Source organism: Scyliorhinus canicula, chromosome 13, assembly GCF_902713615.1.
Source record: "Scyliorhinus canicula chromosome 13, sScyCan1.1, whole genome shotgun sequence".
Taxonomy (NCBI): Eukaryota; Metazoa; Chordata; class Chondrichthyes; order Carcharhiniformes; family Scyliorhinidae; genus Scyliorhinus; species Scyliorhinus canicula.
Window position 1 is genome coordinate 152,055,694 of NC_052158.1, and position 144,179 is coordinate 152,199,872.

The window sequence follows — 144,179 nt, forward strand, 5'->3', positions numbered from 1 at the left end:
ATTGACTAGCTATCGTATCTCTTACCTGCCTCTCCTGATACACGAGTAAACTTTACCCACACAAGTAAATTCTTTAAAGACATCTGGCACCTTCTTATCAATCACCTCTTGATCAGGCTGTACAATCTTTTGCACCTCCTTCGCTTCACTTGGGCTTTCCTTTACCACATTAACAAACCCTACTGTCTTATCCTGTTTACCACATCAGCCTTCCCAGTGCTTTTCTTCAACCACCAACTTTACAGGGAATAGTTATTACAGTGAAAACATTGAAATTTTCATTTCTTTTCCACCCTCTGGGACTTCTTTTTTAATCTGCGTTACACTCTCCTTATTATCTCCCATCAGATCACCTTTACATTTATCACTTGAGTATTACTCATGTCCCCAGTTTCTATCCCTCATAGGCTGAAACTGATGTCGGAAACCAACCTTTGATTTATGAATTAATTCATAATCATCTGCCATTTCTGCTGCTAATCTTGCAGTTTTAACCATCTGCTCTTCCACATGAGTTCTCAGTGCATCAGGAATTGAATTTTGAAACTCCTCCAAAAGCATAATTTCACTGAGAGTGTCGTACTTTTGGTCTATTTTCAAAGCCCTTATCCACCTATCAAAATGACTGTTTTAGCCTTCCATGTCTGTTTGACCAAATTCTTTCCTTAAATCTCTAAACCTTCATCTGTAGGCTTCACATGCACGCAAGTTGGATTTTTTGCACCTCCTCATACGTCCCAGATACCTCCTCTGGTAGTGATGCAAACACTTCACTGGCCCTACCTAGCAGCTTTGTTTGAATCAGTAATACCCACATGTTCTGTGTCCATTTCATTTGTTTAGCCACCTTCTCAAATGAAATGAAAAAGGCTTCCACCTCCTTCTCGTCAAACCTTGGCAATGCTTGGACATATTTGAATAGATTCCCACCAAGCCTTCGACTTTGACGCTCTTTCTCACTATCCTCATCACTATCAACCAACTGTACGTTTCGCTTTACGTCTGCCAATTTTAACTGACTGTCATGTTTCATGGCCACTTTCTGAAGTTCAAACTCTCTCTCTTTATCTTTTTCCCTGATCTGTATCTCCATTTCTCTTTCTTTTTGTTCTGCAAGGGCTATTCTTTCTGTTTTCCTTTGTTCTCTCTCTATTTCCTCTCTCTCTCTCTCTTTCTTTTTCCTCTCTCACTCTTTCATATTCAAGCTGCTTTAATTCTTTCTCATGTTCCATTTGTGAATGAATTTTTGCCATTTCCAATGAGTCAAACAGTATCTCAGGCAACTTTAAATGCTTAGCCACCACCATAATTACCTCATCTTTTCGCATTTTTTCAGGTAATGTTAACTGCAATGTTTTTGCCAAATCTAACAGTCTGCTTTTAGTCTCTGTCCATAAGGTACTGCGTGTGACCGTCTCCACCCCTAAAAACTTCAGAGCCTCTGAAAGAGCCATTGTCCACAGCACACTCCCTACTTAAACTCTAATACCACACCTGGAAAGCAACCACAATATGCTCACACCTCACCATCTTTAAGTTCACAAAGCCAATCCAAAAGATAGACTTTTATCCGGGATGACCCCCAATGCTGGATGAGCCCACAATTTGTTGTGGGTCAGGGTTAGAGAACCCCAAAGTGTATCCTGGAGTTCACCTGACCCACAACTTTTACTCGATTTGGTATGGAGAGCACACGGCCCACTCTACAGGTGTGGTGGTGCAGAAATGGAAAAGTATTTTTGAAGCAAAAACAATGTTCATTCTATGAACTCAAGTTAACCTTTTAAAACATACAGTGAACATCTTAGCAACCATTAATTCAAATACAACCCCCAAAGAATACAACACTAAGTAATCCTTTAAGCTTTCCCTTTTAACATCCATAAGACTTAAAACACCTTTTACCAGAAGCACTCAGGTTAAGTCACTACTGTTATAGTTTTTAAATCACCAGGATCGATTTACAGTCTTTAGATTACAGGGAGAGATTCATACACCTTCTGGCTTAGACTGCAGCTATCCAGCCCTGAAAACGAAACTAACACACACCCTGCAGCAAACATCCTAAAACAAAGTAATAAGCTGACAGACAGCCCAGCCCTCCCCCCCCCCCCACCCCGCCCCCCCCCCCCCCCCGATGTCCCTGCAGTAATAAACACCCCATTTCTTAAGGTACTTTCACTACAGATATTTATATACACACCCATTTATAAACACCCATTTCTTAAAGGTACTCTCACATGACACAAGACTGAAGAAGATCCTAGAAGGAGGAGTCCAAATTTAATAGCAATAATAGCGATGGAAGGGCAGCACGGTGGCCTAGTGGTTAGCACAACCGCCTCACGGCGCTGAGGTCCCAGGTTCGATCCCGGCTCTGGGTCACTGTCCCGTGTGGAGTTTGCACATTCTCCCCGTGTCTGCGTGGGTTTCGCCCCCACAACCCAAAAACGTGCAAGCTAGGTGGATTGGCCACGCTAAATTGCCCCTTAATTGGAAAAATGATTGGGTACACTAAATTTATAAAAAAAAATTTAAAAATAAAAAAATAATAATAATAATAATAGCGATGAAGATTCAGACACGGGTTCTGAATGAGATTTGGGTTCTGATTATGAAGAAATGTAAAACAACCACTACCGAATAGATCTGTCATTAACTGATCTTAAACTGATGGCAAGTAATTCTTCTAAGCTGAGGAAGAAGACTGTGAAATCAGAAGAAGAAAGTGAATTAGACTGTTTTAAAAATAACTTCTTACAGTCTCTTGCAGTAAACCTATTGCCAGGTGCAAATATTTTCCTAAGCATGTCTGTTTTGAAGGAGAATATACATAATAGCATGGCATCAACTATTCAGGGTGAGGACATCAATGACTGTGAAATGACACCAAGCAAATGACTGATTAACCCACATCCTTTTAAAGGCCCACAGTGCCTTATATAGAAAAGTTTAAAACCTGGAACACATAATTATTTTGTTGGAGTTTATTATTACAACAGTTCAATGTTAGAACTGTACACATTGCCAGAAAGGATAATGTGATTGTGGGTGCTTTGTTATGGGTTTAAGGACTGACTAGTGACCAGTGTAGAGATTGAAAAGGGAACTTATATCATGGGGATGGATGTATATTTGTTTGTGATTTATGTCTTGCATCCTCGTCATGAAACATACATGCCCTGACATTTCATTCATTTAGGGAGGGAGGTACATAATCCTGTTGATTACCTTACTCCCCCTTTCTTTATTTGTGCTGTTATCATTTTGATCCATGGATGCTTCACAGACTTTCATCTTTAGGTCAAGCAGCAGATGGATTGAGGAATTCAAAAAATTGACACATTGTATATGGTGATGCTAGCTTGGCAATAATCTACCTTTTGATTCCACCTATCAAAATGCATGACCTCACACTTCCCCACATTAAACTCCATTTGCCAAGTTTTCGCCCGTCACCAAATTATCTATATCCCATTGCAGAATCACAAAATCCTCATCACAGTATGCCCTTCCACCTATTTTCATATGATCAGCAAATTTGGAAAACTTACATTCTGTTCCTTCCTCCAGGTCATTAATGTAAATAGTGACCAATTGCGGGCCAAGAACTGATCCCTGCAGTACTCCACTAGTTATATCTTTCCATTCTGTAAAGGACCCATTTATTCCAACTCTGTTTTCTACGTGACAGCCAGCTTTCAATCCATGCTAACACTTCCTCCAATTCATGGGCTGTTTACTTTATGCACAAGACTCTTATGTGGCATCTTGTCAAATGCCTTTTGGAAATCTAAATACACTACATCCACAGGTTCCCCGCTATCTATTCTCCCTGTTACACCCTCAAAGAAGTCAAGCAAATTTGGCAAACACAATTTACCTTTCATAAAATCATGCTGACTAGGTTTGGTTATATTCAGCTTTCCTAAATGATTAGCTATTTCCTCTTTGATTATTGATTACAGCACCTTGCTAATAATACATGTTAAACTAACTGGCCTATAGTTCCCTACTTCTCCCCTTCTCCCTTTTTGAACAAGTGAGCACATTGGCTGTTTTCCAATCTTCTAGTACCCTCTCGGAATTTAGCAAAATTTCAACCACCATCTCTGCAGCCACTTCTATTAAAACCCTAGTATGCAGTTCATTGGGTACTGGCGACTTGTCTGCCTTTAGACCTTTGAGTTTCTCTATAACTCTATCCCTTGTGATTAGGAGTTTTGTAAGACCCACCATGTTATTTGAAATCAGTCCATCTGATATCTTAGGGATATTTGCAATGTCTTCCACGGTGAAGACTGATGCAAAAAATGTATTTAGCATATCCACCATTTCTTTGCTTGCTGTTATTAATTAACCAGCCTCATTGAGCAGAGGTCCCACATTTAACTAAGGCTGCCCGCTTCCATTTATATATCCCTAGAACTCTAACTATTTGTTTTTACTCTGTATAAAAGTTCTCAAAATTCATTTTCTCCCTTATGAGCCTTTTAGTGACTTGCCGCTTGTTCCTTAAAATGTCCCAGTTCTCTGGTCTACTATTGTCCATTCCCCTTTGTCTCGCCTGCTTTTCAATTAATATTATCCTTGACTTCCTTTGTTAACCATGAATTAGCCTCTTTCTCATTGATCCCTCTTTTGATTAGGATAAACTGCTGCTTGAGCATTATGGACCAGCTGTTTGATTATTTGTCAATTGCTCATCTACTGAGCTGCAGCTTAGCTTGCTACCTAATTCCACTCAGGCAACTCCTCCCTCATGCCATTATAATTGCCCTTGTTGGGACGGCACGGTGGTGCAGTGGTTAGCAATGCTGCCTCACGGCGCAGAGATCACAGGTTCAATCCCGGCTCTGGGTCATTGTCCGGGTGGAGTTTGCACATTATCCCAATGTCTGCGTGGGTTTCGCCCCCACAATGCCAAGATTGCAGGGTAGATGGATTGGTCGTACTAAATTGCCAGTTAATTGGAAAAAAATAATTGGGTCCTCTAAATTGAAAAAAAAAAATAATTGGCCCTTGTTTTAGTTGAAGACACTGGTTATGGACCTATGGTTCAAACTGTATCTGGAATTCTATGATATTGTGGTCACTACCCTGAGGTGATCCTTAACCACAAGATTCCTGATTAATCTTCCTTTGTTACACAAAACCAAATCTAAACTAGCTGGGTAAGTGCCACAATCTACTGCTCTAAAAAGCATGCCACAAATTCTTTTATGCTACCATTACCGATTCAGTTTGTCCAATCAGTATGCAGGTTCAAATCTCCCAACATAATTGCAGTTCCCTTCAAACATGCCTTTGATATTTCCCCATTTGTGCTCTGACCTCTTGAGAGGTCACATTTTGGGGGTCTATAGATTATACCCACCATGTCTTCCTTCCCCTTCTATTCATGATTTCAATGCAAACCGATTCTACATTACTATCCACCGTCTTTATATCACAGCGCTGCTCTGAAACTTTTCTTGATTAACAACACCATCCCACCTCCTTTCCCCTTTGGCCCATTCTGTTGGAGCATTATACCTGGAATATTGAACACTCAGTCCTGGTCACCCTGCAACCACATTTCTGTAATAGCTAATACATCATACTCATATGTTGCAATCTGTGCTATCTTGTTTCAAATGTTGCATGCATTCCGATAAACAACATTCAGCTTTGATCTTTTACCTGTCACAATTTGACAGTCAAGCTCCCCTCACTTTCCTGTGCTTTCTTTCTCATATACCCCTTTTTTAAATCTTCCATTCTTGGAACCCTCCCCCCTCTTACTTAGGGCTATTGTATGAGTTCTTGGTGCAATATAATGTCCATATGATCTGTCCCTACCTGTTATTTTCTGTTCACTCTGAGACTGAACACTAACCTGAACTCCTACCGTTAACTTTGACAACTAATTTTCCAAGCAACTGAACCCTCACCCCCACAATTCAGTTTAAAGCCCTCTTTACTTCCCTAGATATACAGTCCACAAGAACACTGGTCTCAGCAAGGTTCAGATGTCGGTCGCTCCAACAGTATAGCCCCTACTTTCCTCAGTACTGATGCCAATGTCCACACCAACCAATACCCAATTCTCCCACACCAACCTATTAACCGCCTATTTCATCTCTCTAATTTTACTTATCCTTTTCTAATATGCACATGGCTCAGGTATAATCCAGAGATTATATCCTTGGAGGCTCTGTTCTTTAATTTAGTGCCTGACTCCTTAAACTGCCTAAACAGAACCCTCTCCACTTATGTCGCTGGTACCTTGACGGACCATAACAACTGATCTTCCCCCTCCCACTGCAGTTCCTCTCCAGCCCAGAATAGATGTCCCGAACCCTAGCACCGGGCAGGCAACACAACCTTGGAGACTCTCGACGCTAACTATACTATCCCCGACTATGACTACATTTGTCTTTTCTCTCCCTCACTTGAATGGCTCCCTGGACCACGGTGCTATGGTCAGTTTGCTCATCCTCCCCACAGTCCCCTGTCTTGACCAACACATGGAGCAAGAATCTCGTAACTCTTGGACAGGGACAAGGGCAGAGGCTCCTGCAATGCTCTCCACCTGCCTCACTTGCAGTCACACCACCTGTTCTTTAAGGTAGTTAATCTAAAGGGAGGGGTGTGACTGCCTCCTGAAACACTGTATCCAGGTAATTCTATCCACCCCCCCCCCCCCCCCCCCCCCCCCCCCCCCCCCCCCCCCCCCCCCCCCCCCCCGGATGTGTCGCAATGCTGAAGCTTAAGTCTCCAGCTCACTAACACTGAGCCGAAGTTCCTCGAGCAACCACATTTACTACAGACGTGGTCGCTATGAACCACAATGAGTTCCACCAGCTCCCACATATTGCAGCTGTAACACATCACCTGGCCCTGCATCCTTATTTTATTTAAGTCGAATTTATTTAATTTAGAATTTCAATTTTTGCTCATACTAATTCTGCAATTTCTATTTTCCTACCCAGTCTTTAATTTCAAAGTCAGAAATGTAGAAGAGAAAAAGACTCACCTCCCAGTCACTTGGCTGTGATATCACACAGACGTGCTCACTCCATATTGTAGTGCTACTGCAACTTATGCCCCAGCTCCCCTACCCTGTTGCTGCACCTGCCCTTCATCGACCCAATCAGCTGCTTCCTCTTGCCCCATGCCACTTTCTGAATCCTGATGTCGCCTCAGAGGTTCTGTCTCTAGATTCAGTGAAGGTTGGCTGTGCTGCTCTTTTTAAGTTTTCCTGCCGCTCCGATCCAGCTGCTCCCCACCAGATTCGCTCTCTCTCCGGCCTCCAGTGCTCTTACTCCTTTTTAAAATGCATTTTATTACAAAATGTATCAAAACAGGTTACAACAAACAAACAACCCAGGAAACATACTTCCCAGCAATCAACTATACAGTCTGTACAAATTCTTTTCTCTTTTTCACCCTCCCCCTCATCGACAAACAGCTCCTCAAACATGGTTACAAACATCCCCCACCTTTCCTCAAACCCCTCTGCAGGGCCCCTTAACTCATACTTTATCTTCTCCAACCGCAAAAGTCGTACAGGTCACCCAACCAATCCGCTACCCCCGGTGGCGATGCCGACCGCCACTCCAGCAAAATTTGTCGCCGTGCAATCGAAGAGGCGAAGGCACAACATCAGCCTTCCTCCTCTGCATGAGCTCCGGCTTCTCTGAATATCACCACTAAAGGGTCCACCTCCTCCTCCGCTATCCTGGCTAAGACCGTGAACACTCCTGTCCAGAATCTTCCCAATTATTTGCAGCCCCAAAACATGTGCGTGTGATGCACTGGCTCCCGCCCACACCTCTCACATTCATCTGCTATCCCCTGGAAGAACCCACTCATTCTCACCTGACTCATATACACCCTGTGCACCACCTTAAACTGTATTAGGCTCATCCTTGCACAAGAGGAGGCCCTGTTTACCCTTCGCAGTTCCTCACTCCATAATCCCCAATTGATCTCCCCTCCCAACTCCCCTTCCTATTGCTCCTTGATCTTCACCACCCGCTCGCCTCCCTGCTCCCCCAGCCACTTGTAAAATCCCCAATTCTTCCTCCCCTTCCACATCCGGAAGCAGCAGTCACTCAGCAGGGTGTATCCTGGCAACCTTGGGAACCCGCTCCAGACCTTTCGGGCAAAGTCCCAAACCTGCAGATACCTGAACTCACTACCCCTTGGCAGCTCTACCCTCTCCCTCAGCTCCTCCAGACTGGCGAGCCCTTCCTTCAAATACAGATCTCTTACCTTGACAAGCTCCACTTTCCTCCACCTCCTGTATACACTATCCATCTCCCCACTAGGTTCAAATCCACGATTCTTGCTTAGCGGCATCCCTTCCACCATAAAATGCCTCCTCAACTGATTCCATATCTTCATTGTGGACTGCACTACCAGGCTCCCTGAACACCTACTCGGAGCCATTGGCAACGCTGCCGTCACCATAGCCCTCAAACTGGACCCCTTACAAGTTCGGTGTTCTTACCCTTAAGAAATAATAGACATGTGCAGAAGTACAGATGTTGTAAACGTCAGCTAAAACACACTTATGGCAGACCAGACCAAGAGGTGCATTATGCGGATAGACATTCCAGTTTGAAAACGCAGAATAATCATAGACAAATGACAGGATGAAAATACTGCGGAGCTCATCACACCAAGGAAACAAGGATTATCCAGTTTGGGGAAAATTTAACTCTAAGAAACTGAATAATTTCACACATACGTTCATGGCTACAAAGAAGCAAAGGAGATGGCCACTCTAGTGATGTCAGCTGAAGACTTTGACCAATCACGAGACACCATACGCTTCCATCAAGACTACAAAATAAAGTAAAGTGACCATAGTCCCACATGACCATATGCTGCTCTCCCCTTTGAGGGGGAGGGCGGCACAGTGCTTAGCACTGCTGCCTCACAGCTCCAGGGGCCCGGGCTCAATTCCAGCCTCGGGTGACTGCCTGTGTGGAGTTTGCACTTTCTCCCCGTGTCTGCGTGGGTTTCCTCCGGGTGCTCCGGTTTCCTCTCACTTTCCAAAGATGTGCAGGTTAGGTGGATTGGTCATGCTGAATTGCCCCTTAATGTCCAAAAGGTTAGGTGGTGTTACGGGAATGGGATGGATGTGTGGGATTAAGTAGGATGCTCTTTCCAAGGGCTGGAGCAGAATCAGTGGGCCAAATGGCCGCTGTCTGCACTGCAAATACTATGATTCCATGAGTGGTGGTGATTTAACCTGAGAGTCACCACACCTCAGGCAAGGGGCAAGTTTGAGAAGGCGGGGTGTCCATGCATAACCTCAGCTGGTACGTGAATTGAACCCATGCTGTTGGCCTCGGTCTGCGTCAGGAACCAGCTGTCCAGCCAACAGAGTTGATCCGGGCCCCATGGAACTGTATAAGACACTGGTGAGACCACAATTGGAGTATTGTGTGCAGTTCTGGGTAATTGGTCTGTAGAGATGCGGAGAAGATTTACTAGAATATACTAGGATTGTAGCTATGAGGAGAGATTGGAGATTGTTTTCCTTGGAACAGAGAAGGCTGAGGGTGACATGATTGAAGTGTACAACACTGTGAGCGGTCGAGTTGAATAGCAGAGGAACCGGTTTCTCTTGGTGGAGAGTTCAAAAACCAGGGGCCGTAGATTCAAGCTAAGTGGCAGAAGGATTAAAGGGCACATAAGAAGAAACGTTTTGCGTCGAGGGTGGTGGGTGTCTGGAATTCGCTGCCAGATTTGGTGATGGAAGCAGAGGCCTAAACTCTTTTATAAAGTACCTGGATCTGCACCTAAGTGCTGTAAGCTGCAATAGGCCGCATGCAGGAAGATGCGATTAGAAAGGGTACCTGGGTGCCTTTAGGTCGACATGGACAAGTTGGGTCGAATGACTCCCTTCTGTGCGGTATCATTTCTATGGTTCTGTGATTCTATGTGAAGGATGGTTAGGCAAATGAAGCTGGATGAAAGCAGCAACTTTTTTTTTATTTTAATTTTTGTTTTCCAAGCAGAGGACAATTTAGCATAGCCAATCCCCCTACCCTGCAATCTTTCGGTTGTGGGGGTGGGACCCACGTAGACACGGAGAGAATGTGCAAACTCCAAACGGACAGTGACCCGGGTCCGGGATTGAACCCGGGCTCTCGGCGCCGTGAGGCAGCAGTACTAACCACTGCGCCACCATGCCACCCCTCAGCAGCAAGATTTTAATTACATTTGTCGAGTGAGTGCCCCTTTAAGAAAGGTTTGGTCTTACCACATGACTTGTAGCATGGCTTCAGTGATGTCATTTGTGGGTGGAGCTGGGCTGTGGCTGTCAGGTGAGAGGGAGTTTAGTGTTGGGGTTTCAGTTTCGGTTTGTTGCTCCGGACTGCACAAGAGAAGCAGTGTTTCCATGGTTTCATTTTAATAGCTGTTCCAGGGAACTGAAAGCACATTGGGTTGTGGCAAAGTGCCTGGGTAACTTTAAAAATAGAGTTTCTTTCCGGAAGAAGTTTTGAATCTGCTGTTTGGAAGTGGATCAGAATCTCAGGGAAAGGACCAGTCCCATTCAACTGAGATTACAATGTGCTGGGTCACGCCCTTGAAAGGGGTTTTGGTTTATTGGATTTTGTGTTGAATTGGAACAGCTACAAAGGGGGATTCATTGAGTTATATACATAGATTACTGTAGCGGTTATGTTTTCTTTATGTTTATAATTGATAACAAATTATTGCTGTATTTTATATGCGTTAACAACATTCTTATAGTAAACTTGTTTAGATAATCTGATGAATCACACCTGAAGTGACGGCTCTTCTACTCATCCTAGCCAAATTCAACAGAAAAGTTATAGGTCAGGTGAACTTCACAATACACTTTGGAGTTTCTAAGTCCTGGCCCATATAAATTGGGGGCTCATCGGATAAAAGTCTATATTTCCTCATTGGGTTGGCTTAGGTGAACTCATAGACAGTGAGGAGTGAGCATATTTGTGTTTGCTTTTCAGGTGTGTATTCAAGTTTAAATAGGGAATGTATTGTGGACATGACTCTTGCAGAGGCTCAGAGGTTTTTGGGGATGTAGACAGTCAGGCGCAGTACCTTACAAACAGTGACTAAAACAAGGCTTGTAGAATTGGCAAAAATATTACAGTTAACATTCCGTGTCAGTGCACGGAAAGGAGAAGTAATTATGGAGGTAGCTGAGCATTTAAAATTGCCTGAGACAGAGTCAGAATAATAGGAAATGGCAAGAATTCAATTACCGATGAAATAGCTTGAACAGGAAAAAGGATTAAAGCAGCTTCAAAATGAAAAAGAATTAAAGCAGCTTGAATTTGAAATGAGGGAAAAAGAATGAATAATCCTAGCAGAACAAAAATGAGGGAAAGAGTGATACAGATCAGGAAAACGAAGAAGAGAGAGACTTAGAACTTCAGGAACTGGTCAGGAAAAGTAAACGTCAGTTAAAATTGGCAGAGGTAATACCTGGGGGCGCAGGTTGCTCAGGATTGGGGGGGGGGGGGCTCCAAGAGGTACAATGACTGAGATTCTCTGAGCCTCCATGTCGATATCGCGCTCGGTGTGGAGGTGGAGAATGGGGTGCAGGACTCACAATCAGGTTGCCCCGCCTCCCACGAATCCTGTGGACCGGAGAATCGCCACCAGCACGGTGCGCACAGTCAATGCAGTGCCTGTCTCGGGGGGCCATTGAAAGAGGCCGCCAGTGTGAATTCTCCGCCAGCAGGTGGCCTAGTTCTTGCCTGGCGTGGTTCTAACATGGTTCCACCCAGCGGCACTCAGAGTGCCGGCTGCCGTGGCCAACCTGGTGGGGGCAGGGGGATCTGTCACCGCGGGGGTCCTCAAGGATGGCCACTGGTGAGCGAGTGCATGCGATCTGGGGGGTGCCTGTTTTGTGTGAGCCGGCTTGCGGAGTGGGGTCCGGCCATGATGCGCAGTATCGTTGAATGCCGAGCCGTGGCCACATGCAGGCAGACCCACGGCCAAACATGCCGTGGAGCACTTCGCGGAACCCCTGCTGGCCCCCCTTAAAGTGTAAGTGAAATCGCTGGGCCTAGGGGTCCGTTGACGGGCAGCGTGAAACACTCAGTGTGTGTACGCCAACGTCACCACTTAGCCATCAATCCGGAGAATGCTGGTCAACATTTCTAATTTGGTGGGGAGGATGAAAGCTGACACCAGCAAGGTGGATTGTCCCCTCTCAGTGGCGTGCAGGGACTGGGGGGGGGGGGGGGGGGGGGGGGGGGGGGGGTCGGGGGGGGGGGGGGGCGACGGTGCGAGTGGCCCCACGGGCATCCATTGGAGGGGGCATCCACATCATAGAGTGAAATAAATTTTTTGTTTTTTAAATTTAGATTACGCAATTGATTTTTTTCAATTAAGGGGCAATTTTAGCGTGTCCAATCCACCTACTCTGCACATTTTTTGGGTTGTGGGGGCGAAACCAACGCAGACACGGGGAGAATGTGCAAACTCCACACGGACATTGACCCAGAGCCGGGATCGAACCTGGGACCTCAGTTCCGTGAGGCGGTTGTGCTAACCACTAGGCCACCGTGCTGCCCCAGAGAAGGAAATAAGATAGTAATTTTAAAATTTCAGCGGTGATAAATCAATTTTTGGAGGCTCACCACACTGCAGAGGCAGTTGTTAGCCCTTTATTCCTTTAACATGGTGTACCCTTTCTGTCTAGAGAAAATGGTCCTTCTCCCCATCCCCCCACACGCATGCGGATGATGTACGTGGTGCAACCATCAAAAGCAACAAGCAGACATGGCTGTTCGTTCCTGCGTTTCCTCGAGTCATAACTCGTCTTTTCTTCAGCTTTTTGTGCATCTAGATTAGTTCTTTTACCTACTCATGTCAGTGAATAGCTCTAGAACAAGTGTAACTACGGTTTTTATAGGTTTTTTGGCGATATTTAATGAAATATTTACGTGGGATGTAGTAAGAGTGAAGCCTGGATGATCAGAGGACTGCTATGGCATTTAATCTCGGAATAGGAGACATTTATTCCTTAACATGCTAATATTCGAATACAGATACCACTAATTTGCAAGTCTATGATATAAATTGCACAAAATTATCAGTGGAGAATCAGTGTGAAATAATTTGATACGAAGGAACAAAGAAATGAAATATGGTTTATCCGTCTGCAACTGACCGATTGTTTACCATTTTCTTCCCATTTTCTCATGCGTCTTACGGTTTTTGAGATAGAAAATGAAATGTTACGAGTATTTTGTGTACAACCGAGTGGAGCACAGAACAGGAAAAAAAAAGAGGGCCAGAGTCGAAGAAGAGTCCCATCAAAGAGGGGCATTAGATGCATGGATAAAAAGAAGTAAAGAAGAAGTAGGAGAACCTGGAGAAGTAAAAGATGATGTGGGTGCAGAGAAGGATTTTTCTGATACGGATTCAGCTCGGTCAGAACATAATACTCTCTCTCTTCAGTCTCGTTGTCAGGATTATGATCCATGTGAAGAAAATAAAGAAGATTTTAACATATTTTTGCAAAGAAGCGATTTTGGCTGTTTGAAGAAACCGTAGTTCGACTCCATCATTCAACTACGATAGATGCTGAACTTCAACAGAAAATGTCTGCTGAAAAGAAAAGATGGAAAGCTATAACTGAACGGATTGTCGAGGTTATATCCTTTCTGGCAAAACAGAATCTGGCCTATCGTGGACATCGAGGAGGAGGAATATCTGGGTTATCAGAGCCAGGGGAGGCAGTCAGTGAAAACACAGGAAACGTTCTCGCAACAATCAGACTTTTGGCCAAATATGATGACATCTTAGCAAAACACTTGTAGAGAGGGAAAGAGAAACCAAAAAGTGTCACCTACTTATCCAACAGAATTCAAAACGAAATAATCAATCTTCTTGGTGAAACTGTCAAGAAAAATATAATTTCCGAAATTAAGGACGCAAAATATTTTAGCATAATGCTGGATTCAACTCCAGATATTGCCCATGAAGATCAGGTTTCTGAAATTCTGCGTTACGTTCATATTGATGAAAACAGAAAAGTAGAAATAAAGGAGACATTTCTGGGATTTTTTCAAGTCAACAAGAAAGATGCAGTCAGCCTGGTAAATAAAATTCAGGAAAAATTGGAAGACGACAAAATTTCCATGAATGACTGTCGTGGTCAAACATATGATAACGCAGCAGTTATGGCTGGAGTGAGAGGAGGTGTTCAACAAAAAATTCTTGAAGTTAACCCAAAAGCTGTTTGTGAACTGCGAGAACCACAGCCTCAATTTGGCCTGTGTCCATGCAAGTGAGGTGCAACCTGTTGTTGTTACATTTTTTGGCATTCTAGAAAAACTCTTTACTTTGTTTTCTTCATCTACTTCTCGTTGGGAAGTGTTAAAATCATTTGTTACTCGGACTGTGAAAAGACAGTGTGACACAAGATGGAGTTCCAGCCATGATGCTGTGCAAGTAATCCACAAAGAGTGTGACAACGTTATTGGAAGCCTTCAACACCTGCTGGAAGGAGAATTTTCAAGGGAAACTAAATCTGATGCAGGATTGCTACTGAACTCTATTCAACAGTTCCCGTTTATAGCTTTATTAAATTTTTGGTACTCAGTTTTATCATCAGTGGAGAAAGTCTCAAAACGTTTGCAGGATCCGAAAATGGGGTTCCATGAAGTTTCTTGTGATCTGAGAGGACTTATTCATATCTTGAATTTGAAGAATGATGAAATTATCCACAATGCAATAGATTTAGCCAATGAATATTGTGAAAATTGGGGAATACCAATTGCACGAACAAGGAGAAGAAGAATAATGCCTGGAGAGTCAGCAAAATATAGTGGACTGACGGCACAAGAAGAAATGAATAGAGTAATGGTAGAGATTGTGAACAGATTAAAAACTGAAATTGAAGACCGCAGTGTCCGTCTTCAAAGACTCAGTGACCGATTTTCTTTTCTTCTGAACTTGAATTCAATAGTGATTGAAGATGAACAAGAAAGAGAGAAATTAAAAAAGGAATGTTCAGACTTTGCAAATTATTATGACAATTATGTGGTTGCAATTCAGTTATATGACAAAATTATTGATTTTGTGATGCTCCTTCGAGCTGGAGGGAATAGAGTTCCCCCTGATCCTAAAGATGCTCTGGAATCTTTACTGCAGTATGGGAGGGATGTCTTTCCGACGCTGTGTGTTTCATACAGATTACTGCTTACAATCGCATTTTCAGTCGCAAGCTGTGAAAGGTAATTTTCAAAACTGAAATTAATAAAAACATATCTGAGGTCTTCTATGTCACAGGAGCGACTGACCAACCTGGCTTTAATAAGCATTGAAAAAGAATTTCTCACAGCTGATGTAAAAAGTGAAGTAGTTCAGGTGTTTTGTGACAGGAGGTATCATTTGGGGAAAAGAACTTAATAACTTTGATTGATTTATATTAAAATCGAATAAAGCGTTTATTTCATGTTTATATATTCACAATGTTTTCCTTTCTCATAATATTTCTCAGTATATTAGGCCTTATACTTGAGTCTTTGGGGCATGCAATCAAGATTTGCCCCGGGCATCACCAGACCTCTGCACGCCACTGGTCCCCTCTGTCTCTGGTGGGTCAGGTACAGGCCGTTAAAATGAACATGTTGCCGCGATTTCTGTTTATTTTGAAATGCCTGCCGATTTTCCTGCCAAAGGCATTTTTTAGAGAGATTGAAGGGATGATTACCTCATTCAGATGGGGAGGGAAGGTGGCCAGAATTAGAAAGGTGCTACTGCAGAGAGGAAGGCAGGCAGGGGGTTTGGGTCTTCCGAACCTGATGTATTATTACTGAGCAACAAATGTGGAGAAGGTACGAAGCTGGGTCAGAGGGGTTGACTCCACGTGTCAGAATGGAGGAGAGCTTGTGTAGGGAGTCAGGATTGAAGTCACGAGCATTAGCACTGCTCCCAACGGCTCGGGGGAAATACTCAGGAAGTCTGGTATTAATAGCTTCGTTGAAAATTTGGAGGCAGTTGCGCCAGCACTTTGGATTGGAGGCAGGGTCAAGGGAAATGCTGATTCAGGGGAACCACAGATTTGAGCCAGGGCAGTGGGATGGAAATTTTCGGAGATGGGAGGAGAAAGGAATTAGGACACTAAAAGATTTGTTTCTTGGGGGCCGGTTTGCAGGATTGAAGGAACAGTATTGGGGGCCCCGCAAACCACGTTCATATGTTTTGGTCCTGTCCAACGCTGGAGGATTACTGGAAAGAGGTTTTTAGGATAATCTCTAAAATGGTGCACGTGAAACTGGACCTGGGCCCTCGGGAGGCCATATTCGGGGTGTCGGACCAGCCGGGGTTGGAAACGGGCATGGAGGCAGATATTGTAGCCTTCGCCTCGTTGAACGCCCGAAGGCGGATCCTGTTGGGATGGAGATCAACCTCTCCACCCTGTGCCCTGGCACGGCGGGGGGACCTACTGGAATTGTTGACTCTTGAGAAGGTTAAGTTTGAACTGAGGGGAAAGATGGAGGGGCTCTACAATTAATCAGCGTTATTAATTATGCACTTTCGAGAATTAGATTACATCGAACATTGGGGAGGGGGTTACGGGGAAGGCGACCGACTATGTGTTAATGGTGGCTATGGGTGATTCCTGACACCTTTTCGTTATTGGTTTATGTTAACATGCAAGATGCTGTTTGGGGGTTTGGTGGGAGGATGGGATTGTTGTTATTGATATGGGGATTGAAATTACATTTGTTACTGATTATTGTTTATTGTTGATGGGTGTAAATTTGGGAGAAAATGTGAAAAAGGAGGAGAATAAAAATATATATTTTTTTAATTGGCAGAGGTAAAGAGAAGAGTACAGTCTGAGGATAGTGAGAAAGAGCAAGAGCTTCACAGTCGAAGACTTGGTGGTGATCTATTTAAATATGTCAAAGCACTGACCAGGTTTGATGAAGAAGCCTTTTTCATTTCATTTGAGAAGGTGGCTAAACAAATGAAATGGCCACAGGACATGTGGGTACTACCAATTCAAACAAAGTTGGTAGTTAGAGCTAGTGAAGTGTTTGCATCACTATCACAGGAGATATCTGGGACGTACGAGGAGGTGAAAAATTCCATCTTAGAGGCATATGAACTAGTGCCTAAAGCCTACAGACAAAGGTTTAGAAATGTAATGAAAGAACTTGGTCAAACATACATAGAGTTTGAAAGGATCAATCAGAGTAATTTTGAGAGGTGGATAAGGGCTTTGAAAATAGACCAAACATACGAAGCTCTTGGAGAAATGATAATTTTGGAGGAGTTTTAAAATTTTAATTCCTGATGCAGTGAGAACTCATCTGGAAAAGCAAATGGTTAAAACTGCAAGATTAGCAGCAGAAATGGCAGATGATTATGAATCAGTTCGTAAATCAAAGTTTGGTTTTCAACATCAGTTTCAGCCTGTGAGGGATTGAAACTGGGGAAAAGAGAAATACTCAAGTGGTAAAAGTAAAGGGGATCTGATGGGAGATAATAAGGAGAATGTACCTCAGATTAAAAAAGAAATCCAGGATGGTGGAAGAGAAATTAAAAGTTTCAGATGCTTTTACTGTAATAAATTAGGTCATGTAAAGTCACAGTGTTGGGGGTTGAAGAAAAGCACTGGGAAGGTTGATATGGTAAAACAGGATAAGCTAGTGGAGTTTGTTAAAGTGCTAAAGGAAAGCTCAATTGAACCGACGGAGGTGCAAAAGATTGTACAGCCTGATCAAGAAATGATTGATAAAAAGATTCCAGATCTCTTTAAAGAATTTACTTGTGTGGGTAAAGTTTACTCATGTGTACTGGGAGAAGTAGGTAAAGAACTCAGAATTTTAAGAGATACAGTCAATCTTTAATGATAAGAGATGAGGAGTTATGTAGTTTGAGAGGAACATTGCCAGGAAAGGTGGTAATATGTGGAATTCAGGGCGGGAAGAATAGTGTTCAATTTTCAGGGAAGGTTGGAAAGTCCAGTGAAGAGTGGTGAAGTGGTAGTAGGAGTAACAGAGGAACTATCTTGTCCAGAAATAGAGTGTATTTTGGGTAATGATATAGCTGGATCACAGGTGGGAGTGATGCCTACCGTGGTTGATAAGCCAATGGAAAATCAAACAATTGAATTGTTCAAGGACAAATATCCTGGTATTTCCAGACTGTGTGGTAACAAGATTGCAAAGTCACAGGTTAAAACGAGAGGAGAAATCAAAGAGTGAAGATAAAGTTGAAGTTCTATTATCAGAAATGATTTTTGATCAGATGGTTGGAAAAGAACAAGAACAGATGGAGGATGAGGCAGATATTTTTAGTTTAGGAAAGTTGGCAGAGTTACAACAGAAAGATATAGAAATAAAACAGATGTATCAGAAAGCATACACGGAAGGGGAATCTAAGTGTATACCAGAATGTTATTACTTTAAAAATGATGTCTTAATGAGAAAATGGAGACTTTACATATGCTGGCAGAGGAAAAGTGGGCAGAAGTTCATCAAGCGGTATTGCCGGTAGGGTATAGAAAGGAGGAGGTGTGAATAGCATGAGGTACCAGTAGGAGGTCATTTGGGAGTAAGGAAAACTCGAGCTAAAATTCAAAAACATTTTTATTGGCCTGGACTACATATAGATGTAGTTAAATTTTGTTGATCATGTCACACATGTCATGTGATAGGGAAACCTCAAGCGGTGATAAAACCAACACCCTTAATACCTATTCCTGCATTTCAGGAGCTTTTTCCAAGGGTCTTAATTGATTGCGAAGGACCGCTTCCGAAAAGGAAAAGTGGGACCCAATATCTTTTGAATATTGTCATGGTAGTGTCCCTTTAAGAAATGTTTTGTCTCATCAAATCGCTTCAGTGATGTCATTGTGTGGGTGGAGCTGGGCTGTGGCTCTGAGTTTTACTTCCATTTTTGAGCTGAGAGCTGTTGTGTGGCTCTGAGTTTTTCTGCTTTCGTTTTCACATTTGGATGCTAGATTCAGACAGGGAAGTCTTGTCTAGTTTCTCCCTCGCTCTGCATGTTTAAAGGTGTTTTCAGATCACTTGATAACTTGAAAAGAAATAACTACTTTCTGGAAGGAATTCAAACCTGCTGTTTTGAAAAGAAAACAAGAGCATCTATACAAGGTTTGGAGTGCTGTGTGGCTGGGCCACACCTTTGAACGGGAGTACTGGTCTCTGGGATGTTGTTATTAATTTGAAACAGCCAAGGGGAATTTATTAAGGATTATATATCGAGGACTGTAGCTGTGTGGGGTACTTATGTTTGTGGTTGATAAAAATGCTTACTCTGTGTGTTTATAAAACTGTTAACTGAATTTGTAGAATAAACTTTGTTTTTGATTATAAGTGCTTAAGGCCTCTTATTGAATAACAGCTGAAAGGTAGGTCCTTGTGCTCCCCGTAACCAAAATCTATAAACAGTTGCAGGTCAGATGAACTCCATGATATACTTTGGAGTTTTCTAAACCCTGGCACATAACGATATAATGGATGTGTCTACTAGGTTTCCAGAGGCCACCTAGTAGTATGCAATATTACAGCTAAAAAGATTGTGGAGGGGTTACTTAAATTTGTTACCAGATATTGTCTACCCACAGAAATACAATCAGATACAGGATCAAATTTTACCTCAAAAGTTATTCAAGGTGGTTTTGGATAGCTTAGGAGTAAAACAATTTAAATCAACTGTGTACCATCCAGAATCGCAGGGAGCATTGGAAGGTGGCATCAAACGTTAAAGACAATGTTGAGGGCCTATTGTCAGGGTTACGCAGAATATTGGGATAAAGGAATTCCAATCATACTGTTTGCAATTAGGGATGCACCTAATGAGTCAACCAGATTCAGTCCCTTTGAACTGATTTTTGCTCATGAGGTAAGAGGACCATTTCAATTGATTAAGGAGAAATTGGTGAGTGAGCATTCTGAAACTACATTATTGGGTTAAGTGTCAAATTTTAGGGAACGGCTAAATAGAGCAGGTGAATTGCCTAGGCATTTAGAAGTTGCACAGCATGTGACGAAACAAGAAGCGGACAAGAAAGCAAAATTTTGTAGTTTTGGCAATGGAGATAAAGTTTTAGTATTGTTACCAGTGGTAGGTGAACCTTTAAAGGCAAGGCTTTGTGGACCTTATCAGATTGAAAGGAAATTGAGCGAGGTGAATTATTTGGTAAGAAAGCCAGGTAAAAGGAAAACTCACCGATGAGTCATGTGAATATGCTTAAAAGGTATTTTGAAAGGGAAAAACAAAAGGAGGAGGTTTTAGTGATGACTCAAAGCGAAGAACCGAATCCAGATGACTCTGAATTTGACATTCCTGAAGTTATATTGGATAATGAGGATTTTCTTTAAAATTGGGATAAATTATTGAGTTACCTGCCAGAGGGAAAAGAAACTGACCTGAAAGAGCTATTAATATCACATGGGCAAGTTCGTGGAAATAAGTTGGGAAGTACTAAAATGGTTTTACATGATGTAAATGTGGGAAATGCTGTTCCAATTAAACAGCTTAAACCCTAATGAAGGAAATGCTTGCCTTGGAGGGAGTACAACAAAAGATTTACTAGATTAATTGTGATGGGAAGGTTTTCTGAGAGGGTTGTCTTCCAAGGAGGGATTGAGTAAAATGAGCTCAGTCATATAGAAGAATGAGAGGGGATCCCATGGAAACTCTTAAAGGGCTTGAAAGGGTAGATGCTGATAAGCTGCTTCCCTTAGCTGGAGAGATTAGAAACCAACATTTCATGGGCCTTTAGGCGCAGGCCTCGAGCCATGGGCCTCAATGGCAAGTTGGGAAGCCCATCACAACACATTCACACCTTCATGGAGGCAATACTGTGTTTGGGGGGTAAATTATGGCAGGTTCATAGACCATTCATGGCAGGTCACCAAGGATCCTCTCCTGATGCTGACTGGATTTTCTGGCCAACATATGAAAAACACGTCAACTCAGGAGGCCATCCATCAAATAGCAGTATCCCAGAAGCAGGTCAGGGGATAGCAATGCCTCGTAATTTTTACCCCACCCTCAATTTCCAGGGTGCCATAGCTGCAGCCAAAAAACATCCTATAATGGTCAGACATCACTGGCCAACTTTAGTTTCAGATATTCAAGTCTTCAGTGGGCACCGCCATCTTGAGGGTCCAGCATTTTTTCCAGTTTTGACATTCCAGACTCTGAAGTCGACTCACTGTCTGTAATTGGACAGGGCTCCCAGAGAAGGCTACTTAATGTCTCCATATCACCCTCTGGAACCCACCACAGGCATTTGGGGTTCCTCGTGCACATTTGATCCTCATGGCAAGATTAGGCTCCAGGAACAAATATTCAGTCCTTCGGGTGTAGACTGGGGAGAGTCATAACTCACGATAAGGGATGGATATTTATGACTGAGATGAGCAAACATTCTTCCCTCAGTGGATTAAGAATCTTTGAAATTCTCTATGCAAGACAGCTGTGAATGATCAGTCAATGTTCAAAATTGAGATGAATAGGTGCACACCAAGGCAATCAAGGAATAATGGAGATAAAATGGCAAGTGAAGTTTGAGGTATAAGTTCAGCAATGATCTCATTGAATTGCGCATTAGACTAAAGGGCCTACTCTGACCTACTCTGATGTTCTGCTCGCTCTTGCTCGACGACCCTCCAAGATCTCCACTCTGCTTCAATTCCAGCGTCTTGCACATCCCCAATTTTCACCACTCGACCATTAGTAGCCACGCAATCAGCTGCCCATGACCTAAAGTCTGAATTCCATCCCCAAATCTCTGTGCTTCTCTATCCACCTTTAAGAAATTCCTTTAAACATATCTCTTTGACAAAGCTTTTGGCTTCCTGCCCCAGTATCTACATACATAGCTTGGTATAAAACATTAACTACCAGCTCTCCTGTGATGCCCCTTGGGACACATAAAAGTGCCATATAAGTATAAATTTTGTCAAAGTTAGTACAAGCATCAAAAGGTTGGGTAGGGATATTGGGTTATGGGTGGTGTAGGCTTAAGTAGGGTGTTCTTTCCAAGGGCCGGTGCAGACCCGATGGGCCGAATAGCCTCCTTCTGCACTGTAAATTCTATGAAACCAATCATAGAACTTGGTCATCAGATGTAAACTGCAGCAAGATTTAAACTAATCGTGGTTCAAAAGCTGCACATTCCTACCTACTAGAAAAAGATAAAGGCTCAAATGACAAATGTTCTCCCAACATCAATGAGCTCAAGCATGCCGTATACACATCAAAAATAATGTCATCATTGACTAGAGTGTCAGACAACACACATCCACATTTAAATATATTTGATCATGGACAATAAAAGATAACACCTAATCATTATCTGTGATTGTTGACTATATTGATTTAGTGTGAAGTAACAGTTAATTACTTTTGCCAAGAAATGTACAATACCAACTTGAAGCTATAGTTTGAGGTTTTTTCATATTTAGTAGAACTATATATAGTTGATATAGAAAACAAACCATGCAGAACCATGACAACGGATCTGCTGAAAAATACGTGGGGTTACAATCCCGTTATTCCATGTTGATTTCATCTCAAAATAATGGTATGAAGTCTTCCGTAATTCCTCTGCCTTCTTCCTGGATTTCCACAGGAAATAGGAGCACCTCATTCAGCTCCCCATGCTTTCTCTGCCACTCAACTAGATCATGTTGATCTTCTACCTCAATGCCATTTTCCTGCAGTGTCCCCATATCCCTTGACGCCTTTATCTAGAAATATATTGATTTTGTTCTTGGGCATACTCAATGACTGAGCTGGGGTAGAATTCCAAGATTTCCACCACCCTCTGAATGAAATAATTTCTCCTCATCTGTCCTAAATGTTCTACCCCTTATTCTGAGACTCTCTCCCCCACGGTTCAAGAATAACCCCTCCCCCCACCCCCTTCCAGGCCAGGGGACATATCCGTCCTGCATCTGTCAAGTATATCCTTCCTTAAGACAACCAAAACTGTGCACAACCCCAGATGCAGACTCACCAATGCTCGATACAACTGCCTTTCTAATTGCTCGCTGCAACTGAACTTTAGTTTTCAACGACGAATGTTCTTTAGTATTTAGCATTTTAGTACAAAACACAGAAATTTACTACTATAGTTATTCAGCAACTTTTAATCATTGTGCTTCAGACGGACTGTTCATGCAGTTTTGTCTGAAATTGTTTTGGTTTCAGATGATTTTTTTTTATCATGGTTTAAATATGGAATCTTACAAAGGTGAACAACGTACAAAAAATGTAAACTATCGGTTACATGCTCAGCTTCAATCATCACCATTTTGGTTCAGTATGCTGCTTATACAAGATTCTGGAAAATAAATACAACAGACATTTTACATTACAATAACCAGGTACTGTACATCTGTAAATATTTTATGTTTACCACTTTGCAATTATGTTGACAAGACAATAGAAAATCTGCATTGTTTTCATGAGGTAAATACTGGAAAAATGTCCATGTAATAATGCATTGCAGGCAATCACAAGATTACTTCTTCAACAGAAAGCCTCTTTGGGTTAAGGTGTTGGTAACACACACCTTCCATTACTACTTGACAATAGCAAAGAGTGGTCAACATGAATCAACAAAGTTTGTTTTCTCGCAACCCTTTTGAGTACCAAATACTTTTTTCAGCTTCCCAGGTACGATAGTCAAAAACCTAGTTCTGTACAATCTGATAAGGAAGTACCTGATAAAAGCAAAGATTTACCCAGTTCCAAATCTGTTCCTGACTTTGCCTGCATTGATATAACGATTTCCATTATATACAAGTTTAGATATAAGCAACATAGACATATTGCATATAACAATTTTCTGTACACATCATCTGTTATAGTATCTGTAGAAATTGTGTAAATTTCAAAAGTGAATTATAAAATACAATCACTGGAATCTAAACATGGAATTGCTCTTTATTTCACAGTACTGTATTTTCTAAACTGTCGATAACCTTTTTCGCAGCAGGAACATCACTGCAGATTTCAACGGTTTAACCTTTCTCAGCTAAGAAGTGCATAAATGGAAGCATTACTTCATTGTGTCAACACGGTATCATGTTTGGATTCATCTTTGTTCATAATGTGTGCGCCGACTTCCTAGCTGTGTGGTTCAAATCCAGTGGGCCTTGCTTAACATATACAATGGCTGGGATGTCACTGGCCTAACACTGCAGATGCATTATCTGACCCACCAGGCTGCAGAGCTGACACAAACAGCACCCTCCCCCAGAATTTAAATGCTTCAAATCTATTTCAGATCATTGTGTTACTAAAGTTTGATATCAAAAATTCTCAAAGAAAGCATATTCATTCTTACTTTCTCTTCGAGCTCTGTAACTTGCACTTCAAAGTGGAGCTATGACAGAACAGTTAATGGGATTGGACCATCACCAGTCAGGGTTCTGATAAATCCAGGCACTCTGAATTTACTGTAACCATTTAAAAGCAAATTTTAAAATGATTTAAAATTTCACTCAAAGCACGTCAGTGTAGTTTACAAAATATAGAACATTACAGCACAACACAGGCCCTTTGGCCCTCGATGTTGCGCCGACCTGTGAAACCACTCTAAAGCCCATCTACACTATTCCCTTATCATCCATATGTTTATCCAATGACCATTTAAATGCCCTAAGTGGAGCATAAGTGCATTAAAATTCTTACCTCAACTTCTACGTGCAAGGAAAGATTCATGAGATTATCTGGGTGATGTTGCATTGCATAAAAAGCGGCAATTTAATTTATATTCTATAACGTGTCTTTTTTTCTGCTGTTAAATTCACAACTTCTGTAACATTGAAAGCTTTCCATTGTCACTTCCTATTAATGTCCATTTTGCTGCATATTTTGCTGAGCTGTGGCAAGTTGAGGTGGTTTCCTTGGATATTTACTGAGCACATGTATATTCAAATGGCGACGTCCCTTCAAGGCCGAGGGGAAATATCTCCTCGTATACCATAGGTCTGGCTACCTATTTATGTCATAGTATTTTTATTACTTAGCGACATTCAGATTCTGACTAAATCTAAATGTGCAGTGAATGCTTGGCTTTCCAAGTAGATAACGTTGAGAAATCAAAGGAGAGCTAAATAGGATATAAAATAATGGTACACTGATAGTTACCACTAAATGTCAAAAACTATCCACAAATACATGTTTCTAACTACTGCAATAACCAATGAGATTCCTCCAACGTTACAGTCCTGAAAATGAGTGCAGAAGTGACCTCCTAGTTTTAACATCCTATATCTAACTTTATGCCTGGGACTGAGTATATATTGCATCTTTTTGGAGAATTATGTCTGGAATTATAGTGCATTCAGTGTGAATTTAAACTCCTGCCTCCTGTAGGAAGTCTCACACCTCACTTTGCTCCTTCTGATAGTCTCCAAAATTTTTCTGTTTCCTCCCCACAAATGTTTGCCCAAAAACAATCAATGCAAAAAAAGGTTACAGAACTGCTTCTTTATCCAGCTGTTGACAGTTACATTGACAATAGCCACTGCTGGGAACAGATGTGCAGGTTTCAGTCTTGCTTTATAACTGCATATTTGGATCACTGCACCAAGCTTTACCCACCTCACCACATGCAACCCAGACTATCACAGGAGTGCCGGCAATACTTACTGCCTAATAAAGAAATGACAGGTAAACCACGATGGCTAAGAAATTTGTCCCAATTGTACTTAAATAGAAAAACAAAAGTAAGTGCAATGAAACAAAAAGAAAGATGCAGAAGTAAGAACTACGTGGCTGGCTAAACACCTCGGATGTGTTTGTGGGCTGTGACATTTTACCATCTGCAGTTAAAATTTTAAAAGGATTTGTACCAGCGAAGTGTTCCATTAAATTTGAATAAACTATGTATTGTTCTTTCATAGCCCTCCCAAATTATAAGGCAAGTGCATGGTGACTGGGAACAAAAAATACAATCTGATCATGGATTTGAGTTGCTCCAGTCGGAATGTCACGTTCCAGGAGCTCTTGTTTCTGAATCGAACACTAAACACAGAACAATTCAAGGGATGGTGCTGAAGAATTGGAGATCACTTTCCCTTTCCGAATAGACTGAATCATCAGTTTGCCAACAATATCAATTCTCATTTAGATAGAATCGTTCACAGGAACACAAGTATTCACAGTAGTGTAGCATGACAAAGCTAGATCATGGTAGGTTCTCACGCTTAGCTCTATTATAAATGAAATGTCCAGAACAAGACTTAAAGTGAAACAAGTTGAAGTATACTTATATAATTAAAGGGCAAGATATCATCCATTTTCTCGATTAGCTATATTTCAAAAATTAAGGTATTTCCAAAAACATATTTACAGCTGAATACCACTTGACAGAAATGCCCTTTTCCTGCTCAAATTTGGTTGCAAAACAAAAATGAAAAAGTATAATCACACATGAAATAAATTATTTTAACACAAATAATGGAAAAAAGAACAAAAGAATCAATAGGTTTAACTGGATTATCGGGACCTCGTGAGGGAGAAAAAGCATGAGGGAGGTTCAGAATGAAGTTAAATGTTTAATGAAAATGAAATGAAATGAAAATCGCTTATTGTCACGAGTAGGCTTCAATGAAATTACTGTGAAAAGCCCCTAGTCGCCACATTCCGGCGCCTGTCAGTGGAGGCTGGTACGGGAATTGAACCGTGCTGCTGGCCTGCTTGGTCTGTTTTAAAAGCCAGCGATTTAGCCCAGTGAGCTAAACCATCCCCTCGTGGGGCATTAGGTCACTAGAGCAGTGAGTTTTCTTTATTCTCAACTTCTCACATCAGAAAATAGATTTCCGCACATGGGATGACAGCCCTAAATCAAAAATATTCTTTCGGTTAGCTATTTATCCATGTATCAACAGTGTAAGATGTAAGCACCATGTGCAACTGCAGGATTACTGAATTCTGATCAGGTACAGCAAAAATACTATTACAGTGCACTGACTCTCTTCAGTGCTCTCACCTCTCTGAATAGGCTATACTCTAATTATTTTAACTTGACATTAACGACTGATGCTCAAAGCCAAACAAGCTGCCTCGACTGTATTTAGACACTGGCAAACATGAAGAATATGTCCATCAATCCAACAGAAACAATTCACTTTGCGTTAAGCCAGCAGCAGCAACCTTTATATTTGAAGATTTATTTAATTGAAGGACGTACAGCAGTACCTCTTCCCTGCTTCAATCAAGTTGTTTGATCTGATCAGTTGCAAATTTGAGTAAAAGCTATTGCACATTTCTGCTCCAAAAAGTGCAAATATAGAAAATATAATGCCTACTGAAGCAAATTAGCTCAGCACTTGACCCATTCAGGAAAATTATCTTTTTAAACAAATGAGAATTTTGAATGTTACAAAAATACCATTATATTTTCATTAAATTGCTGAAGTAGCAAGTCAACTTAACTGGCATTTTATATATAGAGGCACACAATCTTCAGCACAACTCATTTTCTACAGAGCCACATTTTCCGTATACGTTGGGTGCAGCCAAATGTTGAATTTTCTTATAAATGTGTTTGTGATTTTGTTACATCAAGCAAACAGCCGTCTCCCACCTGCCCACAACTGATAAAACAAGTCACTGAGCAGCCAATTAGTGTTCAATTACTGCATACATTCAAATCGTCAGGAATACCAAATTATTCCAGCATGGCTATTTTAAAACTGAATATCTGTTGACACAAAACCTTCAGTGTTTACAGAGGGCATGTAAATTGCTTAGGAGATTTCCTACTTTTTAAAAGAAAACTGCTCTTGACTAATCCGAAGACACAGGAGATTCCATAAATGGGTCCAGCTCTTTTGGATTTTGTAGTGGGGCGAATTAATGACGACAAAACACAAGTGGCTAAAACAAACTTATGCTGCTTATGCATCAAAACACTATAATGGTAGGAAATTGGGGCAGCACAGTGGCGCAATGGGTTAGCCCTGCAGCCTCACGGCGCCGAGGTCCCAGGTTCGATCCCGGCTCTGGGTCACTGTCCGTGTGGAGTTTGCACATTCTCCCCGTTTGCGCGTGGGTTTCACCCCCACAACCCAAAGATGTGCAGGTTAGGTGGATCGGCCACGCTAAATTGCCCCTTAATTGGAAAAAAATAATTGGGTACTCTAAATTTATATATATTTTTAAAAATAATAATAATGGTAGGAAATCATACTGTTAGGAGCTCCAATTCTCTCAGATCTCCTGCCATTGACTGTTAAATAGATGTTACTGGCATCGCTCAATGCACCACTTAACGTCTGACACTCGAGTGTCAGTAAGTTATTCAATCATTAAGGTGTCACAGTGAAGTTTGATTTGTCCTCTTTTACCCACCATCGCTTATTTCTCAAGAAGAGAGAATTCACAGTAATCAGGAGTCAGAACCATGACCGTTCTAATCTGACCCTAATTGAAAAAGACTAATGTCAATTGTAGCGCCTCGAAGTTGTCCTAGGGAGCCAGTTTAGCTCACTTGGCTAGACACTTGGCTCGTGATTCAGAACAAGGCCAGCAGTGAAGGCTCAATTCCCATAGCAGCTGAAGTTATCCATGAAGGATCCGCCTTCTCAAAAGGGCCCTTCCCCTGAGGTGTGATGATCCTCAGGTTAAATCACCAGCAGTCGGCTCAGCTTTCCTCCTCAAAGGGGAAAGCAGCCTATGGTCATCTGGGACTCTGGTGACTTTACCTTTATGTTGTCGCAGCAACAGTAGCTCACTTAGTAGAGCCCAAGAATCCAACACCAGATACCTGGTCCACAATTACTCCCTTATTTTAATTCAATGTAGACTTCCGCTGTAAACAACAGTTAAGTATTTGTTTTATGCAGGGAAAAAGTAGATAAAATAAACCAAACTTCACATATAGTGAATCATATAATAGCTATGATTTGTTAACACTGTTTTCCCGACATAATTTAATAGAAATCATGGAAAATGGAAATCTTTGGCAACGAATGAGTACAATTATAGGCCCATGCTACTTTTTCCTACTAAAGTCACTGCAAAAGCAAAGAATCCAGAATTTCAAGACTAATCTTCAAGACCACTAGCTAATTGTGATGTGGAGATGCCAGCGTTGGACTGGGGTGGGCACAGTAAGAAGTCTTATAACACCAGGTTAAAGTCCAACAGGTTGTTTGGAATCACTAGTTTTTGGAGCGCACATGATGAAGGAGCTGCGCTCGAAAGCTAGTCATTCCAAACAAACCTCTTGTACTTTAACCTGGTGTTGGAAGACTTCTTACCAGCTAATTGAGTTGATTTATGAAGTATGAACAAAGTTAGTTCATGTCTAATTCATGTTTATTGTACTATTTTATTAATCTAATCTTCCTTGCCTGTTTTTAAAGTCCACATCACTTTCTAGATTTGACTAAGCCCTCACCCACAAGTAAGTTACAAAAAGAATTATAATCGCACATGGAATAGCTACTAGCATGTTGACTAATAGCGTTAACTTTAAATGCTGACGTTGGGATCTCAATGTACAAAAGACCAAGTTCATAATGGTGAAGAAACTGTGAAGTACAGTTATATAAACATCTGCCAGAAAATATTAATTTTCAGTTTCCCATCATGCACTTCTATACAAACAAAAATATGTAGAGAAACTGGGATCAAACAAAATATAAAATACAAACAAGATATCAGGTCAACTAGTTGAAATGGGCCGAATGGCCTCCTTCTGCACTGTAAATTCTATGAAAAAATACCAGCCCTATGGTAGCACCAATGTTAAGGTTACTTTCGTCAGACTTATAGATATTGTCTATGGTGTGCAAGTGCAGATATGCACTGTTGAGTAAATGGCTAACAAAATTTTAATAAAGCTACAAATTCTGAACAGAAATTGAAACAATAATTACTCATCTTGCCAACAGGATTGTTCTGTATGATGCAGTTCAAATGCACCCATAGTAATTTCACACAAATACTGGGTCTGATGGTGGCACTATTGAATTTATGTAACTATAGCAGCTGAAAGGTCAGTAAAAGAGGTAGATGTTTAACCTCACAAATGGAAATCAAAAGGTCTCCTTATACAAGTTCATAATAATATGGCCTCTTTTTCTGTACCTGTGTGCTATATACGAGCACGCAAGTTGCATCTGCAGTGCAAAGCCAGTGCACCAATGGCTCCTACATCCATGTTGCAATACAGTTGAGTATTTTAGTCCCCGTTAGTATATTTAGTTCCCATCAGTACTTTTATATCATGTGTTTCTTTCAAAACCATCTCATATTTTAGGAAACTGATCAATCTTTTATTAACAGAACCATATAAAATCTATTAAAATGGGTTGTTACAGGTGTCACATTTTCATTTGCTGTACAGACCAGGAAGGTCTCAGGCTCAATGCCTGATTGATTCTGCATTGGCCGATCTGAACCCCCCCACCCCCCCCCCCCCTGATTTGGAGGGAAACTAGCTGAAAGATAAGGGTTCACTCCCAATTTCTGTCCAATGGCTCCAACTGGAAGAGCGTGTGTGTGTGGACATTGATTGAGGACACGATCAGGCTCAAAAATGAATGCTTGAAAAGCCTGCGGGCACTCATTAGGAATGATGTGGAGATAACGGCGTTGGACTGGGGTGAGCACAGCAAGAAGTCTTACAACACCAGGTTAAAGTCAAACATGTTTGTTTCAAACACTGGCTTTCGGAGTGCTCCGAAAGCCAGTGTTTGAAACAAACCTGTTGGACTTTACCCTGGTGTTGTAAGACTTCTTACTGTACTCATTAGGAAAACAGTGACCGTGGGAATGCATCTCAGCAAGGAGTCAGTGCCAAACAAAAATAGGAGAATTTATTAAATATTCTTATATAATATTAATCAACATTTGGAGGAAACTACAAGGAGCTGTGAGCATGCCTGTTGTATACTTTACGTTTATCGAACGTATCTAGTTGGAAGAGGCAATTTAGGCATCACATATCTGCCTTTTGATAAAAGTGAGATCTACCTGACTCGGGGCTTTTCAGCTGTTACATTAACAAATTACATCCTTCTGGTCTTTTCAAAATCTAAAGCCCTGGCCGGCCCTGTATATGAGAACTAGGAGCACAGAGGAGATATGGGGTAGGAGCACCGATAAGAACACATGCAAATCCAGAAAACAGATTTGAGGTTTTTTTTTGAATTATCAAATGGTAACAAATAACAAAACAAGCTTCCTGCATATCTATGCAATTTATAAAGTAAATAAGATTCTGCAATAAACAAAAGGTCTGGGACTTTAACAAAAGCCATTTACAAAGGCATTAAGAGGACAGAAAGCAGGTTATGAAGTTTGGCTGGCTGTGCATGCATATAAATTTTTCAAATATCTGAAATAACATTTTCCCCATGCTGTGCCATTTTGCTTTGTATCCCATGTGTGCATTATATACACAAAACTCAAATGAGTTTAAACCAGGCTTTCAACATTTCGCTCTAAACTGGATTAGTTAACATTTTAACTCCAGTATCTCCAACTCAGCTGTTATTCAGTTGCACAGATTTCTTGCAGCTGTAGGTTCAAATACCAATCTCATCAGTTTTCCTTTTTAAAGCAATTCTAAAAAATTACTTCACTTCAAATTGCTGGTGCCTCAGAAGAGGGCATGCTGTTATCAGTCCGCTACGAGGTTCACCTCGATACCAGCTTTATTCCCAGAGGTTTCTAAGATCTGAAGTTTCAGTTCTTTAACCATGGCTTCCAGTTTTTCTCGAGCTTCACGTTCACACCTCAGTTCCTCTTGAAGTTCTCTGCGATCTGCTTCTGCCCGGTCCAGTCTCTGTCTCAACTCTGATAACTGTAAACAGCGTAATGGAAGAAGGGGGATAAAAGTAAACTGAAGTTAAAGCCAGAGAGATCTATTTCAGAAGCCAGTTTATTTGACAATTGTCTGAAGAATATTCCAGGAATGCTTTACAAAAATAAAAAAAACTACATTTAAAAATGATGCATGGACATCAAGTTGTGGAATGATGCACAGCTTTTTGCAGCTCAGCAACCAGCCAGCAACTCTCTCCACAAAATGTGACCTTTCACCATGGTTTATGATCTCATTGGTGACCACTACCTTTTAAGATGTAATTTTTTTTCTTTTTATAAATTTAGAGTACCCAATTCTTTTTTCCAACTAACGGGCAATTTTAACCACCTACCCTGTGACATCTTTGGGTTGTGGGGGTGAGACCCAATCAGACGCAGGGAGAATAATAAATTTTACAGTGCAGGAGGCCATTCGGCCCATCAAGTCTGCACCAGCTCTTTGAAAGAGCACCCTACCCAAGCCCACACCTCCACCCTATCCCCATAACCCAGTAACCCCACCCAACACTAAGGGCAATTTTGGACACTAAGGGCAATTTAGCATGGCCAATCCACCTAACCTGCAAATCTTTGGACTGTGGGAGGAAACCGGAGCACCCGGAGGAAACCCACGCACACACGGGGAGAATGTGCAAACTACACATGGACAGGGACCAGGTGCCGGGAACGAACTAGGGTCCTTGCTGCTGTGAGGGAACAGTGTGCCACCGTGCTGCCCCTTTCTAAAAAAAAAATAAATAAATAATTTAGATCACCCAATTCATTTTTTCCAATTAAGGGGCAATTTAGTGTGGCCAATTCACCTGCCTTGCACATCTTTGGATTGTGGGGGTGAAACCCATGCAAACACGGGGAGAATGTGCAAACTCCACACGGACAGTGACCCAGAGCCGGGATCGAACCAGGGACCTCGGCGCATGAGGTAGCAGTGCTAACCACTGTGCCACCATGCTGCCTGCCGTGCTGCTCCTTTTAAAGAAAGATGTGGAGATGCTGGCATGGACTGGGGTGAGCACAGTAAGAAGTCCTACAACACCAGGTTAAAAGTCCAACAGGTTTGTTTCAAATCAGTAGCTTTCGGAGCACCGTACCTTCTTCAGGTAAAAAGGAGTAATTAACTGATAAAAATAAATCAAACAAGTTCACGTTTTAAAGAAAGTACTGCTGACACTATATTTCATAAACAATCCTCGTTGGAAGCCTGAAAATCTCACAGGACACTTCCCTTTCTATTTTTATTTCCACCCAGTAATTCCCCGACACTTCACAGGATCCCGAGGGGTCCTTCATTTCTCCTGGGATCAAACCAAGGTCTTCCCCAGCTCTCAGGAATTAACTTTAATCCTCCACAGGGTTCCCTCTATTCTCCACTGTATGAGATTCCTTAGGACCTATCCACTAGCATCCAACTAGGCGATCCTCCAACACTTCGTAAGCGCCTCTTGATTGTGGACATCCCAGCTCAAGCATTGGCCTCACTGCATTTTTGTTTAGTGACTCCAAATCAGAAAATACTTTTGGTTTCTTATAACCTTCTGCTACCGGTCAGTAACTTCTTTACAGCTCCTGGTCCAGTCTTCAGCTGCCTATCTTAAGCCTGCACCCATGCTGACTACCTGTCACTGTGAGAAATCACATACAAATTCAAAACAGGCAAAACCTGCATGAAAACTACCCCACAGCAATGTGGCATAACTGGGATGCTCTAGATAGAAACCTAAACTAAGTCACTTTACCTTCAAAGTATCCCTTTGTCTCTGGGATCCACATGAATAATTTATATCTCTCATGGAGACAACTGTAATCGCACCAGGCTCGCTGGCTGCCTTGTGAAGCTAAGACAGGGACATCTGCTGTTAAATCTTTTAATGGCTCAGACTGTAATCCCTCTAGGTAAATATCTAAAGGACAGTTAGTTAAGAAGCATTGAGTAATTGAGTAATGAAGAGGAATTTCCAGAAAGCCTAACGTTAAAGGAATAGTGGAATCAGAAACTAGAACAGGATATTGTTCCGTGACAGACAGCTATTTTAAAATTCATTTACATAGCTGGTTAGGCCAGCAGTTATTGCCTGTCTCTAGCTGCCTTCAGAAGGTGGTGGTGAGTTGCAAGATATAGGTACACCAACTGTGCTGTTCCAGGATCCTGCCCCAATGACAGTGAAGGAATGGAGATATATTTCCAAGTCAGGGTGGTGAGTGACTTGGAGGGGAACCTCCAGGTGGTGGGCTTCACAGGTATCTGCTGCTCTTGTCCTTCTAGATAGTAGTGGTCGTGGGTTTGGAAGGTGCTGTCTAAGGATCCTTGGTAAGTTACTGCAATGCATCTTTTAGATGATACACACACTGCCATTGTTAGTCAGTGGTGAAGGATTTGAAAGGAGGTTTTTCAAATTTGAAGTTTGTGGAAGGAGGAGCAATCAAGTGGGCTGCCTTGTCCTGATGGTGTCGAGCTTCTTGAGTGTTGTTGGAGCTGCACACATCCAGGCAAGTAGAGTATATTCGATTATAACAATAATAATCTTTATTGTCACAAGTAGGCTTATATTATCACTGCAATGAAGTTACTGTGAAAAGCCCCTAGTCGCCACATTCCGGCACCTGTTTGGGTACACAGAGGGAATTACACTTCTGACTTGTGCCTTGTATGTGGTGGACAGGCTTTGAGTGGTCAGGATGTGACTTACTTGCCATAGGATTCCGAGCCTTTGACCTGTCATGGTAGCCACAGCATTAATATGGCTAGTCCAGTTCAATTTCTGATCAATGGTAACCCCCAGGATGTTGATTGTGGGAGATTCAGTGAGGGCAATGCTATTAAATGTCAAGGGGCGATGGCTAGATCCTCTCTTGCAGTAGATGGTCATTGCCTGGCACTTGTGTGGCGCTAATGTAACTTGCCACTTGTCAGCCCAAGCCTGGATATTGTCCAGGTCTTGCTGCATTTGGACATGGGCTGCTTCATTATCTGAGGAGTCGCGAATGGTGCCGAACATTGTGCAGTCATCCGCAAACATCCCCAATTCTGACCTGAAAGGAAGTTGGCTAGTCAGAAGCCAGAAAGATATCTGAAATGGTTCTAAGATTTGTGACATCTTACTACAGTTTGTGAGACAGTAACTGAAATAATTGTGGAGCAATCAGAGACTGGATCCCGGAGTTTGTGCAAAAGCATTCAAGATAAAGGAATCCTGAAAGAAAAACCTGGAAACTAATGCTTAACAAAAAAGTGGAGAGGAAGCTTTGTTTAGAAGATTAGTTGGAAAATCTGGAGGTGGGTTCTTGATGAAAATAGCTGATGGATAGTATTGTTTGAAAGAAGAATTTAAATTGGGTTTTTTTCATGTGGAGTTTGGAAACGCTCATGTGACAATCATCCGGAGAGAATTTGAGGGAAAATCCGCAGAAGGTTGATTGAGGGCATCGACCATTTGGTTTCAAAGCGAGGGTATTATCTTTAAAATCTATTTATATTTGTGAAGCTAAAGGGGGAGTGAAGAAGTATTTTGTTAAACATACAAAAGTTTAATAATATGTTCTTTTTCTTGTTGTTAATATCTAACTGGCAGTCCTGTGACTGTTCCTCCAAAGGTTTCTTTAAAAAAGTAAAACGGTACGACCTTTTGAGCAAGGATTCCACCCTGGGATCTACCCACCCAGTAGTAACACCAACTGGAATCATAACAGATGGACAATCTGAATCCTTTAAACCCCCAAAATTATCATGATGCACCTGAACTACTGGCTTCTTCCATTTGGTGCAATAACTACTTCTTAATCTATAGACATGTCTTACCATTCTTCACTGTTCTCCCTTCATAATTACAACTTGTCCAAAACTTTGCCATTAGGGTTGTGTCTTGCACAAGCCTCTATCATCGTTATTACCACTATCATTGCTGACCTTTGCCTGCATCTTTATCCCAAAATGCATTCATTTCAAAATCTTTCTCCATAAGTCACTCTGGGAAATCGAAAGGGCAGTAACATAGGCTGCACACAAGTCATTCAGTAGCTGACCCTGCCCCTTCAAATGATGGCACCTTGACATTTCACTAGAGGTTTAGTATATTGAGAGCAATAACTGATTCCCATATCCACATGCTGACGTCACTGATTGGTTGACCAGTAATATATTCAGAAATATATTTTTTTGAATTCTAAACACAATGTGGCCGCTCAGCCTGAACAGTTGTGCAAGTGCTTGCCCTCCATGTGAGCAAACGGTTCACACGCTATTTATCCACCCTGTTCTGATATCCCATTATTCTCTTTCCTTCTTGCACTCCTCAGGACAGACACATTTGTTCAAATTCAGAAAAGGGCAAGTCGACACTGCAAGCAGAAAGATCATTTCCAGGCATTGCACCTTCTTTAACTCAACAAAAGCATGGGGCAACTGATCCTTGGTGCATTTCCCTCTGTAATGTCTCAACCAGAGTCAACTAGCCTTTTTTGACATTAAATAAAAGCTTGCGGGGACAACAGTTCCCTGGTGCATTCTCCCCCGGCAAAGTAATGACCAGAGTCCACTTGCTAATCATTAGTATCCTTTCTCATGCAGTACACGTCATTGTGTCATGGGAGTGTCCCTTTAAGAAAGGTTTTCGTCTTATCACATGGCTTCAGTGATGTCATTGTGTGGGTGGCGCTGGGCTGTGCCTCTGGGTTTTACTTTCGTTTTGAGTTTTGGACAGGTTTGAACTGCACAGGTTGAAAGAAGTATTTCTCGATCTTCACTTTAAAAACTGGTTCCAGGCTACTTGGTAACTTAAAATAGATCATTGCTTTCTGGAAGGAATTCAAACCTGATGTTTGAAAAGGGAAACAGAGTATCAGTAACAAGTCTTATACCAGTAAGAATGAAGTGTGCTGGGCCACACCTTTGAAAAGGGATTTCTGGTTTTACTTGGAGTGTGTTATTGAATTGGAACAGTTAAGGGGGAATTCATTAAGGATTATACATAGATTACTGTAGCTGTGTGGGGTCTTTACTTTTGCAGTTGATAAAATTCTTACTGTGTGTGTTTATACAAATGTTAACTAAATTTGCAGAATAAAGCTTGTTTTTTGATTAAAAGTGCCTGACTCTGTTGAATAAAACCAGAAAGGTAGGCTCTTGTGCTCATCTCGTCGTAACCAAAATCAATAAACAGTTATAGGTCAGGTGAACTCCAGAATATACTTTGGTATTTTCAAAACTCTGGCCCATAACAGTTGGTCCCTTTGAAATTTGGTATTCTGGCATCTGTCCTGATAAGTGCAAGACGAAAAGCTTCGACAATACTTAAGTTCAACAATACTCAAGTTCTGTACTACCAAGCAACTACTCTCTTTTCCTTCATCAACCTATCCACTTGAATATTGGCATCGTTTTGCCTCAATCAGAAATTTAGATACACACTGCTGATAGTTTTCAACTATTAGAATAAGTGGTTCCCATCTTCCCCATATGCCTCTTTATATTGGAATGAGAAATTTTATTTTAAGTTGCACTGTTTTGCAAGATCCAGAATGTATCTCAATTTGTGATTTCGCAGACAGCTTCTGGGTATAGTTGGATCTGCATTATAGTCCATACAAGTTTATAAACACCCCCTATAAAATGTTAAATGCAATATCTTCAGTTGCAAATAATTCTATATTCCTTTCACCTTAACTGTGAATTTATACGATTTGTTGTTGTTTTATTCCTAATGTAGGCGACACTTGCAATAACTATGTACCTGTGCCGTGTACTCAGCCTCTTGGCTCCTTTCTGTTGTGTGGTCGCAAAAACAACCCTGCTTCAGCTGTTCCAGTCGCCACTCTATCTCTGCCTGTTCATCGCAGACTGCATTCATTCGATGAGCATGCTCAGACTGCAGCGAATTCAGCTCTTGCTGCAACCCAAGCTTCTCTTCAGTCAGTTCTTTGAGTTTCATCCGCTTTGTGACTTGTAATAACTCCACTTCCTGAACAGAAAAGAAGTGAAGACTTAAAATGCGGTGCTGGTAAATTTAGTCACTTAGTCCAGGTATTCTACATCTGTGCTTCAAATTTCCAGCCTTTAAAAAGTGAATGTTTGAAAATTGTGGGCTTGTGTAAAAATGAATGGAAAATCCTGACCATAAATTTAGACCAGTAAATCACAAAATAGGATTTTGCACGTGGTTGAAGGTATAATTTTAGCAAGTAGGGAAAAAGTGGTCACTGCTAAAAACTCAGGGGACAATGAGTATTTGTAGTCTGCTTTAGAAAATCAGCTTCTTTGGATTTTTATGAGACCTTCACACGTGCATGGCAGTAATAATAATAGTCTTTATTAGTGTCACAAGTAGGTTTACATTAACACTGCAATGAAGTTACTGTAAAAATCCCCAAGTTGCCACACTCCGGCGCCTGTTCAGGCATGCTGAGGGAGAATTCAGAATGTCCAATTCACGTAACAGCACGTCTTTCAGGACTTGTAGGAGGAAACCGGAACACCCGGAAGAAACCCACGCAGACACGGGTAGAACATGCAGGCTCTGCACCGATAGTGACCCAAGCAGGGAATCGAACCTGGGGCCCTGGCGCTGTGAAGAAATGGTGATAAACACTATGCTACCGTGCCACTCCGTCACCACAAATGGCAAATTATTGATATTCAAATGCAGGGCAGCACGGTGGTGCAGTGATTAGCACTCCTGCCTTACAGTGACGAAGACCCGGGTTCGATCCCGGCCCCAGGTCACTGTTCCATGTGGCGTTTGCACATTCTCTCCGTGTCTGCGTGGCTCTCACCCCCACAAACCAAAAGATGTGCAGGGTAGGTGGATTGGCCACTCTAAATTTCCTCTTAATTGGAGAAAAGAATTGGGTACTCTAATTTTGCTTTTAAATTGATATTTAAATGCACGTTAAAAGGCGTGAAATCTCAAAATCAACCCAAAGAAGTTAGTTTTAATATTCTAGAAATTAGGGAAAATTTGCTCTCCTGCCTATTATTATAGATCTTTTTAAACATTTGTTAGGGCACCAGCCCAGATCCCAATATTTGTTAGTATACTGGAGAAGAACACAAATCAATATTTTTTTATTTGTAAAAATGTGAGGACAGGATACTTCACCCCAGGTGTGACCAATCGGTATCTTTTATATTAAAGCAAACTTTAATTTAAACACGAAATTAACCATATTAATATCAAATAAAATAGCTTTACAATTATCAGTTAAACAGTTCTTAAACACTAGGAATAACCTAAACTTACCATCTATACCTGCTACTAACTCCAATTAAGCAACCCAGTACAGTTCAAATGCCACTAGTGGGTGGGTGCCTGGAACGCACTGCCAGAGGATGTGGTGGAATCAAGCTCATTAGCAACATTTAAGAGGCATCTGGATGGGTACATGAATAGGGAGGAAAGAGGGATATGGACCGAGTAAGGGCAGAAGGTTATTTGTAATCTTAGGACATCATGATCGGCACAGGCTGGGAGGCCGAATGGTCTGCTCCTGTGCTGTACTTTAATTTGTTTTCCGTTCTTATTACTTGCTTAGTTGTGCAGAGATTTGGGGACAGACCCCCTTCTGGGAGAAAAACTAGTACACTTCTGCTCAAACATTTGGCAAAACTGCTGTTCAACTTAAAAGCCCTCTACCTCATCAGACTGAAATCCTATGGCAAACTGCAGAACTACATACAGACCTGGCTCCTTCCATTCATTACATCATATGTATCCCACAAAGATTTTTTTTTTTTAAATTTAGATTACCCAATTATTTTTTCCAATTAAGGGGCAATTTAGTGTGGCCAATCCACCTACTCTGCACATTTTTTGGGTTGTGGGGGCGAAACCCATGCAGACACGGGGAGAATGTGCAAACTCCACACGGACAGTGACCCAGAGCCGGGATCGAACCTGGGACCTCGGCGCCGTGAGGCAGCAGGGCTAACCCACTGCGCCACCGTGCTGCCCTATCTCCAGCAATCATAACAATGTTTTAAAATTCATAGCACAGATGTAAACAAATAAATAGTTAGAATCAATCATGACCTCACCTTTTGAGGCTTCTTAATTACAGCTTTAGCAGACACAATCTAGATAACTTAACCAGAGTTATTTAATAATATTACTGTAACAGATATATATCTTAACCCATGCTTTTAATAACAGTACTGCTACAAATATGAAATATAACTACAGGTGTATTTCTACATTATTAAAAATTATTAGTCATCATGTTAAAACTTTATGCTGCCATTGATCATCTTCTGTTCTAACATTAGTTGCAATACAAAATAAGAAAGAGCTCTGGAAATGAAAAGGACCATCTATTTTGGGGTTTTCAACAAAGATGGATATATCCAACATAACAGTTTCTCTGTGCCCATTTGCAATCAGGGGTTATTGACTATCCAAGCATAAAGCTAAAGCTTATTTAGTATAATTCTCAATTTATCATTCTTAGGTTAACCATGAAAGAGTTTTTGTTTAAATTGAGGAATTTGACATTATGCAGGTATAAAATTAGCTGTGTAAATAAAATAGTGAAAAGCATTTAACTTGACGGTTAAACATCAAGGCAAGCTGCCTAGCTAAATTACAAACTAATTATTTAAAATTGTTGTTGGCATTTCATTTGTTGCTGCTTTGTTCAATAGGGTAATGCAAAGGGTTGCAAGACAATGATTGAACCCATCTCCAGGTGCATGTTAAGGCACCCCCAATTAATGGGAAATAAATTAACTAGAAACTTGCACTCTTATGCTGTTGGTTTCACTGTAAAAACACTTGAATAAAGTTGTCGCTTGTTGAATGAGGTGGCGCTATGTACTTAATAAATGTACCAACTTGATAATTAATGCTGTACATCCTATTGGCCAGAGAAACTAATTTTATACCTGCGGAATATCAAACTTCTCAACAACAAAAAAAACACTTTTAAAAAGTTTGCTTATATTTATATTTGCTGCTGTCGTAATCCAATCATAATCCCTTATTCATAATCAGATAGTAAATGCTTTTAACTTCCTGGCTCACTGTGAGGGAATAGATCATAGAATTTACATGCAGAAGGCGGTCATTCGGCCCATCGAGTCTGCACCGGCCCTGGGAAAGAGCACCCTACTTAAGCTCACACTTCCACCTTATCCCCGCAACCCACCTAAATATTTGGATACGAAGGGCAATTTAGCATGGCCAATCCACCTAACTTGCACATCTTTGGACTGTGGGAGGAAACCAGAGCGCCTGGAGGAAAGCCACCCAAACACACGGAGAAAGGGCAAACTCCACACAGTCACCCGAAGCCGGAATTGAACCTGGGACCCTGGAGCTGCGAGACAGCAGTGCTAACCACTGTGCCGCCATATACTTCAATGTGATTGGCTACTTGGTGATATCACTGCTGCCGCATGCTAAGCGATCACCTTGGCTTGGCACCAGATTTAAACTGCCATGAAAAAGGGAAAACCATAGCACGGTGGCGCAGTGAGTTAGCCCTGCTGCCTCACGGCGCCGAGGTCCCAGGTTCGGTCCCGGCTCTGGGTCACTGTCCGTGCGGAGTTTTCACACTCTCCCCGTGTTTGCATGGGTTTCGCCCCCACAACCCAAAAAGATGTGATGGCTAGGTGGATTGACCACGCTAAATTGCCCCTTAATTGGAAAAATGAATTGGGTACTCTTAAATTTATTTATTTCTTTTTTTTTTAAAAAGGGAGAACTATGCCACAGGGATCGTTCAAATCTTTGTGGACAGCTTTCTTCGCGATCGGCAGCACTTGCACATGCTTTGCCACCGACCCCAAAATCTAGTCAATAAAAGTCAATGTGCAAGTAGTTACATTTTGCAAAATAATTAAACCCGTGATATAGGAATGATCAATGTTTCCCATTAATTTTTCAGTGTTGCAGTATCTGATCACTCAGTAACTACTATATTGAATCCCAGAGGCCAATTGGATCAATTCAATTAGATAGATACATGAAACTGTCATCACTGCGAAGTCACAAATGCTCCTTCAAATAGATTTTAAATATTACTTCTAATTCCGAGGAGGAATAACTGAACCACCAAAAAATCTATCTCACAGAAGTTTTTGCGAGTTGCTTATACAGATTAGTATCGGCGGTTTAGTGCTACAATTTTTTTACTGCTGTTATTTGGTATATGGGGCAACCACCATATTCAGTTGAGCAACACCCTCACCTCGGAGTCAGGAGGTTGGAAGTTTAAGTCCCACTCCAAAGACTGGAGCACAATAATCCAGGCTGGCACGCCAGTTCGGCACTAAGGGAGTGCAATACTGTCAGATGAGATGTTAAACGAAGGCCCCTGCTGCCCTCTCAGCAGGTCAAGTGATGAAATGGTAGGATTTCAAAGAATAGCAAAGGCATACTCTCTCCCTGGTGCCCTATCCAATATGCACCCTCCAATCAAAATAATTTTTCTAAAGATTATCTGGTCCTCAGCACATTGCTGGTTTTGGGAGGTCGCTGTGTGCAAATTGACTGCAGCGTTCGCTACAACAGTGACTACACCACAGCCTACAAAGGGCCTTTGAAAAGTACTTTGGGGTGTCCCAAGGTATTGAACGGCGCTATTCAATTTCTTTCTACTGTAAACTAGAAAATACCCAACCCTGTGGCAGCAGAAGTTCATAGCTTAGATTCATCAGCAACCCTCACATTTTATACAGTCACACTCATAAGCGAATGCATCAATCCATAAGTGTAAACATTTTGTTTGTTAAATAGCCAGTATCGCTTCTTTACCATTTGTAGATGTTTCTTCTGCTGAATTGTAGAATTTAGCTTCTCTTGCTGTTTGCAGTACGTTTTCATGATTTGTTCCACTATTTTTTCATTCTCCTCTTCTGTACTCATCCCAATGCGCAGGGGTGAATTCCCAATTTCTCTGTCAGTGCTTGTTGTATTGTTGTTCATTTCCATGGCAATCCCCTGCTTATTTTTGTCGCTGGCATGTTCCGATTTTATGTATTCTTCTATATGTTCAGCAGAAGCCTCTGAGGTTCGATAACCTATGACAGTGATAAAGAAACAAAAAAATGTAATTCTTTGCCTAGCTGGTCCGAAGCACATACTTAGCAAGGAACTATATATAAAGGGCAATTTAGGAGGACCACAGGATTCATTACTTACAGCAACACATTAAAATATAATTAAAGTTGCACATCCAAGATCTCGAGCAAGCGGTTTCCAAGGACAGTGATCATCAATTAAGTCACCATTGAAATAGGGTACAGATTTCACATTCTAATAGCAATTTATGCCTGATAGTAGAAAGAAGTAGACAATTCAGCCTGTTTTACCATTCAGCCTGTTTTGTCATTCAATTAGGTCATGTCTAATCCCTATCCCAATCCAAATTTGGGTGCGAGTTTCAGAATGTCCCCTTCCCTTTTGCGAAAAAAGGGCTTCCTGATTTCACTCCAAAATGGCTCTGTTCAAATTTTAAGATTATGCCTCCTTGCCTTATACCTTGCCCCTGCTATCTCATTATCTCTCCTATTGAATCCCCTAACAATTTTAAATAGATCATTCTCAACCTTCTAAACTCAAGGGAATACAAAGCAAAATAATGCAACCCGTACTCAATTTAATCCTTTGAGCCCTGCTATCATTCTAGTCAGCTGCATTTTCAGGACCAATATTACCCAAGGATTTTGCTACAGAAGTTCCTTGAGTAGTGTCCAAACACAACCATCTTCAATCACTTTTAATGACCCTTCATCTATCACAAGATCGACATTGGAGATGTTTGCTGATATTCGCATTGTGCAGTGCCATTCACAACTTCTGAGATAATGAAACAATTCATGGCAGCATGCAGAAAGGCCTGGGCATCATTCAAGCTGATGTTTTGGCTGAATGTTGCTTGCGACTTAAGCACCTGACAATGACCATCTCCAATAGAAGTAAACGTTTAACGGTATTACAATCAGTGAAGTCTGACAGTCAATATCCTGGGGTATTATTGATCAATACCTTTACATGATCAGCCTCCTATATACTATGGCTACAAGAGCAATTTATATGCAGGCAATTCTGCGGCAAGCAATTCTCCATCGACTCATCTCCAAGGCACAAATTAAGAATATGATGATGTACTCTACACTTGCCTGAATGAATGCAGTTCCAACAACACTCAAGAAGTTCGACACCATCCGGTACAAAGCAGCCCACTTGACCAGCACTCCATACAACACGTTAAGCATTCACTCCCTCCACCACTGACACATAGCAGCAACAATGTGCAACATCCACAAGATGCACTGCAGCAATGTTGACAAGGCTCTTCCAACAGCATCTTCCAAAGCTTTGCCATGTCGAAGAACAAGAGTGGCAAACAAAAAAAAACCACCTCTACCTGCAATTTCCACTTCAAGGCAATAGGCAATAAATGCTGGCCTAGCCACCGATGATCACAGCCCATGAACAAATAAAAGAAAATATTTCCCAGTAATCCAGTTGCCCTCTGACCAACGTTCGGCACAGATGAAGATTCACTTCTTCGCTTTCAAATTCCAACCACCTTGAGCTAAGGCCACCATTCCATTAGCCTTTTTTGCTTACTTTTCACACCTCTGCACCAAATTCTAGCGACTTAGCCATTGGGACACCTAAATCTCTTTTGCCTCCCCTCCCCTCCCCCACCCCCGAGCCTAGTATCTCACAATCTTTTAATATTTTTTTAATGAGTTGTCTTTTGAAGTTCCAACTAGATGATTTCACATTTCTCTGCATTAAACTTCACCTTCCACAGTGTCTACAAAACTTCTGTGCCAACTGGTGTCACCTGCAAACCTGCATGTCCAGCACTTCATTTGGTCATTCAAGTTAAAAGCTTACGGGTCCAGTATAAATCGCTGGGGAACACCTTTTGTCACATCCTGCGAACCAGAGATTAAAACCTTTATTCCTAATCTCCTGCCAGCCAAATGAATATCAATAGGTTATCCCTAATTCCATGCTTTCATAGGAACATGGGAATTAGGAATCAGGAGCAGAAGTAGGCGATTCAGCCCTTTGAGCCCTTCTGCCATTCAATCGGATCATGGCTGATCTCGTCCTGGTCTAAAAACCACATCTCACCAGTTCCCCATAACCCTTTAACCTGATTTTATCAGAAAGCTAGCTTTTGCGAATAATGCTGTATGTAGAACGGCCTATGTATTGGTCTATGATCAAATTGTGGAACACTAAGAAGTCTTACAACATCAAGTTAAAATCCAACGGGTTCATTTTGAATCACTAGCTTTCGGAGTGCAGCTTTTCCTCAGGTGAATTCATCCGAGGAAGGAGCTGCACTCCGAAAGCTCATGATTCAAACAAACCTGGTGGACTTTAACCTGGTGTTGTAAGACTTCTTACTGTGCCGAATCCAGTCCAACGCCGGCATCTCCACATCAAATGGAGAAAGCATTTTGATGCCAAAACTCATTTGAAACACATTTTTATGTTTTAAAAACATCGTCAAAGAAGCAAAGCACAAGTTCACGTCCATACGTTTCTTCTTTATTCTTTCAAGGGATGTGGGCAGGGCAATTTAAACGGCCAATCTACCTGCCCTGCACATCCGTGTGTTGTGGGGGTGAGACACACGCAGACACGGGGAGAATGTGCAGGCTCCACAAGGACAGTGACCCGGGGCCAGGAGCAATTAGGTAGCAGTGCTAACCACTGTGCCACCATGCCGCCCCATTTCAGAGGGCAGTTAAGAGTCAACCACATTGTTGTGGATTTGCAGTCACATGGAGGTCCGCTGGGCAACGATGGTAGCTGTCATGGTCACCATTACCGAGACTGTTTTTTAAAATATTGAATTTAAATTTCACCAGCTGCCAACGTGGGATTTGAACTCTTGTTCGCAGAACATTAGCTTTAGCCTTTGCATCACTAGTCCAATGATATTACCACCACACCGCCGTCACACATACATTATCAAAGATCCTGTAAATTATAACATCCAAAGGACACTCCAGAAGTTAAAATAGTCCTCTCTGCAAATCATAAAGGAACATCTAATCACCAAGCTGAACTCACAGAGATTGTAGGAATCTGTACTCGGAATGTTATTCCCTTCCTCTTCTGGAGACAACGCAAAACAGGGCATTAACTTCTTATTCACATTATCCCTCTTATGTTTCACCTCCTCTTCCAAGGCTGTTGACGTGCTCATCACAGACTCCTTATTCACCGGTTTAGTGGCATCTCTACATCGTTGTAAAGGTGGAGCCAATGAGACATTTGGAGCTATCACCTTATCGTACATGTACAGAAGACAGCTGCGGAATTTCAAACACAGTTTTTTAGTAAAAAAAGAATCACAAGAATACTTGCATCACATTGTGAAATTTATGTATCTGTCCGAATAATCCTTTATATGGCTTGCTGTGTATGATACGATAGCCATTACAGGAATATGGGTGCAAGCTGATGAAGTGGCTACAGAGATAGTGGATGACAAATAATGGTACTCCGTTTAAGATGAAAATGAGGAATTTCTTCTCCCAAAGGATTGTTGGTGTTTGGAATTATTTTCCACAGGAGCAGGGCAGGTTGGGCATTGGATATATTCAAGGCTGAGTTAGATAAATATTGGATTGAAAAGGGAGTCATGGATTAGGGGAGCTCAGGCAAGAAAATGGAGTTACAGCCACAATCAAATCAGCTATGATCTCACTGGATGGCAGATTAGGCTTGAAGGGCTGAATGGACTACCCCGTGCATATCTCTTATGTATGTTAAACTTTGTTTTATAATGCTCCTGTGATATGCTTTGGGATGGTTCACAATAACTTAATTGCGGTGTTAATGTATGCCTACTTGTGACACTAATAAAGATTATTATTTTCCTAAATTAAATGTGCTTTGTAAAGTTGCTGCTGTTGCACATATCTTTCCAAATGTTGGCAAACCTCTGTGGCAGAGCACTGCGCGCAGCATTTCCGCTGCTTGGAAGATTCTGGCCGATATCTTTGGATCTTGTTACAACTAACAGCCATTGCAATTAAGATAGTACAACAGGATCTTGTTACAACTAACAGCCATTGGAATTAAGATAGCACAACATTGAAAATGAGACAATACTTAAGTAATTGCTACCAAGATAATGGATTGTTTGCGATGGTCCAATTTGCCTCCCTGTATGTACTCTTCATCAATGTAATTTAGATTGTAGCCACTAGGTGGTGCTCAAGTGCAACGAACACCATCTCCAGCTTTTAACTATTCACTTTTTTAAATATATATTTTATTAGATTTTTCAATTTTGTTTTTACAAATATCGCAACAAAGAATTAAAAACATTAACAATGCAAAAACAGTCACAGTACAGAAAAATAATTCTTGCAAAATAGGAACAAACAAGACAGGATAAATTTAGAACAGTATACTTAAGGAACTGGAGCCTCCAGTTTGATACCAGATCAATCCAATAACAAGTTACAAACAGATTAAGTGGGAAAGGAGGATATGCCATATAAGTACAAAAGGATAACAGTTCAGGTCACACACTTTCACATATTGCGTGACCAAGACTTAAAATACAGCTCATGGAAAGCCCAACAGGGGCAAGTCAGACAAAGTGGAGCCTATAAAGTTAAGAGAAGAGTCCCACACACTCTATGGAATGCATCAGATTTAGGCCAGATGACAGGAATTCCATTGGAATACATTCCATAATTAATTTATACCAGTTTTGAATTGAAGGATATTTTACACTACTCCGGGAGCATAGGGTATTCTTACGAGCTGCTAAAGTCAGATATTGTAACGCCTTTTTTCATTAGCATCAGTGATTCTCTCATGTGGGAGACCCAGAATTAGGAACAAAAGATTAAATTCTAAGACTCTGCCATAGATCTTCTCCATCACTCTGACAACATCAGACCAACAGAGTTGAATCTCAACACAGGTTCGTACGCAGTGCATATACGCGCCCTCTACTACCAGGCGCCTTATGCACATTGGGGAAATGCAGGACCAAACCCGTGTTTAAGATGAAGCATAATATGCAAGAGCTGCAATATCTAAAATTGAGTCTCCTTCATTTTATTGCAAACAGAAGTTTTACTGGCACAATCCCACATGCTGACACATGTCTCCTCATCAACGTTAGTTGCCAAATCTTTCTCCCAAGACTGCAGGGTACCCAACGTACTAATATAGGATCTAGAACATAAGGTATCATAAAACCTGCTGATTAACTGTTCAGGTTCCACAGAAATCAGATTTTTCCCACCGGGGAAATAGAGGAGTCAAGACGGAAGGTTGTCTTATTAAGGATAAAGTCTCTAAGTTGTAAATACTTTAAAAAGGAGTGTCCTGGGTTGTCAAATTGTTGGCACAGCTGCTCAAAGGATGACAAGGAAGCATCTCTGAACATGTCTCCCAGACTACAAATGCCTCTATCCTTCCATGTATCAAATCCAAGGTCCATAAGACCTGGTGGAAGTCGGGTTGTCCTGGATGGGAGAGAGAGCGGAAGTCAGTTTAGATCTCCCTTCTAGCTGGCGGGTCAATCTCCATGCTCTTAAATGTATTAATAATAATAATAGGAATTATTACATTTAGCAGAATCTGCCTTAATGTCTCCATAAAATAACAAGACCAGCAGAGGGTCTACTTCAATGTCAAGTGAAATAGAGGCAGAGTCTTTCCTAACCCAGCCCCTTATGAACCCAAATGAAAAGTCAGCCTAAGATTCAGGACGCCTAGATTCCCCTTAGCCCTCGGAGCTGGAGCTTAGTAAACATAAGGCAAGGCTTCTTATTCCAGATAAACAAATTGATTGTTCCATTTATCTCCTTTAAAACACGAGCTGGTAGCAATTCTGGCAACATTTGCAGGGGGTATACCAATCCAGGGAACACATTTATTTTAATCAAGGCAATCCTGCCCAACCATGAAACTGGCATAGATGGCCAATGAGCAAAGTCCCACCTAAAACAGGGAAATTGGAATAGTGACACCCAGGTACTTAAACCCAATGGGAACCACCTAAAAGGGAAATTGCCACGGGTGGGAGGGGGTTGACCCCTCAGCTCTCCCACCGGCATAGCCCCTCAGTTTGAAAAATTGATCTTATAACCGGAGATGACACTAAATCTATCCACCACATTAATAATATCGGGAATCGAGACATCCTGCTTCAACACAAATAGCAGCACATTATCCGCATAAACTGTGATCTTGTGCTGCTTATCTCCACCCTCCAGCCCCGATATTAGGGGATCCCGCCTAATAGCCTCTGCCAATAGCTCTATGGCCAGCACAAATAACGGGAATGGGGACATCCCTGCCCGGTCGCTCTCTGGAGCGAAAAATTCTCAGACCCGATTTGTGAGCATCGCCGCCACAGGCCTATTGTATAACACCGGATCCATTTAACATAGTCCTCACTCAGCCCAAATCTCCTCGGCGTGTACACCAGATAATTCCACTCAAACCGACCAACGGCTTTCTCCCCATCCAAGGAGATCAACAGCCCGTCCAAAGCCTACTTCTGGAAGGCCTGAACCACATTCAGCAATCTGCTAACATTGTTACTGCAAAATGTGCCCTTAATAAACCCAGTCTGATCCTCCCAAATTATCGTCAGAAGGATGCGCTCCAGGTGTCTTGCCAGTAGCTAATAATAATATCGTAATCTTACAACGCAAAGTCCAACATGTTTGTTTCAAACACTAGCTTTCGGAGCACTGCTCCTTCCTCAGGTGAAAGAAGAGCATCTCCACATCATTAATAATAATATACTATTCATCTTTATTAGTGTCACAAGTAAGCTTACATTAACACTGCAATGAAGTTACTGTGAAAAGCACCTAGCCACCACGCTCCGGCGCCTGTTCGGGTACACTGAGGGAGAATTCAGAATGACCAATACATTCACCTCTTCATTCAAACCTCTTTATTCACCCGAGGAAGGAGCAGTGCTCCGAAAGCTAGTGTTCGAAACAAACATGTTGGACTTTAACCTGGTGTTGTAAGACTTCTTACTGTGCTCACCACAGTCCAACGCCGGCATCGCCACATCATTAATAATAATAATATAATATTAATCTTTATTAGTGTCACAAGTAAGCTTACATTAACACTGCAATGAAGTTACTGTGAAAAACACCTAGTCACACGCTCCGGCGCCTGTTCGGATACACAGAGGGAGAATTCAGAATGTCCAATTCATCTAGCAGCACGTCTTTCGGGACTTGTGGGAGGAAACCGGAGGACCCAGAGGAAACCCACGCAGACACAGGAAGAACGTGCAGACTTTGAACAGAGAGTGACCCAAGCCGGGAATCAAACCCGGGTCCCTGGCGCTGTGAAGCAACAGTGCTAACTGTCCTGCTATAGTAATACAAAAGAATCACAACCACAATAATTCTAAAGGGATATTCCTCAGCAAGAGTGAAGGCCCATAGGACTAACCCAACAGCCATACTATCATTACCAATAGGATACAACTCCCTCAACAAGGAGAAGAGGAGAGCCAACAAGGCAATGGGAGTCAAATGACCCAACCGCATTTTAAGCCCACCCATGAACACCTGTAACTTCACCCAACTTCAGCAGCGGCACCACCCGATTCTGCCATGATTAAGGTACGTATAATAAGAAAAGACAACAGATAACTAGCATGAACCACAGCCACCATGCGTAATGATAATAAAAGTCCCCAAATACTCAAGGGCAAGAAGATGATATTCATTTCAGTGTTCAATTATTAACATCTGCCTTGAAGCTGCCAAAAAGTTCTGGAAAAGGAAATCCCTGCTCCCTTGTGGAGCCAGGTCCCACCACGCCTCGCCATCTCCAGGATCCTCTGGTGATCTTTAAAATTGTGGAAGCGAATGATTATAGACCTGGGACGTTGATTGTCACTTGGCCTCAAAGACAGGATACAGTGCGCCCTTTCCGATTTGAAATATCCAGTCTTCACATATAGCCCACGAAAACAGCGCAGCCAGTTCTCAATGAACTTAATAGGAGTCTTCCATTCCCTCAGACAGACTGAAGACTTGGATATTCTTTCTCAGATCTCTGTTCTCCAAATCTTATAAGATTTCTGACATGCCACATAGCTAGTTTTCTTCCGCTGAAGAAGGGACATTTGCGACATTCAGGATTCTTTCCTCCATTTCATCAAGTCTTGCCTGCAGAAAATATCTACAGGGGACACGTTGAACTTTTCAAAAAACATGCAAGTTTGTCTAGTTTAGAAGTGCACAGTTTGATGGTGGCTAAAGAAACAAGACACAGAGGCTCACAGCCATTTTGTATCATTAGTCTGGATAGAAAATATGCAAGATGATTGTGAAATGATGCAACTAAGTAATCCAACAATCATGCACTCAACTTTCAATTTCTCATTACGTCAGAGTCATCAAGTCTATGCCAGCACTCTGTGGAGCAATCAGGGTGGTGGCAATCCCCTGCTCTATTAATAACTCTGCAAGTTTATTTGTCATCCAAGTGTCCATCCAATTTTCTTTTGAAATCATCGATCGTCGCTACCTCCACCACCCTTGTTAAGTGGCAAATTCCAAGTCATTACTACTCGCTGTGTAGCATACTACTTCTTCACGTCATCATCCTCAACCCCCCATCCCTCACCCAAAACCTTAAATCTGTGTCCCCCTAATTCACACTTTTAAACCCAAATTTGGTTAACAGTAAACTTGCATTTGTACATCAGAAAACCTCCAGAGGATCTTTACAAATTTTCGTAAAGGAACAGTTGAGATGCTAGGAAGGGCAAGATTCTCAAGGCTGACTAAAAGCTTGGTTGAAGAGATGTTTTCTTTTTAAAAAGGTTTTTTAAAAGAGGGACAAGAGAATAAACAACTGGCTTGAGGGGAATGATTTGCCTCACTCGGGCACCTCCAACACCTCACGACAAACATCGGGAACAGAATGAAATAGGACCAGTGGTCAAAACGGCCAAACCAGCCAAACCAACCCCTGGCCTGAAAGACCGGATAGGTTGTGGTCCACTAAACCTGACCAAAAAAGGTTTTATTGATTGATTGATTTGATTTATTGTCACATGTACCAAAGTAAAGTGAAAAATATTTTTCTACGGCCAAGGGAACGTACACAGTACGTACATAGTAGACAAAAAGAATAATCAACAGAGAACATTGACAAATGGTACACCGACAAGCATTGATTGGTTACAGTGTGGAACAAGGGGCCAAACCAAGCAAATACATGAGCAAGAGCAGCATAGCGCATCGTGAATAGTGTTCGTACAGGGAACAGATCAGTCTGAGGGGGAGTCGTTGAGGAGTCTTGTAGCTCTGGGGAAGAAGATGTTCCTATGTCTTGATGTGCGAGTCTTCAGACTTCTGTACTTCTGAGGTGCTCTCTCAAGCGCAAGAATTCTCTCCATGTGCCTCCACCATTCTTCTCAAGATACCTCGCAAATCTTCAAAGTGAGCCCCAATGACCTGCACCACAGAGCCGAGGCCTACGGCCGGAACTGCGCTATCAAAGGCGGCCATCATCCGGACGCACACAGCACTGTCAAATCGAGAACCCGCTCGGCAGCAACTGCACCACTGAAAGCAGACCCCACCCTAGCCCATTCCAACCACCACAAACAGACAAAGGTTTTTAGGATTTATCTCGGCTCTTCTTCACAAAACACAAATCAGGATCCATGCCATGAAACCCAAGTAAAAGCAAATATGAAATGTCATCCAGGAAAATGAGCAGACCCAGAGGTCATGAAAACACTACTGCTCTCGCACTCACACCCTTAAAAGGTTTTTAAAATGTGGAGCAGCGGAGAAGTGTAATTTTAAATTGCTGAACTATGGCAGCTAAACACCCTGCCACTAATGGTTGAGAAATGAATGCATCAGACAAGAAAGCCAAAGAAACAAGGCATTAAGGAGATAACAGCTCCAGGAGGTTGTGGGAATAGAGTGGAGTGACATCACCATGGAATTTATAAAGGAGGACAAGGATTTTGAATGCAACACATTGTGGAAGGTCAGGCTGTATAATCAGCCAGAATGGGGTGATGTGTGAACGGAACAATGCGGGACAGGATAGGAGTAAAACCATTTTGAACAAGCTGAAGTTTATGACGGGTGAATCACAAGGCAGCAGTAAAGAGCTAGTGTGGATAAGTTCGGGAGTGACACGTCCAAAGGTTCAGCAGTGGAGGGGCTGAATTATCAGCAATGTGAGGCAAATCTGTAGAGTGAGAACCAAACAGTCGCGGCAGTGGAAAGGATGTGGGGTTTAAAGCTCAGTTCAGGGTTGAACAGAATGCTAAGAATGCACACGTTCTGATTTAATATGAGACAAGTGGTGAAAAAGGAAAATGGGCAGTAATGTGAGGAAACTGAATCAGTGAGAAGGAAGCACATTTTGTGTTAAAGGCATAGGCTGGAGTCTACGTGCTACAGTCTAGACTTGTGAAATCCTGTGTAATTCGCTATTCCACTTCTTTATTTTAGTAATGGTATAATGTTCTGCAACTTCAGTAGTGACCCCTGACAGTTAAGGTCAAGTGTTGCATCAAATATGCAATACGTCAGCATCTTTACTTTTACTGACTTTATTACTTCCTTTTTTCAAATAAATTTAGAATACCCAAGGGGCAATTTAGCGTGGCCAATCCACCTACTCTGCACATCTTTGGGTTGTGGGGCGAAACCCAAGCAAATACGGGGAGAGTGTGAAACACAGACAGTGACCCAGAGTCGGGATTGAACCTGGGACCTCGGTGCCGTGAGGCACCAGTGCAAACCACTGCACCACCGTGCTGCCCTCGGTCTTTATTACTTCCACTTGACTTGTTATTCTCCACTTCTCCTTCACAAATTTGCACCTTCCAAACCAAAATCAAACTGTAGCCAAGACGAAAAAGAGGGAAGCAACAGGTCAGTCACCATAGCTTTTGGTTAAGGTGTCGAGATCCGCTTATTTGACTTAACATCCAGTATTCAAAGACAGACTATTGGGGGTAAACGATAAGAAACTGCTTCAGTTTCCTGCTTACTCTCCACAGCTTAAAATATGGTCCTAATCTTAGCTGCTTTGAAAGAATAAAGGGATCCAAAGCCTTGATTCAAACCAATTGACTTCTGACAACACGAGCAATAGAGGCAGCTTTAAACAACTTTATGCAGAAATGGGGTGGCACGGTGGCACAGTGGTTAGCACTGCTGCCTCACGGCGCCGAGGACCCAGGTTCGATGCCAGCCCCTGATCACTGTCCGTGTGGAGTTTGCACATTCTTCCCGAGTCTGCGTAGGTCTCACCCCCATAACCCAAAAAGATTTGTAGGGCAGGTGAATATGCCACGCTAAATTGTCCCTTAATTGGAATAAAAAATGGGTGCTCTAAATCTTTTAAAATATAATTTTTTTTAACTTGCACAAAGGGTGGATATGGAACTCAGCACTACAGAGTAGTTAAAGCGAACAGTATAGATGTATCTAAGAGGAAACAGGACAAGCATAGGAGGGAGAAGGGAGCAGAAGTTTAGGATTGATACATTTTGATGAGGAAAAACAGGAGGGCACTCAAGTGGACCATGATCGATGGCACAGGGGTTGGCTCAACGGCCTGTTTCCGTGCAATATATCCTATGTAATATCTCGACACGGGTTTACTTAATGTATTCGTGGAAAATTAATCAAAGCTGCTGTAATTTAACAAAAAATAAAAATTGCTTATTGTAAAATTACAACAGGTTAGATGGGTCCATTGTTATAACAATTTGAAGTATAATATATCTCTGCCAGCAGCCAATTTGGCATCATCTATTTCCAGAGAAAGAAAATAAGTCAACAAAGTGTCTTTAAAGTTTTCAAGACATCATTTTAGTGCAAGCTGTACAGAATAAATCTGTTCCATATGGTCTATACCTTGGGTGGATAACTGAAGCATGTTGCGGAGTCAGATGATCCATTTCTTGCTTGATGACTGGATACCAGTGCTGGAATGTCAGAGTATGCTGGGAGTCAGCCTGCAATAAAAAGGGTAAAAAAAAAATAAAGAAAATACACAAATTCAGTTACCATTTTAAACCGTCCTTTAACTGGGGTGCCAGTCCTTTTGTGAGACGAAATTAAAAACAACTTTCATTGCACAAAAAATAATACTGATCGATCAGTAATTCACACTACAACTAAATGTTACAGCAGTATTTTACTGATATGATAACTGAATAGCTCAGCAGCCACAATAATGATGCTTTGATAAAGGGAAGAATGAATACTTTAGCGATTTAATGAAATGATGATTCAAGTGAAAAACATTAATTATGCATGCAAGATATTCCAGAGATCACATTATAAGCTGCTGTATTTTAAGGATCCCTCCCTAGAACATACAAAACAAACTTGATCTTCTGGCCCACCCGACGGTGAACCCCTACTGTGGGCATCCCAGTGGCGGGAGTGCACAGAAGGGGAAACCCAATTGCCAGCGGGCGCCTCTGCCGCAAAACACCCGTGGCGGGGAGCATGGAAAATCCCGCCCATAGAGAGAGCACTGCTTTGGAAATCACAGGGCCACAGTGATCGAGTTTCTTCCTCCCGCATATTTATTTCCAAAATTACAAAATAAAGCAAACAAAAATTGTTGCAGTAAGCTAATGTTCAAACTGTTGAAATCTTCCTTTCCATTCCCTCCCAACCTCACCACCAAAATAAAGTACTGTGTATTGCATTTATAAAGTACCTTTCTATCAAGACTTTTCTCTGGCAGCTCATCCTGGGGATCTGTGCTCTCCATCCGCGTTTTCTTCAGCTGATGTTCCTCAGGGCCATACTGCTGCAAAAGTAAAAAGTAATTAAGTTTGAAACATTCTTTAAAAATCAAAAACTTGCAACATCTGCACTTTGTGACAAAAAAACAGTAAGAATATCAGGGGAAATTTTTTAAAAATATTTTTTAAAGATAATATCCAATCAACCATGATTTTATTGGCAAAGACTTGCTATGGTAACTTCCCTCCCCCTCCACTAAACCTGTCAGAGCAAAACTGGTCACCTTCAAATTCTGTAACGCCATTCATTGAGTCCTCTTGAAGCACTCAGCACACAGGACTGGATAGTTCAGAGTTCCCAGCCCCCACCACCTCCTCTTTGCCCACATTAGCCAATTATTTGTTTATTCTTTCATGGGTGGTGGGCGTCACTGGCTAGGTCAGCATTTATTATCCATTCCTAAATGCCCTCAAGAGGATGGTGAGCAGCCTTCTTGAACCGCCGCAGACCACATGGTGTAGGCACACCCATAGCCCTGCTAGGGTGTTCCAGGATTTTGTCCCAATGACAGTAAAGGAACGGTGATGTAGTTCACACTCCAGATGGTGTGTGACTTTGTGGCGAATTATATTATATTCATAAAAGTTTATAGATATCAGTCATAGGGATGGAACGCTTTTTCTATTTTGGGCATCTAATGTCAACATCAAATACTTGCAGAACAACATTAAAGCAGTCCGTCCTTTATCTCAACAATACATCTGAAAAGTCAAGTCTGCTTGCTCCTGTATTGATATTAAGAGTGGGATTTTCCGGGCAACTCCCAGCATGTTTCATGGCAGAGACTACAGCACACCATTGGCCAGTGCGGGATCCTCTGGTCCCACTGTTGTCAATGTGGTTTCCCGCTGAATGCACCTCTCACTTCTGCGGTGAGGGTGAGCCATCAGCCAGGCCAGAAGATCCTGCCGGCAAGAACGGCAGGAAAGTTCTGGCCAAAAGTTTTACATTTTTTATAACATCCGAATGGCTTCTCCATGGAATCTAGGTTTAATTTATGACCAGTTTCCGATGTGGTGCTGCACCCATCAGAAACTGCGCTGAAAATAGTTTAAACTCTTCCACATTGGGTTGTTGAAACCACTGGGCAGGCAAGCTTTCTATTATAGCAATCTGGCCTCAAGTTGGCAAGTGATTATGCTAACCAATACATGAAGCAGTTCTGCAGTTGTGTGTTTTTCATCCACTAGAAATACTTGAAACACAAAGTGAGGATTCTTTTCTGAAGGGGAAATTGAGCAGAAAACATTGAGCATTGCACTTGACAGACATTACAGAAACTAATTCCCCTTGTAGCCGAACCAGATAGCGTGATGGGAAATTTGGTCAGGTTCTACAATAAAAAGTGAACAGCGATGTAAACCACAGGTGTCCAGACACAAGATCTGCCGTGGTGAACCACAAGGTAGGTCAGAAGCCAAAGATAGCAACTTCGTAGCAAAAGGAGGAAGGGAATTGGAGCTAGACAGCCACAGACATTTGTAAACCCTGAGCAAGAGGGTCATCTGACTTTCGTGGTTGCAAAGGACTGTTAAGGTGGAAGCTGCATAAGAACATGAGCAGATGTGTCCTGTTTACCAGACATTGGGAAGATTGACCTCAGACACGGGGGTCGTCATGCACATACATCATCGAACATTCAAGAAGGCTGAATAAACTGGTATAAAGGATATGAGAATTTAATGAACCAAAACATTACAAATAGCAATTTGGAAACTCAACAATATTTAAATAGTGTTTTAATGTAATAAAATGTCCCAAAGTAGCCTTACAGAGGCAACATAAAGCAACATTTGACAGTGAGACAGATGGGGCAGATGAGTAAAAGAGGTAGATTTTAAGGAGTGTCTTCAAGAAACGGGGAGAGAGAGATAGCGACAGAGAACTAGGGGGAGAATTCCACAGCTTAGGCCATAGGCAACTGAAGCCTCTGCTGCTGATAATGGGGCTGCTCATAAGCCCAGAAGTAGACCAGGGAAGATATCGGAGGATTGTGGACAGGAGGAGAGATGAAGAGGGGGGGGACTCTACAGAGGGCTTTGAAGATGGATGGGAATTTCAAATCAAGGTGTTTCTTAAGTGGGAGGCAATTGAGAGGGAAGTGGGGTGACAGTAAATATAGCAATGGTGACCTGAAAGTTTCATGGAAAATATTCACTCTTAAAATTCTAGTCATTTTCCTTGCAGAGGAAAGAAACCGCAGACAGTCATCATCAAGCTGTTCTTACTCACTCTCTTAGCAAAGCATTTGAAAATCCCAAGAGTTATCACCTCTGCGTTCTCTTGGTTGCAGGAGATGCAGGGCAATTAGAAGATGGGAAAATATTTGAGGGCAATAAATCTTTTATATAATTATTTTTATTATTAAGGGGAATACACATGGAATTGACCGTAATAATGACCCAGCAGAACTATACCGTGGCTCAAATATTCTGACATCATACAGGTTAAAATTACTGATTACTGTGGGCACAGGTGAGCAATACAGATTTTATTTCAGGTGATGAAAAGGTAATTAAAATCGTTACGTATCTTTTAAAATGCAAGGCCACCTCAGATTGTCAGCAATCACAGGAAGAGATTCAATATTAAAGTAGATAATGCAATAGATCTGCCATGAATCCATGATCAGGTTGTTCCATTACCTAAAGCATGTTGTAAGTAGCTCTGATCCAAATATGCCCCAATTTCCTCCAATGTACTAAACATATTGCCATGGTTACCGAACCAGCAAATACTCCAAAACATAGTGAAGGGAAATTTATGCACATTTTATATTCCGACTTACTTAACCTATCATCCTGCTTTAGAACGTCTGGTGAGTGGGAACCCAAGAGCAAATGAGCTGCACGGAACTCCCACTTGTGCAACAGTGAATTGTGGAACCATAAACTAGAGCAGCATTTCACAATGACACAGGAAGCTCATTACTGTCAGTTGAAAGCATGACATTGACCACAAGGTGGCAGATTTCTCTTTAAAACTTTTAAGATTATGCAATAATTAAAATGCCGTGCAGTCCATGGTATTACAATTACGGATTTCTGGATTGCTATTTACGAGTCTCAGTCACATCTAATTATGTTTAATCATTAAAACGGATTAGAAACAATCTAGAATTACACATAGATTGTGCTGAAGAGAACTTTTGCTGTATTTCCCAATGGTCATACAACTCGTACAAGGTGAGAAAGCCAAAAAAGATGGCATGGAGAATTCCAAATAAGATGTCTAGACATGTTGGCATTTTGTCCTTCATTGTGAAGCCTAATGGCACTCTCTGTTCCAACCAAACCAAACTACTGCCTCCAGGAGCTTCTCCATTGAACTGAGTAGGAAGATATATCACATACCATTAGACAAACTTGCTCAATCAACCTATAAAGTTAGACTTTAGCCAAATTCAGAAAAATAAGTCTTGTGACAGCAATACTTCCATGGCAACAGCACATCAGCTGTTGTTCTTGTATTATTGTTTCTATGGAAGTAATTTTACTGGACCTATTCAGAGCTGTACCTAAATACAAAGTCACCACAGGCAGATTTAGCCAGACTGCCATTCATCTTCATTTAATAATAATAGTAATCATTATTGTCACAAGTAGGTTTACATTAACACTGCAATGAAGTTACTGTGAAAAGCCCCTAGTCGGCACATTCCGGCACCTGTTCAGGCACACGGAGGGAGAATTCAGAATGTCCAAACTATCTAACAGCACGTCCTTCAGGACTTGTGGGAGGAAACTGGAGCCACCCGGACACAGGGCGAACCTGCAGACTGCACAGACAGTGATCCAAGCGGGAATCGAACTTGGGACCCTGGTGCTGTGAAGCAACAGTGGTAACCATTCAGGAATATTCATCTAGATCACAGAATGTTTACTTTAGAGAATGCAACCAAATTGACCCAAAACAGCCTACTATAAACACCTGATGAATTCACAAGAATTCAGCTCAATTAAAAAAGGTCTTTTATTGCCAGCTTTGATGCAAGTTTTGTCAATAATCTACCCATTTGTAGCATCTTGACCAAGTTTTAACTCTTTCTAACATATGTCCAGTAGAGAATTTAATTGCCCTTCTGCAATATGCATTTAACTAGGCTTTACCTCTTGTCTTGAACATGATCAGCATGCACAGATGTGCAAAGGATTACAAATTGTCATGTAAAACAAATCCACTGCAGCCGAGGCCCACAGCCCCACCTTGATATTCAGTTTTGGCGCCGCTAAGTCTGCCCCAGTGTAGTGCTACATGATATGATAGAGGTCTTCCTCAGAGTGAAAATTAGAGTTTCCTTCACAAACACCGTGCAATGATCACTTCTACCAATTCTATCAGACATACACATCTGCGATAGGTAAATTAATGAGGTTGAGGTCAAGTATGGTACTTTCCCCATATTGATATCTTCACCAGCTCGCATTAACCCAGCATTTCAAAAAAATAGACTGGTTGATAATTTGTCATACCATGTATGCACAGGTAGGCAAATTGCCCATCTTTTGCATCAAAAATAGAATTAATGACTAACCAAGGTGACAAAGAGCACTCGATCCACCGTATGTCATTAAACATGACCTACCCAGTGGAGTAAAATTGTTAAAATCATCTAAATTAGATCTGTCCCACAGAGCAACTTCTAGACTCATGTAATATTTGTTTAACTGTCTCCGCTTTCATATTTACTAAAATTCTGCAAATGGAATTTTGAAGATCCATTGAGGAAGCAATTTTATCAAATTGGAATGCAAGTGTTGCTGCGGTACACTGGCATCATCCAAGATCAACTCAGTGATTGCATCCAGCGGCCATTATAACTTGTCACATTATTGGCATTTTTTACATTTCTATGAGGGTGCTTAACCTGTTGAAACAAAGCAGCCCCTTAATAGGCTTTTTTAAAAAGTACAGCTTTATGGTTATCTGTGGTGGCTAATGGATGATATTACAAGGGCACGCACTTCTTCATTTCCTTCAGTTTAACTTAAAAATGAAGATTTGAATATTTGTTTTTCTTTAACGTAATTGCATATTCCTGAATTTAATTCTTTATCAAGTAGCCTCATCATGTACTTACTGTGTTATGGGGAAAAAAAACTTCAATATGATGTTTTTGCCATGCGATTTAGTGCTTTTTATTGCTGTGTCGCCAACAGGGCAAATTCAACTTAACTTGACAATGTTGCAAATAAACAATGTCCCTAAGGTGACTCTCACTGCACAGAGTACAAGACTGAAAATTACCAACTGGGAGAGTACTTTGAACAAAGATGTGCCTTCTAAATTTCAGTATGAAACAAAACTATTCCTGGTCCACAAAATAAATACATTCAACAAACTAAGATTTTATTTTAAACAGACTGATTCTTGCATATCAAGCTTACCTACTGAACAAAGCATTCTCATGGCTAAAAAAGGAACATTAGAGTTAGCTGTCGATCCTGAAAGTTAAGTCAATCCAAAGCAATGTAAATAGTTTATGCATATTTGCCCCTCACCGCCAGCTTCTGAATTCACAGAAGGTTGTCATAGGAACATTGGAGCACGCCATTCAGCAAATCGGATCTGCTCTGCAAATAATATCATGGCTGATCATCCATTTTGGTGCCTTTTCCCTATACTATACCCATATCCTACTGTGTCAGTAACATTTAGAAATCTATCAATCTCTGCTTCAAACATACTCCATGTCAGAGCTTCCACAGCCCACTGGGGTAGAAAATTCCTCACAACCCAAAAAAAATGTTTCCTCATCTCAGTCCAAAAAAAATCTAGCCCCTTCATTGCACCTCCCATATGGCAATAATAATATCCTTCCTACGGTAAGGGGATCAAAATTGTACACAATAATAATAATCTTTATTATTGTCACAGTAGGCTTACATTAACACTGCAATGTTACTGTGGTGTAACTGTGCTACTGTGATGTGGTCTAACAAAGGTTCTATACAACTGAAGAAAGAATTGCTACTCCCATATTCAAATCCTATTGCGACAAAGGCCAACATACCATTATTCTTGCCAATTTTGCCTGTTGCACCAGCATGTTGGACTTCAGTGACTTGCTGATGAGGGCACTCAGATCCTTTTGTACATCTACACTTTCCAATATCTTACCATTTAAGAAATACTCTGCACATCTGTTCCTCCCACCAAAGTGGGTAAATTGACATTTGTCCACATAAAATTCCATCTGCCATGTTCTAGCTCACTCACAAAGTCTGCCCAAATAATAATAATCTTTATCATTATCACAAGTAGGCATACATTAACACTGCAATGAAGGGACTGTGAAAATTCCCTAGTGGCCATATTCCGGCGTCTGTTCGGGTACACCGAGGGAGAATTCAGAATGTCCAATTCACCGAACAGCACGTCTTTCAGGACTTGTGGGAAGAAACCAGAGCACCCGGAGGAAACCCACGCAGACACGGGGAGTACATGCAGACTCCGCACAGACAGTGACCCAAGTCGGGAATCGAACCTGGGACTCTGGTGCTGTGAAGCAACAGTGCTAACCACTGCGCTCTTGAAGCTGCTTTATATCTTCTTAACACACATTCCCACCTAGATTTGTGTCATCCGCAAACTTAGAAATATTACATTTGGTCCCATCCAATTCATTGGTATATATGTTGTCAGTAGCTGCCCCCCCCCCAGTACGAATCTCTGCAGCACCCCACAAGAAACACCCTGTCAATCTGTTTTCTGACTGTTAACCAATCCTTAATCCATACCATTGTATTACCTCCTATCCCATGTGCTTGAATTTTGCAGTTTAGGCATCAGATTCTCTACCAAAGAAAGCTTCCTACATCCTCCTCCCATCATCATAATTCCCACCATATTGCCAGAGAGAGGGAGAGAGAGAGAGAGAGAGAGAGAGAGAGAGAGAGAGAGAGAGAGAGAGAGAGAAAAGTATTTTGAAACAGTAGTGGGCACAAGAAGTTCAAGAATACATAGAGAATGCAATGTCACTAGCTAACTGGGCAGCACGGTAGCACAGTGGGTAGCACTGTGGCTTCACAACACCAGGGTCTCAGGTTCGATTCCCAACTTGGGTCACTGTCTGTGCAGACTCTGCACGTTCCCCCTATATCTGCATGGGTTTCCTCCAGGTGCTCCGCTTTCCACCCACAAGTCCCGAAAAATGTGCTATTAGGTGAACTGGGCATTCTGAATTCTCCCTGTGTACCCGAACAGGCGCCGGAATGTGTTGTCTAGGGAGTTTTCACAGTAACGTCATTGCAGTGTTAATGTAAGCCTACTTGTGACCATAAAGATTTTTTTTTTTTAATTGATCCATAACTAGTCTTTCGGTCCTTCATGTTCAGTGTAGAATGGACCATGAGACAAAAACATAAAAGCAAGGCAGACAGACTGCAGTTTTACATATAAAAATTACACCAGGTAGTATAAATTCATTTTTCACATTACTGTGGCAGATATCTGGAAAAGAAAGTCTTACGGGCAGGCCATTTACAAACAACACTAGAGTAAATTAGATTCCAGGATTCAAACAGTGTTCTGTGCTACAATAACAACCTGACATTATTCAGTACTTTTAATGTAGCAAAATGGCCCAAAGCACTCCAAAGGAGAAATTAAGCAAATTTATAATCATTTTTGAAATATTAGGACAGGCAAAGTAACTTTTAAGGAGGAGAGAGGTGGGGAGATGCTCAGAGGGGGGAATCTAGAGCTTAGCACTAGGCAGCTGAAGGTACGGCCACCAATGTTGAAGTGAAGAATATTGGCATTGCACGAGAGTTCAAAATTGGAGGAGCACAGGCATCTTGGAAGGTTGTAGGTTGGAAGTTATGGAGGTAGGGAGGAGAGGGGCCATGGAGGAATCTAAAAACAATGGTAATTTTCAAATTGAGATGTTACTGGACTGAAAATCAATGTAGGTGAGCAATGATGATGGATGAATGGGATTCAACGCAAGTTAGGAAACAGGCAGGCAGCTAAGTTACAGAGCATGCAAGGTGAACATCAGTCAGAAGAGAACTCAAATAGCTGAGTTCAGATAGCAAAGGTTTTGATGAGCTTTTCAGCAGCAAATGAACTGAGGCGGTGGCAGAAACAGGTGATGTGAAATGTTAAGGGCCTATAGCTAACACCACCTGTCTGACTTTATCATAAATTTGATCATAAAGGCATTTTCCTAGGATGCTGCAAACTTAGCAGTAAAATCATCAAGTAGGGAGTAAATCGAAACGAACAAGATTAGTTTCTGTTTATGTTACAGCAGGAAATAGGATCTGGTCAAATTTATCTCAGCATAATATTTAACATAGTTACAATTACTTCCGTTTCATTCAAGCATGATCAGTATCACTGCGCATTTGGGTTTGCCAAGTCTAGCTTTCATCTCGATTTATCCATAGGCAAACACAAAATATAAGGGAAGCATGTGCATCATGGCACTCTGCTATTTTCAAAATGTTTTTCCCACTGGTTAGAAGTAAAGGTAATTAGGGATAAAGGAGACAAGACACAGGCTCACCAAGGACAGGTGAAGGATTTTTGGTGTAAAAACAGGCAACAGTCCAGAATAAGAATAAACCAGAGGAAGTGGGAATGTCCAAGGAAAAGAAATACAACTGGAGCAAAGTTGTGTCCTGTGTTTTCAGTCAATGAAGCCTGAACAGCAGTTATACAAATAGCACGTTTACTTATTTCCCTACTGTCGCTGAATACATAAACCTAATACAACTTGCTTCTATGCCACCTTAAACATATTGAAATAGCCCATGGACAGTCTGACAATACACAGAAGGTCATGGAATCAAGGCTTGTAGTAAAGATTGATCAGAATGTTGAGAGCATACATACAAAAACAGGCCCAGTCCTGTGGGCAATGATTCCAAGGGACAAAGGCAATAAGTGACAAAGAATAGAATCTTGGAGAGGAGAAACGAAAACATCAATGAAGATGCAGTTGACTCTTATTACCACCTGGACAACTCGGGATGGACATTGCTAGTTTTCCCCACATCGTCAAAGATGTGCTGGATCTTCTGGGACATTTTGGAGTAGAAGGTACCATAGAGAGGAGAGGAGGGTAGAACACTGACAATAATGAATACCACAGAGATGCATATGAGGAGATTGTGTTAGATTTCCAGTCACAATTTGTTTTTAAATTCATGACTTCAAATGGAACGGGTTCACATTGGTGGACAGAGTGAAACCAGACTGAAATAATTCAACAAGGAAGTTTTGTGAAGTGTCGTCATAGGCCTGTGAGGAAACCCTGGACAGAAAAGATTAGATATAGCTGCAAAGGATAAAGGGGACAAGGATGAGAATTTTCCATAAAGGGCAGTTGACAATGGTTTCATATTGCAGCAAGGCAAGTCGTTGATGATATAGTATTAAACCAGGGCGGCATGGCGGCGCAGTGGTTAACACGGCTGCCTCACGGCGCCAAGGACCCGGGTTCAATCCCAGCCCCAGGTCACTGTCCGTGTAAAGTTTGCACATTTGCCCCGTGTCTGTGTGGGTCTCGCCCCCATAACACAAAAAGATGTGCAGGGTAGGTGAATTGGCCACGCTAAATTGCCACTTAATTGCAAAAAGAATTGGATACTCCAAATTTTAAAAAACATATTGTTTTAAACCAAGGACCCAAAATTGGAGGCAATTGTACTTATTACATTTTCACATACTCCCACCCCATGTTTGAAACTGAATGACCTCAGCTTTGGCACTAAGCCACTTCCATGGCATAAGTGAGGCCAGGCATTTCAGTTCACCTCACAGATGCCCATCAATCGGAGTGGAAGCATGTTACTGGAGAACTTGGTGGCTTGTTGCACTGGGAGAAAGATGCTGTCAGTCTGCTACCCAGGCACATGATTTTAAATTTCAAAATCCAACTTTTCCTTGGTGGGACCTGCAGCACGTTGTATGTGCTTACACACATTCAGCGACAACCATCACCACCGGGGTTGCAAATGTGCTGCATTAGAACATGCAGCTGGTCCAAACAGTGTCATGCTTCCCTCATTAGCCATTATGTTGTTGCCATCAGAAATGTTATCTCCAGTGGGGAGGAGGTGGGAATGCCTCACTCAACATGAAGTTTAAGGAACACAGACATTATCAAGCATTTCACCATTTTTTCAGCACTGTCCGTGATGAATGCTGGCAGACAATGAGGGTTGAAAAGATGTCCAATATGTTAGATAATCGCTGGTAACCAAAAATCTACAAATAGCATCATAGGGAGGATTAGTTCATTGATTTTTTTAAATTAATGAATATATGCAATTTGGGGCAGCATGGTAGCACATTGGTTAGCACTGTTGCTTCACAGCTCCAGGGTCCAGGTTTGATTCCCAGCTTGGGTCACTGTCTGTGTGGTCTGCACGGGTTTCCGCCGGGTGCTGCGGTTTCCTCCCACAGTCCAAAGATGTGCAGGTTAGGTGGATTGGCCATGCTAAATTGCCCTTAGTATCCAAAAAGGTTACGTGGAGGTTACAGGGTTGCAGGGATAGGGTAGCGATGTGGGCTTGTGAGGGCCGGTGCAGACTTGATGGGCCGAATGGCCTCCTTCTGCATTGTAAATTCCATGAAATCTATGTAAAAATGTAATTTTCCAGTCTTTCTTTAAAAGGGTTCTTGTTTGAAATTTTGTATTGACATTGCTAGAGTTAGGATCAAGGAGTTTGAGGATTTTAGACATCAATCAGTATCTTCAGATAAATACATTATAATTCACAGTACTGCAAGTACAATAAGGCATTCACCACTAAACCAGAGAATAGGTAATTGTACCATTGTAGCAGAAACTGTTTGCCATTACTGCCCCAAAATATTTATCTGAAAGCATTTACATGGTAACCAAATTGTCAGATTCTACAATCCACCTCTTCAACTCAAAATCTATGTGGAAAAATGAAATCAATGCAAGTATGAAAACAAAAATATATAAACAAACTGCATAAAGATTTTTATTTTCAATAAATTACTTAAGCAGCAGGCGTCCAAAGTTAGTAAACGACAAGGCCATTTGCAGACCTTCAGAATCGTTCAGCATTTATATAGTTATTACATCACCTGAGATTCTGACAGGGCTGGGAGTTATGCTGTAAATTCAAAACTCAGCAACCACCACCTTGCTGTTACATAATACCATAAGTGAAGAAATAACTACTCACGTGCTATGCAGAGAAGCAGACACTGAGCAAAAACCGAAGAATTAGCAGATGCTAAAAAAGGAATGGTTAGCTAAATAGAATTTGAGGCGGCATTTAAAGGCATATCGAAAAGCTGTCTTGATAGATAGGTATTTTCTGTGGAACATTACTGCTCTGCACCACTCATTCTTTCCATCCCCATATTGCAGTGTATGTTAGGTTATTAAACTGTGCGTTATAACATATGTAAACAGCAGGCTGCAAATTCATGCGCAAGTAGTTATCTCCTAAATTAATAGTGGGAAGATGCCATAAAGAAAGAAAAAGAGCTAAAGGTTCTGCAGTAAACACTTGATAAAGTAGATGCACACCAGAAGCTAACCTTTATAGATCATAGAATTTACAGTGCAGAAGGAGGCCATTCGGCCCATCGAGTCTGCACCGGCTCTTGGAAAGAGCACCCTACCCAAGTTCAACACCTCCACCCTATCCCAATAACCCAGTAACCCCACCCAACACTAAGGGCAATTTTGGACACTAAGGGCAATTTATCATGGCCAATCCACCTAACCTGCACATCTTTGGACTGTGGGAGGAAACCGGAGGAAACCCACGCAGACACGGGGAGGATGTGCAGACTCCGCACAGACAGTGCCCCAAGCCGGAATCGAACATGGGACCCTGGAGCTGTGAAGCCATTGTGCTTTCCACAATGCTACCGTGCTGCCCTATGGTCAGCTGACCCCTCAATAAGCACATGAATTCCAGAAGGACATGTATGGGAATTGCCCAGTTGCTTATTTCTGAAAAATCATTTGATATATAAAAAATACTTTTCACTAATTCCTAATCTAAATGCTTATTTAAAAATATAGCAAATTATCAAAATCCTACGACATTTGATGTTCCAAATCAACTAGTTTGTTTCACAGAAAATAGATACGGTAAAAGATTTTGTAGTTAATAATTTTAAAAATAATTGAAATCTCGAAAGTATGCAAATTTATTGTCCAATAATTATTTTTCTTTCTTTTGAGTACCTTTCCAAATTGTATTGTTCATTTCCCAGGTTTTTTTTTTTAAAACAGAATTTTCTATTTCCAATTCTTTATTCTCCCCACCCCCATAAATTCTCTGCTTTTCTTTGTTCTTGAACACAGAATTAATAGTAACAACCATAAAACAGTCGAGACCTGAAGGCAGAAAATTAGATGCAGAGAGGGAGAGTTTCATTAAAATACAGAAAAACAAAACCAAATTATAAAACAGCTAAACTGAGAAGAAGAATAAAGGTAACCCTCAGGAATCTGACACTTGGGGAGGGATTCAAATTTAATGGCGCAAATCATTGCATGAATGGTATTTTTATCATTGCAGCTTATCCTTTTAAGGCAGAAGCATGGTGCTGTGGATTCTGAGAACATCCCTCCCAACGAAGGTTAGTAGATTGCTACAAAAACTGAAAGATTGATATCTAATTTATGCTAGAGATCAAGACTGATCTCAAACCAATCACTTATTGCATTTGAGGGGGAAACGGTGACGTAGTGGTATTGTCACTGGATTAGTAATCCAGAGGCCCAGGGTAATGCTCTTGGGTTCAAATCGCACCGCAACGGTTTGTGGTGGAATTGGAATTCAATCTAATAATAGAATTAAAAGCCTAATGATGACCGTGAAACCACCTGGTTCATTAATGCCCTTCAGAAAAGGAAATACAGGGCAGCACGGTGGCCTAGTGGTTAGCACAACCGCCTCACGGCGCTGAGGTCCCAGGTTCGATCCCGGCTCTGTGACACTGTCCGTGTGGAGTTTGCACATTCTCCCCGTGTCTGCCCCCACAACCCAAAAATGTGCAGAGTAGGTGGATTGGCCACGCTAAATTGCCCCTTAATTGGAAAAAATTATTGGGTAATCTAAATTTTTTTTTTAAAGAAAGAAAAGGAAATACATCATCCTTACCCGGTCTGGCTGACACCTGATTCAGGACCATAATAATGTCATAAATGCCAAGCAAGCCTACAAGGAATGAAACTGGATGGACAACCCAGTCTCAACGTAGGCACTGGAAACAAAATCAACCCCATCAACCCTGCAAAGTCCTCAATGTCATCTGAGGGCTTGTGCCAAAATTGGGAGAGCTGTTCCACAGACATACTCACGGAATTATACGCTACAGATAATCAACCATCACCATCCTGATATATGCCCTATCCCACTGGCAGGACAGGTCCAGCAAAGTGGCAGCAGTGGTTGGGGAGGGAGTTGCCTTGGAGGGTCCTCAACATGATGGGGTCTGGAGTCAAAGTCTTATGGCAAGCATGGGCAAGGAAACCTCTTGCTGATTTCTCCTCTCCAACTCCTGCCTTAGAGAGCTGCCGGTCAATTTAATTGGCCAGCAACACACTATTTCATGCAACACCAGAAGCTGCAGTGACTGGGACTGCAAGTAATCTCCAGCGCCAAAATCTTGGGATTCTAGGAACAACACAGTTTTGAAGCTGGATTGTGAGGGATAGTCATGGCAGTGGAGAGGCTGTGGGGGAATGGAGAGGGACCTTCTATGACTACTGGACCTTGAGGGAGAAGGCCACGGTTCAAAGATAAGCACCCTCCTTTCTGCCGGAGGCTTGATCCAATTTATTTTCAGGCTTCTCCCATACCCTGGAACTCCTTCTGCCAGCCTGAAAATTGAGCCTGGACATGAAGTGGCCTGGTGGTGGTAAATAATTGACCACTTGAGGACCTCAATTGGGAGAGGAGCAGGTGGCACAGCCAAGGTCTTGCATGCCAGTGTAAAATTGGTGTCACGGCAGTCCAGCTAAGGGAAAAGGATTTGAGGCTCACCCCACCCACCCACAAAGTTGTTCTCCCCCTGCCAATTTGAGCAATTACCCATTATCCCCACTCTCTGTCGCCTGCCACTCAACCAGTTTCCTAACCATGTGCCCACAACTCCCTCAGCTCCAACCCTTCAGATCTTTGAACTCTTTTGCAGGTTCCTCCATCAACCACCACTGGCAGCTCTGTCTTCAGCTTTCTAGGCCCAGTGCTTTGGAATTCCCTCATAAATCCTTCCCCTCTCCAAATGATCCTTTAAGACCCTCCTTAAAACCTACCTCTTTGACCATTACCTCATTCAGTATCTCCCTTCCCCAGTTTAGTGCCATTTTTGTCCAATTATGCCTGTGTAAAGCACCTCAAGAAGTTTTCTACAAAGATGGTGCAGGTGTGGATAATAATACACACACTGCTTCACTCTGTTTTAATTAGCTCTCTGTTCTTTATCTAAAATAAGACCTTCATGAGTACACAATGAGTGAGAAACAACCCAAGTGGCTGGGTTTAACACAGTGGGCTAAACAGCTGGCTTGTAATGCAGAACAATGCCAACACGGCAGGTTCAATTCCCGTACTGGCCTCCCCGAACAGGCGCGGAATGTGGCGACAAGGGGCTTTTCACAGTAACTTCATTGAAGCCTACTTGTGACAATAAGCGATTATTATTTAATGTTATCAATATATTGTGCAGAGTAACACTTAAGGGACCTACAATTTCAATCACTAAAATAATTAGAAAAATTAAACGGCAGAAATCAGTCTATCGACAGAAATATACAACAAAAATGGTTTATGCAGTCAGTTGCTTTAAATCTTTAAATACCATATTCTGCGCAGGGTAAAAATCGAAGACATAATAGTAATCATTCATTCTTTCTGTTTTTAAGTTGGCTTCCGCAGACATGCAAGACATCCCTCAATCTCACCAAGAGTAGGGGGAGTTAACACTGTCGCTTTGTGAAATCTCACAGGAAGTGAGGTAATACCTTCCCCCATCTCTGGTGATTCATAGACCCCGATATTTACTGTGAGGTGAGGAGGGTTGTGTAACAACAGAAAACTAAAATGTGGGTTTTTGGAGTTCCTGCCCAATTTCACAGCAGAACATCACATTTCTTTTGAATGTTGCCTGGCCAGCAGCTAGCTAATATTCAGAACCTGACTAATGGTTGGCTATTGAGTGGGAAGGCCTCAAGCATCAGGGGAGGCAAGAGTTGGCAGAGCGGGTGTTGACCGGGGAGTGGCAAAAGAGGAGGCGCTGGTAGAGAACTGGAGAGGACATTTGGATAGTTCAGAAGAGCCATCAAATCAGGATAGAGGCAGAGAGGAGATCTGTGTGTAGACTGGAGGGGGGGGACTTAAGAGGAGATTGTAGCATTGAGTAGATGAGTCAGGGGAAGGGACCTGGGGGGGGTTAACATAGAACATACAGTGCAGGAGGCCATTCGGCCCATCGAGTCTGCCCCGACCCACTTAGGCCCTCACTTCCACCCTATCCTGTTGACCCAATAACCCCACCTAACCTTTTTGAACACCAAGGGCAATTTAGCATGGTCAATCCACCTAATCTGCACGGCTTTGGACTGTGGGAGGAAACCGGAGTACCCGGAGGAAACCCACGCAGACACAGGGAGAACGTACAGACAGACAGAGTAATCCAGCGGGGAATCGAACCTGGGGCCCTGGCGCTGTGAAGTCACAGTGCTATCCACTTGTGCTGTCCACGGATTGCTGATAAATCATCACAGATCGTGAGTAGATTGTCGGTGGGTTGGGCGATTGTTGAGGAGACCATAGGCCAGGAGCAGCTGCAGGTGATATGGAAGAGATTTGGATCATTGGTATCTGATTGAAGGGAGGGAAGCAGGTTAGCATTATGTAACCAAGTGGAAGCTCCTGCTTCTCCTGGTCCATAAGTAATGCTGTAACGGCAATGAATTGTTTGATCCAGCAATTCCTTTCAAGCAGACTAAGAGAATTCTCTTCAGCTGCCAGGTTTCGAAGTCTAGAGAAACCCATCCTGTCCCACTTCATTTAAAACTGTCCTAAACAGCTTCAATATTTAAACATCTGGCATACCTCTGGAGAGGTTAGTCACCCACCACATCCCCAGTCTCCATTAAAACCAGACGTTGGTGGCTGGGGGGTGGGTTGAGTCAGTTCTTCTTTTTGGATTTGTGCACCGACCTCTTGAAATCCCTCTTCCCCATCATGGACCAGGCGAATGGGGTGGGGGTGGAGTTGCAGTTTAAAATCCTCCTCCCCACCCCCTGTCCTAAAGTCTCAGATATTCAGTTTTGCATCTACAGGAAACAGTTTGACCCAAAAGGACCACTCAAACAGATTAACATCAAAACCCATATTACACAGCAACTGTTATATTCAAACAATTAAAAGAGTCATGTCAGCACAACGGCTGATGATGTTTCCAGTGAATGAAATTGAAAATCATCCTCTGATCTTTAGCTTCATCAAACCCCTTTTACTTTAGTTGGAAAATATGTGGGTGAAACAACTCAATCCCTTAAAGGTCAAGGATCACAGGAAATTCCCAGTCCTCAATTATCCAGATAAAGAAATTCCAAGTCACCTTCCTGCAGCCAATTAATGCCCAGTGACTAATCTCCCCCACCTCTGCCTCGCCCTAAATCAACCTAAACCGCAAAGTTACAACCTCAACCTTTGCAATACATAATAATGCCCGAACGACTTGTCTGTTTATATGCACCAGTCCTGTGACATCAATTACATTTTATAAGTGATAAAATTGTTTCAAATTACTCCCAAAAACTTGCTTTTTGTAACATTTTAATAATAGCCAATAGACTGAAGCTGTAAGCAGTTTATATATGAAAAACAAATAGGCAGTATATTTAAAGTACCTGATGAAGTACAAAACAGCAAAGTGAGAATATATTGCTCAAAAATGTTAATGGGGCAGCACGGTAGCACAGTGGTTAGAATTGTTGCTTCACAGCACCAGGGTCCCAGGTTCGATTTCCGCTTGGGCCACTGTCTGTGCGGAGTTTCCATGTTCTCCCCGTGTCTGCTGGGTTTCCTCCGGGTGCTCCGGTTTCCTCCCACAAGTCCCGAAACACGTGCTTGTTTGGTGAATTGGACACTTGAGTTGTTCCTCAGTTTACCGAACAAGCGTCGGAGTGTGGCGACAAGGGAATTTTCACACTAACTTCATTGCAGCGTTAATGTAAGCATATTTGTGACAATGATAAAGATTATTAGATTATTATTAATGATGGACAGCACGATAGCGCAGTAGTTAACATTGTTGCCTCACGGCAACGAGGACCCGGATTCGATCCTGGCCCCAGGTCACTGTCCGTATGGAGTCTGCACATTCTCCCCATTACGGCGTGGGTCTCACCCCCACAACCCAAAAAGATCGCTGGATTGGCGAATTGCCAAATTGCTCCTTAATTGGGAAAAAAGTATTGGGTACTCTAAATTTATATTTTAAAAAGTGTTAGTGATAAATTAATTTAAATTAAGTAAATTTTAATTAAACAAATACCGTAAACTAAAGCAGCAGATTAAGTGAATAATCTGCGGGCAGCACAGTGGCGCAGTGGGTTAGCCCTGCAGCCTCACAGCGCCGAGGTCCTAGGTTTGATCCTGGCTCTGGGTTACTGTCTGCATGGAGTTTGCACATTCTCCCCGTGTTTGCGTGGGTTTCGCCCCCACAACCCGAAAGATGTGCAGGCTAGGTGGTTTGGCCACGCTAAATTGCCCCTTAATTGGAAAAATGAATTGGGTACTCTAAATTTAAAAAAAAAAAATTTAAGTAAATAATCTGCAGCCACCTTCCTATTCTAACACAGAAGCTAGTCACTCTATTCCTTCCTTTGGCATCCTCTCATCTTCCACAACAGTACAGTAATCTTAATGAAGACTTCTCATCCTCCAAAATAGCTGTCCTGCATCAACATCTGGGTCACTGTCTGTGCGGAGTCTGCATATTCTCCCCGTGTCTGCGCGGGTTTCCTCCGGTTTCCTCCCACAGTCCAAAGATGTGCAGGTTAGGTGGATTGGCCATGATAAATTGCCCTTAGTGACCGAAAAGGTTAGGAGGGGTCATTGGGTTGTGGGGATAGGGTGGAAGTGAGGGCTTAAGTGGGTTGGTGCAGAGTCGATGGGCCGAGTGGCCTCCTTCTGCACTGTATGTTCTATGTTCTAACATGAGGGCAGCATGGTAGCATAGTGGTTAGCACAGATGCTTCACAGCTCCAGGATCCCAGGTTCGATTCCCGGCTTGGGTCACTGTCTGCGCGGAGTCGGCACATTCTCACCGTGACTGCGTGGGTTTCCTCCGGGTGCTCTAGTTTCCTCCCACAGTCCAAAGATGTGCAGGTTAGGTGGATTGGCCATGCTAAATTGCCCTTCATGTCCAAAAAGGTTAGGAGGGGTTACTGGATTACGGGGATAAAGTGGAGGTGTGGGCTTGGGTAGCGTGCTCTTTCCAAGGGCCGGTGCAGACTCAATGGGCCAAATTACCTCTTTCTGCACTGTAAATTCCATGATTCTATGATTCTATGCCAGTCATGAGTGGTGTCGGAGCAAAGCAGTTTACAATCAATTTACAGAAATGTCCCCTCATCATGCCCCCTCAGTCTTTTCCAGAGCTGTGCTTTTCTGGCCTTTGTATTCAACAGTGCAGCATTTGCCAAGTTAGAAATGTTTAGATTAACTGCTACAAAGTAACACTCTAATCACCAAGTCCAGGCATTGTCAAACTCGGGGCCGCGACGCACGTGTTGGTCACAGAGCCGTCCGTCGTGGCGCACCCAATCGTGCAAATTTGCGCGCAACAGCCACAGGAGCCAGCTTTTAACTATGCCGGCTGCAAGCAGCCTTCAAAACGGCCACGAATATATATTTTTTAAATTTGGCCGCACTGCGCATGCGTGCCCGATCATCGGTACGCATGCGCATAGTTTTGTGCATGCGCACCGATGATCGGGCATGCAGTCGCAGTGCGGCTGTATTTTTTTTTTTACATTCGTAGCCTTTTTTTTTTACAAGTTCAGGGGGCCAAAGGGACGAAAGGGACAAAGGAACCATTGGGGCCAAAGAGACTCAAAACCATTTCCTCCATTTTTGTCAGCAACAAACAAGGCAAGAGAAAATGGTGGGTCGAGCAGGTCAGCCGGCGTGGGCCGCGAAGGTCGGCCAGTGTGGGTCGCGACGGTCGGCCGGCGTGGGTCGTGAAGTTTGGCCGGGTTGGTAAAAATGGGTCCCTGGAAAAAAAGTTTGAAAAACACTAATCAAGTCCATTGCAAGAGCCACAGGCCCATACACTTCGGCAATACCTCCAATTTTAGTTTTAACATCTGTCCTGCATTTATCTGCGGGAACTGGTTTAGCACAGTGCGCTAAACAGCTAGCTTGTAATGCAGAACAAGGCCAGCAGCGCGGGTTCAATTCCTGTACCTGCCTTTTCACAGTAACTTCACTGAAGCCTACTTGTGACAATAAGCAATTATTATTATTATCTCTCAGCGGTTAAATTTATTTCATAAAGCATATCATTGAAAAGTTAGTGGCGAACTGGACTTAGCCCCAGTTAATGTATTTAAATTTTAACTAACAAGCATTATATATGCTAGAGTTTGGGAGGACCCCCATGTAAATAGTGGATTACTACCTGCCATCTACAGGGTTGTACAATACCAGAAGCCAGTAACCAAAATATTTCCCCTCCTAATTTCACCCACCTAATTATGGATACACAGTGGTCAGTTGTCAAAAACTTGCCTCATTGCAGGGAAATTCATCATTTTGAATATCCTCGACAGGATGCTTTGTAAGGTCTGACAAGTCACTTTTCTTTAAAACGCCTACTTACTTTGAAGCTTTCTGAAATACTGACCAAAGTGGGAAGTTTCAAATCGTTTGTCTTCTTTAAAACCAGACTACAAAATGACTTTCACCACTTATATCATAAACATCCAATAGCAATACTGTATAAAGTTACAATTTTGTGTGTTGGTAGTTATGTACTCGTTCCAAAAAAAGAACACTTTTTTAAAAGAGTTTGGAATACCCAATTCGTTTTTTTTCCCAATTAAGAAGCAATTTAGCATGGCCAAACCACCTATCCTGCACATCTTTGGGTTATGGGGGTGAGGACTCACGCAGCCACGGGGAGAATGTGCAAACTCCACACGGACAGTGACCCGGGGCCGGGATTGAACCCGGGTCCTCGGCGCTGTGGGGCAGCAGTGCTAATCACTGCGCCACTATGTCGCCCACCAAAAAAGAACATTGAACACAAATCTGTCTGGGTTGAAAATGATCAAAAACTTTTTTCCAAACAATTAATTATGATCCTAGTTGATACTATAACTGAACGGGAAGATCCAAGAATGGAGCCCTGGCCCAAAAGACAATAATGTTTACTTTTTTTGAAAACATGGTGGAACAGAATCACAGGACAGTTAATTAATTTTAACAAGAAAAAAATGATTAAACATGGAAAAATTGGATTATGATTTCTTTACTCCCCCCTTAGCTTAAATACACGCAGATGTGAAGATTAATGTGGGTTACAAAGTACATCTTAAACTACAATGATCTCATTAACACAGTCCCTTTTAAACACAAATATGACTGTGGTCATATACACACACTTCACTCTGAACCCAAGTTAGTATCTGTGGATTTCTCCTCAAAATCCCCTCAGCTGATTATGAGAGTTTCCTAATTCCACTCCCAAAAACAGACTTTAAAATCTTCTCATAATAATACTTTTCCTTAGCGATTTACATTCCAAAATCAAAACCAGGTTTTCAGATGACACTTTTAAACAAAACATCCGCTCCACCTTTAACAGCAAATCCAATCCAGGATTTGACACCAAACCCTTTAGGATTTCTTTGTTGCGACTTCTTTTACACAAATGGAGATCCAGTCACAGATTTACATAGTTATTTCAACTCGCATTCCAAAGGCTATAGTAAAATCTCACAAACCTGAAAATCATTTGAGATCTTTTTGACTGTTCTTCTCAGCTATGTCTTTACTGACCAGGCTGTTTTATTACCTTTAACCTCAGACTTTTTGAAAACATCTCTTCATTTCTCTAGTTTCCTCAGCCAGCTGCTCTTCAAATCTCTGCACTTGTTTTCTAAACCATTACTCCATGGTATGAGTTTTCTTCTAGCAAAGCCGAGAGAGATGTTCCCTCTCTAGCTTATAAACCAACTGTTTCTAGCAGGGCTGAGAGCCACTTTCTTTCTCATTACCTATCTTCAACTGCAATCAAATTAGCTGACCAAAACTTCTCAACTTTACAAGGTCTCAGTTACTAAGCAACACACACGTTTATGCCTTTTATTTATTTGTCAATCTGTAGCACTGTCTAAACACAATGGAAACAGAACTGAAACTGAACCAACCACCTATACGCACACAAACACCTTTATCCAGCATGAATCTAACTATAGGTTTTACCTTTTGAGCCACAGAAACATTTAAATTAAACAAACTTTACCTTATTTCTAAATACCTTAAAACTACCTTTGTTTTCCTGACATAACAAATTATGTAAATTTCAGACTCAAATACACTAGCAGCAATTAAAATATCCTGTTACGTGAGATTCTGGTCATCGGTTTATTTTTAAGTTCAGCCCTTCCTGCATTGTACTGTCACAATCTCTTCCTGGGGAATGGAGCGAAAAACTGATCTCCATTTAAAAAAAATTAATAAACACCAGATAGACAGGAATTCTTGAAAGAAACCATGAGACTATCTATCTGGAACTCGTAAGGCTCTGTGACAGGAAGTCTCCAAAGCTGTACAACATGAAAACTAAAAATGATTGTCAAATAGTACCCAATTCATTTTTCCCAATTAATGGGGAATTTACCATGTCCAATCCACCTACCATGCACACCTTTGGGTTGTGGGGGCGATACCCACGCAAACACGGGGAGAATGTGTAAACTCGACACAGACAGTGACCCAGAGCCGGGATCAAACCTGGGACCTCACTGCCGTGAGGCAGCAGTACTAGCCACTGTGCCACCGTGCTGCCCGACCAAATAACTGTTTAAATTGGATTATTTTGTTAGCAGTGGAAGGAAGAAAACAGATTTCAAATATTTGCAATTTCATCTTTCCTGATAGGGCACTTCCCCTTCCTCAAGAAAGAAACATCCCTGTTGTATTCAGAGTTATTTAACACATGACAATGTCCAACTGAATACTCCAACAATGAGAAAGTAACAACGTGGACGTTACCAGTAAAACCAAATTTTAATCAAATTTACAAATAAGAGGTTAAATTTTTGTAGGCATTTTGATATTACGTGCTAAGATGACTCAGCGGGTAGGTAGGTAAATGTGTCAGTAATTGACTGGGTTGATCAGACTACGTGGGTGAGCGAGTGGGAGAGCAACTAGCATTGATATACTTTACATATTTGATGTAAATACCAAATTTGTTTTTGGTGGCATTTATACTGGGCATATGAACACAAATTACTCTTGCAAAATTGAGGTCTTGAGGTTATTTATTAAAAAAACACACCAGTTTAAAAAGCAACAGAATTTCACAATAACCATACGCATATTAAAAATACTGCCCAAGTGAAATATTGTTATCACTCAAGGGACATTAGTTGTTACCCACAACTAAATTTAAAATGTTGTACACACACACACAGGTTCAAGAACTGACTGAATCAAAATTGGATTCTCATAATATGCAGTGCTGTAGTACTCAACTTACTGATGAAATAATGTCACCACGGTTCCAGAGAACCATCGGCTGCTCTCCCTTTTTGACAGAGAGCTGACTGGTGGTGATTTAACTCAAGGATCACCACACCTCAGGCAAGGAGCAAGATTGAGAAGTCGGGGCCTTCATGAATAACCTCAGTTGGTATAGGAATTGAACACATACTGTTGCCGTCGCACCGCAACACAAACCAGCCGTCCAACCAACTTATCATAAAATCACAGAATCCCTAGTGCAGCACACCATAAGGCACAAGACATAGGAGCAGAATTAGCCCAAGTTCGGCCCATCGAGTGCTCCACCATGGGGCAGCACGGTGGAGCTGTGGTTAGCACTGCTGCCTCACAGCGCCGAGGTCCCAGCTCTGGGTCACTGTCCGTGTGGAGTTTGCACATTCTCCCCGTGTTTGCGTGGGTTTCATCCCTACAACCCAAACATGCGCATGGTAGGTGGACTGGTCACACTCAATTGCTCCTTAATTGAAAAAAACGAATTGGGTACTCTAAATTTATTTTTTTTAAACCATGGCTGATATGTTTCTCATCCCCATTCTCCTGTGTTCTCTCCATAATCACTGATCCCCTTATTAATCAAGAACTTATCTATCTCGGTCTTAAAGGCACTCAATGATTTGGTCTCCACAGCCTTCTGCGACAAAGAGATACACAGATTCACCACCCTCTGGCTTTAGAAATTCATCCTCATCTCAGTTTTAAAGGATCGTCCCTTCAGTCTGAGGTTGTGACCTCGGGTTCTAGTTTCTCCGACTCGTTTAAACATCCTCTCCACGTCCACTCTATCCAGGCCCCTCGGTATCCCGCAAATTTCAATAAGATCCTCCCTCATCCTTCTAAACTCCAATGAGTACAGACTCAGAGTCCACAACTGCTCCTCATATTACAAGCTCTTCATTCCAGAGAAGCCATTCGGCCCATTGCGTCTGACCAATCCTCTTAAAGAGCACTCTACCCAAGCCCACTCCCCCACTCTATCCGAATAACCAAACCATACATCTCTGGATACTAAGGGTGAACTTAGCATGGCCAATGCACCTGACCTGTACATCTTTGGATTGTGGGAGGAAACCGGAGCACCTGGAGGAAACACACACAGACACTGGGAGAACGCGCAAACACCACACAGACAGTCATCCAAGTATTACAATACCCTGGGCTAGTGTGCGGTAAATGCCAGCCCCGCGTGCCCCGGAGTCAGAACACAAGTGAATTAACCAGCCCCTGGCTGCGCAATAATCATAGTCACCAGGTTTGTAAAAGTAAACACGATTACTGTTATTTATAACAAGGACTAGAATGAAATATGCAGCAAATACAACTTGTTAACTAAAGTTAATTCCTAACCCCCACTTTAACATGCCCCGACCCTAAAGATACACACACACACACAAACACACACAAAGACAGAGGGCGGAGAGGGGTAAAAATCATAAGTGAAAGGAAGAAGAAAGAGTCTTTGTTTCAGTTGGTGGTTCTTAACACACTTCTCTTCACAGAAGTTTTCAGATTAAAGCAATTGGTTTAGAGCCTGTAACTATCTTCTCTGCAGATTAATTTGTTCATTCAGGTTCCCTGCAGTTCAGAAAATATAGTATCACAACTTTCTGGGGAGGCGCCTTCATCTGTTAAAACTTTGCTTTCAGTTTGTGGTTTGTATTCATGCCTGTGTCTTTCTGGAGACAGAGTTGGTAGGTTCACATCAGTCTTTTCAGGATGAGGCAGCAGAGTGTGGATTTGCTTGTGCAGCCTGCAATGGCTCTCCTGTAAATAGATTCATCCAGACTCTGCCAGTTCAGAAACATAGCCCACACAGCTGTTCTGGAGAAAACGGAGAAGTTCTTGTCTTTCTGCTGGCAGGAGGCAAACTGAAACCTTGGAACTCTGAAAACCATCCCAGTGGGGTAAGATCTAATAACCACCTGTAATCAGTTTGATTGATTTGGTTGGTGACCAATGAACTTGTCCAAAAGACTGTGCTCTGCCCGATAACAGGTGGTGATTAGATCTTACCCCACTGGGATGGTTTTCAGAGTTCGTTCTTGGTTTATACTATGCCCCACTTTGGAAGTATTGCTTCTGGGTTTGTAAATTACTTGTACCAAGGAGTTTTTCCTCTCGTTTTTTATTTCCACCCAGATTGATTCAACATTTTGCCCTTAGTGCCAACATAATTTAGCCTTGATGTCATCTTTAACCAATAAAGCAATTCTACCTCTTGCACCATCCTGTTATCCATTTGGAATACGGAGTACCCTTGGACATTCAACTCCCAGTCCCTGTCCTCCTGCAACCATGTTTCAGTAATCCCCACCAAATCATACCTATGTCTCGCTTCGTAACGTCAGCTCACTGACCTTATTCCGAATACTGCGTGCACTTAGGTACAAGCATTTTAAATATGTCCTATTGATTTGTTCTTCCTTTGCAGGATTTTCAAGTGCACTATGCTTTTCACACAATCTGACCTCCTTTATTAATATCTGCAAACACTCAGCCTCATCCCCAATTTTCTCTCCCAGTCACCTTACATTTTGATTTTTTAACCTTTCCTTTCCTCTCCGTAGTCATTAGACTGGCCCTTGTTTGTTCAGGATCCACAAACTTCAAGCCAGCTGAATGATTTTCCGTCGAATTTTCCTTCTTTACATGCCTCTTTCTACCGAGCTAAAATGTAAAAGAATTGGTTCATGAATCCATCACTCTCCAATAACTCACAACAGTGCTTCAACACGCAATGTCCAGACTTAAGCTCCCTCCTTAACTCAGGAAAGGATTAACATTCAAAAATGTAACCAAGACTGTTTTTTTTATTGAATTTAAAAACAGAACATTTTATGGTTTGCTACACTTCTCTAACTTTGACTCAAAATAAACCAAATAAATTTACAGCCAGTTTTTTTTTATTTATCCGAAGGCTTTAGGTGTCGCTGGTAAATGCACCATTTATTGTTCATCCCTTAGGGCCCTTAGGGCCCTTGAAAAGGTAGTGGTGAACTGCCTTCTTGGATAAAATCAAGTAGCTTTCTGGGCTATTTCAGAAGTCAGTTAAGAGTCAATCTGATTACTGTGGTTCAAGAGTCATATACAAGTCAGGCCAGGTAATGACAGCAGATTTCCTTCCCTGAAACTTATTGGTGAATCATCTGGGGTTTTACGACAATTGGTAGTTTCATAGTCACTATTAGCCAGTTTTTAATTCAGGTTTATTTAATTAACTGAATTTAAGTTTCCCAGCTACAGCGGCAGTACGGTGGCGCAGTGGTTAGCAATGCTGCCTCATGGTACCGAGGATCCAGGTTCGATCCTGGCCTTGGGTCACTGTCCGTGTGGAGTTGGCACATTCTCCCCATGCCTGCGTGGGTCTCACGCCCACAACCCAAAGATGTGCAGCGTAGGATGGTATGGATTGGTCACGTTAAATTTCCTTCTTTTTTAAATTTAGAGTACCCAAACATTTTTTTCCAATGAAGGGGCATGGCCATTCCATCTACCCTGCACGTCTTTTGGGTTGTGGCGGTGACACCCACGCAGACACGGGGAGAATGTGCAAACTCCACGTGGTAAGTGACCCGGGGCCGGGATTGAACCTGGGACCTCAGCACCATGAGGCCGCAGTGCTAACCATGCCGCCTTGTCAATGTTAAATTGCCCCTTAATTGGAAACGTAAAAGAAACGGGTACTTTAAATCTAAAAATATATAAATTCCCCAGCTGCCATGTAGGATTTGAATTCTATTCTCCGGTCATTGATTCAAGTTTCTCGATTATTAGTCCAGTAAAACAACCACTATTTTACCATATCCTAAGTCATACTTCCTGCTGTTATTTACAGCAAGATTTACAAATTATAAATAGCTTGATATAAAAGGTAAGTCCACAGGATTAGTCTTTGAATCAGAATATTTCAGTTTTCAAAAAAATGCAAAATGCATTTTGTGCACATCGATTTCAAAATACATGGTATTTTCAGATGTTCCTTGCATAATAAATTAAGAGTAAATATTAAACTAATTTGTAATCATATTACAATTTGGAAACGCTACTGAAATGGCTGCTGGAGATGTAATTTACCAGAGGCAGAATGCTGTCAAAGTTACAAATTCATTGTTTTGTGCTGTGATTCAATTTCTCCCACCATGTCCACGGCTAGGCAGAAGTAACAGAAGGTTACAGTAGGTCACAAACAACTGTGCTGCTGCAATGCGAGAGGGTGACGTAATCCCCAGTGTATAATAAAGGTCAGCTGTTGTACAATGGGAGTATATCACCAGCGCAGAATGTGCTGGGAAACTGCTGCAATAGTGAATTTTACAGGATAATTCACAATGTAATTTTATAAGCAGGTATATGCTGGTTCAGGAAGTACTCAACAGATATAAGAAATCCAGAATGTGATAACTATAGCAAGATTACTGTCTTAACACATTTTAATTGTGAATTTCTAAATGCTTTGTGAAAACAGAAATGTTCTTTTAAAAAGATACAACGTTGTTCCTCGTCCCAGTAACACATTGCATGATTAGTCAATAAACTCAAGAGTCCAGGTGCTATTTAGAATGCCTGTGCATTCAAAACTGCAAGCTACCACATTGACTGAAACATCACATCAACAAGAAAGTTGTTTGTTTCTCACCAAGATATCCAACTGCGCTGAGCAACTCTCATTCTCGGTAACTTCAATCTCCAATCTCACCTTGCTCTCTCACCTGTGTTCACCACATTCCTACCCACCCTTAACCTCTTCCTCTATTTAAACTCAGCATTTACTACCTCCAGGAAAGAAGCAGATTTTGTTCATCCACTAAACTACCCATGCTAACCAACATTATAAATGTATGTTTACACTTCTGCGAATGCCTTTTACTAGATTAAAAAATTGAAATCTAAACAATTAGTAGAATTGTCCATTATCAACAGGTCAGAAGTGGGTGATTAATTGTGCTAAATTAAGACAGTTCCCGGAAAACAACTCCGGTTTCCGAAACTTTTTAAAAATTGGATATCAAGTACAATTGAGTAAATATTTTTGATCAGCCCCTCTTTAGGTTCATGCATCTTGGCAGTTACAACATTTAACTATCTATTGGGAATTATGAGCTGGACCTGGGAATAGATTCAAAATCTTGGAAAAAACGCATATCAATATATTTACAAGCATTACTACTAACCTGACCATTTTCCAACCTTAGGGTTGAGGCTTCAACAGACTTCTAATAAAATGGTCTATAACATAAATATTACAGCATACAAAACTAATAATTTTCTACGCGAAGATCCTTTATAGATCGAAGTGGAGATTGTACAGATTTAAGTAGAAATTTTAAAAAGCTACAGAGATGGTAAATTAAAAGCTCCAGTTAATAAGAACAAACATTTAAAAAATTAAAGTGTTATTTCTTTTCATTTCAATGAACACAATTTCAAAATACCATGAATGCTGGAATTCTAAATTAAAATGGAAAATGCTGGAATTACTCAGCATGTCAGGCAGCATCAGTGGAGAGAATTGATTTTTCTGTCAGAATAGGTCACCAGCCTGAAATGTTAGCTTTAGCTTCTCTCCAAAGATGCTGCCCGATTTGCTGAGTAGTTCCAGACATTCTATTATTTAATTTTTTCACGGTTATGCAGCTCCGTGCTTCTGGAAGCCTGGTTTAAGGCAGCACAATTTCTAACATTGTTTTAACTTTGCCGTCACAGTGGGGCTGGTTTAGCACAGGGCTAAATCGCTGGCTTTTAAAGCAGACCGAGGCAGGCCAGCAGCACTGTTCCAGCCTCCCCGAACAGGCGCCGGAATGTGGCGACTAGGGGCTTTTCACAGTAACTTCATTTGAAGCCTACATGTGACAATAAGCAATTTTCTTCTTTTCTTTTCAGCACTTGATACAAACTCACCTAAATTCTGAAGAAAAGATTATACAACAAGGCCATTCTTGTATAGGTTAGATTTGTTAAAGGCCTTGCTGTTTGCCAGTTATCCGACTCCCAGTGATGGACGTGACATTTCATGGGTAGGATAGACGACTTTCCTTGTGACCTCAAGCATTTGTCCAGAATTGTGCAAAGTAACTCAAGGAAATTTAAATTTTGAAAACTTGAGTACCCAATTTTTTTTCCAATGAAGGGTCAATTTTAGCGTAGCCAATTCACCTACCCTGCACATCTTTTTGGGTTGTGGGGCGAGACCCATGCAGATACAGGGAGAATGTTCAAACTCCACACGGGCAGTGACCTGGGGCCGGGATTGAACCTGGGACCTTGACGCCATGAGGCAGCAGTGCTAACCACTGCACCACCCTGCCACCCTTACCCAAGGAATCACAACCGGTGGAGGGGGGGGGGTTAAGATCTGTTGTGTTACACATTTTTTGGGTATCATTTATCTAATTATTGTGAAATATTAAAAGAAAGACAGCTATTAAAATGTAAATAGTGGTTTCAGAATAAAAAAACATGCCAACTGCCTTCCAAAAAGGCGTCTGCATGCTCACATATTAAATGAAGTGGAGATGCCGGCGTTGGACTGGGGTGAGCACAGTAAGAAGTCTTACAACACCAGGTTAAAGTCCAACAGGTTTGTTTCAAACACGAGCTTTCGGAGCACGGCTCCTTCTTCAGGTGAATGGAAAGGCTTGTTCCAGAAATGTTTATATAGACACAGTCAGAGATGCCCCGGAATGCGAGCACCTGCAGGCAATCAAATCATCAAAGATGCAGAGAGAGAGGTAACTCCAGGTTAAAGAGGTGTGAATTGTCCCAAGCCAGTTCAGTCGGTAGGCCTCTGCAAGTCCAGGCTTGTTGGTGGGGGCCGAATGTAATGCGACATGAATCCCAGATCCCGGTTGAGTCCGCATTCATGCGTGCGGAACTTAGCTATAAGTTTTTGCTCAGCAGTTTTGCGTTGTCGCGTCTCCTGAAGGCCTCCTTGTAGAATGCTGACCCGGAGATCAGAGGCTGAATGTCCTTGACTGCTGAAGTGTTCCCCAACTGGAAGGGAACAGTCCTGCCTGTTGATAGTCGCACGATGCCCGTTTATTCGTTGTCGCAGTGTCTGCATGGTCTCGCCAATGTACCACGCTTCGGGACATCCTTTCCTGCAGCGTATGAGGTAGACTACATTGGTCGAGTCGCACGAGTATGCGCCGCGTACCTGGTGGGTGGTGTTTCCACGTGTAATGGTGGTGTCCATGTCGATGATCTGGCATGTCTTGCAGAGATTACCCTGGCAGGGTTTTGTGGTGTTGTGGTTGCTGTTCTGAAGGCTGGGTAATTTGCTGCAAACAATGGTTTGTTTGAGGTTGCGCGGTTGTTTGAAGGCCAGTAGTGGGGGTGTGGGGATGACCTTGGCAAGATGTCCATCCTCGCTGATGATGTGTTGGAGGCTGCGAAGAAGATGTCGTAGTTTCTCCGCCCCAGGAAAGTACTGGACGACGAAGGGTACTCTGTCAGTGGTGTCCCGTGTTTGTCTTCTGAGGAGGTCGGTGCGGTTTTTTGCTGTGGCGCGGTGGAACTGTCGATATTAAATGAACACATGTTCAAATGTATCTACGCCACACATCAATATCGGGTGCTGGTGTGGTTGAAAAGACCAGCAACACAGACTTAATGGCAGGAGCTCATTAACACTTTTTAGCTTTTGTTTCCAACGCAGCAGGCAGCTAAGCGAACAATCTGGCCTGCTGGTGGGAGGGAGCATCAGTGCCAGAAGTCACAGCTAGTGACCCTTGGAAATGCTCCCCAGCAAAATGTCTGACAGGCCCAGATATAGATATGTGAAAGACAAACAGTGGTCATAAAATGAGATTGACTACAAGTTGGGGGCAATTGGGAGGTAGGACGGGTGAGCTGGCACCCAAAGGCTGGGTTGTGTTAGCCAATAGAGTAGCAATCCTTGAATAAGTGCAACATCTCCACCGACACTTGGGAACCCCAGGCCCAACATCACCCCAAGTGGAGAAAAAACATCCAGGAAGGAACTGAACACAGAGCTTCACTGCCAAGAACAAGCTGAAGCCAAGGATCGACAGCAAAAGGAGCATGTGGCAACCTGGGCACCCCACCTACCCGCTCCTCTAACCACGGTCTGCCCCACCTGTGTCAGAGACTGTAGGTGACGCATTGGACTCCGTCACCGGAGAACTCATTTCTAGTGCGGAAGCAAATCATCTTAGACTCCAAGAGACTGCCAAAAACGACAACGACTCCTGCTCCTCCTGGCCAACAAAGAGTGCTGAAAAAGGCACCTTTCTTGTGGAGTCAGCAGCATCTGCCTCCCTTTCACTGCTGGGGCTCAGCCTCCAGGAAACCCATGTAGCCATGGTCAATTTTGAATCCAGCTCTGCGGAAGCCCAATTCAATTATGATAATTAATGGTCCTTGCTCCATATTAGCCAAATATCAATTCAATTGGACGCCCACCACAAAAAAGCAGTGGGCGAATGTGAGGTGCGGTAATGAAAATGAAAGATGCTCAGACCTGACTACCCTACACATCTTTTTGGGTTGTGGGGTTGAGGCGCACACAGACACAAGGAGAATGTGCAAACACCACACGGACAGTGCCCCAGGGCCGGGATTGAACCCGGGTCCTCGGCGGCGTGCAGCAGCAATGCTAACACGGCAGATGAAATTTATCCCTGAAAAATGTGAAGTGGTGCACTTGTAACTTTGGACCAAAGTGACACATAACAAAATTGCTAATACTAGGGCGAGTCCCAGAAGTGACAGCATTTTTATTCACATGGCACATTTTACTAATTCCCATTTCAAACCTGCCACTTTTGCCAGCAAAGACAGCACAACAGTAGGAAATTGATTCAGCCTAGGACACATATGCATACTGTTTACTTTCCTGGTGTCTGACTAATCAACATCATTTTAGAAAAGGAGATGCTGAGACAGGAAATAACATGATAGGAAGCAAGGAAATGGCAGAGACATTAATTATTTTGTCTGCCTTCATATAGCAAAAGACACAAAAACATGAGAAATAGTGAGGAACCAAGGGTTTGATGACAATGAAGAATAAGTAATTAATATCAGCAAAAAAAAGGTACCGGAGAATTTAATCAGACTAAAAGCCATCAAAACCTTTGAAGCTGATGGCAGACTTATTCAGGTTCTAAAAGAGGTGGCTGCAAAAATAATGACTACATTCGTTGTGATTTTCCAAAATTTCTGAAATTCCCGAACTGTCCCTGTGGATTGGAAGGCAGCCAATGTAACATATCAATTCAAGGAAAGAGAGAAAAAACATGGAATTGCAGGCCAGTTTGGCTGACATGAGTCAGGGGACAAGTCACCACGCTAGCAAGAGATAATAGTGAAAATCAAGAAAGAATAGGCTGCTAAAATCCTGGCTGTTGCTGGTAGATTAATTGAGGAGAATGCGTAAGAGGCAAAAGGCGAACGGCCGGACAGTTTTGAAGGTGTGGGTGAGAGCGGGGAATCATTCACCAGATAAACATTCACCATTAAGAATGGTATCTTTCTTAAAATGGCCCACTTTCAAAGAACCATAGGCAAACATACTCCACATATGAAACATTTTTGTTTGACTTGTATTACTCCATCAAAGCTAATAATCTTTTTTTTAAATGCAATTACATCTTTCTTAGATTTCTCCACTCTATGGAAATAACCCATCTGTGTTCGCACTTTTTCCCTCATAAATAGAGTTTTTCATTCCCAACATCATCCAGGTGAATATATGCTGTATAATATGTGACTTTAATGGCCTTTCCTATAATGAGGTAGTAGTAGCCTGACCATTGCATATTCAAATTGGCTGGCACACTGCAAGCTATCCTGCATAATTGTTTCAGAATACTGACTGCAAACTGTAAGAGCCCTTCCTGCTGATTCCCTCTATCTTTTTTATTGCCGTTATCATTTTTGAATCTTAAAGCACATCTATCTTTAAGTCAAGCAGCAAAGACAAGGAGGAATTCAAGAAGTTGCGATATGTATATGATGCTACTAATAATATTTTTTTAAATAATCTTTAGTGTCACAAGTCAGCTTACATTAACATTGCAATGAAGTTACTGTGAAAATCCCCCAGTCGTCACATTCTGGCGCCTGTTCGGATACACCAAGGGAGAATTCAGAATGTGCAAATTACCTAACAGCACGTCTTTCGGGACTTGTGGGGGGGGAAACCGGAGCACCCGAAGGAAACCCACGCAGAGAACATGCAGACTCCGCATGGACAGTGGCCCAAGCCGGGAATCAAACCTGGGACTCTGGTGCTGTGAAGCAACAGTGCTACCCACTGTACTACTGTGCCGCCGTACTAACTCTGGATAGCAAAACGCAGACTCTGTGGAACTAGAGAGATGGGGTGGGACTCCGTTCGATTGGCCAAAAGACCGTATTCTGCCCGGTAACAGGTGGTGATTGGATCCTGCCTGAGTGGGATGATTTCAGAGACCAAGGGAAAGCAGAATTGAGACCCGGTCACACAGGAAGAAGGACCTGCTCGCTCTCTTTTCTCTCTCTCTCTCTCTCCAGAAAGGCTGTGAGTTGATGTATTCCCGAACCTACAGAGAACCTGAATGAATGAATCTACAGTGACACCATTAAAGACTACAATGAGAGACCTGGATCTGAAAGCTTTGAAGGAAGACATGCGTGAAGACAACCATCTGAAACAAAGACTCTTTTTTTCTTTTACTTATTATTTTCACTCCTCTCCTCCCTTCTTACATTTGTCTGGGGGTGTGTGTCTGTGTGTGTGTGTGTGTGTGTGCACGCCCAACTTAAAGTGGGGGGATTAGGAATAAGGTGCTCGTTAACCAGTTGTATTTGATGCATATTTCATTATAGCTCTTGTTGGAAATAAAAAGTAACTGCGTTGAAATTTACAAACGTGGTGACTGTAATTATTGGGCAGCCAAGGGCCAAAGACTTTGGCTATTTTTCTAAGAAAAATTGGTAAATTCAATTGTGTTACGACTCTGGGTCAAGGGTGGTGGAATTGACCGCAACCTAGCTTAGGGTGTCATAACAAAACATACATAATATGGCTGATTAAATTACAATTCTTCGTGTCACGGTCAAGAGGTGAAGGAAACTCCTGCCTCACGGTACCGAGGTCCCAGCTTCAATCCCAGCTCTAGGTCACTGTCCGTGTGGAGTTTGCACCTTCTCCCTGTGTTTGCGTAGGTTTCGCCCCCACAACCCAAAGATGTGCAGGGTAGGTGAATTGGCCACGCTAAATTGCCCCTTAATTGGAAAAAATGAAGTGGGTATTCTAAAAAAAAAAAAATTTTTTTAAGAGGTGAAGGAAACTATACATATATTTGTCTGCTGGACTATTAATTGGAAAAAATGAATTGGGTATTCAAAATTTATTTTTTAAAAAGGTGAAGGAAACTATACATATATTCGTCTGCTGGACTACTTCATAGTCCTTTTTTGCACTTTTCAAAATGGACAATTGCTAATCTGACAAGATGTCTCCAGCTGGTAGCATGCTAAATTCCAGGAGTTTTGAAGTTAACAAAGGTTAGGACTTCAAACATCTGAAATGCAACACCTCTTGCACAACATAAATCCAACCCAGCCAACACAAAGGCCCAGCAGACGGTCAATCTGCTGAAGCTAACTTTAAACAAAGGCAACCCTTCACACATCCTAATATCTAATAATGGTGAAAATGGTCTAAGCATTAACTGTACTAACACATTGGTTTCAACAAGAGGGCCTCATTTAATAACCAGTATCACCTGACAGAGGCTTGGTCCGACTGACCTCCTTTAAATATACAGCCTTAGGACCTTATGGGCTGTTATTGTTCTCACCTCCACGAGAACAGAACTCCAGGCCTGTGCTTTCTAACATCAAGCCAGTGGCAGCAAAATACCACTCATCAAAAACTACTAGAACCTTGGAACTCATGCGTCTGTAACAACTCAAGCATCTTTCCTTCGCCCATCGTGGAAGTCTCGCCCTGGAAAGACTGATTACCCTAGAATCAGCCACCTCCCCTCGGAAGAAACCATCCATTAGACCTCACATTCCGGACTCTGGACACATGGGAAACCCGAATTGTATATCATTGTGGTCTTGCCCTGAACCAGCTTCCTTTTTCTTCATCCCCCATTTATTGTGTGAGTGCAAAAGGAGTGGACGTTGGAAACCTCTTTCTCACGTGTGTAAAAACAAACCAACTTTTATTTCATCTTACCCCGAGTTTGTTGTACAAGTTATTCATAGAGCATTGGAACACTCCAAATTTAAGGGTTGGGGAAAATACACCACCATTTATAAAAAGGGGCAATCAGGGAAAAAAACCTTTCCGTTTACGGACTGAGAAAGGCGGGGAAATCAGGGCCGTTTGCAATGGCACCAACAGAGGCTCAGTTTAGAATCTGTACTGTATAAACTACAGCAACGCCAAAAATTACCTCCCGTTATTTGTGGCTCCCATCTTTTTTTTTTAATTTAGAGTACCCAATTAATTTTTTCCAATTAAGGGGCAATTTAGCATGGCCAATCCACCTACTCTGCACATCTTTGGGTTGTGGGGGCGAAACCCACGCAAACACGGGTAGAATGTGCAAACTCCACACAGACAGTGACCCAGAGCCGGGATCGAACCTGGGACCTCGGCGCCGTGAGGCAACAGGGCTAACCCACTGCGCCACCGTGCTGCCCCTGTGGCTCCCATCTTGTCCGCAAATCATTAACTCTTTCAAATTTGGGGAAAACACCATGAATTAATCGTTGCACTGGTTCAAATATGTGGTCAAAAAATACTTTTAAATGGACTTCCGGTGGCGGCTATGAAGGAGTAAGTCGCACATTTGGTGGCTCCCGCTCGGGTCGGACTTTTGGACTTTTTTCCCCCCATTTTCTACCGGACTTGAACTGTAAAACTGAAGACAGAGGCAATTGTGTACTGAATTCCCACATCGGTGCATGGAGAGAAGGACTAGAAGTGCTCGTAAAGGCAGAAACAGAAAGACAGAGAAGGCTTGGGCTGAAGCTGCAGCGGAAGACAGCATGGCGGAGGACCGGACCTCTGGTTTGTCGACCCAGCGGTCAACGGAGCAGCTGATGCAAGTTATTCAGGAAGGCTTTGCTAAGCAGAAACTGGAGTGCTTGGACCCGATAAGAGAGTCGATTGAGCGGCTGGAGCTTAGATTGGACTCACAAGATCGGGCGTTCCAGAAGGTGGAGAAGGCGTTGGCTGAGCAGGAGGAACATCAAACTGCAGTGGAGTTGGAGGTGCGGATGCGGAGAGACCAGCGGAAGAAGCTCCTGGAGAAGGTGGAGGACCTAGAAAATAGGTCCCGCCGGCAGAACTTGAGAATCGTTGGGCTCCCGGAGGGGTCCAAAGGAGCGGACACTGGGGCATACATTGCAGAAATGTTTTGAGAAGCTGCTGGAGGATGGGGCATTCTCCCAACCCTTGGAGGTGGACAGGGCTCACAGAGCACTCGCGAGGAAGCTGCGAACGGGAGACCCCCCCACCGAGGACAATGGTGGTGAGATTCCACAGGTACTTAGATAAGGAGCGCATTCTACAACGGGCCAAGCAGACAGAGTTGTAAGTGGGACAATAATATCCTGCGGGTCTACCAAGACCCGAGTGTAGAGGTGGCCAGGAGAAGAGCAGGCTTCAACCAGATAAGGTCGATCCTTTTCAAGAAAAAGGTGAAGTTTCGACTTTTGTATCCATCCCGTCTCTGGGTCACGTACAAGGAACAGCATTTTATTTTGAGTCGCCCGAGGACGTGCTAGACTTCGTGAAAAGGAAAGGACTGGTGGACTGAGAATTTTTGAATGTTGCTGCAACATTCATTTATTTTTTTCTTTTTGTTTCTCTGTTCTTTAAAAAAAAGTTTCTCGTTATTCATTTTGTGGAAGCTGATTGTAATGCCTTCTGTATTGGTTTGGGACCAGTGGCAGAGCTGAGTGGGTTAGGTTTTCATTTGCGCTGTTGAGGGATGGAGGTGTGCTTGTTTAGGTTTTGGTGTTTTTTCTGTTGGACAATTATGTGGGGATTGTCTGATGTTCGAGTATGTTTGTATGAGCACGGGGGGGGAGGAGACGGACGGGACAATAGGTGGAAGACTAACCGGCGCCAGGGATGGGGGCCACCAAGCTAGCTGGGTGGGTGGGCTAGCTCACGGAAGCGCAGTGGGGGTGTGCATATGTTCGGTTTATCAAAGGTGTTGGGTCACAGAGTGTTGTTATGGGGGGGTGGAACGTTCTGCTGACGAGGGAGGAACTTGGGCCAAGGGACAGAGGAGGAGGTTGGGAGCGGAGGCTGCATGGAGGCGGGCCGGTGGAGGCGCGGAGCTTGGGCAGGAGGTGGGCCCCAGAAATGGGCAATGAGCCCCCCCAACTAGGCTGGTCACCTGGAATGTTCGAGGGTTAAATGGGCCGGTCAAGAGGGCACTTGTGTTCATGCATCTTAGGGGACTGAAGGCGGACGTGGTAACGTTGCAGGAGATGCACCTCAGAGTAACTGACCAGATTAGATTGAGGAAAGGCTGGGTCAGTCAGGTCTTTCACTCGGGATTGGGTTCAAAGACAAGAGGGGTCACGATCCTGATCAATAAGCGGATGGTGTTTGAGGCGGGTAGAATAGTTACAGATTGGGCAGCGCGGTGGCACAGTGGGTTAGCACTGCGGCCTCATGGCGTCGAGGTCCCAGGTTCGATCCCGGCTCTGGGTCACTGTCCGTGTGGAGTTTGTGTTTGTGTGGGTTTCGCCCCCACAACCCAAAAATGTGCAAGCTAGGTGGATTGGCCACGCTAAATTGCCCCTTAATTGGAAAAATGAATTGGGCACCCTAAATTTTAAAAAGGAATAGTTTTGGCTGTGGGAAGTCAGTACATTATGGTCAGTGGGAAACTGAAGGGGGTGCAGGTGGTATTAGTAAATGTGTATGCGCCAAATTGGGATGATGTGGAGTTTATAAAGAGGATGCTGGGGAAGATACCGGACCTGGACTCGCACATGGAGATGTGGGAAGCCGAGGATGAAGGAGTCCTCCTTCTACTCACACGTGCATAAAGTGTACTCCCGGATCGATTTCTTCATTTTGAGCAGCGCCTTACTGGCAGGGGTGGTGGACACAGGGTACTCGGCGATCATAATCTTAGACCATGCTCCGCACTGGGTTGACCTGAAGGTTAGTAAAGACAGTAACCAGCACCCACACTGGAGGTTAGATGTGGGACTTCTGGCTGACGAAGGGGTGTGCGAGTGGCTGAGGAAATGTATTCAGAGCTGCCTGCAGGTCAATGACACGGGGGAAATGTCAGCAGCGATGGTCTGGGAAGTACTGAAGGCGGTGGTCAGAGGGGAGCAGATACGGGCCCATAGGGAGAAGGTGGACAGGGCAGAGATGGACCGACTGGTGAAGGAGATACTAAAGATCAATAGGAGGTATGCGGAGACCCCAGAGGCAGGGCTTTTAAGAGAATGGTGGACGCTACAGGCAGAGTTTGGCTTAACTACAAGGAGGGCGGTGGAGCAGCTGAGAAAGGCGAGGGGGGGCGATCTATGAGTATGGAGAGAAGGCCAGCAGAATGCTTGCACAGCAGCTTAGAAAGAGGGAGGAGCCAGGGAAAGTAAATGACGGAGATGGGAACCTGGTTGGAGATTCAGCAGGCGTGAATAAGGTTTAGGGATTTCTGCAGTAGGCTGTATAGGTCGGAACCCCTTCCGGGGTCGGAGGGGATACGGCACTTCTTTTGCCCGGGGAGGGGGGGGGGGGGCTGAATTTCCCAAAGGTGGACGGGGAGCTGGTAGAAGGGCTGTGGGCCCCGATCTGGTTGGAAGAGATAGTGGAGGGTCTGAAGGCCATGCAGGCGGGTAAAGCCCCGGGGCCGGACGAGTACCCTGTGGAGTTTTATAAGAAGTTCTCTGGGATATTGGGGCTGGTGTTGATGAAGATGTTCAATGAGGCAAGGGAAAGAGGGGTGCTGCCCCCGTGATGTCACAGGCCACAATTTCGCTGATTCTGAAGCGGGATAATAACAACCTGGAGCTGTGTGGGTCCTACAGGCCAATATCCCTGTTGAATGTGGACGCCAAACAGCTGACCAAAATTATGTCCTCCAGGATTGAGGATGGTGTTCCAGACGTTATTGGGGAGAACCAGACAAGGTTTGTTAAGGGCAGTTGGTGGCAAATGTAAGAAGGTTGTTAAATGTGATCATGATGCCCCCGGAAGGTAGGGAGGTGGAGGTAGTGATCACAATGGATGCAGAAAAGGCTTTTGATCCGGTAGAATGGGATTATCTATGGGAGGTACCGGGACGGTTCGGATTTGGGTGGGGCTTTATTGACTGGGTCAGGTCACTGTATAAGGCTCCTGTGGCAAGTGTATGGACGAATAGGACAACATCGGCCTATTTTAGACTGCACCAGGGGACGAGACAGGGATACCCCTCTCCCCACTGTTGTTCGCGCTAGCTATAGAGCCGTTGGCAATTGTTCTGAGAGCCTCAAGGGGCTGGTCCTGGGGGTGGTGAAGCCCAGAGTCTCACTCTATGCAGACAACCTGCTTCTGTATGTATCGGACCCATGAGAGGGGATGGAAGAAATCATGAGGATTCTAGGGGAATTTGGCAGGTTTTCGGGGTCCAAGCTAAATATGGTGAAAAGTGAGATGTTTGCGGTCCAGGCGAGAGGACAGGAGAGGCGATTGGGGGAGCTGGCATTTAGGTTAGTAGGCGGGAGCTTTAGGTTCCTAGGCATTCACGTGGCACGGAAATGGGACCGGCTGCATAAATTAAATCTGGCCCGGCTAGTAGACCAAATGAAGGATGATTTTTGGAGATGGGACACGCTCCCATTGTCATTAGCTGGGAGGGTGCAGACGGTGAGGATGACGATCCTCTCGAGATTTCTGTTCGTGTTTCAATGTCTCCCGATCTTTATTCTTTTTAAAACGGGTCAACAAAGTGATCTCTGGCTTTGTTTGGGCGGGCAAGACCCCATAAGGGTAAGGAAGGTAATGCTTGAGCAGAGTCAGGGAGAGGGCGGGCTGGCGCTGCCAAATTTTAGTAACTATTACTGGGCGGCGAATATAGCCATGATCAATAATGGGTGGTGGTGGGGGGGGGGGGGGGGGGGGGGGGGGGGGGGGCTGTTCCCGCCGGCACGGTACTCCACCAGCCCTCTGGAGGTGGCAGCCCTGAGAGTCTGGGGGCAATGGAGGAGGGGGAACATTGGTCTGGTCCCCAATCTGTAATAATCACCGGTTTGCCCCGGGAAATATGGATGGGGGGTTCCAGATATGGCGGAGAGCAGGAATTGAGAGGATGGGGGATATGTTTCTAGAGGGGAGCTTTCAGAGTATGAGGGCGCTGGAGGAGAAGTTTGGGTTGGCTAGAGGAAACAAATTCAGGTATCTGCAGGTGCGGGACTTCCTACATAAACAGGTGTCAACCTTCCCGCTCATACCGCTAAGGGGGATTCAGGACACAGTAGTTTCCAGAGGGTGGGTAGAAGAAGGGGGCATCTCGGACATTTACAAGGAACTTATGGGGTCAGAGGAGACTCAGACCGAGGAGCTGAAGTGCAAGTGGGAGGAGGAGCTGGGAGGAGAGATAGAGGATGGTCTATGGGCGGACACGTTGAGTAGAGTCAACGCGTCCGCAACATGTGCCAGGTACAACCTGATACAATTTAAGGTCGTTCACCGGGCTCACATGACAGTGGCCCAGATGAGCAGATTCTTTGGAGTGGATGACAGGTGTGCAAGATGTGCAGGAGGTCCAGCGAACCATGTCCACACGCTCTGGGCATGTCCGAAGCTTAGGGGATTTTGGCAGGGGTTTGCAGATGTCATGTCACGGTGTTAAAAACAAGGATGGCGCTGAGTTCAGAGGTGGCGATTTTTGGGGTGTCGGAAGACCCGGGAATCCAGGAGGAGAAAGAGACGGGCGTTCTGGCCTTTGCTTCCCTGGTAGCCCGGAGACGGATACTATTAGCTTGGAGGGACTCAAAGCCCCCGAAGTCGGAGACCTGGCTATCGGACATGGTTAGCTTTCTCTGTTCGGAGAAAATCAAGTTCGCCTTGAGAGGGTCACTGTTAGGGTTCGCCCGGAGGTGGCAACCGTTCGTCGACTTCTTCGCGGAAAATTAATCATCAGCAGAGGGGAGTAGAATAGTTAGTTTAGCTTAGAGTAGGGGGTTAATAAAGGTGGGACCTGGAAGGGAGGGAGACGGCTTTTGCACTATGTTTATAGTTTCATGTACACTGTTTATTGTGTTGTTGTTATACCAAAAAATACCTCAATAAAATGTTTATTAAAAAAGAAAATACTTTTAAATAAACACTGACATTTTAGTGATCCTAAAACTGTTACCAAAGTTACAGTAGGTTTCCCACCACTTAACATTTGTAAAACTGCAAGACTTTTGCGCTTTGAAATTCTTGTAACAATCCCTTTCAATAAAAGTTAGGTATAATACTTCCATTACTACTAAACATCTCACCTCATTTTCACACAGAAAATAATAAATTTTGCTTTTATCGGAAAAATTTAACTCCTTCACGGAAAACTGCCCTTTACCTGACAGAACACTGACTGGAAAGTACTGGTGACGACAGTAGTGGAAAAAATGATCAACAGCCCTGAAACAAAAGTACTGTGATCGGTGATAAGCACCCGATTTAACCAGTACAGAGGCAAAATTATTTATGTATTCATACTTGTTAGCATAAACACAAACTACTTCTTGTGCAGTACAGTAGGGCCAATGATTAACACTTAAAACATTATCCATCATTCTACCCAAGCCGTCAAATTCTTTGGCCCTCTTGGGCATTCCACCATTTCATTCCCCACCCCACAAACCACTGATGGCTCTTCCTTCAGCCACCTGGGCCCCATTCTCTGGAACCTTTCCATATCCCTCTGCTCTTTAAGACTCTCCTTAAAACTCATGTCTTTAATAAAACTTTCTTTGTTGCTCCCAATTGAAATTCCATTTCAAACACAAATGTACGATTGCTTTATAAAATGCATCCATGGCAGCTGCATACCACTTTCACTGAAACAAAAGACAGAAATTTGAAACTCTCTAGCTTAGACAAACAATTTGTTTTCGACTTTAAAGATGATGACCTAAGCCTTCAGCACTCTTAACTGCTCGGCTAGCGCTGCACATATGGGTAAGATTGGTTCTGGTTTTGATCCTTGCTTTGTAGTGATTTTGCATGTCTCAGCAAGAGTTGCTACAACGATCCTCAGTTTCCCAGGTGATTAACTTCCAGTAATCTTTGCTGGAAAGTACATACATGCATATATCCTTTTAGGAAAAAGTAGACTCATGTATAGAAACAGAAAATGCTGGAAAAGCTCAGCAGGTTGTAGTCAGCAGCATCTGTGGTTGTGGACTGAGCAATGGTATTCCGCCAGTTTAGAGCAGCATAGCAGCACAGTGGTTAGCACTGCTGCCTCACAGCGTCAGGGACCTGGGTTTGGTTCCGGCCTTGGGTTAACGTGTGGAGTTTGCACGTTCTCCCTGTGTCTGTGTGGCTTTCCTCCGGGTGCTCCAGTTTCCACCCAGTCCAAATAGGTTGAGGTTAGGTGAGGAGTGGGCCAAGGTAGAGTGGCCTTTCGGAGGGTCAGTGCAGACTGGATGGGCCAAATGGCCTTTTTCTGTCCTGTCGGGATTCTATGAAAGTAGTGAGCCAGTCTTAATTTAGTCTCCCTACTGTAGGGAAGGCTGCACCGTGAGCACCAAATGCAGTAGACTAAATAGAATAGTGAATCATTTGTCCTGGAATTTACAGTGTTGAAGGAGGCCATTCGGCCCATTGAGTCTACACCAGCCCTTAGAAAGAGCACCCCACTTAATAATAATCGCTTATTAACACAAGTAGGCTTCAATGAAGTTGCTGTGAAAAGCCCCTAGTCGCCACATTCCGGCCTCTGTTCAGGGAGGCCGGTACGGAAATTGAACCCACGCCGCTGCCTTGTTCTGCATTACAAGCCAGCTGTTTAGCCCACTGTGCTAAGCCCACACCTCTACCCTATCCCCATAACCCAATCTTATCTTTTGGACACTATGAGGCAATTTTGCTTGGCCAATCCACCTAACCTGCACATCTTTGGGCTGTGGGAGGAAACCGGAGCACCCGGAGGAAACCAGACACAGGGAGAAAGTGCAAACTCCACACACTCACCCGAAGCCAGAATTGAACCCGGGTCCCTGGAGCTTTGAGGCAGCAGTGCTAACCATTGTGCCACCATGCCACCCCGCTTCTTCACCGGCAGGTGTATAAGGCCTTGGATGTTGGTAATGGGACATGTGCTACACTTACTGAGATTATATGGGCAGGTGCCGTGAGAAGGGGATGAGGTGTTGGGTGCAATGGAGGAATGGACCAGGGATCACAGAGGGAACGGTTCCTATGGAATGTTGACAGGAGAGATAAGAAAGTGATGTGTTTAGTAGTAGCATCATTCTGGAGTTGGCAGAGAACGATCCTTTGAATACAGAGGCTGGCGGAGTGAAAAGTGAGGATATGTGGAACCCGATCATAGTTTTGGGAGGGAGGGGAATGGGTGGGGGGCAGAGCGGAACAAACCTCAGCTCAGAAAAAAAGGAAATGTCAGAAATGCCATTTTGGAAAGTAGCATCATCAGAACAGATCTGTTGGAGGCAAAGAAACTGGGAGAATGGAATGGAGTCCTTACAGGAAAGAGGGTGTGAGGAAGAGTAGTTGAGTTGCCATGCGAGTCGGCGGACAGGTAATGAATATTGGTAGACAATCTCTCACCAGAAAGGGAGAAGTGTCAGAGTTGGATGATGTGAAGGTGAGAAAGGGGGGGAAATTGGAAGCAAAATTAATTATTTTTTCCAGATCCAGCCAACAGCTGGCGGTAGATGGGAAGGGTTCAGACCTCTTTTCAAGGAAGATGGGGAGAGCCCTCAGACTGTCCTAGTGAGGGGTGGAGGTGCAGAGGTGTGCAGGATTGAACATCCATCTGAAAAGGCGGTGTTAGGGCCAGGAAACTGGAAATTGTTAAAATGTCATAGGGAACCAGAGGAATCACGGATGAGGGTGGGTTAGGTTCAGGTATAATGTTCAGCAGAGTCAAATTTCTGCTAATAACTTGCTGTTTCAATACAAGTATGAAGAATGACCATTTTGGAAAGTAGTGCGTATCAAAGACTGTCTGTGGAATGTGAATACGAGACAGCATCTTGAAAGAGAACGGAGAGGAATTTGAAAAATGGGGATGAAATCCTTGTGTCTGGAAGTCTAACATCCAAAACGGTTTTATAAAAATTAACACTTGAAAAAGTAACAAGACGACAGTTAAACATTTGGTGAAAATGAACTGAATGCATGTCCAACGTGGTGATTTCTTATAGCTTTACAATAAGGCCAAACCAGCATTCAATGATAAGGAAACACCTCCACACACAAAGGGTGACAGAAGTCCACAAAGAACAAATGATGGCCAATCAATTGTTAATTTCAAATCTGAGATCTATAGATTCTTGTTAGCCAAGAGGTATTACAGGACAAGGGCAAAGGCACGTATATGGCATTAGTCACAGGTTAACCATGATCACACTGACTAGAAGGTCAGGCTCAAGAGGCTAAATGGTTTCTTCCTATTCCAGAGAGATGATATAAAAGTATAGAACATTGAGATCCAAGTTGTTGTAAGCTTGAACCTCAGGATGATACTAACTTTAGAATTTCTCCACAATTATTTATTTTTACATGATTAAAATGTCCATCTCCAGTATATTCGTTAACATTTAGCAACTTACTAACTGGGCTAAGGGAGATGGAGTTAAATCTTAAACAAAGCACTGCGAATGCTGGCAAACTGAAATAAAAACAAGTAGTGCTAGAAAAACTCAGGTCTGGCAGTAACTGTGGAAAGAGAAAGAGAGTTTGCATTCGGAATCGAATATGGGTTCTTCGGAACACTCCAGGGGTTAAGCACTAGCTCAATGGTGTGGTGTCGCCAGGCATCAAAAAGGTACTAAGTAATTACACTTTTCCTTCTGAAAAAGTGGCCACACAATAATTTAAAGTCATGGCACAGTAGTAAAAGCTGGACATTTTTCAGTTAAAATGTTGCGGCAGTATAAATAAACCATATTGGAAAAATTTGTATTTTTAAAAACTATTACATGTCCAAGTCAAACAAATAAAACTGGATTTTAATTGTTTAACTGCAGATTATTTAACTAATTCTAATTTAAAGCAAATGCATGGGAAGGTAGTTGTAACAAAAGCATGAACTATTGCTCATCTCTCACATGACTGCCAATCTTTCAATTATCTACAAGTTAATTACCTACTCCAGGCATACTGGGGCTGGTTTAGCACAGGGCTAAATCGCTTTATTTGAAAGCAGACCAAGGCAGGCCAGCAGCACGGTTCAATTCCTGTACCAGCCTCCCCGAACAGGCGCCGGAATGTGGCGACTAGGGGCTTTTCACAGTAACTTCATTGAAGCCTACTTGTGACAATAAGCGATTTTCATTTATTTTTTTCATTTCAAAGTACCATGGGATGGGGAGGGGAAGGGAAACAGTTTAAACAATCCCCTTTTATGAGCTGGAAATGCCAGTGATGTCAGCAGAGCCTGTATGGGTGGGGTGGAGAGGACAGATTTCAGGTAGGAGTGGGAAAGGACAGTAATGACTCACACAGTTCCACGTAAAAGAAATAAAAACTGTGGTTGTCACAGCCCTAACCACTGGATACACATCAGGCCCACAGAGATTACTTATTGACACTTGTGCTTCCTGTTCTTTTGTACTGTCAACCACAAGAACTTTTGACAGATTTAGAATACCTTCAAACATAGAGAATTACGGTAGGTTCAACCAGAACTACAAAAGCACCCACTAAAATGCTTCTTGATGACCTAAGGTTTTGAAACGTGCTCTGCAAATGCGAATTATTGCTTAAAATAAAGTCCAAAATTAATTAAACTGGTTTAAATATCACCCATTCCTGTCCACCCCACTGTGTAAAATTGAACAGCTCTAATAATTTCACTCAGTCTGCACTTCTCAAACAAGAAAAAGGTGTGTGTTTTCATAAAATCTACCAATGGCTATTATCTAAAGAAAGTAAAAACTTACTACCTTTCATGACCATCAGATGTCTCAGAGCACTTTACAACTACTTATACTTTTCAAGTGTAGTCACTGCTGTAATTTAGGAAACGCAGCAGCCAGTTTACCCACAGCAAGCTCCCACAACAGCAATGTGATGATGGCCACACAATCTGTTCTGGGATGTTGTTTGAGGGATAAGCATCTATCAAAATAACGTCATATGGTCATTTACATCCAGCGGAGATGTCAGACAGAGCTTTGGTTTAATATCTCATTTAAAAGCCAATCCCTACCCTCCCCCCCCCCCCCCCCCCCCCGAACAGTGCAGCACTCCCTCCTAATTGCACCGGAATATCAAATTTGGGGGTAGCATATGGCGCAGTGGTTAGCACTGCTGCCTACAATGCTGGGGACCAGGGTTCCATCCCGGCCCCGGGTCACTGTCTGTGTGGAGACAGTGCACATTCTGTGCACATTCTTCCAGTGTCTGTGTGGGTCTCACCCCCACAACCCAAAGGTGTGCAGGGTAGGTGGATTGGCCACGTTAAATTGCCCCTTAATTGAAAAAAAAATTACAATTGGGTATTCTAAATTTAAAAAAGGAATATCAAATTTGACTTTTGTGCTCAAGTCGTTGGAGCGGAACTTAAAAACCATGACCTTCTGACTTGGAGACAACAGTGCTACCCAATGAGTCATGTCTGACACACAGACTACAACTGTGGTCAAAATCATAATTGTAACCTTATGCCAAGTGTTCTTACTATCGATAGGCACCACACCTCACTCCTTACACTAAACCATGCCCCCATTTCCTCCTCCTGCCACAATTTCCAGTTTTTCCAATTTGCAGTTCTTAAAACGGTGAAATTGCTAATTTTATAGTAACTATAGGGAAAATAAAGAAGTGATGTACTTAATGCTGTGGTCAATGGCTGTGCCTTTCCTATATGCTTTGTTGCCCCAACTTGCCTAAACTTCCACTGCCCACAAGTCTTGCTCCCCTACCAGGATTATCCTTACTGACCTGGATTGGCTCTCCATCTCCAAATGCATTGGGGGACATTTTCAATTTGCCACAGTTTCTGCAACAAGCACCTGAGCAGCAACTGCAATTTTTGCACCACAACACTAAATTGAAAATCCATTCCATGGAATTTAAAACTCTTGTTCCGGTTTACAATCCCTTGCATAATCTTTGCCTTTCTATACCTGCAGCTTTCACCTCTATATCCCATTGTGTATCCTCTACTCTTAGAAAAAAATGTCTCCTTTTCTTTCCTCCTCTCCTTCCCACCACTGGCAGCTGTACTGTCAGGCGCATAGGTCCTATGCTGTTTTTACATTGTTAATCAGGTCACAGCAGAGTGGCTCATGCATATCATTCTCAGTACAACTGCTAAAAAATAAATCCTCGTATTCAGAGTCCACACACTGGTTGTGACTGTCCTTGTACCAAGTACTCACGGCATGATAGCAGCACTTGTGCAGAAATGCATAGCCAAAAACCATCACACTAAACCATTGCGTGTGCCATCATGTTGATATAATGACATCAGATCAAAAGGGACTGCACTGCACCTGAAACAGTGCATTTACTGAAAGCACATGGTACAGCAGCAGTTGGGAAAGCCTGGCAAAAATTGGCTCTCCCTATTACTGCTTTTAGATTGTACCAGCTGGTAGTCATAGGTTTGCCCTGACAAATAGACAATGCTGAAAGAAAAGTGTCACAATCACATTCAAGTCCTTACAGTGGAATACAAAGTCTGAACAGAATCAAATAACCCAACTCAGGACAAATCCCAAAAATAAAGGCTTGAGTCAACAGTTTGACTTCAGTGAACAGGCCTGACCTGTAAGGCAAAGGTCACTCAAGACAAAAACAAAATTTTCCACTTTGCAAATGGAAATCTATGTAAAACAAGGGCCGGGATTCTCCCCTACCCGGTGGGGCGGGGGGTCCCGGCGGGATGGAGTGGCGTGAACCACTCCGGCATCCGACCACCCCAAAGGTGCGGATTTCCTTGAGGGGCTAGGCCCGTGCCGGAGTGGTTGGCCGGCGGAAGCTCGCGCATGCGCCGGAGCGCCAGCGGCTGCTGACGTCATCCCCGCGCATGTGCTGGGGAGGGGGTCACTTCCGCGTCCCCCATCGTGAATGCTATGGCCAACGCGGAAGGAAAAGAGTGCCCCCATGGCACAGGCCCGCCCGCCGATCGGTGGGCCCCGAACGCGGGCCAAGCCGCCGTGGGGCACCCTCTGGGGCCAGATCGCCCCGCGCCCCCTCCCAGGACCCCGGAGCCCGCCCGCGCCGCCAGTCCCGCCGGTAAGGGAGGTGTTTTGATTCCCGCCGGCGGGACCGGCATGACAGCAGCGGGACTTCGGCCCATCATGGGCCGGAGAATCGCCGGGGGGGGGGGGGGGGGGGGGGGGGGGGCTGACAGACGCAGCGTGATTCCCACCCCTGCCGAATCTCTGGTGCCAGAGACTTCGGGGGCAGGATTCACGCCGCCCCCCAGCAATTCTCCGACCCGCCGGGGGGGTGATTGGCCAGATGGGGATGATGTACACCTTTCTAACCAGAGTTCAAGCATAGCATGGCAAATGCAGCATAACACCTATAATGCTGTCAACGTTAGCCCAGTTCAGACGTTTATGGAGCCAGCCCAGTTCAGAAATTTATGGAGCCAGCCATCACAATCTAAACATTCTCTCCATTTCTCAATGCCAAATCCATTCCTCCAATTATCTCTGGCCAAATCTATCTTTGGGAAACTTGGCCAAGAAAAATTCACCAAAACCAGGATCACTACTGAAGTTCACATTTTGCCAAGCCAAAACAAAATACCTCTTACACAGCAAGGACATTAAACAGGTTACTTAAATCAAAGCTCCTTGTACACGTTGGCAATAACTAAACAACCATTTCTTGTCCACATGGTTAACTACACAGTTTAACAGCAGAAATAGTCGGCAAAAAGATGATGAAACTCAGTCCACATCAGTAAATTTCTTTATACGTTATGATTTAATGAGAAAAATAGACAATAAAATCACACTTCATTCTGGCACCAGTGATCAAGATTACATTATACAATCAATGTTTCACCATCCAAGTGGCACCATGCATCTTATACAAGCACCAACGCAGGGCTAAAATCTACTCCAAAATCCATTCCCCAGCATTGGTAGGATTTTGTTTTTCTATCACTCTGCACCACCCTAATATGCCTCAGCCCCAACATCAATGGGCACTTGCAGTGTGACATTTTATCTCCCAGTTTCCAAACCAGTAATCAGATGGTCTGAATGAGATTGTCAATCAGTGACAAATTAGGGCGAGTTTTGTTTCAAAGCTCAGCTCACAGAACTGGTGTAGGAGTATCCAAGCTCTTTCCACCTACAGCCACATTTAGGCAGCACATTTTGTTCCATCAACCTGGGCTGAATTTGAACTGGATCGGAGGTGAATATAAGTGTCAAACTACTTAGTTCACACAGTGCAGATTTATGTTATCTTAAGAAAAAGGAAACAATTTACATTGATACAGCCTCACTTCACAGGGTCAAGCCATCCCAAAGCACTTGACAGCCAATGTGGTATTTCATTTTAAAACGGAGGAAACTACCACAAACAGTGAGGAGATTAGTGTCAGATCACCTGTTCAGTGATTTGGTCGAGAGTTAAACATTGACCAGAAAATATTTGCTCATTGTAACTTCTATCATTGACAAAGTTAGCCTTCAAATCAATTTTGGAACTTACCTTTGCATGCATTCGTTTTCGCTGGTTATTGATGTTGAACCTCTCTTTCATTTCTTCCAGATATTGCTGCAAGAACTTTTCATCAGATGTTTCAGCATATTTACGGCTCAGGTGCATATAGCAGCGCCATTTGGCGGAATCAAAGCCCCAGTGGCAGGTTCTCTTGTCTGGAGACCTGTGCGAGTGCAGCACAAACTTCTGGGGAGAAAACATCATGTGGCAGTCCAGGCACTGAATACAGGCAGCATCAGGATGATTGTAGAACTGCGGCACGAACAGACCTTGGCATTTCCCAAGACACCAATGCTCCACCTCAAAGCTGGAACCAGTGCTCTGCAACTGGGAAAGGTATGCTTTGCCAGGGAGTTTGTTGACATCTGGAGGCAGGATGCCTGGATGAACCAGGGCATTACATAACCTCTGAGCATCAGTCTGGGTTATAAGTCCACAAGAGGGAGCATTGAAAGGCAAGATGCCCAGGACCTTGAGAATTTGTAGCTGTTCTGCTGTACATCTTGAGCAGTAAATATACAGTTCATCACAGACAGTATTGATCTGTTGAAGAGAAAAATCACGAAGCACTGAATTTAGGACCTGTGGCAAACACAGCCTCTTCTCCCCACCAACCATGAAGCATGAGATGGTCTCTCCCTCCAGTAAAGTATGAGAGAGATCAGTTGAACTGTCTGAGGGGATAAACAGTGGTCCTGGGAGCACAGGGGGTGATGCCATGGGTACAAGTCCTCCTGGTGACATACATTCTTGGGTACAACGGGCTGAGAATGCTGCCGGCCCACCCAGCGAGCTCTGACTGCTCAAGTGAAACTGTGCCAATGTGTGTTTGAGGGCAGGGTTAAGATCCAATGGGCGAACTCCTGACAACAGGCAAGCTTTGGATACACTCATGTCTGTGTGTACTGTCTCCTCCTGTCCAAGTCCATGCCCACGTTCCTGTTTTACTCCTGGGGTTTTGAATATATTTGTAATTCTACCAAAATCCTTTGCTGCATTGCTTCTTTCTCCCATTCCATCACATATTGGCTCTTTTTTCACCATTACTTCACCCAAGCTTCCTGCATCCACCACTCTCAAAGCTCCTTGTACACTTGCCATCGTTGCTGGGAAAACTGCCAGATGATTTTTTTTTTCCAAGCACAATTTTTAGATTAAATTACTAAAAAGAAAATCAGCACAGAATGGTCTTTCTCACGCATTTCAACACATTCTGGTCACATAGCATTGACAAAGAGTAGAATGCTGCCAACAAGGATCTGTGTCACCAAAGCTACTCAAGGCAAAAGGCGAGTTTTGATTGCTTCCACATTTGTACTTCTTTACCGAATTAATGCCATGTACACAGCGCCGAGTTGTGCAGTCCCATTCCACTGCCAATATTCAGGCGAGTACGAAGACCACACAGACGCGCACACTTGTCTGCTCAGCAGGTGTCGAGCCAGCCTCTCCTTATTTGAAATTTCTCAGCACTGATTTGATCATTGGCCAGATGGGGAGGAAGTACACCTTTCCAACCAGAGAGAGAGCACTTTGGATCCAAACCACCGTTTTCACGTGGGATGTGCCAAGCCCCAGGGCGAACCGGGGGCGCCTTCCTGTCCGGTTTCAATTCAAATTTCCTCCTCACGGCTGATGGGGCCTTAGGGGGAGGTTGTCATTGGAGGGGGGAGGTTGTCATTGGAGGGGGGAGGTTGTCATTGGAGGGGGTTGCTTGCTGACTTTGGGGGGGGGGGGGTTGCTTGCTGACTTTGGGGGGGGGTTGCTTGCTGAATTGGGGGGGGGGTTGCTTGCTGACTTTGGGGGGGGGTTGCTTGCTGACTTGGGGGGGTTGCTGACTTTGAGGGGGGGTTGCTTGCTGACTTTGGGGGGATTGCTGACTTTTGGGGGGGGATTGCTGACTTTTGGGGGGGTTGCTTGCTGACTTGGGGGGGTTGCTGACTGACTTGGGGGGGGGTTGCTGACTTTGAGGGGGGGTTGCTTGCTGACTTTGGGGGGATTGCTGACTTTTGGGGGGGATTGCTGACTTTTGGGGGGGGTTGCTTGCTGACTTTGGGGGGGGTTGCTTGCTGACTTTGGGGGGGTTGCTTGCTGACTTTGGGGGGGGGGTTGCTTGCTGACTTTGGGGGGGGTTGCTTGCTGACTTTGGGGGGGGGGGTTGCTTGCTGACTTTGGGGGGGGGTTGCTTGCTGACTTTGGGGGGGTTGCTTGCTGACTTTGGGGGGGGTTGCTTGCTGACTTTGGGGGGGGGGGGTTGGTTGCTGACTTGGGGGGGGGGGGGTTGGTTGCTGACTTGGGGGGGGGGGGAAGAGAATGAGTGTGAGAGGGGAAGGGAAAGGAACAAGAGCCACCGCTGAACTCTCCTCACACTAGACGACGATTTTCCGCTCCGCTCTGCTCCTCTGCAGCACCAATGCGGGGAGCGGCTGGATGCCGGCCGAGCCCTTACCCCGGGGGGTCAGCCCGGGGCTGCTGAGAACCGCGGCGGCGAGTCTCTTCCACAGAAGCTTCAAATGGAGACGTGGGGGAGGGGAGGTGCCGACAGATCCCGGCTCCCGGGGCCGCTCCCGATTTAATTCCCCCTCTCTGTCCGTCTGCAGAACCTGTCACTCATCAATCAGTGAGGGTCCCGGCGGCCGGGATCGCTGACAGGCCGAGCGGGGCGCGGGGGGGGCTTGTCCGGGGACCTGTCAACACTCGGGCCTCTCCTCACACACACACAGGCGCTTCTCCCACTCTCGGTGATCGGCGGTATCCCCTCTTCCACCGGCAAGTCTCTTGTGCAATGACCGGGGCCCCGGCGCTGTGTCTGACTGGCTGGCGGGCTGTCTCCTCCTCGGCGGCTCTCTCTCTCTCTCTCTCCCCGCGGGCAGCCCCGGCTGCTGACGACGTCACCGCCGCACAGAAAGCGTCGACGTCAACACCGCCCACGCACGAAACGCCTACGTCACCCGGCGAGACGGCGCGCGCTGACTCACAGGCTCCAGCCAGGTGCGGTCGCCCGGTCACGTGCCCCCCTCTCTCTGACCTGTTTAAAGGGACACCGCAGGAAAAGAGAGGGGGGAGGGGGAGGGGGAGAGGGAGGGACAATTCAGAGGCCCGCCCTAATGCAGCGCCGTCGCACAGTGGTTAAAAGCAAATTACTGCGGATGCCGGAATCTGAAACCAAAGAGAAAATGCTGGAAAATCTGTAGGGAGAGAAAAGAGCGAACGTTTCGAGTCCGATGACTCTTTGTCAAAAGCACAGTGGTTAGCACCGTTGCTTCACAGCTCCAGGGTCCCAGGTTCGATTCCCGGCTTGGGTCACTGTCTGTACGGAGTCTGCATGTTCTCCCCGTGTCTGCGTGGGTTTCCTCCGGGTGTTCCGGTTTCCTCCCACAGTCCAAAGATGTCCGGGTTAGGTGGATTGGCCGTGCTAAATTGCCCTTAGTGTCCAGAAAATGTTAAGTGGGGTTTATTGGGCTAAGGAGATGGGGTGGATACGTGGGCTTCAGTAGGGTGCTCGTTGTAAGGGCCGGTGCAGATTCGATGGGCTGAATGGCCTCCTTCTGCGCTGTAAATTCTATGATTCTATGAACACATAGAGCAAGATGAAGGCAGGGGACATGATCTTAGGACTAGACATGTCGTGTTCAGATGTTTCTTCTGTCGTCAATGGCGCCTCATTTGGTCACAATCTTTGTTTTTTTGTTAACTATACCCATTATCAGGGCAGCACGGTGGCCTAGTGGTTAGCACAACCGCCTCACGGCGCTGAGGTCCCAGGTTCGATCCCGGCTCTGGGTCACTGTCTGTGTGGAGTTTGTACATTCTCCCCGTGTCTGCGTGGGTTTCGCCCCCACAAGCCAAAGATGTGCAGAGTAGGTGGATTGGCCACGCTAAATTGCCCCTTAATTGGAAAAAATAATTGGGTAATCTAAATTTAAAAAAAAAAAAACTATACCCATTATCATCATCGTTTCAATTATGAAATCTTTTGCTATTAAGTCCCCTGGCCTCCATCCTATAACGGACATTCTCCCTAGCACTTCCTGTCCCCTTCCCCTAGCTTAAATCTCTTACATATCTATTTGCTTTCCATTCTGAGGGGGAAAGCTCATTGATCAATTGGCGAGATAGCTAAGACAGGGGGTCGGAGAATCGCCGGGGGCCGGCGTCAATCCTGCACCCGCTATGGCGTCATGTAGAGGTACAAGCCTGGGTGCCATGGTAACAGCACCATTGCCGCTCTCCCCCAAGAGGGTTACCACGAGCCCGGTGGTGGCGGCGACCCTAAGAATCTGGGGACAGTGGAGACGGCATCAGGGGGAAACAGGGGGCTCGATGGAGGCTCCACTGGGTGGCAACCATCGGTTCATCCCGGGGAACACGGATGGGGGATTCAGGGGATGGCAAAGGGCGGGCATCAGCAAATTGAGGGACCTGTTTATTGGCGGGAGGTTTGCGGGCCTGGGGGAATTGGAAGATAAATTTGGCCTTCCCCAGGGGAACATGTTCAGATACCTGCAGGTAAAGGCGTTTGCTAGGCGGCAGGTAGAGGGATTCCCTTTGCTGCCCTCGCAGGGGACGATGGACAGAGTGCTTTCGGGGGTGTGGGTAGGAGAGGGGAAGGTGTCTGACATCTATAAGGTAATGCAGGAGGTGGAGGAGTCGTCAGTGGAGGAGCTGAAGGCTAAATGGGAGGAGGAACTCGGGGAGCAGATAGAGGATGGGACTTGGGCGGAGGCCTTGGAGAGAGTCAACTCCTCCTCCTCATGTGCGAGGCTTAGTCTCATCCAATTTAAGGTGCTGCACCGGGCCCATATGTCCGGGACTAGGATGAGTAGGTTCTTCGGGGGTGAGGACAGGTGCACCAGATGTTCGGGGAGTCCTGCGAACCACGCCCATATGTTCTGGGCATGCCCAGCACTGGAAGAATTCTGGAAGGGGGTGGCGGGGACGGTGTCGAGGGTGGTTGGATCCAGGGTCAAACCAGGGTGGGGACTCGCGATTTTTGGGGTTGGGGTGGAGCCGGGAGTGCAGGAGGCGAAAGAGGCCGGTGTCCTGGCCTTTGCGTCCCTAGTAGCCCGTCGAAGGATTCTGTTACAATGGAAGGATGCAAGGCCCCCAAGCGTGGAGACCTGGATCAGTGACATGGCGGGATTTATAAAATTGGAAAAGGTCAAATTTGCCCTGAGAGGATCAATACAAGGGTTCTATAAACGATAAGAAGTCTTACAACACCAGGTTAAAGTCCAACAGGTTTGTTTCAAACACGAGCTTTCGGAGCACGGCTCCTTCTTCAGGTGAATGGAAAGGCCTTTCCATTCACCTGAAGAAGGAGCCGTGCTCCGAAAGCTCGTGTTTGAAACAAACCTGTTGGACTTTAACCTGGTGTTGTAAGACTTCTTACTGTGCTCACCCCAGTCCAACGCCGGCATCTCCACATCATGTCTATAAACAATGGCAGCCTTTTCTGGACTTCCTGGCTCAGAGATAGGTAACTGGGTCAATAGCAGCAGCAACCCGGGGGGGGGGGGGGGGGGGGGTGCATTATTGTCGTGTTTATTCTGTAACTTTATAGTGTGTTAATTTGCGTTGTTGTTAAAATGCTGGGTTGTTCATGGGGATGGGGCGAATGTATATGATTGTTAATATTATTGTTATTTTCGGTATTTTACTAAGGTGCGTTATTGTTGTATAAAATCAAAATTTCTGAATAAAAATTATTTAAAAAAAAAAAATCCTGCACCCGCTGTGTCCCGAATTCTCCGCCACCAGAGATTTGGCGGGCGCGGGAATCGCGTCGCGCCGGTCAGCGGGCCCACCCCCCCCCCCCCCACCCCCGGCGATTCTCTGGCCCGCGATGGGCCGAAGTCCCTCCGCTGTCAAGCCTCTCCCACCGGCGGGAATCAAAACACCTACCTGACCAGCAGGACTGGCGGCGCGGGTGGGTCCTGGGGGGGTGGGCGGGGCAATCTGGCCCCGGGGGGTGCCCCCACAGTGGCCTGGCCCGCGATCGGGGCCCACTGATTGGCGGGTGGGCCTGTGCCGTGGGGTCACTCTTTTCCTTCCGTCTTCGCCATGGTCTTCACCATGGCGGAGGCGGAAGTGATCCACTCCCCTGCGCATGCGCTGGGATGACGTCAGCAGCTGCTGACGCTCCAGCGTATGCACGGACTTACGCCGGCCGGTGAAGTCCTTTCGGCCGCGGCTGGTGTGGTGCCAAAGGCCGTCCACGCCAGCCAGCGGAGTGTCAACCACTCCGGCGTGGCCCTAGCCCCTCAATGTGAGGGCTTGGCCCCTAAAGGTGCAGAGACCTCCACATCTTTGGGGCGGCCCAACGCGGAGTGGTTCACGCCACTTCAACACGCCGGGACCCCCTGCCCCGCCGGGTAGGGGAGAATCCCGGCCCAGGTCCCAGAAGGGCACAAACAAAACAGATTCAGTCCCTATACCAGCTAGGGTAGTTCATGGAGGTGTTCCATGCTTGCTGTGAAAGGGTGCATATCAAGCTATATATCCAATTGTCTCAATCTGATAGGAGTGAGATGCCTCTGATTTGTTTTGCGGACAATGGCTAATTATCAATTAGTTGTAACCATCCATTAATTAGAGGACCAAATTTGTGAACATTATTTGCGAGGGCCTAAAGACTCAGGACCTCCTAAAGGGACTATCCCCGGAAAACAGGCAAGTTTGGTCATCCCAGCGAAACAACAAGGTTATGATGACCACAACATTTCTTTAAGGTATTGTTCTTTTTTCACTCACAGGAGGTTGGCATTGCTGGCTTGGTCAACATTTATTGTCCACCCCTAATTACCCTTGAGATGGTGATGGGTGAGCTACCTTCTTGATCCGCTGTTGTACATGTGGGTATTGCTGCACCCAGAGAGCTGTTATGAAGGGAGTTCCAGGACTGAGACCCAACGACAGTGAAGGAATGGAGATATATTTCCAAATTGGGATATTGAGTGACTTGGGAGGCACAATTGAAGGTGGTGATGTTCCCACGTATCTGTTGCTCTTGTCCGACAATGAAATTAAATTAAATGAAAATCGCTTATTGTCACAAGTCGGCTTCAAATGAAATTACTGTGAAAAACCCCTAGTCGCCACATTCTGGCACCTGTTCAGGGAGGCTGGAATTGAACCGTGTTGCTGGCCTGTCTTGGTCTGCTTTCAAAGCCAGCGATTTAGCCGTGTGCTAAACCAGCCCCCAAGCGGTAGTGGTTGCAGGTTCGGAAGGTGCTGTGGGAGGAACCTTGGTGAGTTGCTGCAATGTATCTTGTGGGTGGCAGTGGATAGGTTACCAATCAAACAGGCTGCTTTGTCCTGGATAGTGTTGAGCATTTTAAGTGTTTTTGGAGTGGCACTTATCCATCATATTCTTGACTTGTGCCCTGTAGATGGTGGCTTCGGGGAGTTAGGAGGTGAATTACTTACTACAGAACTCCCAGTCTCTTACCTGGTCTTGTAGTCAGTATTTATATGACTGGTGCAGTTCAGTTTCTGGTTATTGATAACCCCCAGGATGTTGATTGAGGGATAAATGTCTATAAGAATTCAAAATGATGCTACCTGACAGGGAAGACAAGTCCTCTAATGGAGGTCTTGTTCAAAAGACTGCACCTCTGTTGTGCTCCCAGTACGGCACTGGGAGCATCAGCCGGGGTCATGTGCTCAAGTCTCTGAAGCAACATGGGCGCGATCCTCCGCTGCCCACGGCGGGTCGGAGAATAGCGGGAGGGCGTCCCCGACATTTTTCACGCCCTCCCGCTATTCTCCCCCCCCCCCCCCCCCCCCCCCCCACGATTCTCCCCAGGCATATGGGCCAAGTGCCCAGGCCTTTACGACCGTTTTTACGGCAGCAAACACATCTGCTTGCTGCCGTCGTAAAAACGGCCGCAACATGCCCATTCTGGGCATCCAGGGCCCCGATTGGCACGGCAGTACCACGGACGCACTCTTTCTCCCTCCGCCGCACCGCAGGATCAGTCCGCAGGCCGGCCGAGGGAGATGACGGCCCCGCGCATGCGCGGGTTGGAGCCGTCCAACCTGCGCATGCGCGGCTGACGTCATCATGCGCGCCAGCCGGCGTGACGTTTGGCGCGTGGACTTAGCGACGATCGCTAAGTCCGCGATGCCGTGCTTCACGGGGCCCCGTTGCTAGCCCCGCCCGGGGGGGGGGGGGGAGAATCGGGTCCCGGGAGGGAGCGCGGAGGCTGCCATGAAACACGGCCAGTTTCACGGCAGCCTTTACGATTCACCTCATTTGCGGAGAATCGCGCCCCAGACCTTTCAATTCAACCTTCAGTCTTTTTCCTTGGTTGTCAGGATGTGGGAAACATTGGTGGGGCCACATGTATTACCCGTTACTCAGAAGATTGAGTGTAAACCACACACTGCGAGGTTATAGAGTCATACTGAGAACACGGGTCCCTTCCCTCGAGCAGTTTGGGTTTTACAACAAAATGCAGCATTCATTCCTGGTACCAGCCCACAGATTTGTAAAAAAAAAAAATTTAGAGTACCCAATTATTTTTTTTTCCCAATTAAGGGCCAATTTAGTGTGGCCAATCCACCTACCCAGCACACAGACATGAGGAGAATGTGCAAACTCCATACAGAAAGTGACCTGGGGCCGGGATCGAACCTGGGTCCTCAGCGTCGTGAGGCAGCAGTGCTAACCACTGTGCCATCGAAGGGATGCGAGGAAAAAATGTTTCCCCCAGAGGGTGATGGGAGTCTGGAAGTCACTGCCTGAAAGGGTGGTGGAACTAGAGACCGTCATAACATTTAGGAAGTATTTAGATGTGCAAATGCAATTCCAAGGCATACAGGGCTGTGGCCAAGTGCTGGAAAATGGGATTGGAATTCTTTGGTGCTTGCTTTTGACCAGCGCAGATGCCTTGGGCCAAAGGCTCTTTTCTGTGCTTTTGGACTCTATGACAAATTAACTCTGTGCCTCAAGGCGGCGAGGACCCGGGTTCGATCCTGGCCCCAGGTCACAGTCCGTGTGGAGTTTGCACATTCTCCCCGTGTCTGTATGGGTCTCACCCCCACAACCCAAAGATGTGCAGGGTAGGTGGATTGGTCACGCTAAATTGCCCCTTAATTGGAAAAAATGAATTGGCTACACCAAATTTTAAAAAAAGGACAAATGGGATTCTGGCATACCTCTCAACTGGAAATTCAACTTCCATTCCAGTTCCATATTGCCTTAGTCTGCTCCAATTGCTCCACCACCTGCCAATGAAACCTTAATTTACACCTTTATCACCTGAAGAATACATTACTCTGATGTTCTCTCTGCTGACCCTTCCACTTGTGTTCTCTGCAAAGTACAAGCTGCACAAAATGTCCCAAAAAAGATGCCATCTTGTCATTAAATTGTTTGTGTGATCCTGATGATGAAATTATGCGATGAAATTCAACATTGACTCCAATGCACCAGTGCAGTTTTCGGATGCCTGAAGGACAGAGTCTTTGAAGACCGAGACCTCAAACTCAGCACCAAGCTCATGGTCTACAGAGCAGCCGTGGTCCTCGCCCTCCTGTAAGCATCAGAAACATGGACAATGTACAGCAGGCACCTCAAATCCCTGGAGAGATAAAAACCAATATTGCCTCCACAAAATCCTGCACATCCATTAGCAGGACAGGCGTACCAACATGAGCGTCCTCTCCCAGGCCAATATCCCCAGTATCGAGGCACTGGTCACGCTCAACCGCTGCGATGGGTGGGTCACATTGCCCACATGCCCGACGCAAGACTCCCAAAACAAGTGCTCTATTTCGAGCTCCGTAATGGCAAGCGATCACTAGGAGAGCAGGGGAAACACTACAAGGACACTCTGAAAGCCTCTCTGAATAAATGCAACAACCCCACCGATGCTAGACAATTTGTAGAATCCACTTAAACAGCATGCATTGACCAGGCAAGTAGAAAACCCAAAGATTATATTTATTTATGAAATTACACTCGCCACTCCCCAAAGGGTCTCCCTTCCCGACCTGCTTCCAGATCTGGATTTTTATACTAGATTCCCACAATTAAGAGGGAAATCCCGCCATCTTGTTACCGGGGTGCTCATATTCAGAAGAGGTCACCTGGAATTTAATACCCTGATAGCATAACCTCCTCGAGGGTCGTAACAGAATCGCCTGCCTTAGAAAGCACAAACTGGAGAAAAAACATCCGCAAAGGCGTCAATCACCTCGAGCGTCGCAAGGTGGATCACATGGAGGCAAAGTGTAAATAACACAAGGACAACAGAATCCAGAGCGTCCCACCCACCCACCTCATCAAACACCACCTGCCAAACCTGCAACAGAGTCTGCGGATCGAGGGTCGGACTCTTCAGCCACTGAAGAACCCACCTCCCCGGAGTGGAAGCAAATCATTCTCGACCCGGAGGGTCTGCCCGAGAGAGAGGGGGTGCCATCTTGCTACGTGAACACTGGCAGCTGTGTTCCCTACGTAAACACTTGATTGGCTATCAAGCGCACTGGGACAGAGATCATGAAAGATGCTATATAAATGCAAGCTTCTCCTTTCATTTTATTCCTTCAGCAGGTATCCACTAGCTGGCTTCATTACTTCCCCTCAGGGAACACCAACCAATTGTAAAGCTCCTAACATCATTCAGGCTGCAAAATATATTTTGGTTATTTTTATTTAAAAAAATAATTGCAACTTGACAAAAAAAATTCACTCTAGAATTTCCCCAGTGACGGAGAAAGATCTGTGGGTGCAGGTGAAAGCAAACACCCGGCATCAGATAGGCTTAAACTAAAAGGTGAGGGGTGGATTTATCCGTGTGTCAGAGAAAAAGATAAATCTCTCTGGCAAGTAGAGGTGCAGGAAGGAGAGCAAGTGAATGATTCTGTCCAGAATTTCTTGCATAGAAATAAAAAGAAAGACTTGCATTTTCATAATGCTATTCACAACAACCAGAGATCTCAAAGCGCTTTGCAATCAATTAAGTATCTGTAAAATGTAGTCACTGTTGTAATGCAAGAAGTGCTCAGCAAATTCGCACAAACAGCAATGTGATAATGACCAGACAATCTAGTTTTACTGATGCTGATTAGTGGATAAATATTGGCCAGGACACCGGGGAGAACTCTACTTTGCAGTAACGCCAAGCGATCTTTTCCATCCACCTGAGCAAGTTGGTGGGGTCTGGGTTTACATCTCATCCGAAGACAGCACTGACGGTCTCCCTCAGTACTTACAGGGTCAGCGTTAATCTTTGTGCTGAAGCCCTGGAATGGGACTGCAACAGCGCGATCAGTTGGCATGCTGCAAGATCCTGCAAGATGCTGCAGATCCACTGTCTGTGTTCTCTCTTGGGCCAACATCGCCTGCATTGACCACACTCCATCAGCTCCGTTGGGTATGCCACAGAATAATAATAATCGCTTATTGTCACAAGTAGGCTTCAATGAAGTTAGTGTGAAAAGCCCCTAGTCGCCACATTCCAGAGCCTGTTCGGGGAAGCCGGTATGGGAATTGAACCCACGCTGCTGGCATTATTCTGCCTTTCAAGCCAGCTATTTAGCCCACTATGCTAAACCCACCCATAAACATAGTTTGTATGCCTAACGAGAAGCCCAAACCAAGCGCACTACTTGGAGCTTCAACAGGGCAAGCAAGCCCCAGGAGGGTGGAGGAAACGCTTCAAGGACACCCTGAAAGCCTCCTTGAAAGAGTGCACCATCCCCACCAACACCGGGTGGTCGTGGGCCAGAGATCCCCTGAAGTGGAGACAGAACATCCAGGAAGGAACTGAACACAGAGCTTCATTGCCCAAGAACAAGCTGAAGTCAAGCGTCAACAGCAAAAGGAACACGAGGCGACCTGGGCACCCCACCCACCTGCTCCCCCAACCACCGCCTGCCCCACCTGTGAGAGAGACTGTCGGTCACGCATTGGACTCGGTCACCCGAGAACTCATTGTTAGTGTGGAAGTAAGTCAGCCTCAACTCTGAGGGACTGCCTAAGAAGGAGAAGAAGAAATTGACACACGCCGTAAGTGTTGCCCTTCTACCCGAGGAAGGAGCAGTGCTCCGAAAGCTAGTGTTTGAAACAAACATGTTGGACTTTAACCTGGTGTTGTAAGACTTCTTACTGCGCTCATCTTTTCCTATGCAGTGGCTGTCAGACATGAAAAGCAGTGGACAATTAAACAACTAACAGGAGAAGGAGGTTTAATCTTCAATGATAGCGGGGACCAGAACGAGTGCAAAAGAAAAGGCTGAAATGTTTGCACCCAAGAGAAAACATTCTATGATCATCCACCCAGGTATCAGTTGAGTGAACCCTCTCTGAACTGCTTTTAACACATTTATATCCTTTTCTAAATAAGGAGACCCCAAAACAGTTCACAGTACTGTGGGTGGCACGGTGACATAGTGGTTGGCACTGCTGCCCACAGCACCAGGGGCCCAGGTTCAATTCCAACCTTGGGTAACTTTTGAGTTTGCCCTTTCTCCCCGTGTCTGCATGGGTTTCCTCCAGTTGCTCCCATAGTCCAAAGATGTGCAGGTTAGGTGGTTTGGCTGTGCTAAATTGTCCCTTAGTGGCTAAAATATTAGGTGGGGTTCCGGGAATAGGACAGGGGAGTGGGCCTGCTCTTTCAGAGGATTGGTGTGGACTCAATGGGCCAAATGGCCTCCTCATGCACTGTAGTGATTCTATGATATTCTAGATGTGGTCTCACTGATGACCTGTCCAACTGCAGTAAAACATTCCTATATTTATGAGTTCCAAAAATTGAAACACAAAACAATATTTAAACTGAGACACAGTACAGAATGCAGAGGGATCTCAGTGGCCTCACACATGAATTGCAAAGTAAGCACGCAAGACAAGAAAGTAGTGTGGCGAATTCATACTGTATTGTAATTCACACTGTATTGCATTGCATTGTATTATGTCCTTGTGGGCTCTGTATGTGAGCTGTTGCGCGGCTCTGCCCATAGGGGGAGATGAGGAGCTTGTACAGGGCTCCACCCTTGGCTCCGCCCATGGCCCCTCCCACTACCAGAAGTATAAAGTGCTCCAGCCGTGAGCCTGTTCCCAGTTCTTCTGGTCACAGGCAGGCTCAGTTGTAAGACTATTAAAACGACAGTTTACTTCCAATCGTGTCTCTAGTGAATTGATGGTTACATCAAGTAGTTAGGAATGCAAATAGACTATAAAATTGGGGAAATCTTGGGCGGGATTCTCCGATAATGGGGCTAAGTGTTGACGCCGTCGTAAAAGCCGGAATGTTTTACAATGGCATCATCTGGCCGCTAGGAGCAGCGATCCTGCGCCGCACAGGGGGCCAGCACGGCACTAGAGTGCTTCACGCAGCTCTAGCTGCCGATACGGGCGCCAGCACAGGTGGCGCGGGACCGCGCATGCGTGCCACGGCCAGCACGGGTACGCGCATGCGCTTGGGTTGCCTTCTCCGCACCGGCCCTCGGGCAACATGGCGGAGCCCTACAGGGGCCCGGTGCGGAGGAGCATAGGGCCCCCTCTGGGATTAGCCCGCCCACCAATCGGTAGGCCCCAATCGCAGGCTTGGCCACCGTGGAGGCCCCCCCAGTCGGATCGCTCCTCCCCCATGCCAGGACTGACCCTTCAGCCAGAACGGTGAGGTCCTGCCCAGTAGGGCCACACGTGAACGACGCCGGCGGGATTCGGCCGAACTCGGCGAGCATTCAGCATGTCGAGCGCAGAGAATCGCCCGGGGGGGGGGGGGGGGGGGGGGGGTGCATTGACCACTCCGGCACCACTGGCGCCAATTCTCTGGTTGCAGGGTCGGAAATGCAGTCCCCTTGTTCCAACTGTACAGGGTATTGGTGAGACCACACCGAGAGCATGGAGGACAGTTTTGTCTCCTTATTTAAGGAAGGATATCCTTGCATTGGAAGAAATTCAGAAAAGGTTCTCTCGGGCAGCACGGTGGCCGAGTGGTTAGCACAGCCGCCTCATGCCGCTGAGGTCCCAGGTTCGATCCCGGATCTGGGTCACTGTCTGTGTGGAGTTTGCACATTCTCCCCGTGTCTGCGTGGGTTTCGCCCCCATAACCCAAAAATGTGCAGAGTAGGTGGATTGGTCACGCTAAATTGCCCCTTAATTGGAAAAAATAATTGGGTCATCTAAATTTATTTAAAAAAAAGAAAAGGCTCTCTTGGTTGATTCCTAAGATGATGGGGTCGAGTTAAGAAACACCAAGGGGCAAAAACATTCATGGGTTGGCATGTTGACATCAAACTGCAGTGGTAATGTTGGTAATAGCATTAGACAGGAAATCAGAGATGCATGTGATAAAGGAACATTTGTGATTCTGGGTGACTTTAATCTGCATATAGATTGCGTGACTCAAATTAGTCACAGTACAATGGAGGAGGAATATCTGAAGTGTACATAGGTTGGTTTTCAGGACCAGTATGTTGAGGAACCAGGCCATCTTGGACTGGATGTTGTGCAATGAGAAAGGATTGGTTGGCAATCTGGTTGTGAGGGAACCCTTGGGGATGAGTGACCATAATATGGTACAATTCTGTATCAAGGTGGATAGTGGGGTAGTTGGTTCTGAGACCAGGGTCCTGAACCTCAATAAAGGTAACTATGATGGTATGAGGCATGAGCTGGCTGTGACGGACTGGGAAACATTACTGAAAGGAAGGACAGCGGACAGGCAATGGCAGGAATTCAAGAAGCGATAGGTGAACGCCAAAAAGTGATTGTTCCTATTTGGCGCAAGTAGAAAGGGAACTGCGGCTAAACTATGGCTTACAAGGGAAACTAGAGAAAGTATTAGATTCCAAGAAGAGGCATACAAATTAGCAAGATAAAGCAATAGACCTGAGGATTGGGAACAGTGTAAAATTCAGCAAAGGCAGACCAAGGGCGCGATTCACCCAAAAGGGAACAAAGTCCCCTAGTGAGCCCGTTTAACCACATGTTTCTCGGCGCTCACAATGCCAAGAAACACATGGCTATTCAACGCGACTCGCACTGAAAAAGTGGCCTGAATGGGGAACGCACAGCAAAGGCCACACATAACCCCGTTTGGTACAGTGTGGAGCTCCACTGGCCGCAATTCCCCATTGTAGCGAGAGATCAGGACGCCATTTTCAAAAGGCGTCCCGATCTTCGAGGCTCTCGAAGGAATCCCCGACCTATCCCCCCACCCCAGCCCGAACGCAATATGGGAGGGTCCCAGGTGACACTAGCAGTGCCAGGGCATGACTCTGCCCAAAGGGCATGCAGCTGGGGGCCTCCGATCCCCATGGAGACCCCCATCCACAATGTGCCGTTCCATCTGGTGCCCTAACAGCTCTGATCAGAGGTCTCTTGAGGCGAAGGGGTTGAATCCCAAAGCCTGGAGGTACCTCAGGAATCTGCATATCACAGTGAGACCAGATGTCTCACTCTAATATGCAGATTACTAAAACCATGGGCCGGGATTATCCCGCAATTGGTGGGGCGGACTGTACCGCCACCAAAGCGGCATGAACCAATCCTCCGCACTAGGCTGGCGGCAGAGGGGTTGGCGCCGAAGGGCCGCCGTGGGCCAGCGTGTTTCCTGCGCATGCGCAAGGGGTTTCTTCTCGGCGGCGGCCATCACAGAGCCTTACAGAGGCCGGCGTGGAGGGAAAGAGTGCCCCCATGTCACAGGCCCGCCCGCGGATAGGTGGGCCCCGATCGCGGGCCAGGGCAGGCCCCGGGGCCAGATCCCCCGTGCCCCCCCCCCCCCCCCCCCCCCCGAGGACCCCGCTAGGGGAATTCATGACGGGGAACAAAGCAATGGTCGAGGAACTAAGTTTGCTTCTGTCTTCAGAAGCTTTGCTTCTGTCTTCTGTCTTCACAAAGGAAGAAATGAATAATGCAACAGAAGTTCTGAGAAGCACAAGTGTTACTGAGGAGCTGAAGGAAATTAATATTAATTTAAAAAATATAAATTTAGAGTACCCAATTCATTTTTTCGAATTAAGGAGCAATTTAGCCTGTTCAATCCACCTACCTTGCACATCTTTGGGTTGTGGGGGCAAAACCCAAACACGGGGAGAATGTGCAAACTCCACACGGGCAGTGACCCAGAGCCAGGATCGAACCTGGAACCTCGGTGCCGTGAGGCAGCAATGCTTCCACTGCGCCACCGTGCTGCCCTGGAAATTAGTGTTAATAAATAAACAGCTTTTGAGGAAATTAATTGAAATGAAGGCAGACAAATCTCCAGCGCCTGATAATCTTCATTCCAGAGTACTTAAGGAACCGTCCCTAGAGATAGTAGATTCATTGGTGGCCATTTTCCAAAATTCTTATTATTCAAAGTAGGAGGTGGAGAGAAAACAGGGAACTATAGACCAGCGAACGCAACATCAGCAGTAAGGAAGTTGCTGGAGTCCATTATCAAGGATTTCCTAGCACAGCATTTGGAAAGCCGTGGTGTAATAAGACAAATTCCGTATGGATTTACGAAAGGGAAGTTATGCTTGGCAAATCTACTAGAATTCTTTGAAGTTGTAACTAGTAGAGTTGACCAGGGAGAACCGGTGGATGTGTTTTATTTAGACTTTCAGAAAGCTTTCAACAAGGTCTCACATAGCAGATTCACATGTAACGTCTTTTTTGAAATATTTTCATTCTCCTCCTTTTTCACATTTTCGCCCAAATTTACACCCAACAATAAACAACCATCCGTAACAAATGCAATGTCAATCCCCTAATGTCAATTTGGACAATTCTGAATTCTCCCTCAGTGTACCCGAACAGGCGCCGGAGTGTGGTGACAGGGGGATTTTCTGTTAATGTAAGCCTACTTGTGACACTAATCATGATTATTATTAAACATACAAGATTCTGAGAGGGGATGGCAGGGTGAACTCGGAGAGGTTTAAATCAGCCATTTGAATAATTACCCAACAATCCCACTCTTTATGATGCCTCGTTTAAGTCACAAGTCGACTATGATTGGTTTCTCAGGTTCGTGGCATAATTTATGTTCGGGTTTATGCTAACGGGTTAGGGTGAAAACAAAGACATAACATCACCTTGGCAGAAGGAGAAGTGGGTCCCGGCTATTCTGGGTGTTTGGCCTGCGAAATCCCTAGCAGAAACTCTTGGCCTTAAACTGTAAAATTTATAACTTCTCAATCCACATTTTCTAATTCAAATAAATTACAGCAGTTTAATATGTAATGTTCTCAGCCAGTTAGAGAGCTGGGATGCTTAGTAAATGAGAATATTCAAGTCAGGTGCCAATAGACCTTTGCGCGATATGGGAATGAAAGGATATGGGGAAGGTACAGGGATGTGGGGTTGCGTTAGGAGATCAATTATGATATAGTTGAATATTGGAACAGTGTCACAAGGCCAAATGGCCTTTCCAGCTCCTCTTTTTTATATTACTTTTCCAAGCAATTGTATCAGAAGCCATTTCCGTGCTATTCAAATCCATGGAACATTAATCCGTCCCTTTCTAACATGGACAGTGAAAGGTTACGCTCTGTCTGAATTTATGAGCCACAGGATAATTACAAATATTACAAGCCTTTTGACATGAACCCTCATCTAATTCATTCATTACTTTGCTACCAGGCCATCATATACATTTTTCTGTTTTTAGAGGGAACAGTATGAAATTTGGTTTTACAGTAGAAAATCAGCGTTAACTTCTTTTTTTATATCAATTTAGAGTACCCAATTCTTTTTTTTTTCTAGTTAAAGGGCAATTTAGCGTGTTCAATCCACCTACCCTGCACATCTTTGGGTTGTGGGGGTGAAACCCACGCAGACACGGGGAGAATGTGCAAACTCCACACGGACAGTGACCCAGAGCCGGGATCGAACCTGGGACCTCGGTGCCGTGAGACTGCAGTGCGCCACTGTGCTGCCCCTGCATTAACTTTAATGGTGGTTGGTGGTGCGATTATAAACTACTCACTGGGACTTCCGGTGGCGGCCATGGAGGAGCAGGTCGCACATTTGATAGGTCCCGCCTGTACCGGACTTCTGGATCTTTCTCCCCCGTTTTTATTCCTGGATTTTATGCGATAAATCAGTGAAGAGTGAGACAGTAAGGAGAAATCCCCCTCCAGTGTATGGAGAATTGGACCAGTAGTGGCCGTGTGAGAAGACAAAGTCCTATAAGGGAGACGCAAGCAGAGCTGGTAATACGGGACAGCATGGCGGAGAGCAAGGGCCGCCGGGAGACGACTCAGTGGTCGACATGCAGCTGGTGATGTTTTTCGAGGATTGCTTCGCCAAGCTGAAGAAGGACACGCAGGACCCCATTAAGGCTTCGATTGATCAAGTGGTTCAGAATCAGGAAACCCACGGGAAAGCGATCCAGGAGGTCGATCAAAAGTTTTACAAGCACAAGGAGTATATAACCGTGCAAGAAAGCAAGGTGGGGATGATGAACGACAGCCAGAAAGGAATGCAGGAGAAGCAGGAGGATCTCGAGAATAGGTCCAGGAGGCAGAATCTCAGAATTGTTGGCCTCCCTGAAGGCAGTGAGGGATTGGATGCGAGGGTCTATGTGACAGACATGTTGTAGAATTTGATGGGGGCTGGGGCGTTCCCTCGGCCCCTGGAATTGGACAGAGCGCACAGAGCCCTCGTGAGGAAGCCCAGGGCGAACGAGCTGCCAAGGGCCATGGTGTTACGTTTTCACCATTTCATGGACAAGGAACACGTTTTGCGGTGGGCCAAGAAATAACGGAGCAGCAAGTGGGAGAACTGTGAGTTGCGCATCTATCAGGACCTGGGAGCGGATTTGACCAAGAGGCGAGCTGGGTTCAATTGGGCAAAAACATTCCTCTTTAAGAAAGGGGTGAAGTTTGGGATGCTGTACTCAGCCTGTCTGTGGGTCACACATGAGGAACAGGACTTCTACTCTGAAACGCCAGACGAAGTATGGACCTTTATTAAAGAAATGAAGCTGGAGGCGAATAAACTACTCACTGCTTTTGGTGAAATGAACCTTATGCAGTGCAAAGGTCCTGGGGAATAAGGGTGTGTGCCGCATAAATAACGGCGTGAGTTACTTATTCTATAATTTTGCTATTGCAATGGCATAAGACCTAGGGAAATTCGTGGCCAGTAAATAACAAGCAAGACACGGTAGCACAGTGGTTAGCACTGTTTCTTCATAGCTCCAGGGTCCCAGGTTCGATTTCCGGCTTGAGTCCTTGTCTGTGCAGAGTCTGCACATTCTCCCACTGTCTGTGTGGGTTTTCTCCGTGTGCTCCGGTTTTCTCCCAAAATCCAAAGATGTGCGGGTTAGGTGGATTGGCCAGGCTAAATTGCCCTTGGTGTCCAAAAAGTGGGGTTACTGGGTTACGGGGATAGGGTGGAGGCGTAGGCTTAAGTAGGGTACTCTTTCCAAGGGCTGGTGCAGACTCGATGGGCTGAATGGCCTTCTTCTGCACTGTAAATTCTATGATTCTATGACACATATTGTCATGGAGAATAAACAGCTAAGTAAACAGAAACAACATGCATGACAAAGCGAGGGCCTACATTAGATGTTATCTGGGTACACCTTGACTTGAGGGCAAACAATTACTTGCTTTATGATTGTTAAAGAACCAATGACTTTTAAAAAATAAATTTAAAGTACCCAATTATTTTTTCCAATTAAGGGGCAATTTAGCGTGGCCAATTCGCCTACACATCTTTGGGTTGTGGGGGTGAAACCCATGCAGACATGAGGAGAATGTGCAAACTCTACACGGACAGTGACCCGGGGCCGGGATCGAACCCAGGTCCTCAGCACCTGAGGCAGCAGTGCTAACCACTGCGCCACTGTGTTGCCCCAACCAATGGCTTTCATCATAATTAATTTTCAGAACATTTTCTTTGAACCTTTGATCCATTTACTTTGCAATAATGTCACGCATGCGCTAATGCATTTTCAACTTTTTGTAAAGAAATAAGTTAACATTTACTCAATAGCTGTTATGCTAAATGCACACAATTATGTGGTTATGACTTAGTAGGCGCTGTCTGAATGACTAATGGAAGCAGATTCAATAGTGACTTTCAACAGGAAATGAGAGTTACACTAGAAACAGAAACATTTGCGGGGCTATGGGAAAAGATCAGAAAAACGGGGCTAATTTGATAGATCTTCCAAAGCACCAGCACAGACAGAATGGGCCAAACGGTCTCCTTCACTATTGTATCGTTTTTGGATAAGACAGAATTCCTTTAATAACTAAGCTTTCACACTTCCGGAGGGGATGAGGGGTGTGGGGAGTGTGGAACGTGCAACACCCGAGTACTGTATCAAACAATCTGTCATGTGGCTGGAGTAGTTGACACCAGTACGGGAAATGTGAAAATGATGGTTCATTAACCTTACGCTGATTGTGTGATACGACTTTAACCAAACAGAGCTTCCAGTGTGGACCATGGAGTAAGTGGTCACATACAGGCAGCTCCTGCCCAAGGTTACAGAAACGAGCTCTTTTTTAATCAATACAGGGTAGAATTTTGATGAAAAGACGTAGGTAAATGTTTCCCCCAGGAATGGTATGTCTTTTCGTTACCTGACCCGGCAGAAACAGTGAAAGATTTGGCTGAAGCTGCAGCAAAGACAAAAGCCTCTTCCAGCAGGCAGGCGGGGGAAGGGCGAGCTTAAAGGCCTCATGCTGACTTGAGGGCCTTTATTAAAGCTGAATTCTAGCAGCAGAGGGAACAACTGTGAAAAGATCTGGCCAAGGCCATTGAAGAAGCGGTGACGAGACTTCCGGTGGCGGCCATGGAGGAGTAGGTCACGCATTCGGCAGCTCCCGTCTGGAACCGACTCTCGAACCTTTTTCAGGAGTTTCCACGGACTTTTTGGGGCAGATTGGTGAAGCGAACTCTGCCAAAAAGATTCCCTCTCTGTTGTATGGATAGCTGGACCAGGAGTGGCTGGGTGAAGCGTTTAAGTGCCAGCAGACAGAAGCGTGCGGAGCGAGCGCCAAGGCACGGCATGGTGGCCGGTATAGACCAGGGTCCATGGGCGCAGTGGGCACAGGAGTTCCTTAGGGGCTGCTTTGCTGATCTTAAAAAGGACATGCTGACCCCGATGAAGGCATCAATAGACCAAATGATGGCAACTCAGGCAACACAAGGGAAAGCGATTAAGGAGATGGGGAATAAAGCTATCCGACCATGAGGACGAGTTGGTTGTATTGGCCCTTAAGGTGGAGGCGCAGGATGACCTCCACAAGAAGTGGCAGGAGAGGCTGGAGGACCTAGAAAACAGGTCCAGAAGACAGAACTTGAGAATTGTGGGCCTCCCCGAAGGTGTGGAGGGGTCGGATGCGGAAGCATTTGTGTCCAAGATGCTGGAGACGCTGATAGGGACGGGGGTATTCCCTCGACCCCTGGAGCTGGACGGGGTGCACAGAGCCCTCGCAAGGAAGCCCAAGGCGAATGAACCGCCGAGAGTCATGGTGGTGAGATTTCATCGCTTCACGGACAAGGAACTTGACTTGCGGTGGGCAAAAAAAGAACGGAGCAGCAGGTGGGGAGAACAGCGTGATAAGCATCTACCAGGACCTGGGTGCGGAGCTGGCCAAGAGGCGTGCTGGATTCAACCAGGTGAAGGCGATCCTCTTCAGCAAGGGTGTGAAATTTGGGATGCTACACCTAGCGAGGCTATGGGTCACGTACAAGGAACGGCATCACTATTTTGAGACGCCGGACGAGGCATGGTCATTCGTCAAACAAGAAAAGCTGGACTCGAATTAAAGGACAGCTAAGCTTTGGTGGAATGCGGCGGTGGGGCTGGGTAACACGGTACCGTTTCTAATATAAGATTGTATGCAATGTTTTTTTTTGGTTTTTTTTTATAAATTTAGATTACCCAATTACTTTTTTCCAATTAAGGGGCAATTTAGCGTGGCCAATCCACCTACTCTGCACATTTTTTGCGTTGTGGGGGCGAAACCCACGCAGACACGGGGAGAATGTGCAAACTCCACACGGACAGTGACCCAGAGCCGGGATCGAACCTGGGACCTCAGCGCCGTGAGGCGGTTGTGCTAACCACTAGGCCACCGTGCTGCCCTGATTGTATGCAATGTTGGGTGCGTGTAAGGGCTGTGGTGGTGGCTGGAGGGTGCAGTGTTTTCAGCAAAGTTCAGATACGGAGGGGGGAGGGGGCCCTGTACTTAGTGCGCATTTTCGGGAAGTTGGAGCATTGGTTCAACAAGTGTCTCCTCACGGGGCAATGTTACTGTCTTCTGTTTATTTTTTGTTTCGTATTACTCACTGGGGCTGAAGAGGTAGTTTAATTGGTTTATTCATGTGGGGAGAGGGGTCCGGACAATAAGGCGACAGTCTGATCGGAGCCAGGGGCGGGAGCTGCCAGGGTCAGCATGGGTCAGCTGACTCTCGGGAGCGTAGTGGGGGTGAGCAAGTGCCCAGCTGGTGCTTGGCGGGGGGTTTCGGGTTGTGGGGCTGTTGGGGGGGTGGGAGGGGAGGGGGAGGCTGCTTTGCTGACAGAGGATGTATCAATTTCGGGGTACCAATTGAGGGTCGGGGGGCGGCGGCTCCCTGTGGGGGCGCTCGAGGAAGCAAAGGGCGCGGGCTCGAGGTTGGCCAAGAAAGGGCGATGGCTAGTCGGCGGCGGGGGGGGCTTGAATGGGCCGCTCAAAAGAGCGTGCATGTTCGCGAATCTAAAAGGGTTAAAGGCGGACGTAGCAATTCTTCAGGAGACACGTTTAAAACTCGCACATCACACGAGATTGAGAACGGGATGGGTAGGCCAGGTGTTCCATTCAGGGCTGGATTCGAAGACCAGGGGGGTAGCAATTCTGATCTGTAAGGGTGTGGTATTCAAGGCTGGGAGAATTGTGGCAGATAAGGGGGCAGGTATATAATGGTGAGTGGAAAGTGGGAGGGGGCCTGGGTGGTGTTTGTGAACGTCTATGCTCCGAATTGGGATGATGTGGAATTTATGAGACACATGCTAGGCAAAATCCCGGACTTAGTGTCACACAACCTGATCATGGGGGGTGACTTTAACACAGTCATCGACCCCGAGCTGGACCGGTCGAAGTCCAGGACAGGGAAGCCACCAGCAGTGGCTAAGGAACTGAAGGATTTTATGGAGCAGATGGGGGGGGGGGGGGGGGGGGGGGAGATCCCTGGAGGTTTGCGCGGCCGAGAGCAAAAGAGTTACATTTTTTCTCCCACGTTCATAAGGTTTATTCCCGCATAGACTTCTTTGTCTTGAGCTGGGCGTTAATCCCAAAGGTGGCGGGGACAGAATACTCAGCAATCACAGTCTCGGACCATGCCCTGCACTGGGTGGACCTGCGGCTTAGTGAGGAGAGAGGGCAGCGCCCACTCTGGAGACTGGATGTGGGGCTGCTGGCAGACAAAGGGGTTTGCGGGCGGATTAGCAGGAACATCCAGGATTACCTGGAACAAACGATACGGGTGAGGTAGCAGCGGCAACGGTCTGGGAGGCTCTGAAGGCAGTTGTCAGAGGGGAACTCATCTCAATTCGATCCCACAGGGAAAAGGGAGAAAGAGCGGAGAGGGAGAGACTGGTGGAGGAGATACTCCGAGTGGACAGGAGATACGCGGAGGCCCCCGAGGCGGGGCTACTGAGGGAGCGGTGGAGTCTGCAGGCGGAATTTGAACTACTGACCACAGAGAAAGTGGTAGCACAGCTGAGGAAGGCAAGGGGGGGCAGTCTATGAGTACGGGGAGAAAGCGAGTAGAATGCTGGCACACCTGGTGCCCAGCTGGTGCTTGGCAGGGGGGGTTTTGGGTTGTGGGGCTGTTGGGGGGGGTGGGGGGGGGACCAACTGCGAAAGAGGCAGGCGGCCAGGGAAATCGGGGGAGTAAAGAATAAGGAGGGTAACACGGTCTTAGATCCTCTATCTTGGTTTCCAGGTTGCGTCGACTGCTGTAGAGCTGGTGTATGAGGTGTTTGAGGAGTGTGACAGAGGTGCTGCGGCAGAGTCTTTCAGCGTAGTCTGTGTTGTAGGTCGACTTGAGTGGGTTTGTGATTTGTAGCCCTTTCGGGATCTTGTCTGCTTTTCTGCATCTTTGTAGAAACTTAATGTCAGTGTCTATATGCGCGATCTTCCTGGACATCCTCTCCACTCTCCACACTAGATACATCGATGACATTTTTTTCCTTTGGACCCACAGCGAAGAATCACTGAAACGACTACACGATGAGATCAATAAATTCCATCCCACCATCAGACTCACCATGGACTATTCTCCAAATTCTGTTGCATTCTTGGACACACTCATCTCCATCAAGGACGGTCACCTCAGCACTTCGCTTTACCGCAAGCCCACAGACAACCTCACGATGCTCCACATCTCCAGCTTTCACCCAAAACACATTAAAGAAGCCATCCCCTATGGACAAGCCTTCCGTATACACAGGATCTGCTCAGATGAGGAGGAGCGTAACAGACACCGAGAGGCTGAAAGATGCCCTCGTACGAACGGGATATGGCGCTCGACTCATCGATCGACAGTTCCAACGCGCCACAGCAAAAAACCGCACCGACCTTCTCAGAAGGCAAACACAGGACACCACTGACAGAGTACCCTTCGTCGTCCAATACTTTCCTGGGGCGGAGAAACTACGACATCTTCTTTGCAGCCTTCAACACATCATCAATGAAGATGAACATCTTGCCAAGGTCATCCCCACACCCCCACTACTGGCCTTCAAACAACCGCGCAACCTCAAACAAACCATTGTTTGCAGCAAATTACCCAGCCTTCAGAACAGCGACCACGACACCACACAACCCTGCCAGGGCAATCTCTGCAAGACATGCCAGATCATCGACTTGGACACCACCATTACACGTGGAAACACCACCCACCAGGTACGCGGGACATACTCGTGCGACTCGACCAATGTAGTCTACCTCATACGCTGCAGGAAAGGATGCCCCGAAGCGTGGTACATTGGCGAGACCATGCAGACACTGTGACAACGACATATGAACGGGCACCGTGCGACAATCACCAGGCAGGAATGTTCCCTTCAGTCGGGGAACACTTCAGCAGTCAAGGGCATTCAGCCTCTGATCTCCAGGTAAGTGTTCTTCAAGGCAGCCTTCAGGACACGCGACAACGCAGAATTGCCGCGCAAAAAACTTATATCTAAGTTCCGCACGCATGAGTGCGGCCTCAACCAGGATCTTGGATTCATGTCTCATTACATCACTCCCCACCATCTGGCCTGGACTTGCAAAATTCCACCAACTGTTCTGGCTTGAGACAATTCACACCTCTTTAACCCTGTGGTTATCCCTCTCTCTGGATCTGTAACGATTTGATTACCTGCAAATTCTCACATTCCAAGCATTGTCCGGCATTGCTGACTTTGTCTATATAAATATTTCTGGATCATCCCTCTCCAGTCACCTGAAGAAGGAGCTGCGCTCCGAAAGCTCGTGTTTGAAACAAACCTGTTGGACTTTAACGTGGTGGTGTTGTAAGACTTCTTACTGTGCTCACCCCAGTCCAACGCCGGCATCTCCACGTCATTTCAGACCCTGTCAAGGGGATGGGGGAGGTTCTGTGGATCCTGAGGGATTTTGGTACTTTTTCAGGGTACAAACTGAACATGGGAAAGAGCGAGTTGTTTGTGATCCAGGCCAAGGAGCAGGAGGAGGAGACTGAAAGAGCTGCCGCTCAGGATGGTAGAGTAAAGTTTTCGTTACCTGGGTATACAGGTCGCCAGGAAATGGGATGCCCTGCACAGGCTCAACCTGACCCGGTTGGTGGAGCAAATGGAAGGGGACCTTTAAAAGATGGGACATGCTCCCGCTGTCACTGGCAGGGAGGGTGCAGACCTTGAAATGACTGTCCTCCCCAGATTTTTGTTTGTCTTTAGTAGTGCCTCCCCATCTTCATCCCCAAGGCCTTTTTTAAGGGGGTGAGTAGGAGCATTACGGGCTTTGTGTGGGCGAATAAGACCCCATAAGGAGATCACTGTTGGAGCGCAGTCCGGGGGGGGTGGTTGGTGCTGACGAACCTTCGCAACTACTACTGGGTGGCCAATATAGCTATGATTAGGAAGTGGGCGATGGTGGGGGGGGGGGGGGGTCGTGGGAGCAGCTGGAGGCGGCGTTGTGTAAAGGTACTAGTCTGGGAGCTTTGATAACGGCTCCTTTGCCGTTCTCGCCGACCCGTTACTCCACAAGTCCGGCGGTCGTGGCAATACTGCGGATCTGGGGACAGTGGAGGAGGTGCAAGAGGGTGGAGGGAGCATTGATTTGGACCCCAATATGCAACAGTCACAGGTTTGTCCCAGGTAGGATGGATGGTGGGTTCCAGAGCTGGTAGAGGGCAGGCATCAGAAGGATGGGAGATCTGTTCATAGACGGAAGCTTTCCCAGTTTGAAAGCGCTAGAGGACAAATTTAATCTGCCACCAGGAAACGCCTTTAAATATCTGCAGTACGAGCCTTCCTGAAAAAACAGGTCATGGCCTTTTCGTCGCTGCCGCCCCTGAGGATACAGGACAGGATGGTCTCCGGGACCCTGGCTGGGGGAGGGGAGGGTGTGGATATCTACCAGGAACTACAGGAGGCAGAGGAAACCCCAGTGGAGGGAGCTCCACCTTGGTGGAGGCGGCTGTTTAGCACACTGGGCTAATCGCTGGCTTTGAAAGCAAACCAAGCAGGCCAGCAGCACGGTTCGATTCCCGTAACAGCCTCCCCGAACACAGGCGCGGAATGTGGGGCTTTTCACAGTAACTCATTGAAGTCTACTCGTGACAATAAGCGATTTTCATTTCATTCATTTCCAGGGCCAATTGGGAGGAGGAGCTAGATGAGGAGTTGGAAGCGGGTCTGTGGGCAGAGGTCCTGGCAGGGTTAATTCCTCTCATCATGTGCCAGGCTCAGTCTAATTCAATTTAAGGTGGTCCACGCGGGCACACATGACGGGCAGCGAGAATTGAGCAAGTTTTTTGGGTAGAAGACAGTTGTATGATGTGCAAGGGCAGCCCTGCAAACCATGTCCACATGTTTTGGGCATGCCCAGAGCTTAAGAGTGTTCTGGCAAGGGTTCGCGAGGGCTTAACACACAGGTGGTGCCGAGTCCAGAGGATAGCGATCTTTGGAGTGTCAGAAGCCCGGAAGTTCAGGGGCGAAGGAGGCCGACGGTCTTGGCCTTGCCTCCCTAGTAGCCCGGAGACGGATTTTATTAATGTGGAGGGACTTGAAGCCCCCGAATGTAGAGACGTGGGTTACCGACGTGGCTGGGTTTCTCAGCCTCGAGAAAATAAAGTTTGCCTTAAGAGGGTCTACGCTAGGGTACTCTCGGAGGTGGCAGCCGTTCGTCGACTTTCTCGGGGGAAAATTAAAATATCAGCGCAGCAGCAATCCGTGGGGCGGGGGTGGGTGCTTCATTGGGATGGTGTGGGAAGACTGGGTCGCGTGTGGGGTAATGTCTATTTAATTGTTATTGTATATTCTCTTTTTGCACTATGTTAATGTTCACTCTAGTGTGTTTTGTTATTATGGTTACTACTGTTTCATTATGAAAAATTCTGCAAAACCTTAATGAAAATACTTTTAAAAAAAGAAAGAAAAAAAAAGACTTTAACCAAACAGGCATATTTATTCCGCTAACTTTAGTAATTCATGGGGCTTGCACATTCTCATGGTGTCTGCCTGGGTTTCACCTCCATAACCCAAAGATGTGCAGGGTAGGTGGATTGGACACACTAAATTGCCCCTTAATTGGAAATAAATTAATTGGGTACTCTAAATTTATTTTTAAAAAACGTTAGTAATTCACGCAATTGAAACTTAATACTGGTTTTGTGTCTAAAACAGGTTTTCTACAAAACTACAAGTTAGAATGAGATTTTTGCATAACTGCTTCCATGTTGATGCAGTTTTAGCTTGGATTCTGGGAGGTGCCGGCTATAAACTGTGGTTGCCTATGTTTCCACAACTGGATTCAAATATTTTTTTTAAGTGACAAAATCAGAGAATGGGTAATGAGGCAGGTTTCATAAATGACCTCAGAATAAAATATCTCATAGATAATAGTGATCATAGTATTTATCAAATTTAATATTCAGTTTGAGTGTGAGAAACTCGGGTCAGAAACAACTGCGTTCAACTTAAATAAAAAGGGAATTACAATGAAATGAGATGGAGTTAGCTGAAGTGGTCTGGGCGGATAGATTAGCAGGAAAGACAGTGATCAAGCAGTGGCAAACATTTAAGAAAGTAATTCATGACTCTCGGCAAAAATATATTCCAGTCAGGAAAAAGATTCTAAGAGAAGGATAAATCAACCATGGCCATCCAAGGAAGTTGAAGAGGGAATTAAGTCGGAAGAAAAAGGATGTACGGAGGCAAAAGTCAGTGATAACCTCGAAGATTAGAATAAATTCAGAATTCAGCGAAGGAGGAATGAATAGATAATCGAGGGAGAAAATAAACTAAGAGGGCAAACTATCGAGGAATACGAAAACTGACAAATATTTTAAATATTTGATTTTGGCATGGCAGCACAGTGGTTAGCACTGCTGCCTCCCAGCTCCAGGGACCCGTGTTCAATTCTGGCCTCGGGTTACTGTCTGTGTGGAGTTTGCACTTTCTCCCCCTGTCTGCGTGGGTTTCCTCCCACAGTCCAAAGATGTGCAGGTTAGGTGGATTGGCCATGCTAAATTTCCCCTTAGTGTCCAAAAGATTAGGTGGGGTTACTGGTTTATGAGGATAGGGTGGGAGGCGTGGTCTTTCCGGTGCAGACTCGATGGGCCGAATGGCCTCCTTCTGCACTGTAAATTCTATGATTCTTTGACACAGCTTTTCATAAAGATAAATAATAAAATATTTGCATTTCTACAGCATCTCTCATGATCTCTGGATGCCCAAAAATGTTTTGCAGCTAATAAAGAGCTTTGGAAGTGCAATTACTGTGGTAATGTAGGAAACACAGCAGCCAATTGGTGCACAGCAAGTTCCCATAAAACAGCAAAGAACTCTGTTTTAGATCATCTCTTTTATTGGTTAGTTAATGGACAAATATTCATTGGGTAGCAAGAGGAACTCCTTTGCTTTCTTCAAACTAGTGCCGTGGGATCTTTTACATAAGTACGAGAAAACAGACAAAGCATCAGTTTAAATTCTTATCCCAAAGACTTCCCCCAAAGCTTCCACAGATGCCAGCCTAGAGCAGGCATTGTCAAACTCGGGGGCACGACCCGCGGGTAGTTCACGGGCGGGTGTCGGGAGGGTCGCGGAGCCGTCCGTCACGGCGCTCCCGATTGCGCAAATCTGCACGCAACAGAAGGGGCTTTCAAAATGGCCGCGAACATGTAAAAAAATCCAGCCGCACGGCACATGTTTGCCCGATCATCGGTGCGCATGCGCAGTGCTGCCATTTTTTTTTTTTTAAACGCCGTAGATTTTTGTTTTACAAATTCAGGGCGGTTTTATTAATTTATTTTATTCATTTTATTTTTATTACAATTTCGGGGGGGGTTATTTGATAAATTTTACAGGAAAAAATCAGAACTTTGGACAGATGGAGACTCCATACTTTCCGACACCGGAAGGCTTCACCTTCATCCAACAGGTTCCATTGGACGAGCGTGTACGAGGGCCAAAGGGACCCAAAACCATTTCCTCCATTTTTGTCAGCAGCAAACAAGGTAAGAGAAAATGGTGTGTCGCGCAGCTCGGCTGGCGTGGGTCGCGAAGGTCGGCCGGGTTGGGTCCCGAAGGTCGGCCGGTGGTAAAATGGGTCCCCGGAAAAAAAGTTTGAAGAACACTGCCTAGAGGATGTGCTCAGATCTCTGGAGTGGGACTGGAACCGACAACCTGCTGACTCCCAGTAGTGAGCGTACCACCCAGTAAGCAACAGTCGACACGTAACCATGGCATCGCAATTGGGAATTTGCTCGTGGGATAAGCAAACTGAATCGAGTAGCACAAATGCTAGATGACTCATGAGGTGCTGCTCCATCGGAATCCAAATTGAAACCGTGTGACTATAAAAATGACTGTCGGTACAGTTGTGTTTCTGAGGCTGTCACCACAGGACTGCTGTGAACAGATTTAAAGCTAATATGCCTCAAATGAAATGACCTCTTTGGTGAAATCCCCCAAGGAAATGATGGGTATGTACAATCAGAGGTGTGGTTGTGCTGGTAAAACCAAGTGCATGTGTCACTCGAAAATGAAAGCATAGAATCTGCATCACAGAAAGAGGCACAATTCTGCCCTGAACAGGTGCAGGAATGTGGCGACTAGGGGCTTTTCACAGTAACTTCATTTGAAGCCTACTTGTGACAATAAGCCATTTTCATTTCAATTAGTCTGCACCAGCATTGATTCTCCACACAAACCTCCTTCCACCCTCTTCGCCTGAGCCATTTAGCATATGCTTTATCAATGTTTCAAAACATAATCCCCATTAAAGGTGGTGTAATGCTAGTAGGCTAGTAATCCGGAGGCTCAGATTAACGTTCTAGAGACAGGAGTTCAAATCCCATGAATCTCGAATTTGATTAATGTAACCTGAAATTATAATCTCAGTAACAGTGAGCGTGAAACCATTGGCATAAAAAATACATTTGTGGTCGACTCTTATCTGCCCTCTGAAACGGCCCAGCAAGCCATTAAGTTCAAGGACAACTAGGGATGGGCAAGAAATACTGATGTAGCCAGTGACACCCACATCCTATGAAAGAATGCATTTCCAATAATTCCATTTGTGTTCAAGGGACACCTTCAATTATTTTTTGGGATGTGGGCATTGCCGAGCTGACATTTATACTTGACCCCTAATTGTCTGAAAAGGTTTGAGTGGTTTCCTATGCTACTTCAATGGGCAGTCAAGGGTCAATCAGAATTGAGAAGCGTTATTTATTTCTTGAGCTTCACACCAGATTGGGCATCACGGTAGCACAAGTGGATAGCACTGTGGTTTCACAGTGCCAGGGTCCCAGGATCGATTCCCCGTTGGGTCACTGTCTGTGCAGAGTCTGCACGTTCTCCCCGTGTCTGCGTGGGTTTCCTCCGGGTGCTCCGGTTTCATCCCACAGTCCAAAGACGTGCAGGTTAGGTGGATTGGTCATGATAAATTGCCCTTAGTGACCAAAAGGTTAGGAGGGGTTATTGGGTCAGAGGGATAGGGTGGAAGTGAGGGCTTAAGTGGGTCAGTGCAGACTTGATGGGCCGAATGGCCTGCTACTCTGCTGTATGGTCTATGGTCTACTATGGAAATTATTTCCTTTACAAGAGCCCATCGCTTTTCTTCTGAACCGGGTATCTCTCTGAGACAGCTGTGACCATGGGGTTTTTATTGTGATCAGCACCCAGGACTCTGCCAATGTCACTGTGGAAGTAGTTGATTGGATGGGCACATGCAAAGTAGACAGGTAGCTTTTCCTCTTCTCTGCACATTTGGTAGCATTTAATGACACTGAATATTTCCCCCAAGTGATGCGGCTGAGATGAGAAACTGCGCAATTGGAAAAGAGGAAGAAATAAACCAGTGTCCCACACTTTTCAAATCAATGGACTGCTCCATTCACACCGAAGAGCTGCCCAATGCTGATGGATTTCAAGTTTGTGGAAAGATAGAAAATCTCCTGAGAACAGAGAATGCTAAAATAAGTTGCAATAGAAGTGCACTAAACTAAGTTACTGTATCAATACGCAACAAAGAAGAAACTATTCCAATGTCATGTGAGTCAGTAACAAAAAGGGATAGATTTAAAATAATTGGCAAAAGACTGCAATGGTGATGTTGGGAATGGCATTAAACAAGAAATTACAGGCGCATCCGATAAAGGAACATATGTTATTATAGGTGAAATTAGCAGTTGGAATTCAGCAAAGAAAGACAAAAGGATCGAGTAAGGGGAAAGTTGGGCAGCACGGTGGCCTAGTGGTTAGCACAACCGCCTCACGGCGCTGAGGTCCCAGGTTCGATCCCGGCTCTGGATCACTGTCCGTGTTGAGTTTGCACATTCTCCCTGTGTCTGCGTGGGTTTCGCCCCCACAACCCAAAAATGTGCAGAGTAGGTGGATTGGCCACGCTAAATTGCCCCTTAATTGGAAAAAATAATTGGGTAATCTAAAAAATTTTTTTTAAAAAGAAGGGGAAAGTAGAGTACAAGTGCTTGCGAGGTACAGAAAAACTGACTGTAAAAGCTTCTATAGGTGTGTGAAGAGAAACAATTGGTGAAGACAAATGTCTTACAGTCAGAAACTGAGTAATTTATAATGGGGAACAAAGAAATGGCTGACCAACTAAATACGTACATTCACAAAGGAGGTCGCGATTAAGACACCAGAAATGTTGGGGAACATAGAGTTTAATGAGAGGGAGGAAGTAGAGACCACCAATATTAGTAGAGAAATGGTGTTGGGGAAATTGATGGGATTGAAGGTGGATCAATCCCCAGGGCCTGATAGCCTACATCCCAGAGTACTTATGGAAGTGGCCCTAGAAATAATGGATGCATTGGTGGTCATTTTCCAAATTTCTATGGACTCTGGAACAGTTCCTACAGATTGGAAGGTAGCTAATGTAACCCCAATATTTAAAAAAGTAAGTACCGAGAAAACAGGATCAATCAGGCTGACGTCAGTTGTGGGGAACATTTTATGGCACAGCACTTGGAAACAGTGGCAGGATCTGACAGAGTCAACATGGATTTATGAAGGGGAAATCAAGCTGGGGAAATCAAGCTGGGAAAATCTACTGGAATTGTCGAAGATTTAACTCAGAGTTGATGAAGGGAAGCCAGTGGATGTGGTTTATCTGGGACTTTCAGAAGTCCCACATAATGGATTAGCATGTAAAATTAGAGCGCATGGAATTAGGGGCAGTGTAATGAGATGGATAGAAAACAAGTCGGCCACCAGGAAACAAAAGCGTGGTAATAAACGGGTCTTTTTCCAAATGGCAGGCAGTGCCTAGTGGGGTACCACAGGGCTCAGTGCTGGGACCCAGCTATTCACTATAAATATTAATGATTTAATGATAATAGTCTTTATTAGTGTCACAAGTAGGCTTACATTAACAATGCAATGAAGTTACTGTGAAAATCCCCTAGTCGCCGCACAACGGCACCTGTTTGGGTATACAGAGGGAGAATTCAGAATGTTCACTTCACCTAACAAGCATGCCTTTCTGGAGTTGTGGGAGAAATCGGTGCACCCTGAGGAAACCCATGCAGACACGGGAAGAACATGCACAAACAGTGATCAAGCCGGGAATTGAACCCAGGTACCTGCCGCTGTGTAGCAACATTGCTAACCCCTGTGCTACCGTGCCGCCCAATATCTCCAAAGTTGCAGATGACACAAAACTGGGAGGGTGAGCTGTGAGGAGGATGCAGAGATGCTTCAGTGTGATTTGAACAAGTTGAATGGACAAATTAATGGCAAATGCAGTATAATTTGGATAAATGTGAGCAAAAACAAGAAAGCAGATTATCTGAATGGCCAGAAATTATGAGAGGGGAATTTGCAATGCATGTCGGCGTATACCAGTCACTGAAGGTAAGCATGCAGATGCAGCAGGCAGTAAACAAGGCAAATGGTATGCGAGCCTTCATTGCGAGAGGCATCAAGGACAGGAACAGGGATGTCTTGCTGCAATTAAACAGGTCCTGGGTGAGACCACACCTGGAAATCTGTGTGCAGTTTTGGTATCTTTATCTGAGGAAGGATGTTCTTACTTGAAAACATACAATGTGCAGAGAAGATTTACCAAATTGATTCTTGGGATGGCAGGATTGACATATGAACAGGGATTGAATCTATTAGGATTGTATTCATTGGAGTTCATTAGAATTAATGTTGGGGGGCAAAGAGAATCTCAGAATTTTGTATATTTCTAACAGGACTAGAGAGGGTAGACATAAAAAGGATGCTCCCGATGGTAGGGGTGTCCAGAACCAGTGATCACAGTTGGAGGATACGGGGTAGACCATTTCAGACAGAGCTGAGGAGAATTATCTTCACCCAGAGAGTAGTGAGCCTGAGGAATTCTATATCACAGGAAGTACGTGAGGCCAAAACATTGTATGTTTTCAAGAAGCAGTTAGATATAGCACTTGAGACGAAGAGGATCAAAGGATATGTGGGGAGGGGAGAACACGGGCTCAGTCTATTGAGTTGGATGATCAACCATGATCATAATGAGTGGCTGAGCAGGCTCGAAGGGCCGAATGGCCTCATGCTGCTCCTGTTTTCAGTCTGTATGCACCTTAGCTGGATGTCTGTCTATTTGGGGGCATCACATTTGAACCGAATAATATTCCCATTCAATAGTTACAATGTCCCACATGCCAGTTTAGGTCACTGGATTGCAGCCAGGAATACAACTGCAGGGCTGATATGCCCATCGCTCCCTCCCTTCCAGCCTTTTGAAGCATCTGTTGCCTTAACTCCACACACCTAGGAAACCTGTCAGTGTTATCAGCCACTCAAAGGGATTTTTGACACATTACAATTCTTTGCACGATTTCTGTGGGATGGTGTGTGTCACATTAAATGTAGACGCAAAACCGAAGAGTAACCCACTGCGTAAAATCATCATACGTCCTCTTATCATTCTGTGGGTCCTTCAGAAATCCCAAATGAAAACAACTCATGTGACTCACTGGGATGTTGGGTTCAAGCAGATACAGGAGCAGCAGCAGTCATTTTGAAATCAGATATTGCATCTAAAAACATTATAAATCCACCCACTCATTCCAGATCTAATTGGAATAGTTCCAGCCTCCTCATCAGCTCACTTAAAAGGGCAATGGAAAAGTACTTTGGGGAAGGAAAAATCCTTACTTTGTTCTTGCAATGCTGCATGGTGATACAGCAATTTAAAAATATTGTTGGAAAACCTCTGCCGTTACCAAATAAACAGGTATCAGTGCTGGTTGACTTCTGCACACTTCTGCTGTCAATATCAAAAGACACCTGGTAACAGGAATAGCAGGGATAAAAATGTTGTCCCTCTTCAATTCACCCTCCTGTGGAGGTTCTTGAGGAATGCTTCCACCATGTTAAAGGTGCTGAATAAAGTGTTATTGATGAATTGCTTGTGCTATCCAAGAAATATGGAGCGCGGTTCTCTGGCCTCGTTGCGCTCTCGTTCGAGCGAGGCCGATGAATTGCAGGAGAGGCCGAAAACGAGAACCGCACCAGGTGCCAAACAGTTTTTTTTTTACAATGATTTTTATTAAGATTTTCACAAAATATAAACAAAAAAACAATATTAACAAAACAACCATAGTAAAAACCAAGGAACAAAAACCAACCCCCCCCACCCCCAGAAACTACAAAACAAAAAAAACAACAAAAAGGAAAGAAATTACACCCGCCATATCCAACAAAACCATGTGCACAATTCTCCCTCCCACCAAACCCAACCCCCCCCCCGGTTTGCTGCTGCTGCCAGCCTATTTCCCTACCATTCCGCCAGGAAGTCCAGGAAAGGCTGCCACTGCCTAAAGAACCCTTGCACTGACCCCTCAGGGCAAATTTCACCCTCTCCAACTTGATGAACCCCGCCATGTCATTGATCCAGGCCTCCACGCTTGGGGGCCTCGCATCCTTCCACTGAAGCAAAATCCTGCGCCGGGCTACTAGGGACGCAAAGGCCAGAACTCCGGCCTCATTCGCCTCCTGCACTCCCGGCTCCGCTGCTACCCCAAATATCGCGAGTCTCCAGCCTGGCTCAACCCTGGATCCTACCACCCTCGACACCGTGGCTTGCTACACGCTTCCTAAAGTCCCCCAGCGCTGGGCATGCCCAGAACATATGGGCGTGGTTCGCTGGGCTCCCCGAGCACCTAGTACACCTATCTTCGCCCCCAAAGAACCTGCTCATCCTCGTCCCAGTCATATGAGCCCTATGCAGCACTTTGAACTGTATGAGGCTAAGCCTCGCACAAGAGGAGTTCACCCTTTACAGGGCATCCGCCCACGTCCCCTCCTCAATCTCCTCACCCAGCTCCTCTTTCCATTTACCCTTCAGCTCCTCCACCGAGACCTCATCCACCTCCTGCATAACATGGTACACGTCCGAAATCCTCCCTCCTCCAACCCACACCCTGAGAGCACCCTGTCCCGTACCCCACGTGGGGGCAACATAGGGAACCCCGCCACGTGCCGCCTGGCAAATGCCCTAACCTGCATGTACCTAAACATGCTCCCCGGGGGGAGCCCAAACTTCCCCTCTAACTCACCCAGGCTCGCAAACCTCCCACCTACAAACAGGTCCCTCAACCTCCTAATACCTGCCCTGTGCCAGCTAAGAAACCCCCCATTGACACTCCCCGGGACAAACCGGTGGTTCCCCCATATCGGGGACTCCATCGAGCCCCCCACCTCCCCCCTATGCCTTCTCCATTGCCCCCAAATTTTCAGGGTAGCCGCCACCACCGGGCTCGTAGTATACCTCGTTGGAGGGAGCGGCAACGGCGCCGTTACCAGCGCCTCCAGGCTCGTATTCACACAGGACGCCATCTCCATCCTCTTCCATGCTGCCCCCTCCCTGTCCATTACCCACTTACGCACCATTGCTGTGTTGGCAGCCCAGTAATACCCACACAGGTTGGGCAGCGCCAGCCCCCCCCCCTATCCCTTCCCCGCTCCAAAAACACCTGTCTCAACCTCGGGGTCCCGTGTGCCCGTACAAACCCCGTGATGCTCCTGTTGACCCTCCTAAAAAAGGCCTTCGGGATAAGGATGGGAACGCACTGGAACAGGAACAAAAACCTCGGGAGCATCGTCATCTTGACGGACTGCACCCTACCCACCAGCGACAGCGGTAACATATCCAACCTTTTAAACTCCTCCTCCATTTGCTCTACCAGCCTTGTGAGGTTAAGCTTGTGCAGGTCCCCCCAGCTCCTAGCCACCTGGACTCCCAGGTACCTAAAGCTCTTCCCTGCCTGCTTTAGTGGGAGCCTACCAATCCCTCCTCCTGATCCCCAGGTGCACAACGAACAGCTCGCTCTTACCCAGGTTGAGCTTATTCCCAAGAAAAGCCCCCAATTCACTGAGAATCCTCATCACCTCCGGCATTCCCCCCACCGGGTCCGCCACATACAGCAACAGGTCGTCCGCATAAAGTGACACCCGATGCTCCTCCCCATCCCGCACCAGGCCCCTCCAGTTCCCCGACTCGCTTAGCGCCATGGCCAGGGGCTCAATTGGCAACGCAAAGAGCAAGGGGGACAGGGGACACCCCTGTCTCATCCCCCGGTACAGCCAAAAGTACTCCGACTCCTCCTATTCGTGGCTACACTCGCCATCGGAGTCTCATAAAGCAGCCTCACCCAACGGACAAACCCCTCCCCAAACCCAAACCTTTCCAACACCTCCCACAGATACCCCCACTCAACCCTATCAAAGGCCTTCTCCGCGTCTATTGCCACCACTATCTCCGCCTCCCCTTTCACAGCCGGCATCATAATGACATTCAGAAGCCTTCGTATGTTGGTATTCAACTGCCTTCCCTTTACAAACCCCGTCTGGTCTTCGTGAATGACCCCCGGCACACAATCCTCTATCCTTGTAGCTAAGATCTTCGCCAACAGCTTGGTGTCTACATTTAGCAGCGAGATCGGCCTATATGACCCACACTGCAGGGGGTCCTTGTCCCGCTTAAGGATCAAGGAAATCAGCGCCCGTGACATAGCTGGTGGCAAAGCCCCCCCTCCCTTGCCTCGTTAAAGGTCCAAACCAACAGGGGGCCCAACAGGTCCGCATACATTTTATAAAATTCGGCCGGAAACCCATCCGGCCCCGGCACCTTCCCCGACTGCATGCTGCCAATCCCAGTGACCAGCTCCTCCAGCTCAATCGGCGCCCCAGTCCCTCCACCTGCCCCGCCTCAACCTTCAGAAATCGCAGCTTGTCCAAGAAACGCCCCATTCCCCCCCCCCCCCCTCTCCACCGGGGGTTCAGACCGGTACAATTCCCCATAAAAGTCCCTAAAGACCCCATTAACGTCTACCCCCCTCCGCACCACCTTCCCATCTCTATCCTTCACTCCCCCAATCTCCCTGGCCGCGTCTCGCTTCCGGAGCTGGTGCACCAGCATCCTACTCGCCTTCTCCCCATACTCATACACCGCTCCCTGTGCTTTCCTCCACTGAGCTTCCGCCTTTCTGGTGGTCAGTAGATCGAACCTGGCCTGAAGACTACGCCGCTCCCCCAGCAATCCCTCCTCCGGAGCCTCCGCATATCTCCTGTCCACCCTCACCATCTCCCCCACCAATCTCTCCCTCTCTCTCTGGCCCTTGGCCTCGCAAACCTCCTGGGATCCACCCCTCCCATCTGATCCATAAACCCCCTCAACACCTTAGCCGCCGCCGGCCTCCTACCCGGCCGGGACCTGGATCGATCCAATGGGGGATCCAGCACCGTGTTGAAGTCCCCCCCCCCCCCCATGATCAGGCCCCCCCGCCTCCAGATCCGGAATGCGGCCCAACATGCGCCGCATCGTCCCAGTTCGGGCGTAGACATTCACCAGCACCACCCGCTCCCCCTGCAGCTTACCACTCACCATCACATATCTCCCGCCACTGTCCGCCACCACATTTGACGCCTCAAACGACACCCCTCTTTCCCACGAGGATCACCACCCCCCGATTCTTCGCATCCAGCCCTGAATGAAATACTTGGCCCACCCATCCCTTCATCAGTCGAACCTGGTCCGCCACCTTCAGGTTGCATCTTCTGGAGCATGGTCACATCCGCCTTCAGCCCCTTCAAGTGCGTAAACACCCCGGGCCCGCTTGACCGGCCCGTTCAGCCCCCTCACATTCCAAGTTATCAGCCGGATCAGAGGGCTCCCTGCCCCCCTCCCCTGCCGACTAGCCATAACCCATCCCCTGCCCGCCACTGGCCAGCGCCCCCCACTCGGCATGTTCCCCACAGCGGCAACCCCCCCCCCC

General features: G+C 44.8%; 1 protein-coding gene across 2 annotated transcripts; it reads right to left on the reverse strand.

The window, feature by feature from the left end:
* Positions 1-31,161: 31,161 nt before the first annotated feature.
* On the reverse strand, positions 31,162-106,971 carry LOC119975477 (ski-like protein). 2 transcript variants are annotated; one of them, XM_038815180.1, is made up of 7 exons: positions 105,242-106,971; positions 55,545-55,634; positions 54,728-54,828; positions 45,885-46,126; positions 42,594-42,859; positions 37,578-37,805; positions 31,162-31,828 (listed from the first exon to the last, which is right to left on the reverse strand). In XM_038815180.1, the coding sequence occupies exons 1-7, from the start codon at positions 106,352-106,354 to the stop codon at positions 31,646-31,648; spliced, it is 2,223 nt and encodes a 740-aa protein (XP_038671108.1). In that variant the 5' UTR covers positions 106,355-106,971; the 3' UTR covers positions 31,162-31,645. The 2 variants fall into 2 exon arrangements, with proteins under 2 accessions (XP_038671108.1, XP_038671107.1); XM_038815179.1 differs by having other exon boundaries at positions 55,545-55,637; positions 105,242-106,970.
* Positions 106,972-144,179: the final 37,208 nt, after the last annotated feature.

What these genes read in the sequence shown, in the direction of transcription:
- LOC119975477 (XM_038815179.1), bottom strand. Translation starts at nt 106,354, where the DNA reads ATGGCAAGTGTACAAGGAGCTTTGAGAGTGGTGGATGCAGGAAGCTTG. An exon ending in TACAGATTCCTACAATCTCT is followed by an intron (nt 42,860 to 45,884) that starts GTGAGTTCAGCT and finishes TCACTGTCATAG; the next exon opens with GTTATCGAACCTCAGAGGCT. An exon ending in AGAAGAAACATCTACAAATG is followed by an intron (nt 37,806 to 42,593) that starts GTAAAGAAGCGA and finishes TTTTCTGTTCAG; the next exon opens with GAAGTGGAGTTATTACAAGT.